At 34.6% G+C, this 144,179-nt stretch overlaps 2 protein-coding genes across 4 annotated transcripts in view; one reads left to right on the top strand and one right to left on the bottom strand.

Annotated features, from left to right (window-relative positions):
• MS3_00002274 (uncharacterized protein) overlaps positions 1-2,151 on the top strand; it is an 11,517-nt gene extending 9,366 nt beyond the window's left edge. The window contains exon 7 of the mRNA XM_051209845.1: positions 1,207-2,151. Within this exon, the coding sequence (XP_051075317.1) occupies positions 1,207-1,437 (231 nt within the window). The 3' untranslated portion in view covers positions 1,438-2,151. The remainder of the gene's footprint in view (positions 1-1,206) is intronic.
• Positions 2,152-25,537: 23,386 nt separating this feature from the next.
• Positions 25,538-131,173, bottom strand: APLP2 (Amyloid-like protein 2; the record flags this gene model as incomplete). 3 transcript variants are annotated; one of them, XM_035731682.2, is made up of 42 exons in its annotated part: positions 25,538-26,763; positions 27,832-28,049; positions 29,644-29,953; positions 31,173-31,364; positions 32,558-32,716; positions 34,581-35,143; positions 36,178-36,429; positions 36,470-36,665; positions 44,914-45,048; positions 48,230-48,371; positions 50,664-50,821; positions 60,460-60,681; positions 63,105-63,570; positions 69,438-69,686; positions 71,518-71,641; positions 72,608-72,902; positions 73,586-73,705; positions 75,575-75,745; positions 78,840-78,916; positions 80,016-80,258; positions 85,635-85,779; positions 88,008-88,414; positions 94,041-94,245; positions 94,842-95,102; positions 98,405-98,588; positions 100,356-100,483; positions 100,948-101,186; positions 101,304-101,615; positions 103,606-103,725; positions 105,316-105,409; positions 106,181-106,348; positions 112,704-112,940; positions 113,510-113,698; positions 114,593-114,730; positions 118,075-118,607; positions 120,626-120,871; positions 122,199-122,346; positions 125,367-125,458; positions 127,457-127,591; positions 128,286-128,498; positions 129,376-129,444; positions 131,095-131,173. In XM_035731682.2, the coding sequence occupies 42 exons, from the start codon at positions 131,171-131,173 to the stop codon at positions 26,290-26,292; spliced, it is 9,108 nt and encodes a 3,035-aa protein (XP_035589974.1). In that variant the 3' UTR covers positions 25,538-26,289. The 3 variants fall into 3 exon arrangements, with proteins under 3 accessions (XP_035589974.1, XP_051075316.1, XP_051075315.1); XM_051209844.1 differs by lacking the exons at positions 44,914-45,048; positions 48,230-48,371; positions 50,664-50,821; ... (29 more) ...; positions 129,376-129,444; positions 131,095-131,173 and having other exon boundaries at positions 34,581-34,930; positions 36,470-37,182; XM_051209843.1 differs by lacking the exons at positions 25,538-26,763; positions 27,832-28,049; positions 29,644-29,953; ... (34 more) ...; positions 129,376-129,444; positions 131,095-131,173 and adding an exon at positions 63,886-64,058 and having other exon boundaries at positions 47,330-48,371.
• Between the last annotated feature and the right edge of the window lie 13,006 nt (positions 131,174-144,179).

The following is a 144,179-nucleotide window of genomic DNA, read 5'->3' as shown; positions in this document are numbered from 1 at the left end:
CCCAAGATATACAAGAAATGTTTCGAAGACACCTAAGATCAAATACTAGTAACCTACGAATATCCTCTACTCTTACCGGCCATTCAACCTTTATGTAGGATGTATTTATTAATAATCTTACATATAAATGGTACTTATAGCACCATACAATATCGAAGATTATCTATTATGAAACATGAGAAAAGAATAAAATGAATTTTATAAGGTTTCACTGATATTCAATGGTGTTTATGGTTGACTAGTTGAGGATAATATTATGAACCGTACAAAACACCTCTTTAATAGAAACTTTAAGAAAGCAGTTATCAATTCATAATAAACTTGGAATACTTATTATTTACTAAGCTGGTATTAATAAGGTCATAAAATGTCTTAGACAGTTAATTGCTGTGTTATTTAAGCTATAAAACAGTGAAAATTGAAATTATTTGGTAAGTTAGCACAGTAATAATGATTTTTTGAAAACGTTCGCATGTGTTTCAATATTAATCCACTACATTAAATCACCTATACAATGCTTTACACATGTTCCCAGTTGCTATTTATTCTTTTCATTCACGCTTCCAATTCTCAACGCAGTGTGTTATTTAGTCCTCCTCTTTTCCATTTCCCTTCACTATTCCAAGTTTGTGCTTGCTTCGTGATGCAGTTTGTTGATTTCCGTAATGTATGTCTTCAAACGTCTTTTCCTAAGTTCCTCTTCAGTTGGAACCTGGTTTGTTCTCTCCCACAGTAGGCTGTTGGCGATGGTATCCGACCACCAAACATTAAGTATCTTACGTAAACAATTGTTTGGAAATACTTGTACCTTTGTGATAATGATCATTATAGTTCTCGAAGTCTTCGCTCCATACGGTTAAACTGTGTTGACATTCGTATTGAAGATTGTGACATTGATATTGGTTGACAGTTATTTTGAGTTCCATATATTGTTCCACCGTATAAATGTTGTTCTTGCTTCGTCAATCCTCACCTTCATATCTGTATCGGATCCTCCTTGTTCATCGATGATACTATCCAAATACGTGAAAGTATCCATCTCTTCCAGAGTAATTGGTTTAGTGTACAAAACTTACAAACTCAAGTTATATTTGACTACTGGAAAAAATATTGCTCTAAATGCAAAACATTCATGTAATTTAGATGATTTTAATTGCGTAATTTTTAACGATGTAGCTAATATTTTGTATTCAATTTTTATTACAGTTTTGTAAAGATCAACTTATCACTGTAACATATGTCAATGAAAATAAATATAAAAAGCCAATTGGAAGTGTTTTTGTTGGATCATCACCAGAATTCGATATTGCTGTTTATACGGTTGCTTTTGCACTACATCCTACATCTGTATTTGACGTGAATGTCGCTGGATGTAAAGTACGTATAACATGTCATGAATTATCTCCCTCTGAAATGGGTACATGTTATATGGGGTAAACAATATATGTATCTGAATAAACATTTGTTTCCACTGACCTTAAAAGCAATAGCGAACTTAAGTTTAATATGCCGTTTGATAGATTAATATTCCGAAAATATATAATTTTGTTGAAATTCCCTTACTTTTTATTGTATTACAAAATAAGTAAAAATCGAAAAACTTTCAGTAAGAGTAACACTTTTAAGATGGTTCAGAATATATCGAAGTAAGGAAGAGAATTTTAGATGAATCGTATTATTTTTATGCTCACGTAACTAAACTATCTAACTGAGTGTACAAAACTCTAACGAAAGATTAACATTTGTTTCGATTTTTCGTGGTTTCGCATGCGTTATCTTATCAGAACTGAATAGTATAAAAGTGAATAAAACCTTCAGACACATTTATATCAAGATTAATAAAAACATACTGAAGTGACAAAATATCATTGACTGGTTACCTAATGATCAAACATCGAGTGATCTGAAGCAGTGAAATGAGAATATTGTAAATAACACGTGTCGTATTTAACATGAAATAGTGTTTACAAGTCTAGCTGGTCCATTTCCTAGAGTTTGATATATACAAAGAAGATTGCAATACTACTGTTCTTTTGTTTTATTTAATGATATGAGTAATCCAAATATAACTCCCAAGCTCGGATAAAGGAGGAGGGTTGGGCAAAGGGTTAGCAACCCCATCTCGTAGAAAACTAACTCGCTGAAAAAACACTAACCAGAATAAATTATTAAAACCTTATAAACTCTACCCTGGAAGTCAGAAGGTCTTCATTTAGAAGTCACGAGGCCGATGCCCCTTCTGACAACCAGAGCAACCATTTATTTAGGTACGTGGAATACTCGTACAATGTTGGAGACCGGGAGAGTCTTCTGAATTGCTGCAGAAATGAGGAGATACAACCTGGAGGTGCTTGGGACGCAAGTTGGACACTACGGCGTGCCTCAGAAGATAGTCAATATCATACGGAATTCCTATGATGGATTACACTGCAAAATCGTGCATGGAGGACAGTTGACAAAGTAGTTTGAAGTGAAGACCGGTGTCAAGCAAGGTTGCTTACTCTCACCCCTTCTCGTTCTCCTGGTGATCGACTGGATCATGAAGACGTCAACATCTGAAGGGAAGCACGGAATACAGTGGACATCTAGGATGCAGATGGACGACCTAGACTTCGCAGATGATCTGGCCCTTCTATCGCAGACACAACGACAGATTCAGAAGACAACCAGGGTGGATGTGGAAGGTAAAAAAAACATCTACATATTTAGGCAGCATCATTGATGAACAGCGTGGATCTGATGCAAATATGAAGGCGCTGTTTGGCAAAGCAAGAGAAGCATATCTACGACTGAAGAACATCTGGAACACAAAACAACTATCAACCAACACCAATGTCGGAATTTTAAATACAAATGTCAAGGCAGTTCTACTACGAAAGCCATCTTCAAGAAGATACGAGTGTTTATTAACAGTTGTCTACACAAAATACTTTGGATCCGTTGACCAGACACTATCAGCAACAACCTGCTGTGAAAGAGAACAAACTAGATCACAGTGGAGGAAGAAATCAGGAAGAAGCGCTGGAAGTGGATAAGACACACATTGAGGAAAGCAACCAACTGCGTCACATGGCAAGCCCTCACATGGAATCTTGAAGGCCAAAGCAGGAGAAGAGGAATACCAAAGAACACACTACGCCGGGAAATGGAGATAGATATGAGAAGAATGAACAAGGATTTGATGTAACTGGAAAGGAAGGCCCATGACAGAGTGTGTTGGAGAATGCTGGTTGGCGGCCTATGCTCCATTGTGAGTAACAAGCGTAAGTAAGTAAGTAATAATCCAAATATGATTCTCAAAAGCTTTGATTCTATTATCAAATTCACGATTGAACCACAATGAAAGAGAAGTTCCATTTTCTAGATTTCTATGAGTTTCGAAGTAATGACGTAACTTGTCAGAAGTACATACTTCAGAAACAGACCTGTCATACGTTTACCTAATGAGTTATGAATTTGGGTTGTTCGGATCATTCTACTAACAAGTCAGGAATTTATACACACTAGAAAAGTTAGGGGAATAGTGTACGATGAAAGACATTTGTCTTTAAGATAATGGGAACCCTTGGACACTCATGAAGAAATGTGCAGCTGAACCCGGCAGTATGATAGTTCCCAAACCTAAAAGAAAACTTATTTTTCCAATTGACATTCAAAGGCAGTCAAATCATGAATAAAATCAATTGAAGGTTTTAAATAGTGCGTTTCTGATATGACGGGATAAAATGAAAAATTTCATTTCGTAAAATTGTTTTCACTGTATACTGTAGTTGCTAGTACTATGTCGGGCTCACCACTTTTGCGGTGCCGTGATCTGACTCCAATAAGATCATACGAATATGCTACGGACATAAATCTTCCATTTAACTCCATATATTACCTAAACTAACCCAGTTTATGTGACGGCGATATTAAGAAGCCGAATACGAGATGCGACGGTGGGATTAATTTCAAGTATTCTTTTGTCTAAACAGACTTCTAGAATAGGAAACGGAACGGAGAAGGAGAGTAAGCCGACTTGTTTTAATAAAGAGTGACTTGATGTTTATAGTCAGATAAAAATAAGCTGCAGACATGATGGGTAGGATAAAGTAAGTAAGTAAGTAAGTAAGTAAGTAAGTAAGTAAGTAAGTAAGTAAGTAAGTAAGTAAGTAAAGTAAGTAAGTAAGTAAGTAAGTGAGTAAGTAAGTAAGTAAGTAAGTGAAGTAGAGTAAGTGAAGTAAGTGAAGTAAGTAAGTAAGTAAGTAGTAAGTAAGTGAGTAAGTAAGTGAGTAAGTGAAGTGAAGTAAGTAAGTGAGTAAGTAAGTAAGTGAGTGAAGTGAAGTAAGTAAGTGAGTGAAGTGAAAGTGAGTGAAGTAAGTGAGTGAGTGAGTGAGTGAGTAAGTGAGTGAAGTGAGTGAGTGAGTAGTGAGTGAGTGAGTGAGTGAAGTGAAGTGAAGTGTAGTGAGTGAAGTGAGTGAAGTAGTAAGTGAGTGAGTGAGTGAAGTAAGTAAGTGAAGTGAAGTAAGTGGTAAGTAAGTAGTAAGTAAGTAAGTAAGTAAGTAAGTAAGTAAGTAAGTAAGTAAGTAAGTAAGTAAGTAAGTAAGTAAGTAAGTAAGTAAGTAAGTAAGTAAGTAAGTAAGTATGTATATGTGTATGTATGTATGGATGTATATAATTAGATTTTCGGTAACATCATTAAATGTAATCTGAATAATTTGTCACTAAATCCAATAATTAACACAAATGATGTATGTTATAATTATTCAACGCTAATCTAACTTTAGAGACTAAAAATTGTATATCTATTCGCAATACATTAAAATTAAATATAAAATGAAATCATTATACATAATGGTGTATACTAATACGGAAATGAATCATTTATACTATGAAAATTGAATTGAATTCCCTAGAAAACTTTCCTAGATTTTGTTTTCAATAATATTTCATATGTGTCATTGTATTTTAATTACATTTTACAATAGGAATAAAGAATTAGAATAGAAAATTTACTATATTACTAAATTGTTTTAATGTACTAATTTCAAAAATCAACCAAATCAAATTGTAATGGGTAACATTTACAATTTTAATGAAACAATCTAACTTAAAATGCATATTTTACAAACTATCTGTATACTACAATCAATTTTTTCATTGCATATTGTGAATAAAATAAAAGAAGCGTATCAACTTATCTTATCATGAATCTAAGTTTCATTTCCAGTTGTTTTATGCATAGTAATTTCGGTAATAAAATGTCATAAATAGGTATAAGCATTGGTGAGAAAAAAAGATTTTTCAGGGTGTGAATAGTTGAATTTGAATTGTTGACAGAATCTCTCTGTAAATAAGCAGAGATCGAAAATGGCTGACAGTTGAATCCAGAACTCACGTTTCATCCTATTTGAGATTCGTCAGCTGGATGTACCTGAGTCCTAGAGTTGATGATGACTGCCGGACTCGAACCCAGTGCCGTTCTCCTCAGTTTGTGCGATGGGGTGAAGTTATAATTCATTTTTGTATAGTTTGTTTAAATCTTCCCATTGACTGCGACTGGTTAGTCTCTTGTTAGCATTTGGACACACTGTACAAACTGCCTTGATATTGGCCCCCCATTGCCCTCGTACGTCTGAGGGTGGGGAGAGTTAGCTCTCCCTCTCTAAATGCTTCCACATGGCCACGCTTATACAGCCACTTCCAGGGAAGTCCTACTCATTGCCCTCTGGCATCACGGGTGTTGTTTACGAAATTGAGACGACGTAAGGCGAATGCATGGCGCTCTAACCAGGTTGGTGGATATAGCGGATGTACCCAGAGAAAACCACCTGCTCCGGTTTGGGTGCTCGGACAGTATCATAACCCACATACAAATCAAGTGACTTGTGTGGCGCATATGTATTCAGTACCCTTTATTATGTGTTCAAATGGATAAAATAAATTACAAGCATTATAAGCATAGTTTATTTGAATTCAGTCTATCCAGCTAAACTGGTCCCTATATATAGAAATAGGATCAGGTCATAAAAAAGTAATCATGCCATGTCAGACGATATTAAATCAATAATCCGTAGTTTGTTTAGTAACTACTTATCTAAAAGTTAGGTTACTATTAGTTTAAATGGTGACACATTAGTTTATGGGCTGTTATAACGTTAGTCTGTTGGATATCTCATTATAAGATAATGGAATGCTTCGATTATAGTTTTTGCCTGATTCAATTTCATTTTTAAAGGAATGTATTTTCATGATGCATAGAAATCAATATCCTACCATTTTAAACGTGAGAAAATGTGACGACAGAGATTGGCCTTTTAATACTGACCAAATGCTTAAAGTAATTGCTTATCACTTGAATAGCAACTATGATAACATGTAATTTCCCCCAGTCGAACTAATTCTTGTCACATAACTTTGCCTCTTACATTTTAAGTAATAATGAAGCACTATAAGTTATTTTCTATGAATATTCATCAATATTTGATCTAATAGTCTGATAGGGAACAGGGCTCTCAGCAATATAAAACACTATGAAGACATTATTAGCCTAAAGAAGTCCGGGCAAGATCGCTGAACGAAACATGGGAGTCATATGAACTTTAACCGCTGAGATTATTTCGAATATAATTTTTGTAGTATGACACTTTAGACTATTTTAAGATCGATTTATTCTCAGAAAAACGATATCCCTGGAAGTAACACACATACTCTACTTTTTATATAGTATGCATACAACTCAGGCCTATGTACTCCATACATTGGAATTAGACAAACGAAAGTTGCACTGCGGCTAATGATTTTACATTATTTATCAAACGGAAGTCAATAAATAAAACAGATCCTTATCATTAACCAAGACGAGTAACTGATGTTTACCTAGTACGACCATTGCTGTTTCCTAACATTACCCATTATGTGTACAAAAACAAATTACTTTAACCTTGAATCTATCCTACTAATCAGTAATTTATTCCAATATATACGGTGACGAGTTAACTTTGCAGATCATCAATGTAGCCGATATAAATAGATGAACGAGGAGCTACGGGAATGGCGTCATCTCAGCCTACTCCAAAGTCGTAGCTCTCGGTTAACACCTGACGTGGATTACCCTTTCGTCAAATTCAGATACTATAGTTACTTTGATGACCATACAGAAAAAACAACGTTATTACAGAAGTGTATGTAGTAAGAAAAGATATAAGGAACAGTCTGCTGTCACTGCCATATGCGCCTAGCCATGGCGTGTATTTGATTGGTGAGCGTTGGTTGTCCTTGATCTTAATGAGGATTGGTAGTGTTCGATATTCAGTGACCTGGCAGCAAGATGACTTGGTTAGGGCCCAGTAACATTTCACTGACCCTATAACTTCCTATCCTTCTCATATTATCCTACATTTTTTCTCGCTCTTGTATTTTCAGTTACCAAGTTTTACTTATTTGACCTTTTATTTAATTGCTATTCGTTAGTTATCATATGTAAGTATCTTGAAAAACGTTTACTACTCGAAATGTTTAAGGCGAATACATTATATTTTTCTGGTCAAATTAGTCATTTAACTGCGCAGTACAAATTGTAAACTTTGACTCATTCACTGAGCACCTAAAGTCTTGATGCCCGGATCATAAAGGATGATTTATGATCAGGACAAGAAAGGATTTTGATATTACTGATAAAGTTAGAGCGAAAATAATAACAACGGATTTTAAGGTTATATACAAATTATGAAAATAAATGTGATTGATTATCAGCGTAGGATTGTGAAGATTGAAATCATTAACCGATCAATGTTAAACCGCCAGTGAAAACACGGAGGCACTGGACAGTCATCTTATCCTGGTATGGGACTCCTCAGCAGTGCTTTTCCACAATTCTGTGTTGGAGACTCGAACCCAGAACCTGTAGACTATTGAACCAGGGTTCAAAATGTAATTAATTCTCTGAAAAAGTTAGGATTTTTATAATACAAAATGAATCATGTATGGTTATTTTTTATTGATGTTGATAACCTTTTCCTCCCGAATAAATAAATAATTTCATCATTCAATATAAATAATTTAATATTATAATACTCAATGAAACCAGTTTTGATTAACAAACAGTTTTGATAAGATAATTGAGGGTTTTGAAGAAATCTGACTATTGGATATCAGCTTTCTGTTAATACTTAAAACCATTTCGTGAGTGATATTTATAGACAACTGGAATTAATAAATTCAGGATTATAGATTGTTTTGTTCATTAGAATACTTACAGTTTGTGCATATTACTGAGAAGTATTGTAGTGCACAAGAACGTGAGTTGGGGCAATTGAATGTATTTAGCCCAATAATTACAGACTATCTCAATAAAATCTGAATACCATAAAGTCAATCGTCAATTTGCAAAATATCAACGCATCATATCAAACTGAACTGTTTCCGTTGCAAACACTAATGCATTGTCTCCCATTCCATTGTACATGCGTTTTCTTACAAATTCCATTGTGCTCTCGCTCTTCCTTTCTTGATCTTCAACTCATCTTCTGCTGCCAGATATTACGTTTTAACTCGCGACATATACTACTTATACCAATATAAGTAGCACACATCACAGTATCATTTGAAATCACATAATTTGCTTAACATAAACTAAATCGTTTTTTCTGTAATTACTTTTCACTGAATAATCCATATCCAAAACCTATCAAGGAATTGAACTAGGAATCTTTAGATCTCCCGACGTATCACTATTTATTATTTGCACCACGGTTTCGAATTCCGATGTTTTATATTTTCAACTCCCCTCTTTTTGATATTGCTCGACCATCATTTGTTATCATCAGTTAGCTCAAACTTGGGTAAAATAGCTATCTATCCAATACTCTGAATGGCAATCTATGATCTACTCCAACTATAACTCAATAACTTTAAATTAGTAAGATATTTTGAATACAGGTTACTTCTAAAAATGATCATACTGAAAGTTTTTGAATGAGAATTCTCCATTTATTATTGCTATCTATCTAAAAAAAAGTGACGGATTCTCGAATACATTGGTGATTATTTGTAGGATTTCTCCTTTTTGTTAGTATAAAATTAGATAATTGCACAAACTAACCATGTAATTGTTTCAAATTCCAAACAGTAGTTCAAATGATATCGGACAGTGATGGAAATCTTTAAAAATTAATATTTAATATTTCATCCAAATTTATATGATATAATTCAAACGAACTTAATGAATACATTATTATGCTATGGTAAACTATAGTGAGATTGAACGTAAATGTGGAATGATAATGTTTATGAAATCCCTTCAAGTATGACAGTATTTAAATCCACACTTAACTACATTCAGAAGCAATGTACAAGTACATTTAATGAAGTAAACCTCACTTGTTCTGTGATAGATTCTATGACTATCTGACCAAATATATACTCAACAATTAAGTATTTGTACAATAAACTTTTTTTAATATAATCAAATGATTACAATTACTCCGCGTGGAGCCCCTCTGGAGCTACTGCTGGTCCCAAACCCGGATAAAGTAGAAGGGTTGTACATGGGGTTAGCGACCCCATCCCGTAGGAAACGAATTCCCTAACAAGAACGCTAACCAGATTATGATACTTATTTGTTAAGAACAACTGAAGTTAAATGGTAAGTTATTAATGTTTACATTCCTCGTTATATATATACATATAAACTGAAATAAAAGACAAACGCAAATGTGAATTGTGGGTTAAAACAGAAAGGATAATATATTTGTCAAAAGAAAACAATGTCTAGACATAAGGAGTAGTTGTTTACAGGAAATTATTTTGCGATTCTTTCAAAAGTTTCCGATTCTCATTAGTAATGTTGTATTCTTAGTTGGTGTAAAACATTCAGTTCATCCAAATAAATTAATTTCATCGCAGTTACTTACTGAAGTGTCTTATTAGTAAACTTTTAATCAAAAAGATGTGACCATTCAAGAATCATAAGCGAGAACTATATATACATATATATATATCCTCATTATCAATTTTTATTTTTAGATTCCTGGTTATTAACGTTTAACATTTTTGACGATGTTTAGAGCCAGTACACCATACACACACATCCATTAAAAATTATTATCTCATTGCACTACTTAAATTATTTAAGTAATATATTTGGTCCATAGTTTAAATGGTCTATGAAAACTTCCAGTAAGATTAACTCTCATTTGGAAATGGTATAGACCTGAGTGTTCAGAGGATCTTCATTTGTTTTAAATAACTAGGTATGATCTCATTTATATAATTAGGTGTTATAAACTATATATATATATATATATATATATATATATATATATATATATATATATATATATATATATATATATATATATATATTCACAACTTGATTGATCGGTTAGCTTAAATGCCACATCATGCATACAACATTATTAAATACCATGATTTTTTGTCCTAACATTAACGAAACTAGATTGTAACAGATTGAAGGAACATAACTATTTTTCGTATCATTCTATTCCAGGTACAAACTTTCACATAATTCAAGTTATAATTAAGTTTGAATTCGACAGTAAATATCATGGTAGCTATTAATTAATTGCTGTTTATTACCTAACATGCAAACACGTTAAATCCATTTAATAACTGACTATATTTACAAAAAGTGCAACCGTTAGTTCTTCTTGTAATCAATTTGCAAAATACATCAGTTTTTTTATTTGGGAAGTCAAAAGATTAGTACCAATCAAATAATCTGTTTGTAATTTGTGTTTTTCTACTATGGTTTCAAGATTATTCAAACTAAGAGACTTTAGTACTCGTGTCATCTATACTACTTGTGTTTGCAGATATAAATAGTATGTAACACCGGTTGGAAGCGGAATGTACGATCAGAAGGTTGAGAGGATTGAATTGAAGAGAAGAGAGGAGGAAACTTAAAGCAATCACGATAACAACAAATTGGTCTTCCCCCATCTGAATGTTCGTTCACTACACTAGTACTCTATTTTGTGTTGAATGTATATACACTGGGATTAAATATTACCCTACGATATTTCATAAAATTCAAAGAAACACAGACTGTCTTCGAATGCCTAATTTATGGACGACTAGAAATAAATAACAAGAACTGGAATTCACGTCTATCATTCATAAGCAACACTCAAGAATAATACCTAATAGAATACTTATTATCAAATATATAATACAGGTAAAGTGTACTTATTGATTTCAATAAAAGTGGGTAACGATTAACAGAAACCTAAAGTTTTACGCGATAAAACGAATGAATTATGCATCTAAAACCAAATAGCTTCCTAAAAACAGTATGTGCAAACATCAAACACGTTGGAATCTTAATGTCTATTTCCATAAAGTGATAGTTTCCAGTAGGTAGTATTTAATTATAACTTAATTGAACAAAGCATAGACTGATCATATATAATAAAAGTATTCACTAAGATTACATCTATTATAAATACATAGTAGAGTGATGGTAAAGAACTTATATGCTGTAAATACAATAAACAGCCTAGATAAAATATATGGTTTAGCACAAAGTGTAAAGATTATACATAAGAGATTTTGTTCATCACAAAACGAAAAGGAATGAAATCATTTATAATATAAAAACAATTCATTAACACATAAATCTAATTACGCTCAAATTTGGTTCCAATTACGTTTTAAATGTACAAAATATTTATAAAAATATACATTAAACTTTAATAATTTCAAAGTAATTTCTTAGTATACTTCGGATCCGTTGGTCAGACACTATAAGCAACAACCTACTGTGGGAGAGAACAAACTAGATCCCAGTGAAGGAAGAAATCAGGAAGAATCCATGAAAGTGGATAAGACACACATTGAGGAAAGCAACCAACTGTGTGACAAGGCAAGCCCTCACATGGAATCTTGAAGGCCAAAGCAGGAGAAGAGGAATACCAAAGAACACACTACGCCGGGAAATGGAGATAGATATGAGAAGAATGAACAAGGATTTGATGTAACTGGAAAGGAAGGCCCATGACAGAGTGTGTTGGAGAATGCTGGTCGGCGGCCGATGTTCCATTAGTAGTAACAGGCGTAAGTAAATAATTTCTAAGCAAACATTCATCAATTCAGTAGATTTGTTCTTATTAGATTGTTACTATTGAAGACACTATCCTTAGTTCTTCATTAAAGAATGGCTGTGATGTAAATAATATCAATACTAAAAATGTAATCTTTCAAATACTTATTTTGTCACTGAAACCATTTGTGGAACTGGTTTTAAATGATAATTATTTTATTATGAATTGTACTAGTCAGTGGATTTCTAAGTTTTGCTTCCTGAAGTAAAACGTTTCGACGTTTCGGTCATTTCATCTTAATATTGGGCTATAGAGCAGTGCGCATCCACAATCTCGCACGTGGTAGTCGAAACCAGGAGTACAATTCTGGGACGAGACTGCCGTCAAGTGCTTCCCGGTTTTTAATTGTGGTCTAACTTAAATCAGTTCATGATTTTAATTAAATTCAATAGTCCCTACAACCGTATATAGAAAAATTGTCATTCACTCACTAGCGACTAGCTTCAAAAGGGATTTCTCGGAGTTTCAGTTGGAAGCCGTAACCAGTGGAGGTAATCCTTTCCGGGTACGTAGTAGTTAGCCCCCAGATTCCTGCGTGCGAGATCACTTATCGGCTCTATCAAACAATCTCATACTGGAACGAAACGACCGTTCAGTTCCTCCAGGTTTTCAATTGTTGTCTAATATTGTTTGGTTCGTGTTTGTTAATGACTTACTCCATTTGTCACATGTCTGTAGCTTACTTATCCTGACTGTAAATATTGAGTCACACTTGATAAAATTGAGTTGACATGTTTATCATTTCCGATCCGGCTTTTTTACTCTTGTTGTCTGTATGTGTGAAATAAATATATCTAAAAATAGTTCTCATATTTGATGTGTTTTATTTCGTTATACGAATTAAATCAACGGATCTGTACGAGGTTATGGTGGATGAACATTTTGTAAAGAGCATCATCTGATAATAATCGAGTCAGACAACGAGCTTATACTGGAAACTTATTGGAAATCAAGGGACATTTGATAACTGTCTCATTTTAGTTTCTCGGATGAAAGCACCAACTATTTCAAAGGAAATTAGTAATAGCAAACATAGACAGAGAAACTATCTGGAGATCCCTGATTTCCAAAGTCTCTTCACCTGATGTCAGTAAGTTATGAAAACTTATTTTACACTGAAGTGTTTAGCATCTAGATTTGTACAGCACAGGTTAACACATTTCAGCAATTTTACTTGTCTTTTAAACGATTGACATAATATCCAACGTGTAAGACCAGTGAAATGTTACTGAACCCTAACCAAATCATCCAGCGATAGGGTTACTAAATGTAAAACAGTTCACCGATCCCCATCAAGTTCAAAGAAAAAGAACGCGCATCAATTAATCGCACGCCATGGACTGGCCCATGCGTTGGTGGTCTCACTCTGTTCCTTGTACCTAGTCTTACCAATAAATTCTCGTAATAAAATCCTTTTTATTATACGGTCTTCAAAGCAGCCGTAGTACCTTGATATAATGAAAGGATAATCTACGTTAAGTACTGACCGTGAGGTGTGACTTCAAAGTTAGTTGGTTTGTCATAGCGATTTTGTCTAACTCGGGTAGGCCCCCTGTCATTCGACACAGATAAACTACGTTAGTGATCTGCAAACTTTTAAATCGCGAAACAACCTTGGCTAGACTACGATTAGAGACTTGAAAACACTGAACGGATATAGTTAATATCATAGTTAAATGTAATCGAATACTTCGGTTAATTTTTGAATCTGTTAAGTAAGAAATGTTGCTTCTTAATTTTAAAAAAATTGAACATTTTGTTTTGTCAGTAGATGAGATCATGAGTCAATTGAAGCTAGACCACCATGAAAAACCTGAAAGCACTGGACGCCGTTTCGTCCTATTGTTGGACTACTCAGCAGTGCGAATCTACGATTCCGCCTCGTGGGATTCGAACTCAGGACCTATCAGCACTTAAACACTAGACCACCCAGTCGGCATCCAACGGTGTTAATTTCTAGCTACAACTAATCCACGAAATCGAGCGACACATCCACCATTGTCATCAGTGTGTTACTATCTAACAACTGACCTGGTTGAACTCCACTGTCCCTGCTTCTCACCAGAACTCCAGGATATACATCTTGAAGCCAGTCCCTAGTGAGCATATGTTGATTAGTATCAGAAGGGGTTTTGTGGCGATTGTAGTGATTTCAATAGTTGAGATCATGAGTCAACTGAAGCTAGACCACCATGGTAAACCTGGAAGCACTGGACGGTCGTTTCATCCTATTGAGTTTTGTAACAGAACTACATACATTTTCTATTTTGATAATGCAGATAAAGGAATTCCATTTGGACATATGAAATAAAAGAGAATTGATTAGAAAGAATATTTGGTAAAAGTATCTGTATAATCGAAATCAAGAAAGAGACATCTTGATTTCAGTGAAAATTAAGATTTCACGTCCAACAAACAGTAGAAATATTATTTTAAAATGCTTAAAACATCTAAAATAATGAGGGGAAGTTATTGTCTACCATTACGGAGTAAGTGATAGAGTTAAACGCAATAGATGATCATTTCACTCCCTAGATTGTATGTAACAGGCAAATCAATACTACCTCTAAATCGTTATCGTAAAATCTTAACCTTGAAACAAACCTTAACACAATATGACTATATTTTATAGGCGAACTAATCAGATAATGCCTAAATAAATTTATGTGAAATTTATTCATTTATATATTACAATGCATTTTTGCATTGTAACTGTTTCCAGTCCGTGGTGAAAACCATAGTCTTAGTCCTAAATACCTAAACGTGACGATTACCCAGCAATGAGACTCGAAAAATGCTTGCATAGCATCATAAGTCGGTTACGATTATACATGCAAACCATTGGATACCAGTTCCTTGGTCTAAAGGTTAAACACTTAACTCTAGACCTGATTGTCCCACGTTTGAGTGTTTGTGAGGTAATCGATGTATACTGCTAAGGAGTCCCGTAGTAGGATGGAAAATCGAACCAGTCCTTCAAAGTTATCAGTGATTATCTGACTAAAATCAGTTCATTATGTGGACGATGGAATTCGAGAAATCCCACAAGCGCCTATGGCAATAAGGAATCCATTGTATTTAGATTGTACAATCAAAATCTCGTTTTATATAAATAATCAGATCTAAGTAATTTATTTCAAAGAACTTATCGAGCTTAATTATTAATTTAACAATATCAGAATAACCATGAATCATTAGATTCCCTAAGGCGGAATAATAGATGCAGACTGTAATTTAAATATTACCTAATATGCACCATTTAGATGATAATTCCTGTAACTATAGCCTAATTGTTTATCATCATGTTTTACACTTCACTGATATATGAGAGCTAAATTGTGTTGTATTTTAAAAAGTAATTATCTTTCCTTTTGAAATAATATAGTTTCTCATTAATTTGTGAGGAATGATTCATTCAGAAAGTCATATTGAAGTCATGATGTACATGATTAAATAAAATGTTCTCACCTCACGTCAACAACTTTTGCTCCAAACAAAATCTTTATTGAAATCATGATTCAGTTGAAGCTAGAACACAATGGAAAACCTGGAAGCACTGGACGGCTGTTTCCTCCTAGTATGGGACTCCTCAGCACAAGCCGTAACCAGTGGAGCTAATCCGTGTCGGGTAGAAACAGGTGTCTACCTCAGTACAGTGGAAGATGGTCGCGCAATTTCGTGGGTTGGTTGAGGTTAGACATTAACACGATTGGATGCCGGCTCAGTGGTCTAGTGGTTAAGTGCCTGGCGCCAGACCGATAGGCCGTGGGTTCGAATCTCGCGGGGTGCGGGATCGTGGATGTGCACTGCTGATGAGTCCCATACTAGGACTAAACGGCCGTCCAGTGCATCCAGGTTTTCCATGGTGTTCTAGCTTCGATTGACTCATGATTTCAATCAAAAACTCAAAAATCTCCACAACCCCTAAACTGATAAAATCTTTATTACAATATATCAAACATATTTCAATAGTCTTAACACTTTCAATGCATGAAGATACTATTTGTACTGTTTAAATTGTCAGATTAATGAATGAGAACTATTAAACTGAATTTCAACCAGATCATACTGTTTACGGATCATAATACGATCTTATTACTAAATATTTCATATATAACACTGCGAATTAGGATTCTTTTAAACTCATGTTGTAGGTTTCATTGTGTCATATCAAAATGTAAGGGAAATATGAAAATTAGCCATTATTGATATGTTATAATTGTGTAATACTTAATATTTGATAGGGAATTTTTACTTAGCAGAACCAGGTGCATCGATATTAAGAAAAAGCTTTACTGTTTAGTTAAAGGAAAAAAGGTAAAAACATATTAATCCAAGATGTAGAACATTAGAGAGTGTGTGTGTGAGAGAGAGAGATAAAACAGCATTCAATGAAGAGTTTTTATTGCCCAATCAAATTTGTATATACACCATCAACCTGGCAACATCTGTACCTAACGGATGGATAAATAAATAGACTGTAGTTGTATACAATCACACATGTAGCTTTGTAAATTTCTGTATTCGTGTGTGTATTATTTGTGTGTACATCAATGTATAAATGGCATGCATGATTATGTCTTATCTACTTTGGATTTGTAATCAACTATTAATAATCAATAATATCAATCGAGATATGCAACGAAGGTTATATTATAAACAACTTAGATACAAAAGACATTGGAAATTATTGAAAGAAAGATGGTACATATATTGTAAACATTTATACAGACTATTGAAAGTACTGTTATTGGAAATGATTTTCCCTGATAATTTATTACTACCAAACAAATATATCTGACGTAATCATTAGGAACAAATAATAATTAAGTGTTTTTTTTGTTTTCTTTAGTGGACACATTATGATGGAGTTTTGTTCTCTGAGCTGGATGGTTCGGTTGTGGAGCTTTTATCGTTCTTCTGAATGACATCATCAACACAAACTTCAAATAGATAGACACATTGTAGTTAAAGAAGAACTGGTTATAAATGAGAATAACTGTTTACTGTTAATTTTACTGAAATGATACCAGTAAGTGTTTCAACTAAAGACCAACTTTTAAATACTCGACTTATAAGCTTGAGGTTACTCTATAACTACAAAGACTATTTTTTAAAACCATAAATCAAGAAATATATTAAACAGGAGAAAATTAACAAGGATATGTGATTTTAAGCAAGCAAATGTTCTACTGATAAAGAACCGCGTTCAATAAAATTCCGTATTTATAAAAATCTATCGAATTATTTATGTACAATCACATTTAATTTGCTAGCGTTAAATATATTGAGTCATGGATCTTTATCCAATCAAACCACTAAAGAGGCATTAATTAATTACTGAATAACCTAAGCAACGTTGTTTTAGTTATTCTTAACTGAAAGAAATCACTAGTTCATTTTCCTACTCACTATAATAATGTATGATTGAACTTAATTCCTAAAAATATTGTGACTACAATCTCAATTTTCTGTGTTCTCTTCACTCATTTTCTGTTTACAAATTACATTTAATTGTAATTCAATGAAATTCTATCATTTTATAAATATTCTGAGTAAACTCTATATCAAGCGTTCATATTTTCTGTCGAAGAACTATTGTGATGGACACTACTCACAAGATTGTAAGTAGTATGAGTCGAAGTTGATACGATTCTCAGACAGTGTGAAGACTTTCCGTGTATTGAAAGCATGGCGTTGGTAGGACACTTGGAGACCAGACGAGGAAGTGTCAGAACACATCGAAAAGTGTAAATGGATGATCAAATGCTATGTATTTGTATTATGTAAATACTTTGTAACTTACAAGTACTACACATCCCTCCTGCCTATTGTCGTGTTTTACACTATTTTCGTCTGTCATTTGTTAGATTAAGTATGTTACTTCTATCTATTTCAAATATTTCGATCTCGTTTGTTACATACAGTAGAATCTGTAGGAATTCGAGCTAACAATCAGTCTTTGTATTCATAAGAAATTTATAACACCTTTATCTCTTCCTTGTCCAAATTGGCCTTAATAAAAGATTATATTTATTGTTATCTTCCATACTCATTGTTCAATTGTCTGAACATTCCTTATTACGTAATCTTATCGTTTTTATGAATGTTATTTTAGGATTTATATTTTTCAAGTCATTCATCCATTTCCCATTATGAAACATGGATTCAACCCTTTTTTATTCTCAGAATGGGGGTTTGTGGAGATTGTAGTAATTTTAATAGTTGAATTCACAAGTAGATCTAAGATAGACCACCATCGAAAACCTTAAATCACTGGGCGGCCGTTCTGTTCGAGTACAGGACTCCTCAGCAATGCGCATCCACAATCCCGCACGCGGGACTCCGACCCAGGACCTTCAGTCTTGTGTGAGGACACGTAACCTCTAGACCTCCGAGCCAGCATCTCATGGTATTAATGTCTTACTTCAGTCGATCGATGATTTTGCACAACCATTCATTCATTGTCTGAGGCAAATAATTACTCTACCCGACACAAATTAAACTCTAATAATCACGGCTTCTCATTAGAACATCAATAAATTCATTTTGAAGGCAGCCACCTAGCACACCTGTCATCACACTATCAATTTACACTCTTTACTTATGTTTATTTATATAATCTATCCCACTCTTATTACTAACTCATAAATTGCCTTGATCAGTTTAACAATTTTGTATATACATATAAATGTTACTTAATATTAGAGAAAAGCCTGATCTAAGTGAAAACTATATTGTTCGCTTATACGTGCTGTTCTTACCCACATATATTCTCTCATATTTAATATTGTCAGTAGCTCCGGTGAATTTGTTTCATGGGATATATCACTGTAGTTTGTAATTTATAAAACAAATAAGTACTTATTTCAAGTAAGTACATTTATTAGAATTGAGCAGTTAAACACCTATTAATCTATACTTTGAATTGTATTTTCTTGTAATTGTTTCAAAATACTGTTTACCGACAATATAGTACAATATATGGCTTACAACTAATAGATCGTGCCCAGTGGGGTTTTAGATGAGCACTACTGAGGATTCGCTTATCATTGCGAAATAGCTGTTCAATGCTTTACAGTTTCCAACGGCTATTTAATTTGCGTTAGCTGGTGATATCGACATTCAACAATTTCCACAAACTTCTTTTATGGTAGTAGTTCACAAGTTGGAAGCCTGCTCCATATATGTATCGGTTTTGTCAGTCAAGTAATATTTGTAGTCTTTATGAAGACTTTTGCGGCTCAATGTCGATTGTATGGATGTATATTTAGTAAATGAATCATAAAAAGTTATTTATTCACACTGGATTGTAAAGTGAACGAATAAAAAGAATGGAGTACATTATCTACATGTATACTTAACGATTAAAGTCTTCAACACTTATCCATTGGACTGTCATTTCAAATTACACTTAATTTGTTGCTAATATAACCAGTCAGTTAGTCTCATTATCTATCGAATCAGAGTATGGTCTAATTTATCCATATTATTATTTAAAATAATTCATAAAAATTATACAATAGTGAGGACAAGATCATAAATAAAAACTGGTCAAAATTTATTTCAGAAGGGTTTGTGTGGATATTATAGTAATTTCAATGGTTGACATCATGAGTCAAATGAAGCTAGACTAAAACTAAAATACCACCTAATAATTTGCTATGTGTTAGTAGTCACTGTAGTGAACAGAACACGGATGGGAACAAAATTACAGGACTTGGTAATAAAATCTAACAATCATAAAATAAATGCTTAATTTGCAAAATGTCCATCGATTGTCTTAAAATGACTCAGATTTCATTGTTCTTGCATACAAATTGCATCGTGTTTTTCCATTCTTTACTGTTCGATCCTCTTGTCTTTCTGCTAGCAGACCTTCTGTTCACGACTAACATCATCTACTACTTGTGTCAATATAAGTAGCACACACCACAGTCACTAGCTTGTTCAATGATTATGAAGTTATTTTTCAAAGATTTGCAATTTTCCATTGTTGACACTTAGGACTCAATTGATAATAAGTCTTATTTAGTTAATTATAAAACTTATGACATCTCATTTAATTCTGTTTAATCAACTCATTTGTATTTAAACTATTCGCAAGATCAAATAGACTAATCATATATAATGTAATTAATATTATTTTGTAGGTAATTTGAAAATAATTAAAATAGTTAATTTTGTTTCATACTTCACCTACAAGCAGTACTGGATAATAATAATAAACAAGCAACCTTATCAAAGATACACAATCTAACTCTCTATTGTATCACTTAAGTCACATGGTACTGTATTGAACAAGAACACGAGTAGGACAATTGAATGTATCTGAACAATAAATTACAGAACGTCTTACTAAAATCTGAGAACAATACAGTAAATAACTAATTTGCAAAATATCAATCCATTGTCTTAAACTTGACTGTTCCTGTTGCAAACATCAATCCATCGTCTCAGATTTCATTGTTTCTGCAATTTTTATGCCATGGACTTTGCATTCCCGTTCTTTCCTTCTCGACTTTCTACTGAAATACATTCTACTCCTGACTATCGTTATATACTACTTATGGGGATATAAGTAGCTCATACCATAATAGGTCGGAAAAAAAATTACGGAAAAATGTGAAAGAGTAATTTGTTGTGTTGGTTTTATGCTCGAGTGAATGACAATTTTATGAAATTGAATTAAGTTTCAAAAGAATTTTGGTAATATCTTTAGATATTTATGATTCATTTAAGCTATTCAGTATGAAAGAAAATGAAGCTTAGTGATCAAGCGTCGGGTAGAAACAGGTGTCTACCTCAGTACAATGGGAGATGGTCGCGCAATTTCATGGATTGGTTGAGTTTAGACACTAACACCATTGGATGCCGGCTCAGCGGTCCAGTAGGCTAAGCGTTTGCGGCCCTGGGTTCGAATCCCGCGAGCGAGATCGTGGATGTGCACTGCTGAGGAGTCCCACGATAGGACGAAACGGTCGTCCAGTTCTTAAAGGTTTCCAATGTTGGTCTATCATCAATCGGTTCATGATCTCAATCAAAAACCTAACAATCTCCACAACCCCTAAACTGATACTTATAATAACAATTAAAGAGGTTTTAAAACTTTTAATTTACAACAAAATTAGTCCACAGTACTGACTGTTAGGACGAGATGTTATTAGACAATATGTTAATTGAAGAAAAAATACTCTACGGTGTTAGATAGATAGGTTAGAAGAAATTGGTTAATTAAAGTAGTTTAGTGACAAATGAAGTGAAGAAGATGGATAAAACAAAAATTGGTAAGAGTACAAAGGCGTAAATATATAAATAACAGAGCACTTTAACATCTATCCAATATATATTCATGGAAAGTATTTTAAGAAGTGTTGTATTTCGATTGATCAAATGTAATAATACACATTCTCTTTAAAAAAGAAAATGGTAGTAATATTTCACATTTCAATCAATAAGAACATAAACTAAAAGAAAAACACTTGGTATTGTTTGGCTTGTATCTTCCCATTGAGGTTTAAGACTGCAATTGATCAGTCTGTTATTGGCAGTCCTAAACCTCAATGGGAAGATACAAGCCAAACAATACCAAGTGAATTTAAATTCACCCCGTTACACAAGCAAGTGGTTATCAGGACTCAGTAGCTGAGTGGATAACGTGATGGCGTTTGAAGCGAATGGTACTGGGTTCGAGCCCTAGAGTGCACATCAACATCCAGCTGACGAGTCCCTAATAGGACGAAACGCGCGTCCTGGATTCCACTGCTAGCCACTATCCATCATTGCTTACTAAAAGAAAAACAGTTTCTCGCAAATCTATATGAATTAAAATTAAATTTCTATCTAACAAAAGTTATTCAGCAGAGAATCATGTACTCAACCTGTAATGATAGATCCATGTACTAAGTTCAGTGAGAAAATGAGAAACCAAAACATCTAGATCATGCATTGAATCTTTTGATTTATTGATTTGAAAACTAGTTTTTAAATATAAGAAGTTATGACATACATAAAATCTACAATTCTGCAATTGATTGGTATCCAAAATGTCCGTGTAATAGAAGTTAATCATTTTACTAATTGTATCAAACCAAAAAAACTATGTTCATTCTGAGAACTTCAAATCACAACATACTGGATAATTTGTTTCAGAAAAACGTCTGTATATGTCTATCTGAAGGATTTTTTTGGTATTATAGTAATTTTAATAGTTGAGATCATGAATCAATTGAAGCTAGACCACCATGGAGAACCTGGAACCGTCCAGTGATTCCATGGTGGTCTAGCTTCAATTGATTCATGATCTCAACTATGTTATGACTTTATGTCCAGCTTTTTATTACGTGATCTATCCACCAATCAAAATACGACTTATACAGTCTTAACACTGTGCCAAACCAATGACGTTCGACCGGTATGAGCATCCTAGCGTCCTTATTGGTCCTATGTCCTCCTAGCCCGTCCACTTGAGTCCAGAACACCAAATACCAGCTTCCAATATGCGAGTCATATTTCAAACATACTGTGTTTATATATCAACCAGACAGACCGCAAAGCACCATAAAATAGGAAATAATATTTGTACACAATAAAGCCAAAAAGTGGCTGTGGACGTGGGAGGCAGTAACGAGCATAATTTAGAGACAGTAAATCGTATAATAATAAATTATAGGTCAAAATGAAGCTTATAATAAGAGGGATATAAATATACATAATCTAATTATTGAATAATTATATAATAAGAATATTTATAGAATATTAGTCCATTAATAGTCCTCGGAAGTTATCCGTAATTTAATCTTTACTGGGATATAACAAACCATTAAAAAAATTGTCTGTTAAAATGACATCTCTCATTATCAATTTTACCTGACAGGAAACTAATAAAACTACAGGTAGAAATCAATGAAATTGGTAGAAAAAAGACAAATGTCTATAGACCAACTGTAATGATTACAATTTTAAAAGATGTAACTTCATTTCCTTATGATTTAATAATAACATCTGATTGCCTATGTTTCCATAGTTTTGTGCACAGAAATAGTTAAATCTGTCTATGAATTTTTTATCGTAGAAGGTAATGTGACTATATATCTTCAGTTTTTAATATTAGAAAATACTATAGAAATCTATGTACCCAATAAACTTGTGCAATTATAACAAACCAAGACTGAAAATCATTGCCTGAGCGATATATATATACATGTATAGACTGAATACTACTCCATTGTTTTTAAGGGCGGGAAACATGTCCAATGAACGGAATAAGAAAACACAAGCACTTGTTAACATTGTAGTCCTTTGACTAGCAGTTAATTAATGATGTACTATTCAGTGATAAACTACCGTTACAGTTCCTATAAACACTGAAGATTCATAACATTTAGTCATTCTATAAGTCAACATTTTATTTTACATAACACTAATTTATCTAGTGAAACAAAATAACTTTGTTAGATATGAACATTTCTGTTACTGTCTGATAACGTTCTGCCTAATTCAAGTAGCTAATCACTCAACACTATTGCTTTATATCGTAATTTTTGTAATCTGAAGAAACTATAGGAATTCAAATTATATATTAGGTTAAAACAATCCTACATTGTTCACCTAACGAGTAGTGAACAAGAACACGAGTGGGACAATCGAATGTATTCGATACGAAATTACAAAACATCTCAATGAAATCTGAGAACCATATAGTAAATCCTTAATTTGCAAAATATCAATCGATTGTCTCAAATTTGACTGTTATTTTTGTAAACATCAATCCATCATCTCAGATTTGATTGTTCATACACTTTCATACCAATTGCGTTCCGTCCCAGTTCTTTACTCATCGACCTACTGAAATACATTCTATGCCTGACCACCGTTATATACTACTTGTGTGGATATAAGTAACCCACACAACAGTACTTTTGATAGTAGTTGAAAACTTCTACACTGACATATATGATAACAATGAACATCATTTTGGTTTAAAAGTGAACCACAACCTAAAAGCTGATCAGAGCTAAAATCAAAACTTGCGGCTTAATTTAATTTTCATTTCTAAGATCTTAGAAAATCTCAAATGGTAGAAAAACTTTTATTTTATTAGCTTGTACAATATGCTTTAAAATTACATGATATTTTACACTTTGAATCTTATTGATTAGTTAAATACATTTTGATAGTTTTTAATCTTGTTTTCAATTCACCGCAATTTCTTTTATTCATTTCATAATTATTTTAATATACGCCTACATATGGTTATCGGAAAATACATTATTGAGTATATGGACTCATTTAAAAAATAGTTAAAATTTCATTTCATAAAAAACTATAAAATATATGAGAAATTCCCAATAATCCACTTCACCCAATCAAGGAAATAAATCATTAATTCTTTTTAATAAGTCATTTAATCAGTCATATTTTGTGGAAAATATTTTTTTCGCTTCTTATCTCTGTATAAAGTTTATTTGTATTCTCAGAAAAGAGTATTTTGAATGGTTGACTATTCTGTAAATGTTGTGGATCAATAAATATGGGTATTAACAAATAAACGTTACCTACTAAAGATAGGTGTTGAACCATTTGAACAATTTTATAAAGTTTAGTTACTCAACGATTTTCATAACATTTATGGGATGTGATAATGTTTCATTAATAATAGCTAGTGTATGTACCAGAATGCTTCGAGACTAGTCGACTAGATACCTTCAATTTTACTTATTGTTGCGTTTTGTAACTGTTCGGGAAGGTCATAAGGTGAAATTTCCTTTTTCAAATCAAACTTGATGAGCAGTCAATGATGTCCAGATTTGATCAACTTGGTAGGATTCACTCAAAAATAACAAGTCACCGGTGTTGTGATGGCAACTGACATTTTCAAGTCAATAAGCATTTAAGTAAACTAACTAGACGTTTTCAGATAATAACTACGAACGAAATCCTCACACTATGAAGACACCCGACTAAATAATATGTTACTTGTTTGTGCGAAAATTTGGATGAAACCCACGGGAAGTAAATAGAGGAAATGTCGACTATCCAATGGCAAAATAATTAAACTTGTCTCTATGTTGATTAAATTATTTTAAAAAATTTGTATTTTTCACTTAATCCAATTGAAGCAGAAAAGCGAAAGTAACACTGATAGCAGAATATAAGCGTAAGTTGTTTCAATAACAATTGGATAAATACAATTGCAAAGAGCGACGAACGTACCTCTATATGGAACAACAAAAGATTTGCTGAAGTACCAGTTATCAAGGACCCTGGCTCAAATAAGCCTATCATATATATATATATATATATATATATATATATATATATATATACTATTGTTTAGCTTTAAAGCGAAAACAACTGATTATCACTAACTCACTTCAATAACTAAATACCAGTTTCTATGTATTAAGATTCAAGTCATACGTTGAATATAATACGTCGATCATGATGTATGACATGCCAAAGTTCTAGTAGATACATTCGATTTGAACCTACAACAACTCAACGATTTGGAGGCTTAAAGACATTAAACCATAGTTAAAAATTCCATTTTTTTTTAAAATATGCAAAGATGAAGCATAAGCACAGAAGTGAATATAAACACATATGCAACTTTTTTTCTTTAAAAAAAAACGGAACTATATTACAAATGAAATAAATGCATAAATATAAATTAATGATTAAAAGCTCTAAAAGAAAAAAAAAGAAAGAAAATAACCGTCTTGTTCATGTACACGAAAGAAATAAGCAAATTTAAACAAAAGAAAAGCATTGACAAACAAGATCATAATGATAAAGCCATTAAATATTGCACACAACAACAATAAAAAATACATTATTCGCATGTATGAGTAGGTATGCCTATATTTATTAAAAAAAGATGGCTTGAATAGATGCCTTACGTGTACAATAAGCACGAATGAATATGAGAGATATGATATTAATGGATACCATAAGGACAACCAAAAAATCTATTATTCACTAATATGAGAAGGCCATTATGATTTAGTATGTATATGGATAAACAGTACTAATGATACATATACAATAATTTTTTTTAAATATTAGATAGTTTAAAAACAGATTAGATGTAATAAGTAAGTAGGTTAATAACAAACAAAAGAAAATGTCCAATTCTTTCTGTTCTCAATAAATTGACTGAAAACAAATAGAATTGAAATTTTTCTTATTAAATTTCGAAATCATCAAAACTATTATCTTGATGAAATAATCCAAGATGATGATAACGATTTGTATTAGTAAATCTATCCGTTTTATTTGAATTGAATTTGTATGCAGGATTTTCATAACCATTCAATTGCCAATTATGTATTAAATCGTTATGATGATGATGATGATGATGATGATTTGTTATTGATTTTGAAGTATTTCTAAGACGACTATGTTTAACTGGTAAAAATTGTGGTGAATTGACTTTTGGTGCTATTACTTCATCAACTTCTACAACAGTTAATGTATAACCTTTACGATTATATCGAATTGAAGCAAAATAACGACGTAAAACAATAAATAAACAAATAAAGCATAAAACTATTCCTAGAAGAATTAATAAAATATAAGTTGTTTTATGAACATGTATTTGAGTTGATAAATTAATAACAGTAGATGAATTGGATGTATTAAGTGCTGGATCAGAATGTAACTAGAAGTAAAATGGAATAAAAATAAGTAATAAAATGTTTAGAAATAATAAATCATGATAAAATTTACATTTATATTGAACGAAATCTTAAAACAACCACAGTATATAAATAACTATATGCTAACTAGTAATTGTCCCTGCTGAATGACGTGTACGATCGAAGATAAGAGTTTACTCTACTTCTTCTTCTTCTCCTCAAAATGCTTACATATGACCAAGGCAAAGAAGGATAAACTATTTTGAAAGTGTTTGATTGTCTTCTAGATTAAACCTTTTGGTAATAGGCCTGGAGGGTGGTTGAGTAGAAAAATCATTTCTTTTGGTTTGGATGTCAGTATCCCAGTTTACACATTAGTATAATAGTGCATATTAATAATTTTGGGTTGAATTTTCAATGACCTTTTATTGTTATAGTGGTTACTGTTAGGTATAAATAGTTAGTTTATCGGTTATAACACTTATTACAAGTGAATGAATCATTTATTTCTGTAATTTAAAAGTAAGATTAACTCAATTTCAGTAGTAAATGAATTGAAAATTCAGCAGTTGCAGAATAAGCTGACAATTTTCCACTTCGAATTTCACATAGTGCTAGTTTTCTCGAAAACATAACTAGAATGTTTCATGATAGTGTCACACAAATGTATTACAATAAGGTCGATGGTAATAATTTTTAGGATTTATTCTAAGACATCCTGTGTAAACTCAGTTATTAGATGTTGACAGAATAGGCCAATCTTTCATTACATGCTTTAAAGGAAACTTATTAAGAAAAGTTAAATATACAAAGCTTCTACATAATTTTGTTTTAACCGAAATATATAATTGACAGACGTAGTTGAAACGCTAGAGACTATTTATACCAGAGGTAGATGGCTTCGGTAGTGCTGTGTTCTCTATGCTAGACGGTTTGATAAGGAAGCTTATGTTGTAGCTCTGGACATTATCAGCTGTTAACGCTCAACAATTAAACCATCTAGCTGAAAGAATGCAACAATCTAGAAAAAAACACGTATATCCACATTATTACTAATCATACAAAGTAAGTCCAAGGCATACAACACATACCATAGCAACACTTATATTCTGATATGAACCAAATTGAACAGTTGTTTTATTTTCTGTTATTTCACTACTATTCATATGAGGTGTACGTTGATTTTGATTTATTGATAGAGATGAAGAATAATCCACAGTGCTTAGCAATGACTTTGCATCAATATCGACCAAGTTGTAAAGTGTTGGAATAATTGTAGTTGTTTTCATTTGATGAGAATGAGAAAAGTCTTAAATAAATAAATCATGAGAAAATAAGGATAAAAAAGTACGTCAGTAGAGTTTTTTAAAATTTTGACTTCATATTAATAATAAACACTGAAAACGTTTATAATTCATCTCAAAATGGATATCTGGATCTTAATTGTCTGAAGTAATTATTCAGTAAATAGGTAAACTATCTACCAATCCATTCAATGAGGTATAATGAGGGATGTAACAAATAAAATGAACAGACGTGTACAAGACCTGACCAGTTACAATTTGCACAGTTGCACGGGTACTAAGATTTACTTAATCATATACAAACAAAAGTAACGCCACTACATTACTTACACAATGTCACTAAATGTGAACATGCTTTTAGGAAGAATGATGATTGGTGAAGAAAATGTGAACCTGTTGGCTCCAACGACAGTCAATCCAAGAAACTTTACAATTGAATCACGACTAACATGGTCGGTAAGAGTAGAGGATATCCGTAGGTTACTAGCATTTGATCATAGGTGTCTTCAAAATATTGCTCGTATATCCTGGGACCATCGAGTAAGTAACGCCGTTATTAGGAAACGGGTACTAGGTAAGGATGGCAAATCAATTGATGACGTAGTGAAACTTCATCAGTTGAGATGACTGGGACACGTGTTACATATGGCCAACGACCGACTGCCTCGACGTGCGATGTTCAGTGGTATAGGAGTAGGTTGGAAGAAAGCTAGGGGCGGCCAGACCAAAACATGGCACAAGTTAATGAAGTCACTGACAAGTGGACTGAGTCATGTTGGTAGGTGTAGACTAGCTGGTTGGGGACCGCGAGATGATAGCAAACGATGGTTAGAGACCCTGAATGACATGGCTCAAAATCGTTTGCAATGGCGCAGGTGCATACACTCTTAGTGTTCTCCCAAATTTTGATCTCCTTATTCCGCCTTGTCTCTTTTTTTTCTCTTCCCAAGTTTACTTCACTGTATTATACTATTTAAATAACATCTCCAAACACTAATTTTCCCGATTACTGCTTATATTTTTATTACCTCTACCACTACGGGATTTGAATCGACCACTGCATCTCTGTGCTAATGTGGTGTGGCAACTCGAACTGATGTGCATACGTACGAAGTTCTACGTTGTTATTGACTGACTGACTGAAGACGAAAGATAACTGAATCAAGCTCTGAATTTGTTAGTTAAGTATTATAACAAACTACATGGATAGAATATTTTGTAATATAGATAAATGGTCATCCAGTTCTTTTACAGTCACACATTGTTATATAATCAAATCATATTAAACAGGCTTAGAATAACATCTAGATAGGAGACTGTTCAGAATGTCAATCACAATTGTTCAGTCAACACAAGTACTGTGTACCTCATCTTCCAAAAGAGATGAAATCATCTAATACCAAAGATCACATATCAGTGATTTGTTTCACAGAAATCGAAATACTTAATAAAATAACAAATAAATAGGAAACGAAATATCTAAAAATTAATACAAAATTATAGACGAATAGATATTTCGCATATTATTAATATTTTAGAAGAAACGATAAATTTTAAAATGATAGTATAAATATATTCTTGATAATTTCAATAGTTTACTTTTATTTTGATTGCCTCCAAAAAGATGATCTGTCAACATTTTTTGTCTCTTAGGTGGCTTAATCCAACTTTTGTTCGATTTGTTGGTCGCCAGCTTGTCTAAATATAACGGTTCTAGATGATGACGATGTTTGGCTATAATCTTTTCAGCTTTTAATGATGCCTGTTCTTGAAATGTAGGCAGTTTAATCATATCTGGTAAGGTAATATCGGCGAATAAAACAGCTTTTGACTGAGCTTCCAATTTGCGATATTTGTTATTTCGAAGATAATTTGCATAAGTTAACAAAGATGAGTTTAGTTCTGGATGCTACAATGTCGGTAGACAAAAAAAGAGGTTAGAACTATCGATACAAGAAATAAATATAGAGAACAGTGTACATATATATATATATAGTAAATGGAATGTAGCTAGCAGTAGAATCCTAGCTCCAATTTACGATATATTTAATATGGTGATCCTTTATACTCCTACTCCCCACGGTTATTCTGGAACACAAATATAGATCCGAAGACTAATTGGAATTTGCAAGGGCTCTTACTGGGAAATTTACTTATTTTCATAAGATTAAGATCACTACTCAATTAATTCATGCCATTGAGTCTACTTGGCCATCATTAGTTTTTTCATCTACTCTTATGAATGCTAGGACAGAAAATCGAAGTGAAAGCTGGTTGGGAGATTTGTTACACCTCCCCAACCAACTCGGGCTGACCAATAAACCCAGCATTTCTACCTATAATTCTACAATTACGCCATCACTACCCAATTGTTGACTCCATAACGAATGAGCAACCTTATAAATACATTAATGACCACGTGCCTTCTGGTTCCATAGATAACGTCACACACTCAGTCATTCACGACGTAGGACATGGCACTAATGTGTAAAAGCTATGGTTGCCACACTACTTCAGCACAGTAAGATAAGTTTAACAAGGTGAAACCCAAGGTATTATCCATGATAGTAGAAAAAAGATCTAGAATAAATAAGACAGGTTCGGAGAGATGAAAGAATATAAATTGAAATTTCGCACAGTATGACGGCTTTCCGATAATTAGATGGATATATTGTCTGTGACTCAGGTAGCGTAAATCAGTAAGAACCTAACGAGCTGTTAGTATACATCGCAAAATTTCATCAACTGATAGGAAATGCTACTATATCAATGAACCAATCAATACCGATGATCATTTCATTCCCTATCATTACAAACTAGGCACTGATAATAATATGTAGTTAGTACAACTGCATCTTATCTCTTTCATTTGATTTTTATGGCCGCACTTGTATTGTTTTAGATTGACAGGGATTAAGTTTGCGAATATATTACACGAAAGTAATCGACGTCAAGATTAATTACAATGCCAATGGAATTTAAATACCTCGAACTATCAAATAACTGCAACTAATAAAAAGACTTAAGATGAATAAATTTATATCACTTATAACATTAAAGTCTAGAAGAGGAGTCAAACATTCGTTTGACGACTAGAACAATAAAGTTGTATTAGTGAAAATACTTACCAGATTTATTTTTTCCAAACTTTTATTAAGCAAAATATCAAGTTCAACCAATCTGTCCTTAATAGATGCTAATTGTTGAGCAGCTTCAGGTAGTTCCATATTGCGTAAATGTTCGAATCGTTTAACATAGTGACTGCGGTCATGTTCAACAACTCGGAATAAACGCTTTAGCGTTTCAAACAGTGTGAAATTCTGCGAGTCAGTGGTATTGAAAATAGGCAAAATAAGACATACTTTACACTCACTAAATTGATTCTTTGTTTTTAGATAACAACTACGAAAGTAGTAAGCATAAAAACACTATTAGACAAAATCATTTTGATTTGGAAATATATGTATATAACAATTCCTGATCACATTTTTCATAACTACTCGGTCAACAAATCAAATAAGACATGTGAAAATTAAAATATGCCTGGTAAAAACAAGACCACTGATTTATTTGCTTAACAAATTGTAACGCTATCTGTGATTAAACTGTATTTTAGAGGATATGCTGAGGGAAAAGTAGGAAAAATTAATTCATGAATTTTTCATTATTTTTTGGGAACTTGATTAGTATACGATTTAGTGAGCACAGCTTTGAAAACGTTAGATTTACCTAAGAGGGAGCAAATAAACTATTTCTTTTACCAAAACGTTCTTGACAGCAAGACCAATATCTATGTGATTGCAGTGATCAAGTCAACGGCGATTCACTGATTAAAGCATTAAGCTTGTATCTACGCAGTCACAGGTTCGAGCCCCGTTCCACCCGCTCCCGATAGTATCATCAGCCCTAATATATAGTGTTTAGAAACCAAACACACAGATCTGCACTTGATGACTTAATTCATCACAATAAAACATTTTATTGTCATTTTGTATTTATCAGACGGTAATCAGGCCCTATTATCCTCTAACAGTTTTTCATGATTATTATTCAACTGTTTTTATGATATTTCTGTTGCTCGCTTTTCTTCATATCTGTCAAGTCGACAATTATCTCATATTTTTAGCCCGTAAATAATTCCCATAACCCTTTGTTTACGAAACCGAATTTCGATATTCGAAATATCAAATCACTTTATGATCTCTCCTATCTATTTATAGACTGATATTTTATCAAACAACCATAAATACCAATGTACAGCTTAAGTGAGTGATTTCGTCGAAAATAAAATTTTCTTCGCTGAATCATCTTTATTCAATTATACAACGGGTTACTTTAATAATAGTAATAATAATAACGCTTTGATAGTAATGATAACACATTGATAATATAGCTCAGATTTCAACCAAATTCATCCATGACTAATAAAAATTAGTTATATGACACGAGTAAACATTCTATGTAGTACAATGTAAAACAATAAAAACAAAATTACTTCTGTGTGAAAACTCACATTTGGATTTTTAATATTCACAGCCTTTTCCCATGCATTCTGCATTGCATTTCTGCGTTCAAGCATTTGGGCTTCAATTCGCTGATGATGAATTGTTTCCAAAGTCTCCCGATCTCGTTCCGACTGATTTTCCAATTTAATAAATTTACTCCAAAACTCCTTACGAAAATTAACAAAAGGTATCAAAATAACCATTCAAAATGCTTAGCACAGTTTAATGACTCATAAAGAGTTAATGAATGAAGGTATTTATATCATATTCTCAAAAGACTTTCTAAAAAAAAGTACAATTTTCAGTCAATAAATTTTAACATATAAAAGTTGCTTAATCCAGTTTAATCTTTCGGTAGTGAATTTGTAAAGTAACTTTTTTCATATCCTTTGATAGCTTTATAATTAAGTAATTGTAAAGAAAAAAACAGATGTAATAAAACTTTTCCTTCGTTAATTTTGCTAATACTGTTTCATCATGAGACTAATCGAAGTGACGTGAATATTTGTTGTATTTATGTGTGGAAGAAAAATTAGACTCAATAAAATAAATAAGTGAATATGAAGAATTTTTCGAAAAGCCCTTGAAATAAAAGTACCAGAAATAGTTCAGATATAGCTGTTTTAAAAGAACTCAACAATATAGCTGTTATCCTCGAAGTGCTTTGAAAGTAGTATTACATTACCTATTTCCTGGTTCCCTCAAACTAATCAAAGAATATTCATCCGACCCACAATGGAGCAAGAAATTAACACTAGGAACCAGAAAACAGGTACTTTTACCATACATGTAAAACATCTCAACGATGTTGAGAAATTCAAAAACAAGTGCAGCCACAAGCTCATAATCCAACCCATACCATATAATCCACATCAAGGACAGAACAAATATGATTTATAAAACAGGCTGCAGCAACTGGAAGAAACGTTACACCAGACAACATAGTCACCATCTTTGTGTGTGAACATATATCACCTGAGCAAGTCATAAGCTGTGAAAAACCCGGCTTAAGTTGCCACACCACAACAGCACAGAGAGACGGAGTTGCTCAGATAAGTGCATAAATAACTGTTAACACGAGGTCGACTGAGGCGTTGAAATATTGGGCAGGTGCAAAAACTGGACCATGGAATTTCAGGAGGTTTGGAACTTAAGTCACTAAGGAATCAGTAAGCAAATTAGGATATAACCCACGGTACGACTTAAGAGTGATCTCAGTGGAGTGGCTGGACTTATTTGCTATCACCTTCTGAATAACAAGTTTGGTGTAATCTCAAATTTCTCATTCTTCAGTTTTCTTAGTTTCGACTGAACTATGTTTATCTTCATAATTTTCTATTAACATTGATACTATTTCCCTTCCAGTTCTTCTGAACTTGTTAATTTTCTCTTGCACTATCCCAATGTAAAGTGTAGCAACTCCAACTGATAAGCATTCAAGCCAGGTTCTGTGTTACGACAGAGACTCAATCAATTGGTCACTAGTAAAAATGATAAATAGCTACAAGACTAGGCTCGGAAAGAAAATAAACAAGATATAAGGATAGATAATGATGTCGTAATAATTGGGAAACACCCGTTGAAAGCATCATAGATACACCACGCCAACATAATTATTATTTATTATTATACAGTCCACAGGAAAAATTGCTAAACATAAAAATCTCGTGTTTACATTTGACAAAGAACCACTGCTTACAGATAGTGTACTGAATCACAAAAGCCGTGTGAAGGCTGTTAATTAGACTCCTTTATCCAACTTAAATGAAACCAGTTTAAACTGATGACCCATTTAATGAGGGTTACCTATAGTAATCAATAAGTCACAGTTTTCCGAGACTAGTCATATGAATAAACGCAATACATTTTAGAACGAAAAAACAAGAGTAAAAATAACAGAAAATTACTGTAGCAAATTATGGTACAAATCGACACGAAACAAAGAAGTATGAGGTTAAAACGAACAACAACTTAACGACACAAGACAGTGAAAAATTAGGGTTGAACTAAAGAAATAACTTTGTTGCTCACTTGAACTAAACTGTCCTCCTCGAGCTGACTTTTAACTGGTTCGTTCAGCCAGTCTTCAGGTGAAATCAGTGATTCTTCACTTGAAAATTCTTGCTCTAGCACTTTTTCCCGTTTGTGTAAGTCATTACTCAATGCTAATTTAGCTTGACTATAACGTTCACGCTCAGGTATTAATAAGCCAGAAGAAGAATTTTGTTTCGTGGATGACAAATAATTAGTGACAGTTTTGTCACTACCCCAGGCATCATTCTCGGTGGAAGTTAATTTATTACCCAAGCGATTGAGTTTGTGGGACGTTGAACCGGTCTTGTTTCCAAGGTTGGTAAGTGGTTTCATAACGACAGCAGAATCTAAAATCAACATCCAATAGATAAAACTAATCATATATAAGTGCGACAACGTAGATTCTTCACGAGCTAGCTTTGGTATCCAACATTTTGAACAAAATTTAATCTCAACAGCAAAATTAAGTGAGATATGTATTATCATCAAAACACTGGTTGTAGGCGGAAACGATTTTACTTGTACATCGATATTATGTCTACACTTTGGTAAAAGAGCCACTAATTAAGTGAGGATTTCGAAAAGTAAAAAATCTATTAAATAAGAACCGACGCTGTGCTAGTAAGAAGATTTACAGCGAACAGACCCCTAAAATAGGGAGCTAATTTCTGGATACTCGAGATAGGACTAACAGCAGTTGGATAAATGACAAGTTCGAGCCTTGCTCCATGCAATTTAGGTTAGGGAACTAGGTAGTGTCACCACTCCTTACACTTAGAGTACGATTTGAAGCTAAGAATATGAATCTGTGCTAAATTTTAAAAAAATCATATGCTTGACGTTGAGACACGCTCTGTGAAGGTTAATGATACTACCACGCTGGCCAAACCGAAGTGCGGTGGACTCGGGTTTGCAACCTTGCGAATAAAAGTCAAAAGTCATAAACACTAAGCTACTAAAAATTAGGCGGCCAGAGCATGGAGCAATTCTATGAAGAAGAGGATGGACTGCTAATTCGTTAAGATAGTAAAATGAATTCCAATTTGCCTGCGAGACAAAATGATAACATGGCAATTAATTGGTTTGGTTTGCAAAGAAACATCAAGCATTTACGCTAACTTGACATCTAAGTGAGAGCGTACAGCCAACGAATCAATAGCAATGAAATAATCGTAGTTCTGTTACTATTAAGCTAAATGAACTGCATGAAACAATAATATAAACGATATTCCAGAGGAGAAATGATTGAACTGAAGGAAAACAAAGCCTTTAGTCTAAAAATCCTACAAGTAGCATAAACTTCCCCCGATTAATGAAATGCTGTGGTTCAGAAGCGTCTGTATAGTGTTTAAAAACGGGATTATTTTTACATTTTAAGAAAACTATTTTGATGGTACTTTATGTTGATAATATGTTATTGCGTGAAAATAGGATCAACAAGGCTTGAAGCTGAGATAAGCACGAAACAGTTCCTTTATGTAAAGCAGAATAATGTATATCGAACGACTCATGTATTATCAGTCTAGTGATCAAGTGAAGATAATTTAATTCAATCTGTACACATTCCAACAGACCACATGCAAAACACACTTACTTGTAAATTCAGAGTCAAGATTTTCACAACACACTACTTTAGCAGCCGCAAAATACATAGAACCAAAGTCCTTTTCTCTGACACAAGGTTTGAATGGTAGATAGCTCTGAAATCGCATGTTGCGTCTCAGACAAGCTTCTCGGGTGGAATTCTCCCAGAACTTGTAGTTTTCACAGACGTAACTCCGATCATTATCAAGGCTGCTTAACTGACAACCAACAGGAGTAAACAATTTGGACATCGGGATATTATCTACAGAACCAATTTTTTAATAGTAACATTTGAAACATACCAAGGCATATAAATGGCCTAATCTCATGTCGTTCACCATCAACTTTTTGACACTTTGCAAGTTTTCTATGTTCGAACTCACACCAATCTGACAGTACCACGTCAATAGGAGGAGAGGCGACGACTGCGGTTATGTTTCTTTCTCTGTATACTTTCTTACAATAATTCAAGATCGACAATTCATCCTCAAGGCAATCCTGAGTAAAATCCGTCACCCAAAACTCATTGTTTAAATAAATGGCCGGTTTACCACACTCAAATGCTACTGAATACAAAGAGTGACCCAGAACGATGCAATTAGAGAAAATCAAAAAGCCGAGGAAGTTGAAGAACATAATGGGCTAGAAAACGATATTCGGACAGTTAAAATGTCTGGAATACAAATTTGTCAGACGAATCCAAAGAGGAAACAGATTTGTTAGTAAGAACATAACAAATTAGGTCAGCCAAGTAAGTTATAGCCTGAAGACAAACAAAACGACTTAAATGAGCCTCAGAATAAGCACACTCCATGCACATGAAAGCGTTATGTGGTCAAAAAAAATCAGATCAAGTACCTAACCATATATTGTGACTAGACAATCTACTGAAATCAGGGAAACCCGCCAAACTTAGCAGTTTTAAAGCAACCGCTTATAGAGTTCAAGCGAGCTACCGACCGGAAAAAACAACTGTACCCTAAAACAACTGAATTTTCTGCCACTAAAACTTCAAGGACAACAACCGCAGCTCTTAGATCTTTAAAGTGTTGAGATGCTTAGTGACAAGATTTATTGAGGGTTCTTATTAAAGAAATCTCTTATTCATACAATAATATAAAACTCTACCCCCATGTTTTGAAGAATACTCGGTATTGGTTCTTTGGACTTGCGAACATATTCTTTCTGTTCACGGCAACTTTATGAATCTTTCTAAGTTCTATTTCCAATGTACATAATACGTTTTCCTGAAAGCAAACATGTGGATAAGTAAGACTACCCAAAACTATGGCGGAATTAAGTAAAGAGGCCTACTAACAAAGAATGATCCGGTAAAACATTTTAACCTATCTATTCCGTTTGGCTTGGAACTTGAAGTAGTGAGATCTTCATGGGCCTGATGTCTGACTCCGTTTGACGATCAAGTGAACAGACAACGAATACACCATGAAAATGAAGTCTCTGTTTAACTTCATGTGTACTGATAACAAAAACACATTTGGGCGACGGCGGAAAGGAAAGCCAGGCATTGATTCACTCATATGGACATTAAGATGAAAAGGGAAGCAGCGAAGGCAAAGGTTCCTATTCGAAATGCAGCTCACTACAAGCGTTATTATGGCATAAAAAAGAATGGCACGTAATGTGACGAGGAAACAGGTACAAGACATAACAATTAGTGTACAGACGCACAAGGACACACAACGTCTACAGTCTTAAAATTACAGGAAGATGAATACTTTTCCCCATGTATGTTAAAAGTCAGTTTCCTGTGGAAAGAAAGAATAAATTTATTATGAAGATAAAATTGACTCAACAGTACATACTCTCTGAGGTTTTGAAGTCTGTTTGAAAGCTAGGATAAATGATGCATGTGTGTGCGTATTTAACGATAAATTACACGAGAAAGATGTACTAGGCATGTTTGACTTTCTATTATTGTTCACAAACATCTTATGGGTACATAGGTGTTGTGAAGTAACCATTTCGGGTTTCTTCAAAAGTGCAATAATACACAAGTTTCAATAACGTTAGCATTATATGTGCTATGATTCAAAAAGCGGGTAATAATAATAGGATAATAATAATAATAATAAATCAGGTTCTGTGTAATTGTGAAGGATATTAAATTGAGTTTAAAGGAAATGGAGAAAGTAAGGGAACGGTGAAAAGGGACGTGAAATGCGCAAATAGTTTAATAGGAGTGTTTATGAACACAGAACAAGGATAAACGACTATGTATATATCGTCAAATTAGTAACAGGAATAAAATAGAAAATAACAGAAAACATAACTCATTATTGCATTAAGATGTGATGCTAGAATAAGTGTTTGTGCCGTCATAGTTTGGAGTGATGCTATGAAAGTCACAATGAGGTGAGAAGGGTAACCAAATATCAATATGTGTGAGTCATATGAACATAGTGAAGATAAAACGAGTCTGAGAAGTTATCTTAAAAACACTATTTTATCTGCGGCATAATGGTAGCGGAGAGACGAACTTACGGAGCCGTAACATCGTCCTTTAAAGAGAACAACGAAATGTACGGTTTATATACATGTGTTGAACATCCATGTGACCATAGGCGAGCCAACATGCGCATAAAAAAGAAAACGCACTCATAGTGAATGTGAGAGTATAATACAGTAAAATGCTAGCACCAATAACTCAAGAGTGTGAGAACAAAGTATGGTAAATCGTCTATTGTTTATGAGTATGACAGAATAATAAATATCAGAAAATGATTGAGGCAGTACTTTGTCATTAAGAGAACATGTCTGTAGTGTCAGTGTAATGCAAAGATCGAACATAGTTGTGTGCGAGCATGCTTGTATAGACCACAGTGGAGTAAATGGGCTGATGACCAATTCATGATTTTGCACATACATAGGATAGATTTTTTATGTTGAAGATATATATATGTAACGAACGTGTGGGAACAACCATAAACTCTGGGTTATAATTTACTATGCATTAGGGGAGCATTGTCACTGAAATGATTAGGGGATTCCAGAGAGCAGTGAATGAAGTACACTGCAGTTACATATGTGTTAACAAATAGGTGAGATGAGCTGCTTGTTATCAATGGGATACGGATGTAACACCTGAAATCCGATGAATGTTAACTAAGATGTACGAAATGAGCATCTAACAAGGACATCAAAGTTATCCATATGAGATCACCATAGCTACGAGAATAAATGACGTGTAATCAAAGCGCTAAAAAGATCAGATATTGTAACAGACGGCCAAACACAGTTAAGATGGTCAGTCTTAACGAAAGGTTCAATTTAATCAGCAAAACCCACAAATAATTAATAAAATACGATAAAGGAAAGAGAAAACATCTTTATGATATGAGAACACAGTAGTAACTTCAGATACATGTATTAGAATGTAATAATAGATTAATTAAACAAAAAACGTTTGAACGAACTCACAGGAGGAAAACTCCACGTTACTGAAAAACAGTTCAATGTGTTGTTTATAACATTATAGTTTGATAAACAAGAAAATTAAATATATGAATTCCACAATATAATCTCAATACGAATATTTATGTTAATTGTAGAACCCTAAATGGAAACTAGACGCTGACACAAATGAAAATAATGATATCTGTAACAAAACAGTCCACGAGCTACATATACCAAAACTATTAGTTCGTATTTGATATGCAGTGGAAATAATTTGATTCCTGAACGTGGTTTTTTGTACATTGCTTAAGGAACATACAATATGTTTATAGAATAATTGATTGAATCGGTATTGAGCGCATTTGTTCTTGTCATAAGATAGATAACCTATCACTACACACCGTGGACGCCAGCTCGAATCTGGAGTTTTCCGCTGTCTGACTAAACTTTTGGGAATCCCACGATCCTGAATGACCGTCTACCACCCACAAGCAAACGGGTTAGTAGAACTCCTTCACCGACAACCCAACCAACTTAAGCTGTTACAAGCTCCACTATCAGCTGTAAACGTTTCACAGTGGACCGACGCTCTTCCACTCGTCTTACTGGTTATTCGCAATGCAGTGAAAGCTGACATTTGATACACTGCAGCTCGACTCGTCCATGTAATTACACTTAGACTTTCAGGAGAATTCCTGGATCCTTCATCTTCTTCACTGAATATGGATCTAACCTTCTACATGAACAGGCTTACAAACGCAATGCGTTCAGTTAAACCTGCTTCCACTTGACTGCAGTCAATTGATGTAGAAATCGTTTATACGCTATCGCATGTGCATGGGTTTATTTTCCTTTTTTCACCCGCTTTGTGTCTTCACGCATGTACGAGTATAATTCGACATGCACTTACATATCCTTTTCTTCTTTTCCAGGACGACTGGAAAGACGATAAAGAACGACGAAATTTTACGACGAACCGAAATTTTCACTGTACCTTGTTTCTTTATTACTATATTGTACTACATGGTCCCTTATAGTAAGGGAAGACGACCAGACGCTGATAAACATAGCAAGCTATCAGAAGTGTTTACCAGTGACAAACTCGTTGGGTCTAAGCTTCTTGCTGGCCACGTCTTAGAGTCATCACTACTCCACTAGGGGGAGAGTGATCTGTAGAGGTAAGTCTTTGACATTGGATGCTGACTACACTATTTTTAATGGACTCACATAGCTGAAGGCACTTGGTCAAGCATTTGCACCAGATCACCGTGCTCAACATTCCCTGCAATGGCTAGCCAGTCTAGATCAGTCAATCCTCGGTATACTGATGTCCTATCAAATATATCTTCGAACGTCCTTGCTTCTGAGTTTTGATTTCACTTGTTGAGTATGATTCATAGTAGAAGGTGTTACTGGTTAAAGAGTTATGAAACTCCAAATACCTGTGGTATCTTCAAACTTAATCGCGAAACTGTAGATTTTCTATGATGTGACTACTTAATGAATAAGATCTTGAATGGAAGTCACATCGTTGTCTATGTTGACATATTTACAATGAAAGGGAAGAAGTTATATACAGTGACCGTCTCAGTGTGGCCGAGCCACACCCCACAAAATGCCTTCCCGTGTTAACTACTTTCGACCTTTCCTAAGTGGTAAATTTTGCGCGTTAATCTTCTCAGTTATAGTATTGTGGTATTTATACGAACTAATTATATCTTTGTAGTTGATTCCTCGCTGATTACGACTCCTAAATATAATACGCTCATTTGTGCTCATCTAGTTCTACCTGCTGTAGATTGCAATGTGCTGGAAGTTCCTATTTTGTACACCAATTGGATTATTTCTAATTATCAAGGGAGCCCGTGATTGGACATTTAGATATACGTTCGAATTCCAAGGCTTTCGAAGATTATATGGATAGGTTTTAAATCTGGTATATAACTAGGAAAGATGTTGTGGATAATAAAATTGTGGCTAATTTTTTACATTCATCAGTAAGGATTCTACAGCTTACAAAAACTTTTGGCATTCCCAGATAAACCTATTCCACTTCCTTATGAAACTCTCAAAGAACTACTATTAAGTCTTGCAAAGTCTATTAGTTCTGAATGCCGTGAAAGAGCAAAATTTCATAAAATGGTTCGTCAGAATCATCAAAAGATGTGAGAGTTTATCTTTGAATTTCAGAATCAAGCTAACAAGTGTAATTTCAATGACCAACTTCATGTGAAAGTGCGTGATCGATTATTCGCAGGGATTACCATACCAAATCTAGAGAGCTCATGCAGATGTCGAAGTGTTCTTTTCAAGATGCTAGAACTGCGTTTAAAGGATTGAACAAAACTGACTCCCAGAAAATCATGAATTCTACTACCTTAATTAGTTATATCAATCCGATTCGTACCCAAGCTCGTGAAGAAAATAACTTACCTAGGAATTGAGGAGCAGATCATAAGGGTGAGCACAAGTTTTGTAAACGTTTGTCGTGTGGTAAGTTTCACTAACATAATTCGTGTTTATTTCGTAATGATGAATGTGGTAAAATTAGACACACACAGTCAGTTTGTAAAGCTAATGTTCATTTTTCTCGAAGTCAACTAAAATTGATAATTCTGATCCTATTAATTTGAATGATTCTAATAGTCAACTGCTATTCTTATTTACAACTTTCAGTTAATCATTTCATATTCACAATTGATTATATCTGTCCAGTAATGCCTTCTACGATTTTACTGTTGACACTGGCAGTATCAAGTTTATCATTTCAGTTGAGAAGTTGGAGTCATCAAATCCTAATGCTGTCATTATACCTTCCAAAGTTTCAACGTCTAGTTTTACTGGTAATAAGCTTTCTATTCCTGGGTGTTGTAGTTTATTAATTAGAAATGGTAAATCTTTAATTGTGAATTTCTCATCACTGAGTGTGGATCATCTACGCTAGGTCTGGAAAATTTTAGAATGTTTTAGGGTCAGCTTCCCTCACTGATCACTGGAATTGTTTCTAATGAAGTGTTTGATAACTTGCTAACTACGGGATGGAAGTGAGAAAAATTTCACACGACTCTAAAATTCCCTCATTCTTACGTGTGAGCAAGAAATTCCAAAACCTTGAAAACAAAAGTCACTTTTACTACTGCTGCAAACTTGAAAGGCCTAGAGAGAAAAGCAGTGTAGAAGTGCTTGACCGTACACAAAAGAAACAGTGATGAATTAGCTCGAACAAAAAATCTTCGTAAAAGAACTCCGTTTCTACAATCAATGAAAGGTCAACTAAAATAGGTCAATAAGTCTATGGTTCATATGCAAGCCACTCACAATGAACGAATACGGTACAAGAAACTAGGTGAGTCTGTTACAATTTCGATTCTTAATTGTAATACCAATGAGTATATTCTAGATCTTACGGAGTCTAAATTCACCACACAGTCGAACAGACACATGACAAGCAAAAGTTCGGATTCCCATTTAAGCTATGGCGGATGTGGTATTTGTGCGAACTAATAATTCCGATGAGACTACAACTTATGGGTGACCTTTGACAGACGCTAAACTGTTCTTGGGAGTGCCTACCTAACATCTAGGGCTAAATAAGGGTTATAAACCTGTGTAGGGAGTTATAATTATGTTTTGCAGTCGGCGATTAAAGTTAGGGATTAGATTTAGGGTTTTCATCACGAACTGACATCAGCTATAATGCCAAAACTCTATTTAGCCAAATGGATGATTGAATTTTCCGCCAAAATTTGAGAGCCGTTATCTTGTACATGATTATTTTGTCCATAGATTAAAGTCTCTCCATGATTCCTTTGTACTTGATTGCCAGTTGATTATGAATTCCAAATACAAAACGTTCATTTGTGCTCATCTAGTTCTGTCTCTATCTTCTACACAAATACAGAAATAAAGCCATATGGGTCCCACCGGATAATATCACACAACCACATCGATCATATTTGCATCACTCACCAATTCGGAAAGTCAATGGAAGGTGTGAGAACAAAGAGAGGGGCTGACATAGCTGCAGATCACCACCTGGTTGTTGCCAAGATGAAACGAAAGCTAAAGAAACACTGGACAAACAGCACTACAAAGTTTCAAAACATTCTTCCTTCGAGATACTGACAGGCTCAACGAATTTAAGGTACATCTGAACAACAGGTTCCAAGCCTCACAAGATCTACTGAAAGAAAAAGAAACTTCTATAGAGGTCATTTGACAAAGAATCAAGGATGCACTAGTTTCAACGTGTCAGGAGGTTCTGGGTTTCAAGAAGCATCATCATAAGGAATGGATCCATATCAAAACCCTGGACAAGATTCAATAAAAAAAGAAGACAGCAATTGACAACAGCCTATCAGGGCCGGTCAAGGACAATAAGGGCAAGTCAGTCACTGAAAATCAGGAACATAGAAGTTGAGTATATCAGTCCCACTGAAACCGCCAGACATCGATGCAGTACACGCGGAAATACCTATAGATGTCACTCCACCGGCGATTGAAGAAATTACCAGGGTCATCAGACAAATCATGAATGTGAAAGTAGCAGCAAATTACAATATACTATCTGGAGCACCAAAGCCAAGCATACGAGCAACTGCAAAGATGCTCCACATTCTATTCAGGAAGATTTGGGAGCATGGACAAGTGCCATCAACAGATTGGAAAGAAGGATACCTAATCAAAATACCAAAGAAAGGATATCTGAGCAAACGTGAAGACTACAGAGGCATCACACTATTCTCAGTGCCAGGAGACATCTTCAGCAGTGTTACTAAACCGGATGAAAGATTAAGTAGATGTCCAGCTTACAGATCAAAAGACCGGATTTCCTAAGGACCGGTTGTGCACAGCCCAAATAGCGACACTACGGATCATTGTTGAATAATCACGTAGTGGAATTCGTCATTGTACATCAACTTCCCTGACTAGAAGGAAGAGCTTGAAAGAGTGAATAGGAGAATATTATGGGACCTCCAACTTTAGTGTGAGTAGTAGAGAAAATAGTTAACATCCTTTGGAATTCATACTGCAAAGACGTTCATGGAGGACAGCTGACAAATTCATCCTAAGTAAAGACTGGTATTGTGGTGTGTGCTATTTATATTGATATAAGTAGTATGTGACGCGAGTTAAAAACGTACTGTCTGGCAGCAGAAGATGGGGAAAGATCAATAAAGGAAGGGCGGGAACACAATGAAATTTGCAAATTAACGATTTGCTATATGGTTTTTCTATTTTACCAAGTAACTCTGTAATTTTGTGCTAAATACAATTCAGTTGTCTCACCCGTGTTCTGTTCACTACAGTATCAGATAAGGCTGCTTACTCTCTCCCTTTCTTTTTCTTCTGGTGATTTATTGGTTAATGGAAACTTCCACATTTCAGTGAAAGCATGAAATACAATGGATAGCTTGGATGGAACTAGACGATTTGGACTTCGCAAATCACTTAGCCTTCTATCCTATACACACAAACAAATACAGGTCATGACAACCAGTTTGGTAAAAGCCCCTGCATCACTAAGCCGGACATAAAAAAGGGGAAAATCAAGATCTGGAAAGAAAACACAGAGAACATTGATCAAATCATACTTGACGGAGAAACTCTGGAAGAGGTGGAGTCTTTCACATACCTAGTGAGCATCATCGATGAACAAGATGGATTCACTGCGGATGTCAAGGTAATGATTGTCAAAGTAATGGCAGCATTCTTACAGTTGAAGAACATGTGGAACTCAAAATGACTGTCAGCCAACATCAAAGACACAATCTTCAACACGAACGTCAAGAGAGTCCTACTTGGAGAACTACCACAACCATCATAAAAAAGTATAAGTATTTATAAGCAACTGTCTATACAAGATAATCAATTTCCATTGACTGGATACCATCAGCAATAGCTTACTATGAGAGAGAACAAACCAGCTTCCAGCTGAGGAGGGAATTAGAAAAAGGTGATGGAGATGGGTAGGATATACATTTCGGAAGTCATCAAACTACATCACGAGGCAAGCATTCACTTGGAATCCTGAAGGCAAAGAGAAATAAGGGAGACGAAAGAACACACTGCACCGGGAATCCGAAGCTGACATCAAAAGGATGAATAACAACTAGAAACAACTGGAAAGGAGAGTGGAGTACAGATTTGGATGGAGAATGCTGGTGGGCGACCTATGCTCGTCAACGAGGGCTAACAGGAGCAATGAAGTAAGTTATGTTTGGCTTAAATTGCACTGTTTCAGGAACTTCTGGTTAGTACATTGATTCGAATACTTCTAAACTTCACATGTATATTCGGTTCCAAAGGTTTTGCAATTGAGAACCAATACCAACGCAAGTTTACTGTTTCTGGAGACTTAGTGGAGCCTGTTAGGCGATGACATTAGTTGAGAGTTTTTCAGGTCGCGTTTACTCAGAATTCGAGTCTGCCACTTTGGTACTCTTCATCTGAGAATTCATAAAATGCAATCATTTCCTGGCCAGAAGCATTATATTATCAGTCTCTGGACTATGACACTAAGCCAATCACAAAGAGAAAAAATTGATGGAAATTTCGTCGTCTTCTGATCATTTAAAGGTAATTTTAATCCCATCTACATGAACTGCTATCATTAACGCCCACTCTAAAGTGAACACAGTGTAAAATTACTATTTATGGTTCTAAGTCTCAGCTAATCATCAATAGCCTCCTGTCGACGTAGGAGTAAATGTAAAAGTTTGCACACTGGTTGCACACAATCTGACTGTCCACATGAAACACAATCATGAAACATAGTAATCTTTTTGATAGCCTTTGAAAGTGTTATATTTATTAGATGAGGCAACCCACCCTCCTAGTTTCCTACTAAACCAAAGTTTTTGAACTAAGGAATACAAATGTCAAAAATTTGCAACTAATTCCTACACCAATAAAATATCAGTGACAAAGCAGTTTATTCGATTTCCGTTTAAGTTATTTCTTATTGGTTCACATAACAATGTTTTTGTTCCAGCATACAAATTTATTTTAGACTTTTAACTTGTGTGAAGTAAACAGTTTCTAAACTTGAGTTTATTCAGTTCAATTACATGAAGAAGTGTTTTTAAGTAATCAGTGTGAGGATTTGTGGAAATTGTAGTATTTTAACCGTTGGGACTCCTCAGAAGTGCACACCCACGACTCCATACACAGGGCTCAAACCAAGGACCTTAACGTTAAGACCCCTGAGCCGGCATCCAACGGTATTAATGTCTAACTTCAATCAATCCATGATCTCGCGTAACCTTTCATCCATTGTCTGAGGTGGATAACGTCTCACACCCGACACGAATTTGATCCCACTGGTTACGGCTTCTCACTAAAACTCCGGGAAATCCATCTTGTTATCAGTATAGGGATTTGTGGAGATTGACTGAAGTTAGACATCAGCACCGTTCGATGCCGACTCAGTGGTTTAGAGGTTAAGCGTTCGCATGTGACACCTAAGGTCCTGGGTTTGAACCCCGTATGCGGAGTCGTGGGTAAGGACTTTTGAGGAGTCCTGTACTCGGACAGAACGGCCATCTAGTGCTTCCAAGTTATCACTGGTGGTCTCTCTTAGATGGACTCGTGAATTCAACTTTTTGAATAATATTAATTGGCAGAGTTTTATTAATATACTTTTCTATCTGATCCAGATTCCTAATTTACTCCACGAATAATTATATTTCCTTTTTTTGTGAATATTAATTATGAGTGTGCTATGAAAATGTACCATCTAATGCGAATAAAATGATACGAACATAATTACATGAAATAATTATCTATAAAATTAGTTTAGGAAGGGTGAAAGGATTATCAGTAGTCAGATAACACAATATCAATGAAAAGTAACGCCAATAATTCACTTGTTTTTCGTTTAAGATATGATAAATTGAAAACACTTAATGATTATTCTTATGCGTAGAATCTTGCAAATTGTATATACTATTCTGCCCAATACATACGAGAACTCCGGTCATAAAATAACTCTTTATATAACTCTTTTATATAACTATTATCTTATTTAAAATACTAATTTGTAGCAATACATTTATGTCTTTTTTCTGATCAAAGTACTTGGAATTTTCCCGAAGTCATGATTTCTAACTATTCAGTCAACAATAAAATTCTGGTGAAACTTGAAAAGAAATGCTCAGGAATTTCATGAAATGTTGAGTGCTGTTTTTGATAACAGTGCGCTGAAGGTAATAGGCCTTTCAAGTAAATTAAAAACTTCATCAAAGATGATGAGAACTGAATGGAAAATATGCAGTCACAGGAACTGTAAAAGTAGTAATAAAAGAGCCTGGTTTTCAGGTATTCTGAAGGTATTTTGAAATTTGGGAATGGGAGCAAGGTTACTGTCACAAATATGGCATATTATTAGATGATGTACCGTAATTATCATAAAACAATGTTCTTATAATAGTGAATATTTTGAACCTTGTAGTATTAGTAGTTTTTGTGATCGTAGATTATTGTATTAGGATAAACGCAAGCAGCAAATTTTCCGGTATTAAATAAAGAATCAACCCAACACCTTACTGTTTATTTAGATAATTTAACAGGTGTATCTATAGCTTCGGTACACTTGCCATAGTTGCTACGCCACACATGTTATTATAATTACGACGTATTCTTACATAACCATCTTCTCCCCATGATGTCCCCCAACTATTTTTAATAATCCAGTATTGTACACCGTTTTCTTCTCCATATCCCACTATCAGAACTGCATGATTAACTTCTGTAGACGAACAAGACTGGGATTGATATATGCCGTTCCTAAAATGAGATAAAAATTACCTCCTTAATAGACGTTAATTAAAAATAATTTCTCAAAGTCCTGCTGAGCTTTAAATTTTAAAAATCGACTATGTTTTTTTTCAATTACCTAAGATTCCCAAAGTAATATATTAATTGTAATTTTCAGTTTATTTCTCAAGGAAGTAGAGCAGTAACGCATTATGGGTCGACATGACGATGATAATATCACTTTTAAACAAACAATCATATCTTTCTCACTCGAACTGATCATGCGCTCTCAGTGAATTTAATGAAGATAGTTATGCTTATATTGTCCGAATTAGGGAAATAACAGAGTCTCTTGGTAAAATATGATATCCACACACTGAATGTTTCATCTGCAAACTTCCATCACATGTACTTCATATTCCATATGCTTCTTCAAGTTCATAATTCGTTCCTATTTCCCTTTATGTTCTCTTAAACTCGATCATCTTAGCCTTCTGCTTCCAGGTTTTCCACTTCAGATTAGTGTTACATGCTACTTATATCGATAGATATAAGTAGTATGCATCACAAAAGCTTAAAATAATCCAACGTAGGCACATCTGCAGCAGTTTACTTTGTATTTTATCAAATCAAGCATGAACTCTATGTTCATGTGCAAAATGTTTATATCCTTATTCTACTATGGTCCTAATGCATAATTTTTCTTATATTGGAATATGTCATTATCAAATGTTTTTTCTTGTTTTAGGTTTTTTCTAAATTAACTACATGTAAAATAACTCTCATATTTCTCATGCATTAACTATTTTGAACTTATGATTTCCTATTATCTTCAAGCCACTATAGAATCATTTTTTTCTTAGAAAACAATAGTCGGTTCGATGAGAATATTTAATAACTTCTTAACTGTAACATACTTTATAGTAAGTTGAATTTATGTTGAGAATTTCCTCTTTTCCTTATGTGTAGGTTTTCGGAAAGATTCTTCTCATCAAATTAAGTCAATAAACTGTTTTAATACTTACGTTGGAAACTGTAAGGTTATTGTACATTGATTATACATTACGGTAAATTGCTGTTGAATTTGTTACTATAGCTTACTGACACTCTCATTTGATGCTGAGGTCACTTACTCAGTCAATCATTTACAACGTAGGATCGGGCACATATATGAATTGGTCCAAGTTGTCATACCTCATTAGCACAACAAGATGAACATCAAATTAATAGAAGCAATTACTTCAATGGTAGTAATGTATAAGAGAAAGGTTGTGTATAAGGATATAGTACGGGAAGAAATAATTAGTTCGTATAAAGAAATGTATAAAGTAATTTTAATCTCACGGTTTAAGGGAAGACAAAGAGTGTATACACCGACACGTTTGTGACATATTCTGACTCATGTCACCCAGAGTCTCCAACCACTGATTACGATAGTCACGCGGACCCCAACCAAGTAGTCTGCATCTACCAACATGGCGAAAACCAGAAGTTAGTGACTTCAAGCACTGATGTCACGTTTTGGTTTGGCCGCCCCTAACTTTCTTCTAACTATCTCCATCACTAGTCAGCCTGGCGCGTCGTGGTAATCGGTTTTCAGGCATACGTAACACGTAGCTCAACCATCTCAGTCGATGAAGATTCACAACCTCACCAACTGATTTACCATGATTCTCTAATATTCTGCGTCTAACCTCATTATTACTTACCCGGTGATCCCATTAAATGCGAGCAACATTTCTGAGACATCTGTGGTCGAATACTAGTAGTCTACGAGTATCTCTTACTTTTAATGATCGCGTTTCGCGGTCGTAAAGTAGAACAGAACGAACTGCCGTACAGCATACTCGTCCCTTAATTGACAGACGGATATCTCTCCTTCGCCATAGGTGAAATAAATTAGCAAAAGCCAAACAAGCTTTTTGAATCCATGCAGAAATTTCATCAGAGACTAACGCATTTGGGCTGATCAGACTTCCAAGATAGGTAATTTCAAGTCACTAAACCTTAATTGCTTCGAATATACCGTCATGTAGATTATAATGGTTAGTCACTATTATCTCAGTCTTCAGATGATAATACCTAGTGTTCTGAAGTATCGTCACATTTCATTAGTCAATTTGTCTGTAAAACGCCTTGCCTTCTTATCATTCAAAAACATTTTACGAATTTATTTTTTCATTAAAGATAAAACAACATGGATAATTTTAATTTAATGATTATCCATTGACTGTTTGTATGAATTGCTTAGATTCATCCAATATTTACTGACATCTTTTCTCATTCTATTTAGCTATATAAAAATAGCCTGCAAAGACTTACTTGTATCTCATAAATTGTTGCTCTACGTTTATGCCAGCTGAAACTGGTCCATGTTCATATAGAACATATTTCAACTGTTCTTCATCATTGAGTTTAATTTCTATAATTGATTTAGAGTAGGTTAATGATGATGATTTAATATGTTGACATTTACCTTCCTAAAATGTGAATAACAAAACAACATTATATATTTATTTTAAATTCATTTCGTGTAAGATGTTTATGATATGCATTTACGGGTTCTTCAAATACAAACCAACCAAATGAGCAGTGAAATGATTTTTCATAATCCAAAATTACCATAATAACTGTGTATTAGTCAAAATTATGTATTTTTTGTCAAACTATTCATTCAAATATTGATCAATATTCGTAATAACCATTTATTAGTTTTAGGAATCTGTATAGCAGTATGCCAAACTGTCACTTACAAATGTCGTCCCAGAGAATTCTACGTCGTGCATTATTTGCCGACGCTGGAACTGGTTGGAAAAAGCGGAGAGGTGGTCACTGTATGACATGGTGTCGTGGTATGAAAGAAATCTACAAAGGGCTGGCTTGTGTTGGTCCTTCACGACTCCCTGGTTGGGGTCCGAGAGATGGTGCAACACAGTGGCTAGAGACGTTATCAGATATGGCTCAGAAGAGAAGCCAGTGGCGATCCTGCTGTAACCTTCTTTTACTTTCTTCATAAAAGGTGGTTGCTTCTTCCTTAACTGAAAGATTTCTTTTGATTGTACCTTTTCGTTTCCCCCATTATTATTATTACGCTACCTTACCTTATTCTGTTCGTCATTGTTCTTTTTTTTACGCTCCTCCCTTTTTTCCTTCTCCTCTTCAAATTCCCATTGTTTTGTGTGGCGCATATATATTTGGTGCCTCTTGTACCAATATTTATGTGTTCAAATAATAATAATAATACACTTACATAAAGAAAGGCAGTTGCTTGATAAATCATATGTTTATACTTCGGTACAGTATAAGACTTGGCTAGATGAGAAGTGAAGACGAATATACTGATGCAAGGGAATGTAATTGTACTTAAGTGGTGGAGACTTGTTTATCTAGTTAGATTAAATGATCATCTTGTTATGTTGTGCTTCGCTAACCAACAGTTGTCCATTTAATGAACTACTTACTTGGTTGGGAAAATGAGTTTCTGTATAAAAGATCAAAGTTGAATTTCGAACAAGTATCTGATGATTTCCCACGGTAAATTGAAACAAAGCATTTAGACTTACACGAAACTTAAGCGCTTTAATGATATGTGTAGGCTCTGCGTAACAGGAATAATTTTAATACTCATCAGCTAAAGACATAAAATCTGGTCAGTTTTGCACAACCTTGTAACCGATTTATATTTAAGAGGTGAAATAAACAAAGACTGAAGTACCACACGAAATATATATATATATATATATATATATATATATATATATCTGGTTGGTTGAAGTGTAATGGATTCACTTTCGAAATTACTTCAAAATATAGTGTCTGACGTCCACCAGAAATTCACTCAAGTCAAATGCCTTGAATGACTAAATTCAATGAGGCAAAAACACTGTTCTACATTTCGTAGTCGATGGTAGTATAGTTTAAGACGCTATTAGAACCTGAATACGACTTCTTCTTGTGGAATTGAAATTTATCACTGAAGCTTTAAAGTTTAAATTAAACGTTAAAAATTTATCAGTAAAAGAAAGTTTATTTGCTAAGAATATTAAACCCAGTTCCATTTCGTATTAATAATAGCTGATAGAAAATAATTTCATATTTCTGATATGGTTCATTACAATTCACGACGTTTCCCAACATTTATTTTATAATGGAATCTAATTTAACTGATTATTTTTCTATAAACCTACTTGAAAAAGATAAATTCATTACTTAAATGTATCGCTCAGTAGAATAATATTGTTATGCTTATATTGTGTGAGTAAAAAGCCAATTTAGATAAAGTGACATGGTAGGAAATAGTTCCAAACATAGAATTACGGTGATTTTATAGTAGTTAATGCAGAGTCAAAGGCTTATAATGGAGAGCGTTGCCAAACTGATACAATCGTTGTTGTTGTATGAAATTGAAAATAAGATATGTAACAGATAGCAAACTAACTATTCATCTTAATCTCGGCATATTGTTAAAGCATGCAATGTTTATGGGAATTCTTCAGTATTACTTGTAATTTCACTTTTTGGATCAATGTCGAGAATAGCCTTTGAAGGGCTATATATATATATATATATATATATATATATATATGATGAGTGTGTCAAGGCACTTCAAAGTATTTTGGTCGGTGAGACTTATAAGGTAGATAATGGTCTTCAAGTTGTTATTTACTTGATGTTATACTGATATGCTGAAGTTATCTGGACGAATATTAATTACAACTCGGGCAAGTGAGTTGAATGTGTCTCAGTATACTGTCGAATAACCAAACTTTATATCGGAGAGATGGCCATTGCTTTTAAGCAGGGATGGATGGTATCTAGCAATGGGGTCCAAGACACATCCCTTATCCTGTTTGGGACTCTTCAGCCGGATGTATCTCTATCCTAAGGCCGATGTTCAGTCTGACACTAAAACCCAGTATCGTTCGCTTCACCCCACCGCAAATGCTACTGGCTTTATAGACTCAGTAGTTAAGTGGATAACGCGATGGCATTTGAAGCGAATGATACTGGGTTCGAGTGTCGAAGTGAACATCTGCCCGTACAGAAGTACTTCCAGCTGACGAATCCCAAATAAGACGAAACGTGCGTCCTAGATTCCACTGTTAGCCAACATCCATCTTTGCTTATAATGCTTGTGACTTAAAGCAATATCAAGGTAATCCGCACAAGGTGCACATATGCCAATAATAGTCTGATCAATTTCAGTTCTTAACATCAAGCAAACAATGCAAAAAATGAATTAAAACTGTACACTTATTTCAACAACAAAAAATAAAGTTAAAACATTGCCCTCATTAAGAGATTTTAAAAGCTTACATTGACTATTAAACAAAGTACTTTGAAATAAGCTATTTTTAGAATTATTAACATGAAAATAGATTTGTTAAGATTATATCCTATTCAGTACATGTTTTGTTTTAATATAGGCGTGACCTATTTATTACCTATTTACTACCAAGAAAAAAAAACATTACAAAATGAAATCATAAATATGGTTATACTAGATGGTAGTTGTTTAATCTGGATATATGAGTTTTAATAAATACTAGTAGAACTCTGATTTTAGAATTTAATGTTATAAGTAGTATGTTTAACAATAATAATAATAATAATTAAAGTAATGACAGAAAATATATAGTATATCGAGATGGTGGAGAAGATTTATAACTCAGGTGGATGATTTTGATGGAGTTCACCTCAGAGAGCAAAAATCCATCAAAATATATATTGTATTTCATTTTATCATTGATTTACTTAGAATAAAATGTAAACATTAGTTACATACTGAGTTACGCAAAACTAAAAAAATTCCTAATTTGTATTATTATACTGAATTGTAAAATTTAGAAATAAATTTAAATTGACTACTCTTGCTGGAGCACATCTATATAGAATAGTACAAAGGAAATAGGATGTGTAAAATAAATTTTCGAACTTAGTTTTATGTAGTACGGCCCCACCAATCAGGTAAGAGTTCCGTAATGAGTAGAATGAAGAAAAAAGATTAATTCATAAATTATTAACTAGATGAGTAACTATGACTCTCTTAAGGTAGCTAAATACCTCGTCATCTAAGGTTTTTCGGGGCGGATCCTTATGAACGACGAATTCTAGAGTGTATATATACCTTGAACCCTAGATCCTCAAGAGTGATATGTGCACTTATTACAACTCTGGACAACTGATTTACAGTACGTAGTTCTTTAGAGGATGACAGTGGCTGTGGTGGCTACCTCATCGTGGTTCTTGCCAGGCACGTGGGCCCCTTGTAATGTCGTCGGTGCCCTGTAACAAGAAGGGTCTTAAGCTGTTATGTATCCGGGTGGTGCTTGCCGTAGAAATGTATATGAGCGCTTTCGGCTATATTTGACTTCTACTCACCTGCATTGGCTTATTGGTCTGTTGTGGTTTATGGAGTATGGTGGCCACCCCGTCAGGCTGGGTACGTGAAGTTGGCCTCATGGTAAAATGTGCGTTCTAGAGTCCTCTCTTGTGGCTAGATCGATCCTCTAGCTTAATTTGGATTCTCGAACGATTCAGCTGGTTTCACAAAGATGGCGGGGACTATAGGCTGTCGGCTGCTATGACAAACGGCTAGTGCATGGCTCGGCTACCTATGCCGGATCCTAGTAATGGCTAAACTCTCCTTCTTTGCTGCCGTTGACGATTGGAATGTGGGCAGTGGTCTGGTTCGGAGGGATCTGGTTGGTTCTCAAGGCACCCGGATAGAGATGCTTCTTTGCGTGATCTCCGATATAATGTACGGTGGTCATAGGGACAAAACCACTCAACATGTATTTTCCTTACGGTGAGGAGGAGCTCGAGCAAGTGGAACACTGTGTAACTCCTTGTGTTGTGAAAATGAAAGCGATAGTAGTCATTACGTAACACGAATAACAAGGTTATCATATTATTAACGACAATGATTCAGTTAAGATATACTAATGACATTTGATCTGATAAACACCATTTACAATAGTATCAAGTTCATTAAAGTGATGGAAGCTGTTAACTGCTAACTGGTGTTTCTTGATTGTTGATATACAAACTAGTGTCTATCAAAAATTGATAGGATTAGAGAAATAAATAGATTTCAAGTAAATGCATGATCTATCTAAGTAGATCATAGTTGCTTAAAATCTGATAAACATATATCACCAGCTTTTCACGGAGATAAACGACAAACAAGTTAAATTAAACTTGGTCATATCTGTATTCAGAGTAAACAATAAACTTAAAGTGTTTGTAAAAAAAAGTAACTATAAGTGAAAGCAAAATGAAATGGAGATGTATACCCGAGAATTCAATTTCTCATTGTAGTCATATCTTAACGTTAACAAACAACGGAGAAAATTAGAATGATTCAAAATAGATGTGATATAGAGGTTGATTTTCATACCAATAACAACATTAGATTGACAGTGGTAAATATCGGAAATGTGATTCCAAAAAAGAAATTCCCTTATTTAATACCAAAGCATATAATCAAATGAATATCAGGGTGAAGGGACACAATTACTGTTTGGGATATGTTCCTAGATCCTCGGAATACCTTGGATTACTTGACGACAGATTAACGGTAACATTACAGTCAACAGAAACAGGGCATCAAATAGTTTGTTATAGAAATAAAATTCTTCTGAAAAGTTTGTCTCATATGAAGAAAAGTTAACAACTAAAACTCTACATTCACTTGGTATTGTTTGGTTTGTATCTTCCCATTGAGGTTTAAGACTGCAGTTGATCAGTCTGTTATTGGCATGTATACATACTGTGCGTATTCCTCGATATTGCCTTAACTCACAAGCTTTTTGTAAGCAATGATGGATAGTGGCTAGCAGTGGAATCCAGGACGCGCGTTTCGTCCTAGTTGGGACTCGTCAGCTGGATGTACCTGCATCTCAGATTTGATGTTCACTCTGGGACTCGAACCCAGTACCATTCAGTTCAAACGCCATCGCATTATCCACTCAGCTACTGAGTCCTGATAGCCATTTGCTTATGCAATGGGGTGAATTTAGAATTCACTTTGTATTATTTGGCTTGTATGTTCTCATTGAGGTTTAAGACTGCAATTGATCAGTCTGTTATTGGCATATGTGCATACTGTGCGTATGCCTCGATATTGCCTTAATTAAAGCTCTACATATAATCATAAACCTAAAAATATCAACAAATGAGATGGAGTTTAGTTAAATAAATCCTTCTAACAATTGATTTCTGAATTTTTTTTTAAAAAAAACATTACCTTGAACATTCATTCCTGTTTGTACTACCATAATATTGATGTTAGCAACAATGTAATTGTAATCTATTTCATTGATTGCTATGTCTGAATTTATTTCTAGTTGCTTTAGTTTAACATTAAAACAAAAATAAATCTTACCCATTTATCTAATAAGACATACATTGACTAGCTTACTTTGAAGTAGATATGTTTTCAGTTTTATCATAAACGGAATTATTTATCTAATGCTAGATGTAGACAAATGTTTCATCTTTTTCGTTGGGTTTTGATAACATTTAAACACATTTATTATGAACATATTTAACATTAAATGATTCATTCTCACGATATACTTATTATTATTGATGGCTTTATACAATATTATATTTTTGGTACAATATGAAATTCTCAGCGCAAAGTATTTCATTAAGTTTCCTTTTCTTATTTCTTGATCGACCCTTGCAATAAATACTGAGTGATCGCCAGTTAGATACTAGTAGTCCAGGAATCGAAATCTGAATAATGTGTATTCTTTTTGTTGCATATTGCCAGAAACTGCGATGTATCTAATTGGGCCGTTTTGTAACTTGTACAGCGAAATGTTGTAAACTTTTCATAAACACACGTAAATAGGTTATGAGACTAACAGACATAATGGTGGGTTGAAACAAATAAGAAAATAGATAACTTGTTGAGATATCCAGATGATAGGAACAGGTAACCCAGATATTCAAGCAGGCACTATTTAAATATGATTAGATAAACGTTTATTATATAATTATTTCTGATCATATTTATCTTTGGTAAGTTTGATTTCGATTATTTTCCAAAAGAAATTTGCACTAGATTAACAGAGTAGATATAAGAACTATTTAAATTTTAGTTACTTAGATTACTGCTTAATTTTACATCTAACGATGATGATATTAGTTCTTGGTGATCACTTGAATAAATTAATTGATAATGATCAGAAGTTTTACTGAAATAAATATGAGATTAGTAAGGCTCACTAAAGTAACTACTGAAAATTAGAAATGAAAACTTGAGTTAATTGAACTATCAAGTTATTTTTGTAACTAAATAAAAGATGCCAAAGAGGATGAAGAATGTTTAGATTATCCCATTGTTGATACTCTGATCATTCTCGTTTTTGGTTTATGTGGATCCAATTTACATTAATGGGATGTGGCTAGTAATGGAATTCAGGACACACATTCTGTCCTGTTTAAGACTAATCAGCTAGATTTACTTGCATTCAAGCAGATGTTCACTCCGATACTTGAATTCAGTATCATTTGCTTCAAATACCATCTCATTATCCATTTATCATGAATATTGTTGCAGAATTAAAACAAGTATCAACGGTAAATTGGTCAACAAGGTATTGACAGATGAACCAAGATCAATTTTTATGTGTATAAATTTTGAGTGAGAAAACAAAAGACTGGGACTTTTGTAACATGTGAAATTTTCCAGTTACTTTAACGTCAGATGCTGTTTATTCAGTATCTATGATATGTTTGATATGCTGGACGATATATATGAAAAATTGTGATAAGACTATCTGTATGAGCATTAATTTGCAATAATTGGGAAATCCAATCTTAGAATACACATATAACTAGTAGTATATAAACCGAAATTCCAGGTATTATTGCTTACTGACCTTAGACAGTTATTCTTTTCTTTTGTCTCTCAGTTTTGCCTTGTTAGTTACTAGACAGAAACATACTATTACAATTTAAAAATAGTATAATTATTTTTATATACATTTTATATTGTTAATCGAATAACCATAAGACTATATTTCTGACGATTTTACTTGTCAAGCAAACATCAACACTAAAGTTCGAGAATTATGGATTAATTTGTTATTTGGTGATGAATTTTAACTGTATGAACTAAATGGCAGAGTATATGTATTGAGAAAGCATTTCTATCAGCTTTCAAAAGCTAGTGGTAAACTGTATAGCAAATTTTTATGAAGGAACAATTGCCAATAGGAAAGTCTTGATATAAAATGAAAAACTTTAACACTTAGGCATATAGTTGGATGAGATCAAATAATATTTATCATTTATTTCATGTACTTAGAAGCAAATTGTATCAGAACATATTGAATAGTATAATGAGATCGAAGAAATGTTTATTAATCATTGTCTAAAATCTTGTGAAGTATATTTTTGATATTCAATTCATTTATTTACCTATTTACTTATTCCACTGTTTACTTAAACTAAAATTAGATACCAGAGAACATCGATGATCATCTTGAGGGAAACAATGTATATTCGTTGTTGTATTAGCCTTCAATAAGTACAGGCGATACTCTAATTTATGGACGAGCCAATCAGAAGCGCTTGAGAGGTTTCAAAGTCACGGTGCCAATCTCAGTACCTGACGCTCACTTACAGCGGATTTTAGAGAAGTTGTGATTATTGAACGGCTACAACAGATGGAACTACTAAGAAGTCCCTTTATTTGTGACTGGAGTTATCAAATGACTGCTGTACCGTGTTCAGACTACCGTGATGAGAATGTCTTTCGATGTTATTTATGTTGGAGGAAGAAGAAGAACAGGAACTTTCTTCGCTCGATCCCGATTGAGACTAAGACAAATCATGATAACTGATGCAAATTGGATAACAAAAGCACCAGTAACACTGGCTGCAACATTTTCAGACGTTACTGAAACTTCATCTGTTCAGTGGTATGAGTATTGCAGGTATATATATATGCAATGAAAATGACAAGTTTACACGAGCCGTTTGGAGGAGTTGGGAAGATCGTTGAAATAGACGAAACAGTAGTCCAGAAGCGAGAATATAACAGAGGACGTAGTATTAAGAAAGACTGGGTAAGTAGCAATTCCATAAATATACCTCACAGGTACTTGGAATTTACGACAGATCAACCCAAAAGGGACACTTCTAAAGGTTCAGAAACGACAATAATACCAATTATACGGGAACACGTGTAGCCGGGAACCACAATATATACGGATGATTAAAGAGCCTACCTATACCTGAATAGACTTGAATATGTGCATCATGTCGTTATCCACAAGCGCCAATTTGTGGACCCTACAACAGGAGCGCACACAAACAATATTGAAGCTATGAGGTGGAGGCTAAAGGAGTTCTTACGACCCTATCATGGCTCGAGAGGTCGATTATTATGGAGCCATATGGATGAGTTGCTCTACTGAATGAACTACGATTTCAGAATCTCTGAGCCTCTTTCAAAGAAGTGTATCCACTTTCATTTTTTGGGTTTTATACTATATTCTTACTTTAAACTGTCTTCTGATTGGCCAATATTTTTCAGGGTCACTTAAGATTCGTTCAAAGGTCGTCCATAAATTAGAGTCTCGCCGCAAATTGAGTTCAGCTATTTATGTTGTCTTTTACAGAATATTATCATATGATATAAAGTCTTTGTAGTGATGATACAAAATTTTAGCCGAAGATAAGCTGTACTTAATTATTTCTAAATGCTCAAATGAACTATTTTTCCCATGATTTTAAACTGTATTCTTTAATAAAATTGACAAAATTCAACTAATGAAGCAACTTCAGTTACTTGTAATTATTAACGACTTTTGATACATCATAATTCACTAACTAACATAGCTTTGTTCTGAAGTAACTTTTTTACATTTGGTTATAACTACTAAAAGTCATTTACAGTAGTATAATTAAGGATTAAATTCTCTTTTCAGAACTATAGTTAGTGATATTGACTAACCTTGTCTACTCACTAGTCAAACGATAAATAAACCATTTGTTGGCGATAAATATAGTTTTTTTCTTTTCAAACAGTTATGTGAACTTACTTTTCTGATATATATTAAAACAACAATAAACTGAGCGAAAAAAACAAAATACTCACTTTTGTCAAATAAGGATAACTTTCTTCTGATTGTATTCCATCTTTTTCAACATATCGAAATGCATTATTCATATCACCGCCTAAACAGCCGTGGTTACCAAATGAATGACTACAGTCAATCAATTGTTGTGGTGATAATTCAACAAAAGTACCAGTTCTATTTTTTAACTGTCCCTCTAATGCTCCAGCAGCTGAAAACGCCCAACAAGCACCACATTTACCCTGAACATAATAACAGAAAATCTCATTCATCAAAAACATAAATATGAAGAGAAAATAAGTATTAATAATATACTACCTTTATGTATATAAATCTGAAAGCTAGTTAATAGTTCTAGGTATTTCCAGTATCTTTTATTTCTTTATCTATTAATCTCTCCAAACACGATTTCCACGCAAGTTTAAAAGTATACAATTAGTAATAAGAAACTGTGGCTTAAATGAGAAAATGTTATATTGTACGTTAACTAATAAGACAACTGTAGGTATCGATACCAAGGTTGGACTTGATAGTTTCAAATAAATTGAGTATTGGATAGAGAGTTAATAATAAACATTTTTTTGTTATATTCCAATGTGTAGGAGAATTGTGCTTCTGACGTTTCGTGACTTAATGTAAACCACTTCTTCAGAGTAAGCAAATAACTGAATTAAATTAACATAAGTTTAAATAGTACAAATGAAACAATACAGAATATTCTTGTTACAATCAAAATCATAATAGGTCTGAATATGTTAATGTCAACTTATTCTTAGAACTAGAAAGGAAAGCCCAGGACAGAGTGGGTTGGAGAATGCTGGTCGGTGGCCTATGCTCTATTGGGGGTAACGTGCGTAAGTAAGTGAGTATGCATGTATTTTAATGTCAACTTATTCTTAGTCAAGGTGAATTTGTATGACCTGTCACTGTATTAATTTGTGTATCAAAATGTGGGTATGAAAAGCGTATGCATTTGTAATATGAAGTAATGGGGTTAATTTAATTTCGGTGGTTTATTTACTCTGAAGAACTGGCTTACGTGAAGTTCCGAAACGTTAGAAATACAATTTTCCTACTCATTGAGATATAACAAAATATATAAAATACTTGTTTTAATACAATCAACTGAAATAAAAAAAAGGTTGTTTAACAGTTTTCCAAATCATATCACTTTTAAGAAAAATGTATTTCCACATTTTCAGGATTATTTTCATTACATAATCACATTTCGATTCTAAAGTTATTTTCCATTTTATGCTATCGATTGAAATAATTCATAGTTGAATTCGTGAGTCCATTGCAGCTAAACCACCATGATAAACCTGGAAGCACTGGACGGTTGTTTCGTCATAGTATGGGACTCCTCAACAGTGCATATCCACGGTCCGACCCAATGCTAGGACAAAACGGCCGTGCAGTGCTTTCAGGTTTTCCATAGTGATTTAGCTTCAATTGACTCATGAATTCGACTATAAAATTATTAAAACCCCTTCTGAAATAATTTAGTCACAATCTATGAGGTATAAATTACAAAAATAAATAAATATTTTGTTGGAAATTGTTTTTTTCATTAGTAAATTCTAATTGTAAATGTCAGTTTTAACTAGTTATCACCTTGATATATTATTTGAATATTCCTTCTTAAATGAATATTCTTCAAGGTGAAACACTTCTAGGATCATTACAGTTGCCTTCCATTAACTCTTTTTTTCAATGTAAAATTTGATTTTAATTTTATAATTATGCCCAGTTTCTTAAAAAATTCTTTGTTAATTAAATTCTCCAACTGCATTTACCAACTCACATGTACGTGCCAAAGCACATACATTTGAAGAACTGAAAGAAAAGTGCATGTTCGCATTTCTGAGCATGTTCCAAAGAACTTGAGGCTGCGAAGGACTAGGACTCTGAACAGTGCAATAGCCTGGCATTTACTTGACACCGGGCGTACCATCGACATCCCTCACGCTTTTAAAATTATCAACAGACAAAGAAGTACGACTGCTCTCCGTTTCACTGAAGCGATCGCGATAAAAAAACTTAAACCGGATTTATGTATTATTTGGTTGTAAGCAGCTGACGAGAAACCTCGAAATATCATGAATTCATACTATTCTGCATCAATATTTGTTCTTGCTTCATTTAATTAAATTCTGTTCGATAAACATTCTTGTTACGTAACAAGACGAAACATCAGTGTAATTATTTATTATCAGTATAGGGATTTGTAGAGATTACAGTATTGTAACAGTTAAATTCATGAGTCGATCTAAGCTAGATTACCACTGAAAATCTGGAAACACTAGACGATCGTTTCGTCTTAGTATGAGACTCCTCAGCAGTGAGCATTCATGATTCCGCACCCAGGACCTTTGGTCTTACACTCAAAATCTTAACCTCTAGACCATTGAGACAGCATCCAACGGTGTGAATATCTAGTTTCCATCAATCCATGATTTTGCACAACTCTTTATCCATTTTCTAAAGTGGATAACTGTCTCACACCCGACATAGATTGAACTCCGTTGGTCATGGTTTTCATAGTATTATTAGTAATTTAAGAATTATAAGTTTAACAGTCGATAAAAATTGAACATACATTCAATATTAAATTCAGTAACAATCCATATAAAAGAAACCTCACCTGTATTTTAACTTTACTTACAGCACCTACTTTTCTCCAATCCCATGAATCTGGTATTTCCTTTAATATTGTTTCATTTAAAGATTGTTTCAATAACATTTGACTTTTTTGTTTATGTTTATTTAAATATTGACTTAAATTTGTTAAATATATTGTACTTATATGACTCCAATTTAAATCAGAGAATTGATTTAACCCTATTGTATATAATACTAAACCTTTATCATACATTAGATTATGTTGTTTCATAGAATGTAAATTATACAACCAGTTTTCACGATGTTCATTATACTCTTTATGAGTAGAATAATTTTTATGATGTAAACTTTTCCATTGTAACCATAATAAATCATCATCATCATGATCATTATCATTGTCATTAGTAGTGTGATTTATATTCTGGTCGATTACACCATAGCTGCTATTATTATGAATGTAAGTATGGTTTGGATAGACATTTACTATTAAATGTAAGTAAAATAACAATCTAATCATGTTTTGCAAATTAAATACGTTTACTTGACTATGTGACAACAATTAGGCCAGTAGTTAATGAGACAATTTTTTTGTTTTAATTTATAACATCACTAGTAGTATGTAAGAATCTTAAATGAAAATGCAAACTATGCCTAATGAATAATATGACTGTGAAAAGTTAAATATTATTATATTTCATGTATTATATATATATATATATATTTATCAAATATAATACAGTATACTTTCATATAAACGTATTTAATTGAAATTCGAATGAACAATTCAATTTATACTTTCCCTCTATTATTTACAGAAAATTTACCGATGTTACTCGAAGGTCAATCGACGGAAACCATGGTTGCATACTATTGTTATTATATGAATATCTCTGTATATGATGGGAGTAGAAATTCTTTTATTGAAATTTTAAAAAAAAGCGAATAAAATATTCGATTAATAATTGGACATAAAATATTTGTTTATATTTACGTAAATAATAAGTTGTTCGTGATACTTATGAGTGACTTGCTAATTGGACAATGTTGTTTATTGAATGACCTAAATAGATGAAAATCATAGTAGCTTGTGTTATTTACCCATTAGTGGATAATCTGTTGAAAGGTATATTGAATCAAAGATAAATTCTTAAATTAACTAACTCAAACAAACTGTTAATATATTCACTCATTTCTATCTAACATAACTCAGTATTAAGAAATACAGCACGAAATGAAAAAGTAAGTCAAATTATCTTCGTCAACATAAACTTTTCTCTGAGAAAATATCATCTATAGTGAGTAACTGCCATGGTTGAACTCCAGTGGTTATGGTTTCTTACTAGAACTTTGAGAAATACCTCTCGAATGTAATTTCCAGAGTTCTAGTGAGAAGCCATGACTAGTGAAGTTCAACTGTATCAAATATCATCTATTTCACTTCTCTATGCAAACAATCTAGTCAATAGGTACAACAAAGCTACGCAACTTAAATTATAAATAGTATTTAGAGGTTACATAACATGTCATCAGTACATTTAAACACATAAAATTCACATCACAGTTTAACTTCGTTGCATGATTTAAACACATGTTATTTGATTTGATATAAATACTACCTAAAAATAGTAAATAAAAAAACCTTGATTCATTCTAGGACATAGATATAACAAAAACTGTAATAAATATGTTTAGATGTTTCAAAGAATTTGAGACTATAAGGTGGAGTTGCTTTAAATACTGTAATAGTTGACAGCGAGTATATTATTAACGTTCATCTATTCTTCAAAATGATCAACAAACCAACCCAGCTTCCCTTCATTTCGTTAAAGCAGAAACTCATACAAAACTTGTGTCCAGAAAGAAAAATTTTGTTAATTTATCATTGCCTAGGTAAATCCATATTTTTCATCAAAGCTACATTTAACTATTTTTATTGTTATTCAATTTTTCCTCAAACTAATGTTATTTGATCGATATTGAACCTAACTTTCCATTTATTAGTGTTTTCAGTCGCCTAGTCCTTAAAGCTTATATAAATTCTTCAACTTCATTATAATTATTACACAATTCGTCTTGTCAAATTCCACTTAATTATGGCCTCACTCCCTCTGTGTTAAAACGGAACGTATATCCATGATTCCACTGTTAGCCACCATCCGTCTTTGCTTACAATGCTTGTGACTTAAGGCAAAGTTGAGGTAATCTGCACAGGATCTATATATATGCTAATAAGAGACTGATCAATTTCAGTCACAAACATCAATGGGAAAATTCAAGCAAACAATCCAAAATGAATTTACATTGTTGTTCTTCCTGTCATTAATATCTATTACTTCGTATCATATTATACTCAATATTACACTTTAGTACAAATATGGTTGTAAGCGTCTAAAGAGAACTGACGAAATATATTTATTTATAATATTCTGCCCTTACTTTATTCAAACAAGAAATTATTTTAAACAGTATCAGAGGATACGAGTTAGAGTCCTGATTTCTAGAACAATTGTCAAAGTGTAACATTTCTAAAAGACATTGATGCTGTTTGGTTATTGTCAATTAAACTCATCAATAAACAATTTTTTTATGAGTACAAAGGGTTTGGGGTGAATAGTAAGTTTGATAGTTTACATCACGGACTCCCTGTTAATTAGATAACTATTGAAATCTAGGATGCACTAAACAGCTGTTTCATCCTAAGTGGGATCCTTTAGCAGTCTGAATTCATGACTCTACCCGAGATAGAACTTGGAACTTTCCGTTTCGAAACGAGTCAGCATCTAATGGTTTATATATTTTCCTTTCTATATTTAGTGGTCAATGAAACTAAGCAGTTATGTTTGAGCTTGTAATAAAAACGTTTTGACTGTAAGATTATTTCCGACTAAGTAGAATAAGTAAGTTAAACCAGATTATCTGCAGTTACCGTTGGCTGAGAATAAATCAGTGCATATTTATTAGGGAAATCATTTGAATACAAGTTGCATATACCATAATATCAAAATATAAATATTTCTGATTCACTAAAGACATTCAGTCACAACGTAAGACAAGGCACATATATATGCATCGGTCCAAGTTGCTATAACTTATTAGCACAACATGATGAATACCAAATTCATAGAAGCAGTTACTTCAATGGTAGTAATATATGAATCATTTAGGGTATATTTATGAACCAGTCGTTGTCAATGTGTTTTTTGGCGCGTAATTCGATAGTACGTCCGTTTGAAAATGAAAGGATGGTAATTATTAGAAAAATCCATCGTTGTCTGATTTGAATAGAATTCTTTTAGGAAATAATAAATTCTAAACAATGAATCTTAAATAATAAATTGTTTTGAACACAGATTGAATAGAGTGATCGTGGTCATCAATGTTTTTAAATTAAGTGATTGAAAACAGTGGATTCTACATACTACTATGCATGTAAAAGTATTTTGTTAACGAATGCTTGATGTATATTAAGTTCAATTTATAAACAGAACGAAACTAGTAAAACGTTTCATGATCATCAGTAGTGAATGAAAATGATGACCAAATATTTTATACCCAACTTGACTAATGATCAAGTTATCATGCGTTACGTTCACAATCTGTAGCGTCCAGAACAAGCAATATATTTCATTTTCAATTATTAGACAACAGGTTTTAAGTCTAGTGAATTTTCAATTTACTTTAGACCATATGCATGCATGTAAAGAGCACTGACAATCAATCGATTACATAGAGTTACGATATTCGAGTTGTAATAAACAAGAACATGGAATAGGATGACAAAACACAATATTTATCTAACTGTTAAATCCAAGTGGTTAATCTGCAACATGATAGTGAACTAGTTGATACTATAGTGTTAATAGAACTATCTATTGGTGATTAAAATAGGTAAAAATCTTGAAGTCCTCAAACGACAGTCACTTTGTGCTACATGCGAGCTTTTGCACCGAATAACATAATTTCGTTCTAATAAGTGAACGTCATGAAAAATCTCAATGAATTCCACTTTCCAAAACACAGTAATAAATTGGTCTCATTAGGAAGATGTTTCAGGTGACAATCTAGATACCTTTAGTGATAAAGGATAATGTCAAATTCGGAGCAGAAAATCATTTTAGTGTTGTTAAATATTGGGTAAAAACAGTATTATACAATTGATGGGGAGCAAACTAAAGGTTTACTGTTGATTGCTTTTTTGAATCGATTATTATATTTGAGGAACTCACTGAATGCCTCAGACTTTAAAAATGACAAAATTCGCATTTTCCAAACATATTTACACCAAATTCTAATGGTAATACTGATTTAAAATTAGTGTCACTTCTTTTTGATTCTAAGCCTAGTACGATAAACGCAGATAAACTTATCATTTTCTCACTGAAGTAGTTTATTTTGAATGCCAAACAGTTTACTTAAAGATGAACAATTTGAGAGTACGAATGGAAAGTGAACTTTCACTTCAGGCTCATCAATAACACAAAAGCCACATACGTATTTACACCTAACATGGCCGTTTAACAAAGACTCCATTATGCAATGTAAAGCAGCATAGTGAGAGCTACAATCAATCAGATACATAAATAATTTAATGACGTGGTCAAATAGAAAACTACGACTATGCAATGATAATAATTCATTCGATAATGGGCATACACTCTTACGAAATCAAATCATTTCTAAAGTATAACGAGAATAAATACCACAAACAATAAAATCATTGTTATTTCCTTAAAGACCAACAGTAATGATGAATTTGTAAAACAATATCTTGTACATGTAAATGTAGAAAAGTTAAAAGAAACTAGATGAAAACCATTCATATATTGATTTTATATATATTTGTCTATCTTTAAGTGAAAATGAATCAGTTATTCGGTCAATTTAGTAACCAATTCGGCTACTACACTGTGTATATTGCGTAAATGACTTTCATCTAATCCATATGTTTTACATAGATTATACAAAAAAATATCTTAACTAAATCATTTTTAAGTATACCATGTGGTGAAAAAGGAAGAAGAATAACGAAAAGTTTGGAAAAACACAATGACAATAGAAACAAACGAAAGGACTTAAAAAAAAGAAGAATGAAAGAAATTAAGTATTGCAAATATTATTTATTATTCGATTATGATGAAATAGTTTGGATTGTTTGAATTGGTAATGAAAGATGATGGGGTAAAACGCAGCAGTATAGAAAATAAGAAACAGGATGGATTCAAAAGAGGAGAGAACCACTTCCCTATTCACACAAAGTGATGTCAAGGAAAAATCTAGAATGGGAAAGAAAATGAAAAAGTATTAACTAACCTATATATATATATATATATATGACTACTGGGCATACAATCAGATCAGGGGTGATTGGATGTCCATAATTAGACGTATGCACAATATGAAGTCACACAGTAGAATATGATGCTTTTAAATAGTCAAGCTGAAAATGTATTCAATTAAAAGATAATACGAGAGATAAAAGGGGGAAGGAAAACCAGAAGCACCGGTTACAGAAATAAATAAAATCAATTGAAGAAACAATAATAATAATATGTATTAAATTGACAGAACAGTAATCAAGAAACAGGAAAAAGCGGGGAGCAGGTCAACACTCGAATTTTTTTAATATTATACACAGGGAAAATGCTTCAGTTAAATGGTAAATTTCTTAAATAGTATACATTCCAAAAAAGGAAGGCTACACGAAATTAACAATGAAAACAAAATGATCGAATAAAGAATAGTGAAATATCCTTGTTTTACAAATATGCAAATCGGTTTATATATGACTTAAATAGGTGTAGACGATGATGGTTAATAGACTGATTTATTATTTAAAGCAGCAGTAACCAATTAGAAAACTGAAATAAGTAACAAAACCGAAGTAAATTAACAAATAATACTAAAATTGTATCAACGGTACAGTCAGAGGAAAATAGAAAGCGTTCTGTTGTGTTTCTTTTTTCTTTAAAAAAAGAAAGCGAATCCTATAATTAACAAATGTTGTTCTGAAACAGGATCACTTCATTTAAAAATAGACAACTAATGGTCTTTATTTATTAATAATAATAAATAATATTAATTACTGTTATTATATCCTAATTAATTTTCAAAGAAATGGCAAACAAAAAAGAGTAATGAATGGCATGGTATGTTGTTACTGATATATAGAAATTATCAAAAGAATTATTACATGGAACAGTAACATTGGAACTGAAGTATTTTTTTTTCAAAAAAAAAAGAAGATAAACAACAAAAAGTTGACCCTAACCTTAAAAAAAACAGATCAGAAGCGACGAATATTGCCATATAGAAAGCAAATAAACACACCTACACATAAGTTATTTATGAATAAACAATGTTCGATTTTACAATTTACATATTGTACGAAACATAGATTGGATCCAATTTGTCATTAACAAAACTATCTCTTAATAGAATTCGTTGTTTTTCACCAGATGGATTAATTGGTACTGTTCTAGGATCTACTATTACAACAACACCAACAATCATTTGATGTTCAGTTAATACATGTGCTGTGATTGGATGAACAAGATCCATTGCTTCGTTCTCTTCACCAGCTAGTTCAGCGACTACAACCAATAAATTCGACCAACTAAATACAGCACTAAAAAATGAGATATAAAAAGGAATTGAAAAACTTTGTTGTTGTTTTTTTAAAAAAACGATCAAACGAAAATAAGTAAGAATTTAATGAAAAATTCATAAGAAAATGATACTAATTGATGAATATAAAGAATATGTTAACTATTTAATTTTGTATGGAGGACACAATAATGAAGTAATTAATACAAGATTATCTCGCGTAGAAAGATAATAAGTTTAAACACAGTATCACTGTATCTATGCACAAATCCAAAGATAATTAAATCAGGTAGCGCGTCGGAAGCGGAGTGAGCATCTAAACAAGGAACTATAAGTAAAGCTAATTATTAATTGTTATCAGTATGGGGATTTGTGGAGATTGTAGTATTTTAACAGTTGAACTTACGAGTCAATCTAAGCTAGATCACCATTGCAAACCTGGAAGCGCTAGACGGCCGTTTCGTCATAGTGTGTGACTCCTCAGCGGTGAGCATCCACGATCCCAAACGCAGGACTCTAACCCAGGACCTTCGGTCTCGCATGCAAACCGATGTCCAGTACTTCCAGGTTTTCAATGGTAGATCGATTCGTGAATTCAACTACAAAATGTTAGTCTGAAAAATATATTTAATGTGAAGAGTTGCCTTTCGTGACATACCAGAATTAGTTTGTAGTTGCATATGCTAATATTCAGTCCAGGTAACCCAAATGATAAATATTTTATCATACTAAATAACTGTTCTTCCAATCTAACTTAAGTTAGAAATTTTTTAATTTCAAATCATTTTATTGTTTTCAAAGTATAGATATTTAGCCGATTACTTGACGGCAATTTCGGAAAAAAGGCTAAATCATTTGCCAATAACATGTAGTTTTCAAACATGATCAGAACATTGGTTTGTCAAGCAAAGCAACTTGATCAGTCAGTTACAACGTAGAACCCGTACGTATGTATATCGATTCAAGTTCCCGTGCCCCAAAAGCAAAGGGAGATAAAGTTGTCAGGCCCAATAATCCCAGAATATTAGAGATAGTAACAGTATTAGTGGTAATAGGGAAGATTAGGCATCGAAGATATAATATGAGAAAAGAAAATATAAATTAGTGAAACAAAGACAAAAAAAGTCACGAGAAATTCAGAACTTGAGAGAAGACAAAGAATAGATGCACTTCAATCATTGCAAACGATTTTGAGCCGTCAATCAAAGTCTAATAGCAGGTTACGATAACCCCGCGGACCACTACCAGGTAATATACACCTATTACCATGGCTTAGTCACTTGTCAGTGAATTCATGAACTAACGACGAGGTAGTTGTAGGTTAGGCATACGTAGTACATGTCCTAACCACCTCAGTCGATAGATATTTACTACATCATCAATCGATTTACCACCCACACTTAGTATCCTATTTCTAACCCAGGCATTGCTTACTCAGTGGTTTCAAAATCCGTGCTGAGATTTCGTCAGACACTAGACCATCAACACTGATGAGAATTCCGAGACAAATGAAGCAATCGATACGTTCGACTACTTCACTCCGTCATTAATCCAGGCGCTGACGCAAGCCAATCCTGAGGCAACATTTTACGTTTGAAAAGAGAGAATCCCATAACAGACATGCTTGGGATATAGTGAAATTGAACGGATGAGTAATATTTAAGCATCAGAGAAAGTAATATAAGTTAAGATAAAACATATGGGTTAGTCATTGTCAACTCAATTTACATAGTTTGATAAAGCAAAATTAGTATCGTCAGTAGTAATTAATTATAAGAAGTATAAATCTTTCCAATGAAAAATGCTGGTATTATAGAATACTTATTAATGTAGAAAAAAGGAAAGCAACTTACCATTCACATATTTTCTTGTGTGAACGCATCACAGTATTCTCAATATCGATTGGATGAAAGCGCATTCCACGTAGTAAAATGGTTTCCTCTAAACTGCCTACGACAAATATGGCATCATGTAGTTCTGGTATGAAATAAAATGTAAGTAAATAGGTATGTAGTTTATGCAGAATGACCATACAGTTGGAAAACAAATGGTCAGATATATATATATAAGGTTAATCTAGTCCCACTAATGCATTCGAATTAAAATGTAGAACTTTACCATAAACATTTTAACTATATTCATGTTTTATGTACAGCTATGATGACAATGAAACAAACTTTCTCTCTAAAAAATAGTAAATGTCAGACGTTCATGTTCATACTTGTATTGACTACCATTTACGACAATCAGCTTTTACTATAAATTAAGATACACTATTATACAAATTAAAAAAAGTATTTATTAGTAGACAGTTATAGAATGCAGAATGTACTGGGCATTGGAATTATTATTAACGGTGAATTTCATTAGTTTAACAAAAATTTATTCATTTTATCATCTAGTTATGATGGTTGTTAGAAGATTGACTGAGACTAATTGTTGAATGTTAGCTCAGCAAACCAACACTTCATAGATCATGGTTAAAACAAATGATTTGGCATTTATTAAGTTATGTCAGAAATATCATTCATACTTTCTTCCAATAACCTTGAAATTGGACTATGAATGTAAAACAGTTGTTTATATTCCAAAACATGAAACTATAACCTATGTTTGTTTTAAATTTCTATCTAGATACCCCAAGGTTTATTCACCCACTTTTAAGCAATCGGTTGTTTTAGGGATATTGTCAAATTAAACTACACTCAACTCAAAATATCAGAAACATAAAGTTGAACAAACGATACGAGACAAGACAGAATGAAATACCTAAAATAAGTATTTGTTGGTAGGCGTTCAAACTTATCATTAGGTCAAAAAAAACAGTCAAAAGTGTTGATAAATAGTTTAGTTGAAAAGCAGGTTTCCGGGAAAATTTATTATCAGAAAATAAAAGGTACTAACAAGTAAAAATATTTAACAGAAATTAAACTGACACATTACCTCCATCAGATTGAGTTAATTCGGTCCGTCGAACAAAACCTAAAAATCCAGTACGTGCATAAACTCTTTCAGTATCACCAGTAACTAAACGAGCATGTAAGGAATCACCAGCATTTATTCCTGGTACAGGTTGTGAAGCAACACCAGTAGGACGATTTAAACTAGCACTATCGAATGGACCTAATAGTTCAGTAGAATTGTGGGGAGATGATACCCATATTTCGCCTAATTGTGAATCAGCACACTGACCTAGTGTATCAGGATTAGCTATTACTACATGTACACCAGGTAATAACTGAAATCAGATCATTGAAAAAAGAAATAGAAACAGTTTATATCGGATCTTGTTATTATTTGATGTTAGAAAAACGCTAAACACAAAATATCTGGTCAAAAATGTAGGCATGATTCAGGTATTTGAACTTTTGGCATACAGTATACGATGAAAAATCATTTAATCGACTAATTTAATACATCTATCGGATATGAAAATGTATACTTAACTTTCAGTCAAAATAAATGTCTGAAGGCTACTAGCTGGAGCAGGATTCGGACCTCAAACTTAGTAGATGAAAAGTAAATCCCTTAACTACTGAGTCATAGCTCTACAAAACCCTTCCACACAAACTTTCAGATCTTTGTAATTAAGATAAGGAGTCAGGAGATTTGAATAGATGCTCGTAGAGATTCATTTACCTTGACGATACTTTTTTTCAGCATCAGGCAGAAAATAAGGATAAGGGGAAGAAGTGTTTACATATTTTACGTCATAGTTACATAAATTTCAGCAGTGCTACTCAAGACTAAACAATTAACCCAAAATCTTTAGGTTCAACTATGAGTATTACTTGAGCATATCTAATCATCTATATTCACCAGCTCTAAACTACAAACAATGTAGTACAAGGACCATAAAATAACACTGATAGACATTTCCTCATTTCCAAGTTGATAAAGTTAAAAATATTATACACTTACTTTTCCAGATTCCATAAGACACATACTATGTGGTGATCCTTTTTCTAGTAATTTAACACGATCATTTCGTAAGCTGACACGATCTACATAAACAGTTGTGCTTTCCGGTGAACTAGCACCCTAGTTTGAATAGTAAGTGAGAAAAAATAAACATTGATAATCGAGAGCAAATTTAATCCATAGTTTGAGATTTCAGGTGATATATATGTACCCAACCCACTCTGTTTGAAAACACTATTTCTTTGTTTATTTTATTTATTTGAACAAATAGGTAATGGCACAAGGGGGCACCAGATACATATGCGCCACACAAATCTCAATAAATTTGTGTGAAGGCTGTGATACTGCTTAGGTGCCCAAACCGAGGTAGGTGTATTCCCGTGTGAAAACATGGTCCCATAATAAGTTGTGTTAGATTATACATTATTTTCTATATACATCTATGAAATGACTATCGTGTGTTTGACAGAATTATGAAAGTAGTTACTATGACTATTTGTAAACTTCTTGAATTTATGATAAATACAATAAAATATATATATATATATATATATATATATATATATATATATATATATATATATATATATATATCTGAAATCTAATAAGAGAGCAGTCACTACTACTCATTACATAATCACAAATATAATTCATCTACTTTTTTTCTATCCACTGAGATGATAAGATTAGAAGTAAATGAAATTCTATGAAGTAAAAATGAAAGTAGAAAATCTTTACAATATACTATCACCTTATACTATTCAATGTTGAACAAGTAAAATAAACCATATATATATATCATACGATATTATACAATTAAAATGTAAACTAAAAAGAATTTATTACAATATTATTCATTATAACTATTATTACGAGAATGTATTTTACGTGATTATTTTGTTTATAAATAATTAAATAGATTAGACATTTAAACCAGATAATTCAGACGAAATTATTGGAAAAAAAAGTCTTCTTTCTCTTAATTGTCATATTAAACGGGTGTTTCATTATCTCTTAATTTATAGTCTAATATAATGGATATAAATCAATGTTGTAGATTAATGTTTAGTAAGTTCAGTACACTTGAAAGTATAACTAATTAGTTATCTGAGGTATAATGAAAAAGCAATTCACAAACTGAGGTCAGTCAGTCAGTAACAGCTTAGAACTTTGTACGTACGTACATCAGTTGGAGTTGCCATATCACATTAGCACAGAGATACGATTGTCGACTCAAATTCCGTAGTGGTAGAGGTAGTAAGAGTATAAGCAGCAATTGGAAAGATTAGAGTTTGAAGATGTTATTCAAGGAGTATCATACAGTGAAATAAATTTGGAAAAAGGTAAGTAAAACAGTTACTAATGTAAAACACAATAATTGGCAGGAGGAATGTATTTATTGTTAGAAGTTATTAAGTATTTATATAGTACATCGTACATAGCCTTTAATCTTTCATTTTCAACTTTTGGTATGTTCTGGTCATCTGAATTTCACTCTTGTCTGGTCCTCAAAGTGTTATGCTAACGTCGTGCTTTCGATACATTGAGACTCTTCACTCTGTCTGATAATTGTAGCAACTTTGACTTCACGTTCTGCTACACGCTACTTACAAACAATTCTGTCAGCAGCACCCACTACATTATTACAACGGCATTCACATTCATATCATAAAAGGAAACAATTAATACTAAAGCAGAACCTGGTAAAGCTGTACATCAGATCGAATCGCCATATCACATTATCATAGCGAGACACATAAATAGTGAATGAGTAGAAACAATAGTAGTACCGAAAATAATATAGACAGTTAAACATTGGGTGTATGGTTCGAGAACTCAACATAAATCAGTCGTTGAATATAGTTGCTAGTAATAACCGAAGTCAACCAATCAAGAAATAACATAAAAGGAATCACGACTACAGGGTACTAATATCCTCATTTAAGAAAAATTATAATCTACATTTAAAAGATGCTTATATAAACATACCTGTAAAGAAATCGCTAAATTAACTCGACAACCGAATGAAGTGCTTACAGCACGTCCTGTTAAACCCAGACTAGAAAACAACTTAGTGAACATGGAAGTCAAATGAACCCGGGGACGTTCTTCAGCTACAACAACTAAACTTCGGATGCTTGATAAACTTATTTCACGTTGCTATAAAAAAAAACAAGGTAAAAAAGATTAAAACAAAGACGAATTAAATTTGAGATATTTTTCAAAACATTCTTAAAATACACGAATTGTTGACTAGGAGTGAAAGTGAGGAGGCTCGTTTTGTACTAATTAGGATACGTCTGCTGGATTTATCTGCCTCAGAGTGTTAATGTTTACATATGGATTCAAGCCTAGCACCTTTCACTCCATACAGTAACGCGTTATCTACTGAATTGTTAAGTCAAGATAGGCACTAACATTGTTGACAGGTAGCATGTTTGAGTTAGGGTTCGGAATTAGCTACAATTCATTTATCCTTAAAAATGTAAGAAAAAGTACCTATACTGAAGCGATTCGCACAGGACGCACACACGCTAACAAAGAAAAAGCTCAAATAACGAAAGAGACTCATTGTTTCGTTGAAGCACAATGAGGGTAATCCAACGAACGATTTCCGCTCATGATCTGATTCAACACTATTCTATTTTACTATTCCCATTATTTTAGCAAATAAAAGTAACTATAAATACGATTGTACAGATTAAGTAGGTGAAATCATTGAGAAACTTTTCTTCTCTGGATTCACTTAATTCATCTTTAGAAAAAATCCAGCTCTGAATATTAACAACAAGATAATTTAGATCCTTACAGTTAATGACCTTGCAAGTACCAACAATTAGTATGACACCGTAGCTAACATAACTAAAACCAACGAACTCAGGAAACACGCGCACACAGTCATCGATTACAACTTCAGCTACGCAGTTGTAAATGTAAAAGCTATCCATGTGCCTGGAACCAAAGTAGGGATTGTGTGTACTTGACCTACAATTGACTGACTGAAAGTCAACTGTCGTAACTACTTCACTTCTAAAATTTTGATTAACGATTCAAAAGTGTATGTGGATCGATGGTAAAATGATGCTAAACTATAATCAGTGGTTAATACATGATATCCGGCAAAATCGATGATAACTGTCAATAGGAATACAACATAACTAGAAACTAGAAATCTCTAAAAATCAAATAAATGGGAAAGAGAAATAATTAAACTATTTAATATATGACAAGTGTTCACTTCAATATAGTTGTAATAACTAGTGTGTTCATGTGAATGGAATCATGTCTATAATTTTAGATATCTAGACATGATTGATTGAATCAATAACCTGTTGATTTTTATAGCTTCTTGAACTATGCAGGTTACCAAAAGTCAAGACCAATTTGATGATTATCTTGTTGGAATCAATTTATGGTGAAAAAAACCTATAATAATTGGAAGATAATCCAAAGGACGAAAATTACTAACTACCGGAAAATAGAAAAATGTCAAGAAACGTATACACCACTAACCCAATCGGTCATACCCGACGTAGAATCTGGCATGTGTATATACATCAGTTTAACTTGCTACAACGCATTAGCAGAGTGGGATAAATTGTCAAAACAAATCTCACGCTAATACAAGTAGAAATGGTAATAATAGTGATAGAAAAGCCTGGACATCCAAGATACAATTTGATATGAAAATATCGATTAGTGGAATAAAAATATTTTTGTAAAGTAATTTGGAAACGGTTGATTGAATGGAAGACAAAGAATGGATATACCTGCACCACTGCGAACGACTCAGAGTCATGTAATCCAAAGCCACTAACTATTGGTTACGATAATGATGCAGATCCCAACCACCTAGTCTACAACTACTTAAATGGTACGGTTAGTGTCTTCATGAAATGGCATGGTTTGGTCGTCTATAGCTTTCTTCCAACCTATCCTAACACCAACCATCATTGAGTGTATAGGTAACTGATGGAGGGTTCTAACCACATTAGTCGATAAAGATCTGTTGCCTCGTCAATCGATTTGCCATACTTATACCTAATACTCTGCGTCTAACTTCAGAATTGCTAACTCCTTGGTCCCAAATTATATAAACCGTTATTTCACCTCATAAATAAAACACGTTAGAAGAAAGCAATACAACAAAAATGTATACTGCTGTGCATTAACAAAACCATTTTAAAAAATCAGTGAATCAACGAAAAAACGACATAGGAACAAGATAGCCTGCTTGAATATCTGGGTTACTTATTCCTGCCATCTGGATATTTCAACAAGTTAGCTGTTTTCTTGTTTGTTTCAACCCAACATTATGTCTGTTAGTCTCATAACCCATTCACGTGTGTTTATGAAAAGTTTACAACATTTCGCTGTACAAGTTACAAAACGGCCCAATTAGAGATATCGCAGTTTCTGGCAATATGCAACAAAAAGAATACACATTATTCAGATTTCGATTCCTGGACTACTAGTATCTAACTGGCGATCACTCAGTATTTATTGCAAGGGTCGATCAAGAAATAAGAAAAGGAAACTTAATGAAGTACTTTGTGCTGAGAATTTTATACTGTACCAAAAATATAATATTGAATAAAGCCAATAATAATAGTAATAGATGTAGCCCATTGTAATTAAGGAAGTGTGATTGTTTCAAAATAGAAGAATTTAACAATTCGATGAATAAAACCTCTATTGTCAACAATCAACGAGTAGAATGCTTATTGATAGATCAAATGCACTGATATGATGTGATCGGGTGATGGTTACTCCTAAAAACGAATTAATGACATAAACCCATGACCGATTTCAAATCAAAAGCAAAATCGCTAGCCGTAATGAAATAAAACGCTTATGTACAAAATATTAGCACGAAACAAGCATGAAAAAATTTTATATTTCAAAAGAGGTCATTAATTTGTTGGTCCAATCAATTAAGATCTGAGCGTTAGGCTTAATAATTTCGTCAGTCATACCAGTCATCAAAACATATTGTAAAACGGTACAAATCATGTGAATGCATACATATACAAATCAGTCAACAAATTTATTCGTCAAATAAAAAAGAAATGAGTAAGTCCCGTCGAGAAAGATAATGTCAAGTCATTATTCATTAAATTAGACAAAATATGCACATAAACTTCAATAATCTAACCAATTTATGTAATAAACCAACTAATTAGCTTAAAAGTCTATTTTTTGTCAATGTTGAACACAAGTGGTAAATAAATAAAACCAGGTTTATTTAACTAACCTTTAAAATAGACATTTGTTTAGTCAAGTAACGTGTAGCTAATTCCATAGTGTAATGTGAACAAAATGCATCACGAACTAGAGAAATAGATAGACGGAGAGATAGTTAACTAAATGAGATCAAATACAAGATAGAATAAACAGCTTAACAAATTCAATAAAAAAACATAATGTTCTTTACAAACTGAATGACTGAGGACTAAGCTTTGAACCGGTAACATTATTCGATTGTGGAAATCGAAGTCAATGTAGTTGTGGAGCTCAAATGTGTAGTTAATTGGTTGGAAATTGAATATATTCAAGACTGAGATAGTGATTTTCTTCAAAATACTAACAGTTACCACTAGAATTAACTAAATATTGAAAAAGACGTAAAACTATGTAATAACCTTTTCTTACGACTACTGCCGAATGAACCTTTTATGATAAATTCCATAATACAAAGTGATTTGGTTTTATCAACAAGCTTATTTGTCCTTGCTTAACGTCTAAAAAATCGCTTTGAACATCAACACATAGGTAATAACAAGGTTAATACAAATTTGTCTTGCTGACAACCGAAAATAGACATAGGACATAGATTTAGTAAATCTTCTAGATTGGAAATTAAGTACACGGCACTAAGTGATGAGGGCTGGATTACTCGCAGTTACATGAATCGAGCTTGACATTGACGAAGTAGTCTACGTGGGATTTATATTTGAAGCATTGTTTTTTATTCTAACAAGTAAATTCAGTTAAAATGATTAATAATTCAAGGAAAAAAACACATGTCCAAGTAATATCAAATAAGAAAGATATATAAAAGACAAATGAGTGTATTATTAATCAATACTGAATTCCGATAATAAACAAACATTCCAAAATAGAAGTCACTAACTAACATGAATACGGTGGGTCATCTACCACAGTTGTAAATAAGAAAGGTGTAATCTAGCCGATAATTATAATTAGACATTTAATAGATTCATCCAACAAATTAGTGAGCTGTCATTAATACAGAAAACATTTCTGAACAAAAAAATAAAAACTTAGGAATATAAGCAACGGAAAACTTGGGACATATGTGCATCAGTTCACACTGATACGTAACAATTAGTACAGTGAGATAAAAGTATCTGTTATCATAATATTTGAAAAGTAAAGGAAATACAGAAAATGAGATAGAAAAAATCACCTTTTCTTTGACTACATATAGTAAGCCATAGATCAGGTACTATTTCTGTAACACTTGGAGGTATCAATACTGAATGATGTCCACAGTAAACAGATGTTAATGTCCATAAAGTGAATCCAAGACCAGAATATGGATCAAGACTCAATACAACTTCACGAGTTGGATAAAATTCACATTGAATTTTTTGAGCTCGACATAACGCATAAACGACTTGATGCGTTACACGAATTCCGGTCAGTGTACCTAAGAACAGGAAAAAAATATAGTAAGATGAGATATATTTTGTAAAAATGTAAAATCATTAAACAATACCTTGGAAAATAATCATTTTGTCTAATGTATATATTAAGGTATATATTTGATGCCTCCTTGTACCAACAGTTATGAATAATGAAAAGAGGCACTCAAACACAGTTAGTTAACACGTTGAATAAAAAATTAATTTTTTATAAATATACCGTTTCATTCACACAAAAAAAGATGTAAATGAGTTGATAGATATTGATAAAGATAGAATTACAGATAATGATTTATAGTTCTAAATGGTTCATAAACTAAAAACACATGAAAATGTAGACGAAAATAGAAGATATTGTGAAATGATGAATAAATAGTTATAAATAAATCAAAATTATTGGAACTAACTTCGGTTCATGAAATCCAACCAAAGATTATTCCGTATATGAGTGATATATTTTAACCCATCATATATCCAAACGCTCTTTAAGGATGTCACAGACAATGGTTAAAAATAGTGTTGATTCAAAGATAATGCCTCGTGATTATTCACATAATCCTATCTTGTTGATCTAAACCAGTCAGTCTTTTTGTTTATTATAGAACAAATGCCTTTACCTTATTCAGAATGCCAAATTCACAAATGAAACTATACCATACTTCAAATTACCGTAACAAGAAAGTTTATACCAATGGAAAATACTTTGGAAATGTATCCAATCTTATTGGACAACCCGTTCAGCACAGTAAACAATGAATCAGTGGAAAATTTCAGAACAATAGGAATATTATGTTAATTATTCGTGGGTACCGGAAACCAAGAAATAATCAAACTAACATCAACACACACACAGACTTTCCTATAGCTGTTCGTTCAGCAACGATAGAAGAAAATAGGATGGCCATCAGACAAATCAAGAGTGGGGGAGAAGCAGAACCTGACAACATATCAGCTGAATCACTGAAGTCAGATACAGAAGTAATTTCATGAGTGCGCCATGTTTTGTTCAGGAAGATTTGAGGGGAAGAACAAGTGCTGACAGACTGGAAAGAAGGATGCCTCACCAAAATACCAAAGGAAGATCTCAGCAAGTATGAGAACTACAGCGGAATCACACTACCATCGGTATCAGGGAACGATTTCAACAAGTGTTCCTAAACAGGATGAAGGATTAAGTAGATATCCAGCTTCGAGATCAACAGGCCGGATTCTATAAGGATCAGTCATATACGGACCAAATCGCGACACTACGTATTATTGTTTGGCCGTAGACTGAGACGATTGGGTCACTCGCTACGTATGTCTAAACACCGATTATCATGACACGTAATGCTGATTAGCGTCGGACATGGATGGAAGAAAGTTAGAGGCGGCCAAACTATAAAGTCACTTGAGCCATGTTAATAGATGCAGACTACTTGGTTGCGGTCCGCGCGACTATCGTAACCAATGGTTGGAGACTGGGTGACATGGCTCAGAATCGATCAAAATGCCGTAGGTGTATACACACTTTGTCATCCCTTAAACCGTGATTAAAATTACTTCTCACTGCATCATTTTCTCACATGCAATTGTTTTTTTTTTACAAATTACTACCATTGAAGTAACTGCTTCTATGAGTTTAGTGTTCATCTTGTTGTGCTACTGAGGTATGATAACTTGGACCGATGCATATATGTACCTGGTCCTACGTTGAAGATGACTAACTGATTACTGGGCAATCAATTGAATGGAACGCATCACTACATCAACTCTCCTACGGTAGGCTGCTGTTGATTGTGTCCGACCAACGGACATTGAATATCTTGCGTAGACAATCGCTTATAAATACTTGTATTTTTTTTATTATGGTTTTCGCAGTTCTCTAAGTTTCAGTTCCATTCAGTAGAACTGTTTGTATTGAAGATTCTGATTTTGATATTGGTTGACAGTTGTTTTGAGAAACCAGTGTAGCAGAAGCCTCTGCATCAGTAGGCCTCAACATACACAGGAGAAAAACCAAGATCTTCAAATAGAACACAGGGAGCACCGACCCTATCACACTTGATGGAGGAACTCTGGAAGCGGTAGAAACCTTCACGTACCTGGCCAGCACCATCGATGAACAAGGAGGATCCAATGAAGACGTAAAGTCAAGGATTGGTATAGCAGGGGAAGCATTTCTACAGTTAAAGAACTCAAAACAACTGTCAACCAATATCAAAATCAGAATCTTCAATACAAACAGTTCTACTGAATGGAACTGAAACTTAGAGAACTGCGAAAACCATAATAAAAAAAATACAAGTATTTATAAGCGATTGTCTACGCAAGATATTCAATGTCCGTTGGTCGGACACAATCAGCAACAACCTACCGTAGGAGAGCACAAACCAACTTCCAGCTGAAGAGGAAATTAAGAAAAGAATTTAGAAGTGGACAGGATATGCATTGCAGAAATCACTAAACTGCATCACGAGACAAGCCCTAACTTGGAATCCTAAAGGGAAGCGAAAAAGAGGGAGGCCAAAGAACACATTACGTCGGGAAATAGAAACAGATAGGAGACGAATGAATAACAACTGGAAAGGATTGTCCAGGACAGAATCGGATAGAGAGTGCTGGTAGGTGGCCTATACTCCTCCACGAAGAGTAACAGGCGTATGGAAGCAATAATTAGCTAGTTTAACATTCCATAGTGTGATCAAAGTCTTTCGTCTGTTATTACATTATTGGTTGAAGTTTTTTTCAATACAATGGAGTGATGATACATCACACTAAGGAACTGTTCTAATATCCATACAAATTTAGCTTCCAAAGTTATTTATAGGATTTCAATGAAATTGTCGCATAGACTATATCTTTTGCACACAGCAGAAACAATAGGTATACATATCAAACAAGCTAACCTTTGTATACAAAACAAAGTTTGTTCATCCTCCTAACTTACCATGATCTTCTTCCATACGGTCACGACATTTCTCAAAAATTTTCAATGCTATTTTAGCTTTAATTAATGACTTCATTTCATACTATCCAACTATGTTAATAATCTGATCACTGAACCAATTCTTTAATTACTATTCAGTTAATTTATTCCAAAATTTCTTAATTCTGATTCATTACATAATGAGTTTCTTTCTTTTTCTTCTTTCTTTCTTTATTTATTTTAAAAAAAATAATAATTAACTAAATACATTACCCTACCTTTCAATTTATCTCATCTATTCACATATGTTTATCTTTTAACTAATTACAATTTGAGTGAAAAAAACATTGTGAAGCTAATCAACCATCATTTATTTAATATTGATTTAGTGTAGAGCATTCATTGATAAGGAAATGAACTGATTGTAATATATATATATATATATATATATATATATATATCATCATTCATATATTGTTTTTCATTTTAATAATTAACATTAATTTAAATAATGTATCCAATATAAAGATAGTAAACTGTGTGCTATATACGATTAGAAATGTAATTATTTCGTAGTAACTAGTTGGGTTTTTTTTTTCATTTTTAAGGTCATAAAGTCACTTGTGAAAATAACCCAACTAACACCAATGTCAATAGTTGAAATCATGAGTCAATTGAAGCTAGACCACTATGGAAAACCTGGAAGCACTGGACGGCCGTTTCGTCGTAGTACGGGACTCCTTGGCAGTGCGTATCCACGATCCCTCCCCCGCGAGATTCGAAGCCAGGAACTATTAGTCTCGCGCGCGAACGCCATGACCAGTGGAGTTTACCAAGGTCTGTTGTGAGATATCAGCTCACTAAAGACAATGGTTTACGGTGGCGCAATTTCGTGGATTAGTTGAAGTTAGACATTAATACCGTTGGATGCCGGCTCAGTGGTCTAGTGGTCAAGCGCTAGCGAAAATGATAGGTCCTGGGTTCGAATCTCACTAGGCGGGGTCGTGGATTTGCACTGCTGAAGAGTCCCATACTAGGGCGAAACGCCCGTCCAGTGCTTCCAGGTCCTCCATGTTGATCTAGATTTAATTGACTGATGATTTCAACTATTAAAATTACTAAAATCTCCACAAAACCCTTCTGGTAACACTAAAGTATCAAACTTTGAAAGAATGTCAAAAATACAATAAAAAAGGTATGTGAAATTGATTCAACGTTCCACCATTGATTGAAATTTTATACATGTAATTACTTTTTTTCTAAAGAATAATGCAAATATCATGTAAATGGCTATAAAAAAAACTCGTTGAGGCTGAATTACTTTCAATATTAGTGAATCGTTAGACAAAAGAGAAAACACAACCTAGGAGAAGACTTCCTAACTGCACAACTTTCATCATATTTAAGTATTCAAATTATAGAACATACATATTATTATGGATTAAATGACTCACTATTTCATTCAAGCAAATAATATAATTATATGGATGAAAACAATAACTTTATTGGAGACTAAAAATTTTTGCTATTTTAGATTATGTCGGAAAAAAATAAAATAAAAGTAGAATATGCTCTACACCAGCACATGTCATGGGAATTTCGGATTTCGTACCGTATATTAATTTAACTAGTAAGTGTAAGATGGTCTAGTTTAGTGTTTACAAAGATTAACCACTGAGCAGTAACCAATAATATATATGTCGAATCATTTATACTGATAAACATCTTATCAAATTGTAAAATAGCCACAATAGTCTAGGTGATTCAGCACTATGTGTAGATGTTCAATGTTTAGATGTATTAAGAAGTAAACCCTGAACCGCGGTTTCATACTGGTCAAAGTGTACCTGAAATGATTGACATATACCGATGCCACCTAGTGATATTAAATTCACATCACAATCAGCAGTTATAATGAAAGTAGATAAGTTAAATGATGAATAAACATGAGCTAAAGATATAACCATCAAAGAATATATTTGACCGAGATCCCCAGTACAGATGGAGAGCTAGTACAATGAAATAGGCGGTCAATAATATGAGAACTGACCATATGGAAAATGAAATACTCACAGTGTGGTGCATGCTACTTATGTCTGTCGAAATAAGTAGCATGTAACACAAATCACAAGAGTAATGCATGGCAGCAGAAGGCTATGAAGGTTGACTTGAAGAAAACAGAAACGGAAAAAGCAATTGTGACTTGGTAGAATCATACACAATGTGAAGGACAAATGATGGAATTTTGTAAACGAATTGTTCAATGTATGGTTCTCATATTTTACCAAGAGATTCTGTAATTTTGCATTCAAACACATTGGTTGTCCCACCTGTATTCTCGTTCACTACAATAAGCGCATGAATTTCTTTTTAAATAATTTACATCTGATGTATAAAACATACAATTTATAGTTCACTAGACAAATTTGCTCGTAACTTTTACACAAACTAATTAACAATTAATAAGACATACCTGTTGTTGATGCAGCAAAATCCAAATAAGCAATTGGTTGATCTAAACAAGGTGCTTGTATAGTGAAATTCGATTTCCGTCTATTGTATTCTTCAGAGTCAAGTATTATTGGCCAATGATTAAATGGAATACGATTAGTAGCCTCCTAAAAATTCATGAAAAGCAATTGGCGAAAACCGAATCGATTGTTAAAATTATCTGAAATTTCTATTTAAAAAGTCTTATGAGTGTGGTTTAAATGAACAGAAACTTTTTCAGATCGACTTGGAAACCACTTTCCATATGAGAAACACTATCTGGATTTATAGTAAATTCATATCCCGATGCAAATAGATGAATCTATGATGTGTGATGATGAAAGTAAATGTGAATGGTCACTGAGTATGGACAAACACGCATACAGCTAATCGACAATTCAACATGATTTCCTCCCCTGTTATTGATTTTTACTTAGGATTCACTTACAGTAAACTGCTTGTTATTAGGTGACAAAAGTATTGTCTAGCATTTGGTTCGGTTTTCAATTCTTCATCATGAATCATGTATTTGAACTAACATGATCCAGTCTCCGTATTATGTACCGTTTAGGGTGCCAAGCAAATGGTGTTAAAGACGCGCCAAAGTAAACTAGTCTTGCGGTAAGTCTGAAATTTACGTTACAAACATACGGTATCTAATACAAAGTATTTAGATATTAATGAATCCTATTATACAACGCATATATAGCATTAGGATTACCACTTATATCAAAATGGATCGACTATCGAAAACACGAGCCCGGAAAAGTCCTAATCCTTCGGATATTAACAACTCTGTTATTACCCATACCCCACACCCAGTAACTCCTTTCGAACCAGATAATGTTAGGAGTGAACCTACACCATACATGCTGGTAGATGACTCAGTCATAATAACCAGTTCTACATCATGACCAATAATCATAGATAATAGTAAGAGTAAATTAGACAATATGTGCATAAGCAATTAAGCGATATGCGTTCTAAAGTGAAGCCACTTGCGGGCTCTATCAAAGCATGATTATCTTAAGCAAGAACTAAAGGCATTATCACTCCTTAAACTTCTAGCGTCGATGTATGTGGTTCCTGCGAAACTTGAAGACATTACAAAAGTAGAGTCTGTTATCGATTTTATCGCTAGCAAAGTTACTACGCCAATGATCTCTCGAAATAACGTGCTTATCTGTTACATACCTGACAAAATCGAACTTATATCTGTGAAGAATTAAATATTTAAATCAGCAGCAGATAGTCCATGTCAATGTATTTGCCTTAATTAGAAGTACAAGGAGTTCACGTGCCCTATCTCGTTTAGATTCTATTCACATTTATTGGCTGAACAGCTGAAGGAATCTGAACGGTTAATCTGCGCGCTTACGAAGTTTAGGAACTCTCGTAGTCTCACATAGTATCAACAATCAAAGGCTTACTCAAAAGTGCACCATAAACGAAAATAACAATGTTGAGACTACAACAAATCCCGTTGCCTCAGCAGCAGGACCCACCTATCACATATCTGCAGCAAGTGTGGTGTAGACCCACTCCTAACATTATTTGATTCGAAAGGAGTTACTGGGTGTGGGGTATAGGTAATAACAGAGTTGTTAATATCCGAAGGATTAGGACTTTTCCGGGCTCGTGTTTTCGATAGCCGATCCATTTTGCTATATATGCGTTGTATAATAGGATTCATTAATATCTAAATACCTTGTATTAGATACCGTATGTTTGTAACGTAAAGCTCTTTATTATTATTATTATACTTTTATATTAACATAGTATATTGCAGAGAGAGAAAAATATTGTAAATCATGCGTTAAATTCATCTAGAAGTGGAAAACTAAAACCATAGATCATAACTACATAGAAAAAAACCAGTTTTAATCGCATTTAATACGACAACAAAGGTAAACTTTATCCTTAGTTTGTCTTCATTTTCAGTTTGGTCTGAAAATTTAAAGTAGATTTATTATCCAAGTAGAACCGTAAACCAAAAGGCCAGTGATTGAAAATCTGGCAACTAGTAAATTAGCTGTCCCACATCCATATAAATACTGTTAATGGATACATTTTGAATACATTTGTAATACATAATGCTGTGGCATTTAGCTTTTATTTAACTGACGTACGAAATTAATAAACAAAACTGTAAAACGATGAATTCTGTTCTTTTTATACAGAAAAATAAATTACGTAACTGAGTCGCGTATGTGAACTGTTAGTCAGAATAAAATTAAAAACGACGAAACTTCCAAAGAATCATCTTTAATCATTCATAATGAACAATAATAAAAGCATAACATTTCAAAATGATACCATTAACAAATGAATATTAGACAATGCTATATGCACTGACCTTAGATTTCAATAGTTTAATCAAATTATTTTGCGTGAAAATAACTGTTGCTCCTGAGTGCTTAACAACATTCCAAATTAAATCCAATGAAGCGTCTAAACTAGGAGTGTTCGGCCGAAAGTATACATTGGGAAAGCTTCCAGTACCAGAAGACAATTGGCCAGCACTACCACTAACCGGTGAATTCCCATTATGACCACCACTACCTCCTAAACCTAATAAACTTATACCGGATGATGATCCTGAACCAGGTGGTCCAGATAGCAGCCCAATGGGACCAGAACTAATTGTAGCACTAACGGAGCTACCACCACCAGGAGCGGAAGAATCTATTCGAGGCGGGCGTACCGGTACAGGAATGGCACCAATTAGAAGACAAGCGTAAAATGCACAAACAAGCTCAGTACCTGTGGAAGTATAGAAGAAGAAAAAAGAAAAGATGCATAGGAACATGATACACTGCTAATATATTATTCAACATAAATGATAATAAACACTAATTCATTACTGAATTGCATTGTTCGCAAATACAAGGAATGATTATCTGCAACGCGTTTTTTATACATAAAATTAACTTTAAGGAAAACAAACAAATGGGAACATTCGAGATGTGGTAATAACTATGAAAGAAAAATTATCAGGATGAAATGGATTTGTAGCAAACGATTTATTATAGTACTGCTCCCGAAATAAATGAGCTCCTAATCACAAGTAACAACATGTATGTTGATTTAGAAACATTTTAAACTACGAAGAAAATATAAGTCAACGTGATGAAATGTTGATCAATGTTATTGTCTGCTTATTAATGATTGGTCAAAATCACAGTTTTAAAATATATACTTCTATAGTACAATTAGAAGACGGAGTTTATCAGTATCCTTGTCTGTAAAAATGAGCCTAATACATTTCCGGAAGTCTGATCACATAGTAATTATTACGATAGTTATGAAGGATGAAAATGAGAAAGAAAGAAAAACATTTAATATGTTCACATGTATAACAAAGGAAAAATTAATAGAATTAAACTATACTGATAGCCTTGGAAGACATAGAATCGGGCAATCACAGTGAATTTAGGCTTGATTTTCAAGAAGGGATTGCGAATACACAATTGCTGGATAAATTTCATGACAAAATTTCGCATTTTGACTCATTTCCATGATGGCATTATTATAGATTATCAACAGAATCATGAATTACTGAGAAAAAGCATGCTATAAAATTGTAGTCTGGAAATGGAATACAGAAAAGGCGCAGAGTCCATGAATGAGGCTATTTTAGGATTTCTACAGTTAGGAGTGTGAGGTGTACAGTGTTAGAGGTTGGGACTGTTACGCATTGGATAAAAGATTGAAGACAGTAGCATTTTAAAACTACGTTCTATGCAATTCTGCCGGTTTTCCGTGAAATCCATGTCATTCACAAAAACTGCATTCCGATTAGGTGAAGATTGGTGAGTGACCTCAAGATTGCTCTTAGAATTGCCTAAGTTCGTCAGTATATTCTGACTCTAGTAAAAATCAATATTATCAAAAAAGGCTACGTCCAAGTAGAAATATTTTAGCAAACATTTGAATGTCTGCTCAGTTTTAGATTTACCGATTTTAAGTCTTTATTCGTGATCATATATTATACGCTACGCTATAAAAATTGCGTTTTTTTTATTTGGTAGGTCAATTGAATCGTTGGTCGATGAAAAATATAGTTTACAATGAATGAAAAATGATATATGTCATATGAGTTTGTTTGTGCCGATATTCGATATTTAGCATGATACTGATAATGTTACTCGTTCTATTGATTTATTTTGACCCTTTTTTTAAATTCATATTATGATACTAATAAATTAAACAACGTGATCAGACTATGAGAAAAATAGTGAATTGATGGTTTGTTGATAAAATTCATCTCTACATCATCTTATATTAACATTTATTCAAAAAGGAAGAATACTTTTCCAAGAAAAAAATGTTATTTCTTAACTACATTTAATCATATAGGAATATTCGTCAATATTTGAGTGAATCGTTTGACAGAAATTAAGATCATATTATCCTAATTCAAAATCTGAATATAATTGGATTGTAAAACATTATATATGTTCTTTGATAATTTTCAATTTGATTATTATCCTGAAGAAGTTCAGACAAGTATGATGAACAGAATGTTGGAATTATTTAAATTCCAATAGTCGAGATTATTCCCAAATACAATATTTACAAATAATACATCTAATCTTATCATCATAAAATTTGAATGTATCATATAAATGATACTTTAATTCTTGAAATTCTGACCTTGTTTATAAGCATAAAACATTATAACAGTTTTTTTCTATCTGACTACAATTACTTCAAATTCTAATTAATTATATTTTCCTAGACTGATCATATTATGTAATGAGATATAAGGTGGGTGCCTAGCCTGTCGTATGCCCTGATGGTGTTCTCGTAACTGTCGGGTTGCCTGATCTGCCAAGGGCGATGGGACAGTGTATGATGCTATTGTTGTGTGATAGGTTCAAAGAGAATTGTATGCTATAGGCATACAAATCCTACCCGTTATTGTCCCTATTTCTGCCCCCAAATGCCCTGGTATAGTCGAGAGTGGGCTGGACCCGCTACCCTCCCGAAATACTCTCACATAGCCACGCGTATATAGCGTCTGCAAGGGAAGTCCTACTCATTGCCTTCTCATGACTGGGGTGTTGTTTACGAAATTGAGAGAACGAAAAGCGAATGTCCGGCACTTTAACCGGACTCCAAACCATTGGTGCACATGGGCTCCAGTATCCTGAAGGAACAAATGACGTATGAACCAATTGTCGCTCACCGGCTTCCATGGGACTGTATCTCCTTACGATGCTCCACTGCCTTGTGGGTTAGACCTTTAGGTCAAAGGCTCAGGGTGTGGCCCCCTAAGAAAACCATCTGCTTCGGTCTGGGCACCCGAGCAGTATCACAGCCCACGCACAATTATGATGAACTATCTATATTTATGGAAAATATTATTCTTGCTGCGATTAACAATCAAATGATTCTTCTTATTATTATTATTATTATTATTTACTACGTCATTTATCCACCCTCTTTTATTCCCACTCTGTGCATACTTGTTTTTCGACTTACACAGCAGCTCGTCTATGGTGGAAATTCGGCTCTATCTAAACGTTAACGAGTCACTGCCTGGTTGGAAATTGCATGCTACCACCAAGTACGAGCGCTGAAGTAGTTTTTCAGAAACCACGTGCACCATTCAAACTGGCTGCCTTCAACGTTCGCACATTTATGCAGGTCGGACAACAGATAGAGCTGGCTATGTCTTTGGAAAGTCTTAATATCGATGTCTGCTGTCTATCCGAGACCCGTATTCAAGACTCTGGTGTAGTACTACAAATTCGCTCTCCATCTGTCACTTCAAAAGCTTGTTTAACGTGCGCTTATCCGGGGACCCTGTAGCATCTTCGTCTGGTCTCGTTGGCGTTGGTGTCGCACTAAGCGCTAGAGCTGAGACAGCACTAGTCGATTGGATCCCCATTAACAGTCGGTTATGTGCTGTTAGATTAGAAAGTTCCATCAAAGTGAGAAGAAATCGGCGTGAGAAACGATGTCTTTTCGTCATCTCCGCCTATACCCCGACAGATTACAGCCCGGACGCAATCAAGGATGAATTCGACCACCAGTTATCTGTTCTTCTCCAGAAAGTGCGTTCGACATATATTGTAGTACTAGCCGGAGACTTGAATGCTCAGGTCGTGCGTCTAGGCACCGTAGAGAGTCGTTTAGGTGGCCGATGGGGACTCGTTGGTCGCAGGTCAGATAACGGGGACCGTCTACTGCAACTGTGCACAGACCACAACCTGTTTCTGGCTAGCACTAACTTTCGGCACAGTCATCGCCGTCGTGCCACCTGTCGTCCTCCCTCTGCATCTCAAGCCTGGACTCAGATTGATCACATCGCGATCAGCTACCGCTGGCGTGGTTGTGTACAAGACTGCCGCTCCTTTTGGAGTACCTATCTGGACTCTGACCATGCCTTGGTCTGAGCCAATCTTACCTTACTTTTCAGTGGACAACGAAGTGACCGCCATCAACGGATTGATATTAGCAAGCTGGTTGCAACTTCTGTTGCAAGTAAGTACCGAACCGAGCTAGCCTCTAGGCTAGCTACCATTCCACCGAAAAGTATAGATGAGCATTGGTTGCAATTGCATGACGCCATGAAAATGGTGGGTACAGTCACTTTTGGGTTCGCGAAACGTCCCGCTTACAAGCACTGAGTTTCTTCAGGCTCCTTATAACTCATAAGGAAATCGGGCAAACTTGCGTAAGGACCGAGAAGCCTGGTGGTCGAAGCGTGCTAATGAGCTGAAAGCAACAGCTGCATCTGGTAACTTCCGGAAGCTCTTCCAACTCATCCGAGCCACTGGCAGCAAGAAGTCTGGTGTGAGCGAAACAATCTGCGAAGATGATGGGATGCCAATCACTAACATCCATCGACGTCTTGGACGATATGCAGAATTTTTCGAAGGGCAGTTCAACTGGCCTGCTGCTCCGGCAACATCGGTCAGATTGTCCTGCACTCCATGGACGGTGACGACTGATCCACCAAATGAGGCGGAAGTCCGCAAGGAACTCCAACTCCTGAGGTGTTACAAATCACCTGGCCCAGATGACTTACCTCCGGCTCTTTTTAAAGATGGTGGTGACTTTCTGACTAAGGAATTGACGACGTTGTTTACAAAGGTTTGGAAACTAGAGAGTGTACCAACGTCATGGAATGAGTCGATAGTTGTCCCTATCTTTAAAAAGGGTTCACGTCGTTCCTGTAACAACTATCGTTGGATACGTCTACTTCCGATTGCGTCCAAACTATTGGCTTCCGTCATACTTCGTAGGTTGTTCAAAACCCGAGAAAAATAGACTCGCGAGGAGCAGGATGTTAGACGACTCTCTGTGTTCGATCATCGTTGTCTCTGAAGGATTGCTGACATCCAGAGGCAACACTATGTTAGTAATGCAGAGGTTCGGCATCGTGTGTTCGGGTGCAGAGATGATGATTCAATTGGTGTCACCATCTTGAAACACCGACTTCGGTGGCTTGGACATGTTCTACGAATGTCGTCCCAGAGAACTCCACGTCGTGCATTAATTGCCGACGCTGGGACTGGTTGGAAAAATCGGAGGTGGTCAGTGTATGACAAGGTGTCGTGGTATGAAAGAAATAATATGATGTGGTATGATGTAGTGATCAATTTTTGTGCTTTGTGGAGTAATTTGGCGATCAAGAGAGTGGCGAGTGGATTGATTTAATAATCGATTGTAGTATAAATCTTTCAGTGGGTTTATATGGTCCCAAGCAGTTAATACAAGATAGATGCACACAAACAGCCACATATATAATACATGGATAAAAAAACGCATAATTACTCATTTGAATAAGCAACAAAAAAATAATGAATACGATTAAACTGACACATTTGAATACCACATGGGTGTTCGATCGCATAGAAGGTTTTTACAGATATGTCAGACAAATTCATTACGGTAAAATTACAAACTTAAATGATCTTGATGAACAGTATATGGTTGCTAAAGAGTAAGAAGTCAAATCGATTATGCACTACCTAATTTCATTTAACAATAATAATAATAATAATAATAATTTTACTTTACATAAAATGCTAACTACAATATGGAACTCTGAGAATATATTATTTCAAGTTTTTAGATACTTTTCGTGGAAACTCATAACATCCAATTCACCAATTGGACTACAAAGAAGAGAACTCAACGAATAAAATTTCCTCAACGGAATCGTTTACTTAAGCTGTACATTCGTTGTCATAGTTATATGGTAAATATCTAAGTTCATAGAAGGATAGAAGAGATCACATCATAAAGGGATTCGAGATTTCAAATATCAAATGGAGGTTGTGAAGAGTATGAGAAAAACAGGAGGATGAAAAAAATTTACGGGTAAGAAACAGTTCGACTTGACAGAAACGAAGAAAAATGAAATTAAACCCACCTGGAGAATATAGTAACGCAACAATTGTTCCCACTTGAGCTTTACCTTTTTCTTTTAACTGAACTGCTAATCTTTCTGAACGACGTAAAAGTTGACTACATGTAAGCGCCGAAACTTCTTGTCCTTTAGTATTATAAACAGTAAATAATCTGTCGTCTGGAGTGTGATTCGCTCTGTGAATAAGTATCTCAGTTAACAGTTGAAACTACAAAAAAAGTGAAAATAAATGTATACATAATAAGCATTCCAGTTTCAATGGATCCAAATTTCTTTACATACAACTAACTAGCTCTTTCAAACTTTATTTTAAACAACTTAGTTTGAGTGGGTTTTTGACTAATTTCCGTGTTGACATTCGAAAATAAATTTTGATTGATCTTACTTGGTGGATCTTGTGAAAATTGCATCAACATAGACATTTTTCCCACATGTTTCATAGAAAACAAAGGTGATCTCAGTTTACTAGTGTTAACAAGCAAATATTATTGTTCTGCAGACGTAAATCTCAGGGAATTATAGATATGAATTATTTATAGGATTAGCAATTTGTGTGCAGGAATCCTTTCAAACAGTGTACCCTTTTTTTAGATGAAGTTGTACTTACATTTTCGTCACGTGTACAACTACGAAGCAACCGTTCAATTTAGCTGAATTTCAATGTAGCGAATAAACGTATTTTAACACTAAAAATTTCGTCCAAAATCTCAACAGCTGTAATATAATAAAATAACGGAAGATAAATCTGAAGGTGTGGAAATATAAAAACGAGAACAGTTGACACTAACAATTAGAATAGCTTACTTCATTATCAGGTGAACCAGAAGTTATATTAGAAGATGGAGATGATCCTAAAGGTCTTCCACGTGCCTCTGCAAGCCTAACTCCTTGAACAACTTGACCGACCATCATAGCAGATGGTCCAACCAAACTAGGTCTGAGTTGTCGAGGTTGGGGTAGATTTTGTATAGCAGAATGCGGACAAAGCAACAATGCTGTAGGATGCAAATGACCTTCAGAAAAAAGTTTTTTCACAGAATGACAATTTATCCCACCAAAAGGTGTCTGTAAATAATAAATAAACATAATATCAATGTTGCTGAAAACAATGAAAAAAAATTTTCTTTATTCAGTATAAGTAAAACCAGAAAATTATCCATACAAAAAATCCATATCTTAAAAATAAGCTGAAAATTTAAATGTTATATTTCAGGGAAACAACTAGGAATTGAGAAAACCGGATTACAGAAATACTGTTAAAGGGTCGTGTAACAGAATGAAACAACTAAAGTCTATCCCGAACCAAAACCCTTCGATGAAATTATACACCCAATGTAATCAGAAGTGAATAGGAAAAATGTGTTGTAACTGTACAACACATTCTGAACACTTACTTTTCATGGAATTTCACAAAAGGTCAAACGAGTAGATAACTAGAGATTGAAAAGTTATTTTAAGGTTTTTTCTGGATTGTTTTAGTAATATGTTTACTTATATAGCTACCTAACTTTACATAATTCTGAAATAGACTAAGATTCTAAATAAATCAGTAGTTCGATTATTCAATCCTACTTATGAGCATCGACACTACAGGGAGTCGTACACAATCCGATGTGATGATATCTACAATGTTATACTGAGACATTAGCAGAATAAAAAACTTTGTTCACTCAGTAAATTTAAGCGAATATGCCTATAAATCATAGAATTGGAATCTCCTTTCTAAGACAGGGACGTATAAATAATTTCTTTACAGAAAGAACAGGTTTAGATATATGGTGATATATAGTGCCCCCAAATGCCCTGGTACGGCCGAGAGTAAGGAGAGTTCGCTCTCCCTCTCCAAATACTCTCACATGGCCACGCGTATATAGCGTCTGCAAGGGAAGTCCTACTCACTGCCTCCTCGTGGCGGGGGTGTTGTTTACGAAATTGAGAGAACGAAAAGCGAATGTCCGGCACTTTAACCGGACTCCAAACCATTGGTGCACATGGGCTCCAGTATCCTGAAGGAACAAATGGCGTATGAACCAACTGTCGGACACCGGCTCCCATGGGACTGCATCTCCTTACGATGCTCCACTGCCTTGTGGATCAGACCTTCAGATCGAAGGCTCGGGGTGTGGCCCCTTAAGAAAACCACCTGCTTCGGTTTGGTCACCCGGGCAGTATCACAGCCCTCACACATATCGAATGAGATTTGTGTGGCGCATATGTGTTTGGTGCCTCTTAGTACCAATATCTATGTGTTGAAATAAATAATAAATAATAAATAAATATAGTGATGTAACTTTACACAAATTTCTAAAATTTAACGAATATTCCTTTAGATAGATATAAATCTATAAAATTGAACGAACTCCTAACAGTTAAATGAAATTTAATAGCTGACGAATAACTTTATGTACAGTTCTGAGAAATAATGAGTGGTTAGAGTGCTAAAATGAAAAGTTAAAATGAAACTTCTACTAGACTAGTGAATCGATCGGAGTAATGATTAAAAGAATTAGTGTGATCAAATTTACAAACATTGTCGAAATATTTAATAGTCAATTCTACGACACACAATAATGATTTTATTAGTTATGTTGTTCACTAGTCAAACTATTCTTACCTAATTTTTACAGATAAAAAACAAACAATTCATAAATATACTGGTCGTTCGGATCCTCTTATTGATGTTTAGAACTGCGATCGATCAGTCGATTTTGGTATTATGAATTCTCCAACTACTGACTACAGACTCATTGTCATAATAGGTATGTACAGTTACAATATAGAGAAAACAACATCTAGGCAATAACAGTGTACATGTCATCAGTTATGTGCATAGTTGAATTCTGAGTTGTGAATGAAAACCATGAAGAAACAACTAAAAGTCTCAACAAAGTAATTAAACTTTACAAGGAAAAAGATGTCGTCAATTAGATAGATCACGAGTAAACTATTATTGATCTGTTTTGTTGTTGTAAAAAAACAAAATTCTGTTCAGTTATCAATTAACATGGGATATGAAGGGAGTGTGAAAGACGACACGAAAATCTATTCATGGCACCATTTGTATCAATAATTTTTTTTTCTAACAGAAACAAATTGGCCTAGATAAACTTGGATGATGGATGGATAGATGAATGCACTCGTGCACTTATAAACACATATATACATGCTTTTTATCTAAGTGGAAGTATAAACACTGGTCATTCAAAAAGAAAGTGGAATTAATCAATAAAATTCAATATATAGAGGGGTGGATTGATACAGAGAGAGAGAGAGGAGACCGAGACAGTAACGGCATAATTTCTGATAGTTCATGTGAAATACAGGTAAGGGTCAATAACGAAACAACTGACATCACGTATGAATAAGATTTTTTAAAAGGGATCAATAAATGCAGTACGACAATTCAATGAAGTGACTTAGATCTCAAACATTTGCACTAATGCGTAATTTAGTAGAAACGTACGTTATTTGATACAAAGTTCTCGATTGTATTTCAGTTGACGAAAATGTGATTTGCTTCAAAAAATTGATTTTTAACATGTCACAGGATAACCACCTAGAGGAAGCTATAGTTCCTTGCAAAATATATCGATGGTGGTTATGACAAAGTGAAACAATGTATTGTGATTTTGCGTTGCTGTATTACGACAATAAAATAATAAAATATCAACTAAGAAGGAGAAGGATTGCCACATACGATAAGTATTAAGATGCTTGAGATTCTGAGCAATATCCTATCCTATTTCAGACACTCCAGCTGGATGTACTTGTGTCTCAGTGTTGATGTTCACCTTGGGACTCGCATCCAGTGTCTTTAGTGTCATACCTCTCAAAGCATATACTAATGGAACTGAGTTTAATCAAGACTCTAATATAGAGTACCAACCAAGACCAAAATTCATTAAACATCAATTATAGGATAATCCAAATGCTTTCTGATAATCAAACATTCAGTTTTTTTTTAAATAGCAAAAACAATAAACATGTAGCTTAAACTCTCCAAAATACAATTATTAAATTCTACGTATGCTAGATTAAGGCTTTTCGTTTGAAATATCAGTGAAGTAGTATGATCATTACACAGCCACATATGTAATTTGAAAAGTGAGTATCCTTATGCTTCCCACAACAAAACAATGTTCATGATTACTGGATTTAATTATTGAACGTGAATATTTTGATTGAAGTCAATAAATTATTAACTGAAAGTGAATTGATTGCTTGTTTCACAAGAACCTGTAAAGAAATTACAATATTTTGATTTCGTTTTTCTTTGAAAGGACCACTTAGAAAGCATTAATTAAACAGTAGCAATATAACTATAACAACTAACAATATAAGACTAGCAAAATACATATGAAACTCACTTTCGGCAATGTATTTTGATGGACCAAAGCTAAACAATAAACACTAACTTGATGAATACTATCAACAGCTTGCAGTACAAGAGACATCCATGTGAAAGCAGCTTCATCTGAATAACCTTGTCTTAGTTCAGCTACAATAACAAGACGTTCATCTTTCAATAAATCCACTGAGAAAACAGCAATCCTGTTCACAGACAGGTATGTGTTAAAAAAAAATTAAAGAGAATGGTACAATGGTTAAAATTATCCAACTAACGGTTAGTTCTCAATAAATTGAAGACATACAAAATAAGAGAAACTGGTTTTCAATATGAATCGATATATGAAAGTTGATATATAAAGTTAAAACTGAAGAATCAAATGTAGCTCGACCTAACGAAGCTATTCCATCAGGCTTGTCTTAATTGGTGAAATCAATAAAATAATGCATTAATTTCTGTTATTGTTACACATCTATGGTTTAGATATACATAAAGTCGTAATTGATGACATGAATCAGAACGCACCACGTTGATGCAGGATATTTATTTTCTTATTTATTTGAACACATGAATACTCGTACAAAGGTGCACCAGATATGTGCAACACAAAACTTATTTGATTTGTGTGAGGGCTGTGATACTGCCCGGTGCCCAAACCGATGCAGGTGGTTTTATTAGGGGGCCACAGCTTGAGCTTTCGACCTGAAGGTCTGGTCCACAAGGCAGTGGAGCATCGTAAGGAGATGAAGTCCCATGGTAGCCAGTGACCAACGATTGGTTCATACGCCATTTGTTCCTTCAGGATACTGGAGCCCATGTGCACCATTGGTTTGGAATCAGGGTTTTCCAACTCCTCTAGGTGAAATCTCCATGCCAACCAATCCGGTTAAAGTGCCGGACATTCGCTTTTCGTTCTCTCAATTTCGTAAACAACACCCCCGCCACGAGGAGGCAGTGAGTAGGACTTCCCTTGCAGACGCTATATACGCGTGGCCATGTGAGAGTATTTGGAGAGGGAGAGCGGACTCTCCCCACTCTCGACCGTACCGGGATATTTGGAGGCGATACAGGATACATTTATTTTATAACTATTCCTATACTTCAAGAATAAATGTTCATGTATACTAACTTTTCCAAACCATATTCTCAATGTTTAGTCAATAATATCGCTGTTAGTTTGAAACTTTGGCTACTTATCGTGTTAGTTTTATTTTGCTGCAAATTTAATGTGAAGTGTAACAGTCATGAATACTATTGCTTCGAATGAAGTGACGGTTGAGAAGCCTGTTTAATTGTGCACTAATTTACGACGGTAAATAATCTGACCAGAAGACAATCTAAAACTAGAAATGCGAAATCCATAAAAATATAACAAATGCCAGGGCACAGAATAACATGAATTCATCTATTTTTTAGATTCTCCTCAGCTGCTGACATCTTAAAACTATAGTATTCGTCATTAAAATGAAACAAGTTTATATATTTTATACCAGAAACACCATGAGTCAGTTGAGTTAACATGTGAAGATAGAATAATAACAAGAAGAAATAGTGGGGAAGGATTGTTCAAGCGTTCGCTAATTGATAGGTACTTTAAAAAATATAAACCAGATGAGTAAAGCTCGGAAAGTAAGTATCACCTAATCTATCTTCCACTTCGGGAAACAATTCTATTTCCACGTTTTTTCTAGAATGTTCATATATATGTGTAACATGTAAGTAAGCGAACATTAGAACAATAGTAGTCCTTCCGTATTATTATTCTATCTTCACATATTAACTCACTTTGTTCTAGATGTTTCTGATTTAAAGCATGTACATTTGTTTTAGGTTGTAAACAGCTGATGAGAATGCACAAAATAAATGAATCCAAGTTATTCTGCCCCGATATTTTTTTCTGCCTTTATTAAGGTTTATAAATAGGAAAAATCGTATGAAATGAAAATAATCCAGAGGATTATGTCACATACCTCCCTCTATAGATAATTTTTGTCGGTTGAACAGCGAGAACCGTTGCTATAATATCATCAGCATTGTGACGTCTACTTGCAATAGTCATTAAACCATCAATGCAACCAGATATAAAGATTAAACCACCCTAAAATGAAATTTACCAAGTCAAATATTGTTACGGCTTTTCTTTTAGGGCATTATATTTAAAAAAGAAACATAGGAGTGAATAAAAAACCTAAAATAAATGTAAGATGTTTGAAAACGATAGACAGGAAGCTATGAGTTCAGCTATGTGATAGTTCCCACTTGTTAACAGGATATAATACAATTTAAACCCACATCATCTTATGCCCCACTCAGATGTGTGGTAACTGAGAAAGATCAACTTGGCAATCGAATGATATAAAGTGTATTTTCGAAGCACAATAAACATTGTACAATTAAAAATCAAAGATAATAGAAGCGCTGAGATTGGAATAATGTTAATCAACTAACTTTAATCAGTTGTTGACGATATATTTTATAGACTTCTTTATTCATTTCAATCACTTAACCACTACCATATAAATAAAAGCAATAAACAGGAAAACATAACAGCGATTCACTCACAGATGATGCTGGACCAGGAAACCCCATTAATCCAGATCGTGTATACTTCTTAACACCAACAGAAGAACATACAGGAGAACCATCTTCATGTATCGGTTCCACATGAAAATGTGCATCAGTTTGGCCACGAAGACCCCAATATCCAGAACCAGTACAATCAGAAGATAAGCATATTTCACCAACTTCATCAGTTTGACAAAGTATCGGTTTGGGACCCAAACGTATGACAACTGCTGAAGCTACAGTAATACGAAGAGATTAGTTAGTTAGGGAAAATTCGTTAGCATCAATATACAGTACAACATCCAGTAAAAACAACTAACGAAAACCGTATTCAGATAGCTATTAATTCTTACCTCCTGGCAGAACCTGTCCACAATCCTGTAAAGTAAGTGAAGTAAGGGAATCTTCAGTATCAACACGCACAACACCATAAGTAAGACTATGGATCGAAATAACTCCTCTTACTGAACTAGGAGGAGAGGCTACAATTGAATCAGAACGAGGATTTGTGAATATTTTTCCATTTACTGAATTCATTTGATGAGGTGGACGACGTAAACAAAGTGTTAGTGTTTCTGAACTTCCAGCGCATGGACAGATAGCTTCAGGACAAAATCCTCGAGATCGAAATTTTTGTGTAAAAGAATCACAAGAGTTTAAAGACCCTTCAAAAAAATTCAAGAAAAGAAACAAGCTAATTATCAAGTCATTGACACATCAGATTCACTCAATAATTGTTACGCAAACCAGTTGAATAATTCAAGAAAGAAAAACACAACTATAAATCGTAATTTTGCATTCTTCACCCTATCCAATAAAAAAATTGAAAGAAACAAATAAACAATGGCAGGTTGATATACGTGACTACCTCCATGTTGTTAAATATTACCGTATATTGAAATATATGTCTATATGATGACCGCCACTACATTTCTTCAGGGGAATTTTGTTTTAATAGATTTTCAGTTATCTTAATTAATTAATAAAAATTATTTCTTAAAAGTATTATCCATAGAAAACAAAAAGATGAAAACAATGAAATGGATTATTCTATAAACATTTTATTATTGGGTATTGTACAAACTACTGACAATAAATTTCAGGTTTTACATCACGAACTTGATGTAATGTAAAGTTTCAATAAATAGTTTGTTGTGTTTTTTTCTTTTCAAAAATAAAAAAAGGTTTCTGTTAAACGAACTTTATGTGTCAACTAAATCAATCTTAACTTTATTTAAATACATGAATACATAAATACCATTTATCAAACTGGTTTGTAAATAAACAATATCATATGATGAATAGCTCCTATTAACACAGTATCTATTCCATAGTTGAGTCAAATTATTATTTTCATGCATAAAAATTGAACATTTTGATACAGTGAATCATGAGATTTGACAATAAAAAGAAACAAATTAAATGAATAAATAAGAGCTTTAAGATCACATTATTAATAGAGCATTATAACAGACTGTCATATAAGTGAGATGTAAACAACTCCACTACCTGGAAGGTGAAGTGCTTTTTTGTGTGTTTTAAAATGAACCCTCAACTAATTGGTAATCGATAAGATCCGGGGAGCTACACTGATGAAGCACAGTTAGCTTTGTACTTATAATTTGAATAAGTGAAGTTAAGCTAGGCTGTTCAATTACTAGAGAACAAGATTGGTTACTCAAGCTCTCTGTTTTAAATCCTATCATCAATCGTAAATGCAAAACTATATTTACTAATCAACCCTGTTAAACAGTTGAATCAATGAGAAAGTAGAAAACTTATCTCACGTTAAAGTTACAATTTATTGGAAATTTTACAAAAAATTATAACGAACAGAAGTTGAAACTACATTTAAATGAATTGGAATGATAAGAGAATTAATCAAAATGTGATACTGACTGAATCGCTTATGTTAGTGATAATATAACGTGAAATTCATGTAATCTGATAGACTTCTTTCAATATACAAAAAATACAGTTATCGCTGAGAAGCACCACTGAGTAAAACCCATTGACTACGTTTAATTCCAATCTTATTAATTGATCAGTTCAATTAAACTGATATAAAATCACATAGTTTCTTTTAATTACAAGACCAATTTATTTGTATTTCAATCATGTTTATTTATTTATTTAAACATAAATATTGGTACAAAGAGGTACCAAATATGTATGCGCCACACTTCGTCATTCGATTTATGTGAGGGCTGTGATACTGCCCGGGTGACCAAACCGAAGCAGGTGGTTTTCTCAAAGAACTTTGATAAGGAGGTCTAATCCACAGGTAGTGGAGCAACGTTGGGAGTTGCGGTCCCAAGGTAGACGGTGATCAACAATAGGTTCAAACGCCATTTGTTCCTTGAGGATTCTAAAGCCCATCTGCACCACCAATTCGGAATCAGGGTTTTCCAACTCCCCTAGGTGGATCCTTCATATCTACCAACTAGTTAAACCTCCGGCATTCACTTTGGTTGTGTACGTGTGGCCATTTGAGAGCATTTTGAGAGACAGCGGACTTTCCCCACCCTGGGCCGTACCAGGGCATTATCTCATTCTTGTATACTATAAAAAAGTAATAGCAATAAATTATTTGTTCGTCATGGAAAAACCAAGTAGGATTTTCCAAGAGCAATATTATTTTCAACTCAAACTCACAAGGATTTGATCCATCCGCAACTAGAAGCATACGTAATGAAGATAAATTTACATTGGGATGATCCCGTTCAGCTAATAATGCCCAATGCATATCACGACTTTTTACAATAGCAACGGTCGCTGAAAGAAATTAGTAAATGGAAGAAATAAAAAGAGAGTATAGGTAGAATTAAATAAAGACGAAAAAAATAACTGACAATATAATACAGTAGTAAAAATTTATTAGAAGATATGGAATGAATGATATGTGAATATGTAGACAAAAAACAGACCATGGAAAGTACGTTAGGCAAGCAGACACAAAGAAATGCCTTCAAATTGTATCTCACATTGAATAATTCATGGGATGGATTATAAACGTAGAAAACGATCGAATGCATATTTCTATGTGACAAAGATAAATGTTGTTGACAGTCTATGCATTGGACACGACAACATATGTAGATATGTAAACAGAAACAATCAAACTGACAAACGACTCTTTAGACACGAACAAAATTGGATGAGATAAGCATATGATATGGCTTTTTTATAAAATTTCAAAAATTATAGTAAATTAAACTCATAAATTTGATCTGAATGAATATTATGCATTTTTCGCATAACCAATGCAGACAAAACGTAACAATCACTACTCAAAATTACTTATCGAGGTTAATTATTAATCAAGGAAAATCGGAATACGTATTTTCATGTGTTTTTGACTTTTCTATAAACAAATTTGTATTGTAGTGAGCTTTTATGTTTTCATTATATTTCGAACCAAGCATATACTACTTTACAAGCGATACCGAAATACTAGTAATCCGTCATCACTTTATGTCCCGACACTTCGCCGGAACCGTGAAAAAATGAATTACAATGATTAGAGTGAATAATACCAATGTTTCATAAGAAACGAAATTGAAGAGAAAATAAATAATATAGAACAATAATAAAATTCAGTAATTCAATATAGAAATAGAATGAATCAATAAATCTGAGATACCGCGAGCAACTTCCAATAATATCAACTAAAGTCTTTAAAGATAGATTACGATTAACGTTCGAATTCCTTCTAACCACACAAGCTAGACCCGTAGTCAATGCTATGGTTTTTAAACGACTCAAGCATTTCTACAACCTCTTACAAAACACTAAAATAATCCAGTTATGGTCAATCAATGCAATAATTTTATAAGCGCTTTAATCGTTCGCGTACGAAACCAATATCAATCAACCTATTAAAGCATTCGAGCTGCTTCTTTTTTATACACCAACGTCAAACCAGTTATAACGGTGCTTAACTATTCCACAACAATGATGTAATTTGTAGAAAAACTTCAATATACTTTGATAACTTTTGTTTTCATTATTCACTATTCAAAGTCAACTATCATGAAAATGTTATCCTAGAAATATGCTACAAAATACAGAAGTGATAGTTAAGTTCATGTCCAGTTCATGATGATAACAATCATTGAACCATATAAATCTTTTCATAAAATATTTTTGTGAAATTAAAACTATTGAAAACGTTGTAATAAAAGAAGTGAATATACAGAAATTCAGTGACAATAAAAACTCTATTATATTTCAATTGGAGTGTAAACATGGTCATATAATAGTAATTATTATAATAGTATTATTAGTAAAATATTCACAAATATATGTATAAAACGGTATATTAGCATAGAGTCAGTGCATATATTGTATAAAACCAACAATTACCTCGGTACTTGGTAACCATACGTAACCAAGAGCCAGGATCAATCTGCATTACTGAATAAGGCACAAAAATTACATGTAACCCATTGAAGACGTTCTAAAGACAAAGAGAATAATTAAAAGAATCAAAGTAAACATTACACAATGTTGTTGACAATCAAAAGGTTAAAACTTTTGTTAACGCAGAAAATATGGAACTAATCTAAAAAAACATGATAAAACAATCACATACAACAAGACAGACGTGACAGTGTAATGAACGAAGACTTAGGTGGATAAAACCAATTTATTATAGTGTCTTTAAAATTATGAAAACTATACATTAAGTACTTCATTTGCACATCTTCCATCAGTTGTCATTTACATTCTTCATGATCCTTCCAATCCTACTTTTATTACAATTTCTTTCTGTTTCCCTCTCGGTTCTTTTCAGCTCAATCTCCTCAATCTTCTTATGACAGGTATTCTACTTCTGATTCATGTTACATACTACTTATATCTGTCAACATAGGTAGCATATACCACAATAGTAATATATTATATACATTTCGCAGTTTAGGGAAACTCAACTCAAGAATTGATAGGAAGCTAATAAGCTGACTTATCTAACAACCTCTGAATGAAAAACATGAATATTATGGGGGTAATGTAGGTCAATTTTTATAAAACAGAAATAACATTTAGACATAGTAATCGTTCATTAATCCTTAGAGGTGGTTTGTTTAACAGAATGAACTTACTATCCATGGAACTGTTTACTTGAAAAGTAGACAAGTTAATAACATCTAAAAGTTTTCTAGCTAATGCATTATATGTATCAAAAAACAGTATGATATAACATACTAAATAAGATATAATAGATACGTACCGTCAAAACAGCATGCCATAATCCGATTTGTCGACGGCAATCTACAACACAGACAACAACATCCTCTTCAGAATAATTACAAGCTACAGTTAATGCTCGACAGTGAGAAAGGGCTGCACGTCGACTTATCATTACACCATGTACACTGCCATCTTTACTAAACGTATACTGAAGACGAGAAGAAAAACAGAAAAAATTAGTTCGCATACTTTGTTTATGATTGACAGGAAGGGAAAGTGTAGTGATAAACAAAAATCTGAAAATCTTTGTTTATTATTGATTAATATTACTACTTATTTTAATTTCCTGACCAAATTATCAGATGTTGACATTCATGACTATAAAGGATATAAACCATATCATTTAATGTAAGACAAGAAAAAAGAATAATCAACAAGGAACTACATATAAAACCCAAAGAACAAAGAAAAAAATAGGAGTCAAGTACAATAACTTCAGGTTATCTAGATAAATTCAGTTTATAGGTTTACACATGACAGCAGACAAAGAAATTGCAAAATATGTTATGCATCTAGCTGAAACTATCTAAATACTTCCGTGAAATATATTGTAAATTAAAGTTAGATGTCATATTTAAGCCAAAAGCTGTAACTATCATGAGGGATAAAAAGAAGTATTTTAAGTTTCATCACCATAATCAAAGAATTTACGCATCGCATTCAACCAGTTCAAAAAACTATTCTAATTTCTTTGTTTGGAAAGAGGTTGGAAGACAATGAATTTGCAATGAACCTGATAGTTTTAGTTCCTTTTATGAGTAAAAAAGGGTGTTATATAATATTTAAAATAACGTATTAGACTGAAATTGTCAAGATGTTATATAGAAAATTACTTAAGAAAATTTATAAGTGTTTGTATCTTTACGTTAATATTAAAGACTAAAGATTACACTCAACCCCGTTTCACAAGTCAGTGGTTACTTGGGCTCAATAGCTCAGTGGATAGCACACTGAACATCTGAAGTGAAAGGCGTTGGGTTTAAGTCCCGGAGTGGGCACCAACACTGGAACACATAAAGCTGACGAGTTCCAAGTGGGACGGAGTCCGTGCCCTGTATTCTATTGCTACCTATCACCCAACCTTACTAAAATATTAATTAGGACTCAGCTTCATGTAATCAATCAGGCACTTGTGATGAGCACTAAAGGATTAATTCTATAAATAACGATTATTCCGAAATTGATTTGTATCTCCACAAGATTTACAAATTCTTATAAATGAATAGTTATTGGTCGCCACCATTAAACTGAGATTAACTGATGATAAAATTCAGTTATAAGTTTCGATAATGATAATAACTTGAAAAGAAGTTTTGATCTATGTTTTTATGAATAATACAACATAGTGACAGATATAAATAATTTGATATATAAGTTAACATTGTTTTAAGAAAGCAAAAGATATATTAAAAAGGATTGGGGTTAATAACGATGGGCATTTATAAACAAGTTACACAACTATATATATAATCGAATGAATCATCCCTGAATTGTCATGACTATGATTAATTTTACATGTTATTTCCTGTTACTAAAACTTACAAACAAATAAGATAAATAATGTGGGCGGGAGTGGAAGGGTTAAATGAACATTTGTGTGCAAATGGCTGTGAGAGTAAGTAATTATCTATTCGGCTTTTCTATCCCATAAAGATATTAGGAAAATGAAAGGGATAAGAAAGGAAGAATTGGAATATGCATTTGTCTTTGTGGCCAAAAATAAAACTATTGCATAATCACATAAAAATGATGAATAAAGCCTAGACCAGAATCAAATACCAGTAACTCTTTTAGTTTAAATGGATAAATGTAAGCCAACGACTATCTATTTTCCTCATTGGAATCGCGAAATGATCTTAAATAGACCACCATTGAAGACCTGGAAGCACTGAGCAACCATTTCGTCCTAATATGAGACTAATCAGCAGTATGCATTCACGATCTCTCTAGCAGGACACGAGCCCAGAACCTTCTGTCTCGCATGAGAACGCTTAACCTCTAGATCAATCAGCCGGTACTCAACAGTGTTCGTACTTAACTTTAATTAATCCATGATCTTGCGCAACCCTTCATGCACTGCCTGCGGTAGATAACTGTCACAACAGAAACGGGTTGAACCCCACTGATCACGGCTTCTCACTATAACTTGATCTCCGCATCCAGGGTTGCGCATCCGTACTGCTGATGAGTCGGTTGATGAAGTTGTAAATCTTTGTCGACTGAGATGGTTGGGTCACGTGTTACTTATGCCTGAACACCGATTACCGTGACACGCAATGCTCATTAGTGTTGAAGATGGTTGGAAGAAAGTTAGGGCGACCAAACCAAAACGTGGTACGAGTCCATAAAGTCACTAAGTTCTGATCTTAACCATATTAGTAGATGCAGATTACTTGGTTAGGGTCCGCGTGACTATCGTAAACAACGGTTGGAGACTCGAGATGATATGGTTCAGAGTCGATCACAATGGCGTCGGTATATACACTCTGTCTTCCCTTAAACCATGAGATTAAAATTACTTTATACCTCTCTTTTTACTAACTAATTCTTTCCTCCTGTACTATATCCTTATATGCAATCTTTTTTACAAATTACTACCATTAAGGTAGCTGCTTCTATTAATTTGGTGTTCATCTTGTTGTGCCACCTACAGTTCAAGTGAGATGTTTGTCTGTCAAATAAACTATTACACTAAGACGCAGTTTGCTCTTTATTGTTGAACAGCTATGAAATATCGTCTATAGGATCAAAAGATATAAGTAGGTTTCAATTATTTGGTCACAGGTAACTCCAGAGAATCGCTCTTATTTGATGAAATCAGTGAGTAATGGCGGGGTTAGACGTCGAGTACTACGTAAAGATAACATTGAATCCTTTTGAACTGTATTGTAATGTTTAACTCTCCTTTGTTTCTCGTTGGTATACAATCATACCGGTTTCTATATCAACTGCCAGTGAGACTGCCAAATACGGCTACTCCGAAGTAGAACAATACTAACTAATAACATGGTTGTTATATATATACACAAGTGGGATGAAAAGACATGGCTGGACATTGTGTAGCTAATTGTATAATTTTAATTTATCAATCAACTAGGTGAAATGTCCTGTAACTCATGTGTACAATCTTGTCAATAATCTCGGTACTGACTATTTCAAATCTAACACAAATTAAGTATTATTCTTAAAGTCAACCAGGGTTTTTTAGTACCCAAATTAGTTCTTCCAAAAAAGGGTATAGAATATGACCTATTTATTTAATAAGACCATCAACTAAATAATTTAAAAGTATTTGGCATAAAGAATATATACAGTGGAAAAGTCACTAAAATCATTAAGAATAAGACCGCTAATTTCACATTTATCGTACATAACCATGTACATCTCCAATATGCAATACAAAATAACCAAATTTAAATAGAATGATTGTATGAACACGGATTCCAATGACGATCAATCAGCACAACACTAATTATCTGTCGTCATGACAATTTCCAGTGATGCATAACAAAACTAATTCAGTTTACTCTACTATCTACTTACACTTCAAAATTACAAAAAAGCGACAGTATCTCGGGCGATTGGCAAACAGCACTGTGTAGTTGATAATTTATGTAACGAAAATGTTATAAAGATTTTAAGACGCAGACTATATACGACAAGAAAATCATAAAAATTTAGACAATTGCAAAATATGTTTGTCGTACATGGATACCACTAACAAATGTGAAATACGAGACAAGTTTTAAAAATGAACACTAGAAATGATCTCAATAATTCGGTGTAATTGTTACAATAAACAAGATTTCCTCTGCAGAATCCAATCTCTCATTACTACTCTATCTACATATCAAATTATCAAATGTATGGTTGATAAAAATCGAAGAGGCAAAATACAGTTAAATTTCTGCTACCGAGTTTACTTATTCACAGACATGGTGGTGGTTGACTTGCATTTTATACGACTAGCAAAAACTAAACTAAACATTGGAGGTATTAATAATAAACAATACGATTGTGAATCGATGAAGGTAAGTACTTGCCAAGGTCAATACGATTATACACTATTGGGGCCACATAAACGTAGAGAGAGGGGGGAGAGTGAAAAAAACGACTACACCAACACACTACGGAAAAATAAAGAAATGTTTATTATTCACAATGAATAACCAGTAGGTCATAAAAACAATAATCTTATAGTTCCCACTATTTTTCTTCACAGTAGAGATGAATCACGAAAAGTGACAGTAACAAAAAATAAAAGTAAGACCATACAATAATAGTAGTAATAATAATAACTAGACTTCGAGTGTAAGTCATACTACTAATGAGAATAGTTGTGGATGAAAACGTCTACTGTGTTACACAATTTAAACTCAATAAATGGACTCAGCAAAGACAACCTATTCATGTTGTATTATTTGTCCGAATTTTCGTGCTGACGAGTCCCAAACCGGACGAAACGCGCGTCCTTGATCCCACCACTAGCCACCAATAATCTTTGCTTATAAGGACGACCTATACTGCGGTCAGATTCCAACCAACCATTTAAAAATGTAACACTCATTTAACCATACGCAACTTCATGATTACGAAGTGAACATACTGCCTATAAGATAACCAGAGTATCTGGTTCCTGAGGCACGGTCTATGGCTAATTAATTGAAAGTTGTATTATATAAATCAATGATTCATTAGTTGAAAATGACAAAATGTTATAATCAGATTATTTTAGTCATTAAATACTAGGACAATGTATTATGTGAAAGTAGTTAGAACTCTCGTTAAAAGCGATCACATAATAAAAGTAAATAAATGATTAAAAAATCTAGGTATCTAATACAATGTATTTATTAGACAGAGTATAAATCAAGCATAGTGGGGTTTGAATAAATTAACTAAAAACACACAAAATTGTTATTCTCTCATAACATTCAACCAATTTTATAATGTGGGGTCAAAAAATGATAATGAACGATAATACATCAAGTGAACTAAAACATTTTACAAGTATAGTTAATTAGCCCTCGCCATACTGAAACTACAAATACAATCAGGTTGGAAAAAGGCTGAATTTCAGAATTACAAAGCCAGATAAATGCTTTTTAATACTTCAAATTATTTCACTAAAATCTGCAAAAACAATAAATTTCTTTTCAAATCACTAGTCTGTATTTTCAGAAAAAAGGGCATGAGTTCCCGGGATGGTGTAACTAAATCATATATCACAGAGCAAAGGCCGCCGACCAGGGTTCTCCAACCATTTCTGTCCTGGGTTCTCCTTTCCAGTTGTTATTCATTCTTATGATGTCTGCCCTCTAGGAATCCAACTCAGGATATTCAACTTTTGAGAAGAATGATTTACTTTTAGACCACTGAGTTAGAAAGGTTCTTGAAATAATTTCTCAGTAATCAACGTAATTGTAACATAGTGGAATGGACAAATGTTGGGCAACATAAGACCATGGAAAACAATCAAATCTGATGTAATTTAATACATGATAAAGAATGACAGATAGTAAGCAGAAACAAAGCAGAGACGGAAACAAGAAAATGAAATCCAAAAATTAGAGGAAAAAATTACGTACGTTTTGAAAGAATCATCATGTAAACCGATGGTTATTTTGATTTTCTTTGATATTGGGACACCACTCGTTTTTTCCTTACATATTAACACTATGTTTCTTAAACTCATAGACAATTAAACACTAAAAATACCGATAATGAGAACCAGAATTTTTCTACTAATTTCGTAAATAATAACTGAATATTTACAAGAAATGATTCTGTTAATGAAAAGAATACTTATATTAGTTGAAATCGAATTCCCTACCTTGTACACAACTACAAGTAATGATTAAATGTAATAGGAATTGCATAGAAAAGCAAATTAGCCACACGAATAAGGATTTTAAAAAGGATCAGCATATTTAGACGATAATATGACACAAAATGAATTCCTACAGTCAGTAAGATGTAAAAAAAAAAGAATTTGTGTCCAAGACAAATCAAAATGGAAATAGCAATTTTAATTAATTTAACATGGACAAAACAAATGTTCCAAGAAAGAAAGAAAGATATTATTGAAGGTAAAGAAATGGAAGAAATGATAGAAACATATATTTACATAATTTTAGACAATCAAAAATGTCAAGATTGAAGATAATAAGAACTAATGATTTAAAATTAAATGTTAACAACAGCAAAAATTTATGAAACGGGCAAACGATACAAATTGGATGTGAAGGTAGAAAATGTTTTTTTTAAGAAAAAACTATTTCGCAACTATTATTTTGAATAATGGGAGGAAATATGAATATGAAGGAATATAATCCATGGTGTTATGTAATTTTTCTCTACAAGTGACAAGGCTTACAAAACCTTTTACACATTCCTGATCAGTATGATACAGTTTCCAAGAACAACTTATACACTACATACTTTTTATTTAGTTTTATATAAATTAAAATGTAGAGTAAAAAGTCAAGCAAAACAATACTTACTTCTAAGTACATGGTTGCATCATTTGTTAATCGATCAGGAGGAGTCCAATCTTTCGGTGGTTTGGTTCCACTAGCATGATGGTCTGTATTAATCCATGTAACACGTGGCCAACCAGAAAATGATAATATCTCACCGTTAGGACCACGTTGTAAAGCTTTATAACATTGCTCACTAGCCAAAACTATACGTGCATCCTGACTACCTAATAAAAATCCCATACTTTGACACGACGCATCCTTTAAAATATAAAATAAGGCAATTTAAGTATTTCACTCTTGACATCCTTCTATTCAGTATATCAGTGAGTAAATTTAGGGTGATTGGCCGACTAGAAATGAGGAAATTCCTTTACATAATACTTCATGATTCACTTTACTTGTTCAAATGACAAAAACCTTTGATTTTTAAGAACTTAACTTATTAAACCTTTATAAAACATAAAGGTAAACAAATAAATTCTATTGAGATCATGAACCGATTGAAAACCTGGAGGCACTGAACGGCCGTTTCGTCCTATTGTAGGACCCCTCAGCAGTGCGCAACCACGATGCCGCTCGCGGGTTCATGATCTCAATCAAAAACTTAACAATCTCCACAATCCCTAAACTGATAAATAAATCCTAACAAACGAGAAATTAAACAGTGAAAGGTTCTACATTGTATATAAAAGTACAATCGGAAAGCAGATCAGACTTAACCTTTTTTTCAAACATTAGTAAAAATGCACATACAACGTCTAAAATGAAATTTTTGAAAGCCTTAATTACAAATAAACATAGAGCACATATAATATGAGAGTATTTACTCGACGAGGAGATGGAACTTCGATTGCTATTGGAATCACACTGGCCAAAATACAACCATAAAATGCACACAGAAAACTGATTGGTTCATTATTAGCGTACACCAATGCGACACGGTCTCCGGGTTTTAAGCTCTGTTCTCCACGATGACCCAATTTATTCAAAAGTGTGTAGGCTATTCGGATGGCACGCTACATAAAATACAATCAAGGTCACTTCATCAATATATATAATCGTTACAAACAATAATACAAATAATTTAGGTCAATAATTAGTTAGCATTAAAATCTCTTAAATATCAGAAATATGCATACAGTCGCACATAAATACCTTTTACAACTCTGATGGCTTAATGTATGAAACGATACAATGTTTAGAACATGGAGCGACATGAAGAATAAGAACACTTGAGCATAGAACATTATTAATAATCTGTAATAACTAAGCTTTAACTATTAATTACAGACAACTCAGGGAGACCTTAATCAGGACATTTGCACCTCTCTACAGGGCTGTACATAACTCTAGTAAATTTCTTGACTGAAAACATTAAGTTAAGAATCCTACAGACTATCCTATAACATGAGGACATACTGATTAAATATGTTATGAGGTCAATTTATTTTACTAACCCTCAAATGTTTTTTTTAATTAAACGGTTGATAAATTGCTGCATATAATCTGTTCATTTAATATAGGTCATGTGAGTTGATGTGACATTCAAGGGTCCTCTTAAACAATGTTAACTCCAATTAAACCGGTAAATATACACAATAGAAGGGAACCATATGGTGGAAATTCAAAAATATCATAATAAAAGTTGATTCTTAAAAAAATATTCTTAATCAGTTGGATTAAAAACAGGATTTAAGCACACGTTCATGTTATAACCTTTGAGCAATGTACACAATGTGACGGCTAAAGATACTCATTTACTGAACAGAAATGATATATTCCTAAAACGCGTAAATTATCGACCGCTGAACAAAAGTTCAATCTAATACTAATAATAATATAATAATACTATTCGATAACATGAAATCTTAATACAAATACTTAATTTCCAAGAAAAACTTAGAACATACTTGCAGCAATTTTGCGTAAGTTAGCACCTGAGTTGGTCTGCCAGATACGTCTAAACAAGTTAAGGCAGGTGTTTTACAACTCAAGCTAGCGTAACGCTGAAGCGCAGATTCTAGATTTCTTGGTAAACCAGAAGGTATCTACAATAAAAACAAATTACGATCAAAACGTTAGACGGTTCATATATAAACATCGAAGGCATACAATATAAACTCCGCCTGTAGCTCTTATAGGGTTACTGCCGATCCCAAGCCCGGGTAAAGGAGGAGGGTTGGGCATGGGATTAGCGTCCCCATCCCGTAGAAAACTAACTCGCTAAAAAAACGCTTACCAAAATAAATAATTCAAACCATTTTAACTCTGCCCTGGGAGTTAGAAGGTCTTCATTTAGAAGAATTAGGACGCTTCATGGTCAAAGCCGAGTTCCTTCGGAAGCCACGAGGCTGATATCCCTTCTAACAACCAGAGCAACAATTTTTATAGGTACATGGAACGTTCGAACAATGTGGGAAACCGGGAAGACCAGTCAAATATCAATGGAAATGAGGAGATACAACTTAGCAGTACTGGGAATCAGCAAAACTCACTGGACCCAAGCTGAACAGAAAAGGCTAGCTACGGGAGAGATGCTGCTATACTCCGGTCACGAAGAGGACAATGCTCCACACACTCAGGGAGTCGCTCTTATGCTGTCCAAAGTAGCACGAAATGCACTTGTAGGATGGGAATCTCACGGATCCAGAATCATCAAAGCATCATTCAAAACAAAGAAGGAGGGGATCTTAATGAATATCATCCAATGTTATGCACCCACCAATGATAGCAAAGACGACATTAAAGATCAATTCTACGAGCGGCTACAGTCAATCATAGAGAAATGCCCAAGGAAGGACCTAACTATTCTGATGGGAGATCTAAATGCCAAAGTTGGAATAGACAACACCAGATATGAAGATATCATGGGACGACATGGACTGGGAGAGAGAAACAGAAATGGGGAAAGATTTGCGAATCTGTGTGCATTCAACGAATTGGTCATAGGAGGCACAATATTTCCACACAAACGCATACACAATGCTACATGGATCTCACCGGACCACACTACAGAGAACCAAATAGATCATATTTGCATCAACAAAAAATTCCGAAGGACAATGGAAGACGTGAGAACCAGAAGAGGAGCTGACATAGCTTCAGATCACCACCTAGTTGTAGCCAATTTAAAACTGAAGCTAAAAAGAACTGGACAAGTGGACAAACAGCACTACAAAGGTTCAATACAGCCTTCCTTCGAGATACTGACAAACTCAATGAATTCAAGATAGCACTCAACAACAGGTTCCAAGCCTCACAAGATCTACTGAAGGAAGAAGAAACTACTATGGATGACAACTGGAAAGGTATCAAGAAAGCATTAACTTCAACGTGTCAAGAGATTCCGGGCTTAAAGAAACACCATCATAAGGAATGGACCTCTATAGAAACACTGGACAAGATCAAAGAAAGGAAAAACAAGCAGACAGCAATTAACAACAGCCGAACACGAGCAGAGAAGGTCCAAGCACAAGCTGAATACATAGAAGCAAACAAGCAAGTGAAGAAGAGCATTAGAGCCGACAAGAAGAATTACATGGAAGAACTAGTAACGAAAGCGGAAAAAGCTGCTAGAGAAGGAAATATGAAACAGCTCTACGATACAACGAAGAAACTATCAGGGAAATACAGTAAACCAGAGAGACTGGTCAAAGACAAAGAAGGCAAGCCAATCACTGAAATTCAACAACAGCAGAACAGATGGGTAGAATACCTCGAGGAACTCCTGAATAGGCTAGCTCCAATGAATCCACCGGACATCGAAGCAGCACACATAGATCTTCCTATAGATGTCAGCCCACCAACGACGGAAGAAATTAGAATGGCCGTCAGACAAATCAAGAACGGGAAAGCAGCAGGACCCGACAACATACCAGATGAAGCACTGAAATCAGACATCGAAGCAACCACAAGCATGCTTTATCTTCTATTCAAAAAGATTTGGGAGGAGGAACAAGTGCCGATGGACTGGAAAGAACGACACCTCATCAAGTTTCCAAAGAAAGGAGATCTGAGCAAATGTGAAAACTACAGAGGAATCACACTACTGTCAATACCAGGGAAAGTCTTCAACAGAGTGTTGCTGAACCGGATGAAGGATGCAGTAGACGCCCAACTTCGAGATCAACAAGCTGGATTCCGTAAGGATCGGTCGTGCACAGACCAAATTGCAACACTACGGATCATCGTCAAACAATCAGTTGAGTGGAACTCATCACTATACATCAACTTCATTGATTATGAAAAGGCATTCGACAGTGTAGATAGGAGGACATTATGGAGACTTCTTCGACACTACGGAGTTCCTGAGAAGATTATTATTATTATCCGGAACTCATACGACGGACTACAGTGCAAAGTAGTGCATGGAGGACAGCTGACAGATGCATTCCAAGTAAGGACCGGAGTCAGGCAAGGCTGTCTACTCTCTCCCTTCCTCTTTCTTCTGGTGGTCGACTGGATTATGAAGACTTCGACATCTGAAGGAAAACACGGAATACAATGGACAGCTCAGAATCAATTAGACGATTTGGACTTCGCAGATGACCTAGCCCTCCTATCACGTACACACGAACAGATGCAGATGAAGACAGCCAGTGTAGCAGCAGTCTCTGCATCAGTAGGCCTCAACATACACAAGGGGAAAACCAAGGTCCTCAAATTCAAAGCGGAAAACAGCAATCCAATAACTCTTGATGGCGAAACTCTGGAAGATGTAGAGTCCTTCACATACCTAGGAAGTATCATCGATGAACAAGGAGGTTCAGATGCAGACGTAAAGGAGAGGATCGGCAAAGCAAGGGTCGCATTCCTACAATTGAAGAACATATGGAACTCAAAACAACTTTCAACCAATATCAAAGTGAGAATCTTCAATACGAACGTCAAGACAGTCAGCTCTACTGTATGGAGCTGAAACTTGGAGAACTATAACAACCACAATCAAGAAAGTACAAGTATTTATAAATAGCTGTCTACGCAAGATACTCAACATCCATTGGCCGGATACCATCAGCGATAGCCTTCTGTGGGAGAGAACAAACCAACTTCCAGCTGAAGAAGAAATTAGGAAAAGACGATGGAAATGGATAGGACATACATTACGCAAATCGTCAAACTGCATCACGAGGCAAGCCCTAACTTGGAATCCTGAATGGAAGCGAAAAAGAGCAAGGCCAAAGAACATATTGCGTCGGATAATAGAAGCAGATATGAAAACGATGAATTACAACTGGACGGAGCTAGAAAGGATTGCCCAGGACAGGGTTGGATGGAGAATGCTGGTGAGCGGCCTATGCTCCTTCACGAGGAGTAACAGGCGTAAGTAAGTAAGTAAGGCATACAATATAGCGATTATAAGACGATAAACCTGTTAAAATAGAAAACTTACAACTAGCTCTTCTCCTATAAGTGGCTCAGACGGAAGACCTCTGGGACGTGGTGCCGTAGGATCAACAACAGGTCTTACAAGTACTTGATCTTCATCATCAAGGAAATATTCGGGTAATGGATATCGTTTGGGACGTTTCAAAGTGTTGACTAATTTTTGAATTTTTTCTGATACACGATTATGACATACAAAGCCTGTCGTTTGACTGGTATCAGAGGAAGGATCTTGTCCAACTGACTCTCCTGTTACTGGTGATGAGAACTTCCTACTATTACTATTATCAAGATCAGCAGATGACGAAGATGCTAGTGAAACTGGCTGGTTTGACTGAGAATACTGGTCTTGTTGACCTTGTAAGTCATACGCTGATGATGAAGGAACGAATTCATGGTTTGTATGTCCTGAATTACCATTTGATATGACACCACTAGCAAAACTAGGGAGCACACTAACACTTCCAAATATATGAGATCGCTGACCATTCTGAGTCATGGATATTGGACATGAATTGACTCCAGACTGGGGTTGATAAACTGAATTCGAAAATAAACATATAAATTGACAATATTACGGCATAATTAAGTTAAAAATGTTTATAAACCAATAAACAAAAATTGGAAAATCGAGATGCAGACTAAATCACACGAGTAATTTTTTGATTCAGTTACTTACCACTGAAATATATACTAAATTGACCAATACTTAAGAAAGAAGCCTCAGTGAACAGATCAGCTACAAGATCGAATATATATAGACGGAAATATACATTTATAACTAAAACATTGAAATATCCACCTTGGAGTTGATCTATGATTTGTTTAGTTTAGTAAGTTTGGGTGTTTTTCGTAAGAATCGATCGTGTACTAACCAAATCGCAACACTACGGATAATTGTGGAACAACTAATTGAATGGAATTCATCACTCTACATCAACTTAATTGACTGCCCCCAAATGTCCTGGTACGGCCGAGAGTGGAGAGAGCCTGCTCTCCCTCTCCAAATGATCTCACATGGCCACGCGTATATAGCCTCTGCCAAGGAAGTTCTACTCACTGCCTTCTCGTGTTGCTTACGAAATTGAGAGGACAAAAAGAGAATGCCCGGCGATTTAACCGGGCTGGTGGATATGGAGATTTCACCTAGGGGAATTGGAAAACCCTGATTCCAAACCAATGGTGCACATAGGCTCCAGATTCCTGAAGGAACAAATGGCGTATGAACCAATCGTTGGTCACTGGCTACCATGGGACTGCATCTCCTTACGATGCTCCACTGCCTTGTGGACCAGACCTTCAGGTCGAAAGCTCAAGCTGTGGCCCCCTAATAAAACCACCTGCATCGGTTTGGGCACCCGGGCAGTGTCACGGCCCACACACAAACCAAGTGACTTGTGTAGCGCATATGTATTCGGTACCCCTTTGTACTAATATTTGTGTATTCAAATATATAATAAGATTAGGCATAGAAAATACGATTCAAGAAAACCAAATATAAACTAGTGAAATCAAAACAAAAAAGGTTTTGAGGAATTCAGAATAAGGGGGAGACAAAGAATGGATGCACCTGTGCCATTGCAAGCGATTTTTAGCCATGTCATTCAAAGTCTCTAACCATTGGTTAGCATCCTATAAAATTCATCTTTAGCTTCAACCAAGCTGTAATCGGTGGAAGCGTAGACAGAGACAACGGAAACGCAACGGCGTGTGTCCCTACCTTACTTTCCCACTTAGTCAGACAGCGCACAAGCGACTGTCTATTGGAATCCAGTCTAACCAACCCTTTCCTGCTTTTAAACTTAATTCTATACCTAAACCGGAGGGGCCATGGGAAGTAGCAGCGGGGTCTCTAGACACTCAAAGGGTAAATTGTGCCGATCCTTTGTATTGACAAAGTGCGATCAAATGAATGCCTGCAATTGGACCACGTATGCGTGCGCAGTACACATCGATAGAGCGAGTCTACAGTTCTAGCTAACGAAACCTGCTATCTGATACAAGGTTCTAACATTAAAAGCTCCGACATGTAGTTTGGAGCGCGGTTGCATTAATACATGGAATCTTAAACCACTAGTCTGAGACATAATGATGTATACAGACCTCCTAGTTTGGTGCTGCGTAGGAGTACCAACATATGATTAGACACGTGTAGTTTAGCAAAAGATGTTATTCGTAGCTTTTCATTTATTCCTCTATAATTGTATTATTTCGTGTCAAGATTTCCATAAGAGTTTATATTTCTTCCCATTCTTATGAAACTCAATTTAAAAATTACATCTGTTACTCTGATGGATTTGAGGTGTGACAACTTGAACTGATGCACACCCGTACAAGTACTTATTCTGATTATAACCGACTGACTACATAGCTTTAAATAACCGCGAAAATTCACGCAGGTAACCAGTATACTTTTGAATCAGTATCATCCTTATATTTATTTCTCCCGGTAATGAATAAATGTAAAAACTTTATTCTATGAAAACACATCCACATAGATGGTGAGATAACGATACAATACGTGCAAGCTATGAATCCACTAAAAGAATGAAATTTACCAGTAGAAATCACTTGAGATTGATGAAAAACAGTACTAACTGATGGATCAGAATAATCGTACATCCCTAAATTATTAGAATTTAACTGAGCTTCAGCAAGAGCAGCTAACTGTTCAAACGAATCAGCGGTATTCAATGCTCCATCTAAATTACCATTTTGTTGATTAGAAGGCTGGTTTGTGTAAGTCCATGGACTATTTACATCTGATTGATTTATTCTATTTGAAGATCGAATCGGTGGTTGACCTGAATAAAACATTTTGAAAAATTTACAACTGATTAATACATGAATCATGAAATAATATTACAAAAGTATATCGAAGACTGTCCCAAATAATGATAACACCAGCAGCAAGAATAATGATATTAGAATAAATCGACGAATAAACACGAGACTGATCACGAAGAAAAAAATTAATGTGGTAAATTCAGTTGACGATAAGTCAAAAAGCTGTCAATCATGGAGACTATACATTTTCCAATGCTTATCTCCATCAACTTCGTTGATGAACATTTTGAAAGTGTAATCTAAAAGCTAAGGAGGTTTTATAAAGACTGTCTTAAAATATACACCTACATACATTTACCCTGTCGGGTGCTTTCCCGTTTCCCATGGTGATCTAGCTAACATGATTACACGATTTAAATTATGAAAATCCTACAATCTTCAGAAATCCCTATATACTGAAAATAAATGTTAATTAATAATATATGTGTAAAAAAGCAGAAAAAACTATTGTACGTTGGCAAACAGCACTATGCAACTGCTTGGTAACCGTAAAGGGTTGAAATTTTAAGTAATAAAGTTTTAATCCACTGAATACAAGTTTATGTACTCGACCTTAAGCCGCACTGTTTGAAAAGTATGGTACTACCCTCCGCCCAAATTGGAGTAGGAGAAAATGAATCTAAATCTAAAACCTCTTGGTTGAAACGCGAGTTGTTTCAACCACTAACACAGAAACAACAGCTTAACTCGACCGATCAGATTTTTATCACCGCAATGAACACAAAGTAATAGAATTTTAACTACGAATCATAAAAAGTCAATAAGTGGTAAAGTAGAACCTAGTACATATGCACATCCATTCAAATTGTCATACCCCAGTAGCACAGAGTGATGATGTCAAGTCAAATCCCAGAATAGTAGAGATAGTAAAAGCATTAGTGGTAATAGGAAGGGTTAGGTATAGAAGGTACGATTCAAGAAAACGAAATATAAACTAGTGAAGTCAAAACAAAAAATTTGGGGGATCCAGAATCACAGAATTTGGGGGAACACAGAGAACAGATGCATTTGCGTCATTGCAAACAATTTTGGCCCGTGTCATTCAAAGTCTCCAATCTTTGATTATAATAACCATACGAACCCCAACCAGGTACCCTGTTCCTAACCCAGGCACTGTTTACTCAGTGGTCCCAAAACACACAGATAATCCTTCGGAGACACCTATGATCGGATGCTAGTAACCTAGGAGTATCCTCTATTATTGATGGCCATGTTTCACACCCTTAAATTATTACGGAACAAGACTCATAAAAAGAGGGATTATCAAGAACAAAAAATAATTACAGGATCGAATTTCATCCAAAGAAGGCACTTCATCATATCGATTAGCAGGAGATTGTTGTTTGCGTATCTGACCAGTAATAGCAGTAGTTGATGTTCTGAGTTGATTTCTGTCGGAAACACCATTGGTCGGTACACTTGAACTTGGAATCTGTTAATATAATACATGTTTAAAATCACGACAAAAACTCGTTAAAAAAACCACGATAATGGAAGATGAAGTGAATTTATTTTATAGACATTTGCTACAGCTACTGTTGATTAAAATGACTAGGAAAGATATAGCTATTTCTGAAATAATCAGTTGCTTCGACTTTCAGGATAGTAGTTATCATGGACTAACACGGGCTGAAAAGCCATGAAAAATTAAGACTTGAAATCTTTCCAAGGTTTAGTGTTGTAATTCAATTCCGAATTAAGTTGAGCAACATCATATCTAGCGGTGACCAACTTCCAATTTCAATGTGGCCAAGTAAACATTTGAGGCCAAACTTTTGTTCCACAACAAGTGACATTACTTGGATGACCAAATCTGGAGTGGAGTGAAGCTTGAATTTATGGTCTAATAGTTATTTATTGATTATTTATTTAAACACATAAACATTGGTACAAGGTGGAACCAAACTGATATACGCCGCATGAATCATTCGCTTTATTTGAGGGCTGGGGTACTGCCCGGGTGCCCAGACCGATGCAGGTGGTTTTATTAGGAGGACCACGCCTCAAGCCATTGGCCTAATGGTGTAATCCACAAGGCAGTAAAGCAACGTCAGAAGATGCAGTCCCATGGTAGCGAGTGACCAACAATTGGTTCATACGCCATTTGTTTCCTCAGGATTTCGGAGCCCATGCACACCATTGGTGTAGTGTAATTTTACAAGGCATAACATGTTTGAGTTCAAATCAATAGTTGCAAACTGAGTGTTCTAATCATTTGAGGAGACTAACGTATCGTTGAATATAAATACTGGAAAATCTCGGGTAATATTAATTAATTTTAATCACTGTCCGTCAAGAGCTTAATCCAATTTCTCTCGGAAAGCAAATAACTGATTCTGCTAAAAAAATTCCCACCGTTTAATAATCTAAAAATAGTGTATTCATCTTCCATGGACAAGATTTCTTCAGAGCTAATGGTGTTACTATTTTTGCAACTGGGATAACACAGCTCCCTTTCCAGCAAAAGTTGTAATTTATGAATTTAATAAATCATATCATTGAACGGATCTTGGACAAACATCGAGTGTCCTTTCACGACTCCACCAACGATCGGACCCAGGACCTTCAGATCTCACAGCAAGCGTGCAATCTTTACACTACTGAACCGGCATCCAGTGATTTACATGTTTAATTTCAATCAGTGAAACATTTAGTGCTCAAGGTAAGTCATTAACAAACTGAACTAATGTGTACTATTCTATGCATAACTAATACAAAATGTAGATAATAGACATATGCCTTTAAAAACAAATAAGCACAATGTCAGCCCAAGCACATGATAGTACGCATACAACTGATGTAAACTGTATTAATTAAACATGATGGAAACATGAAACGTCCTTGGAACTGTGGTAAAACTTTATCCAAAGAAATGCTAAATAGCGTTTTATATATTCTCTGGTCCATGGTTTAAAAAATTGGGTCAGATAAGGTCGTACATGACAAAAATAAATATATAGTAAAGTATAACACACACCAACAAACGGTGGTATGTACACACACACACACTCGTGTATTATGCCTATATGACAAATTACTAAAATCGTATATAATGTAAACAAACCTAAAAAAGACGACCACTGGAACAAACGAATATGAAACAATCAAAACGAAACGTTCTATACAAAAAAGACAAATCGTACAGCCACATACATACCTTAAACAACCAATTGGATCTTTTTACAATCCTGATGGGATTGGTGCTCCTAGTGGGATTTAAATCCAGGTCACACAGCTCCACAGTTTGGGACGTTATCAGTGAACTATTTGGGCTACAGTCAGTCAGTCAGTCAGCTACAACGTAGGACCAGGCACATATATGCATCGGTCCAAGTTGCCATACTTCATTAACACAACGAGATGGACACCGGATTCATAAAAGTATTTAATTCAGAGGTGGCAATATATAAAAGAAAGATTGCAATAAGGATATAGTAAATGAAGGAAGAATTAGTTCGTAGAAAGAAAGATATGAAGCGATTTTAATCTCTTAGTTTAAGGGAAGACAAAGATTGTATACACCGACGCCATTGTGATCGATTCTGAGCCATGTCACCAAGAGTCTCCAACCACTGGTTACGATTGTCACGCAGACCCCAACCAAGTAGTCTGCATCTACCAACATGGCTCAGACTAGAAGTTAGTGACTTCAAGCACTGATGCCACCTTTCCGTTTGGCCGCCCCTAACTTTCTTCCAACCATCTGCAGCACCAGTCAGCATTGCACGTCGTGGTAGTCGGTGTTCAGGCATACGCGACACATGGCCCAACCATCTCAGTCGATGAAGATTCACAACCTCATCAACTGATTTACCATCATTCCCTAATACCCTGCTTCTAGCCTCATTATTACTTACCCGGTGATCCCAGCAGACGCCAGCAATATTTCTAAGGCATTTGTGGTCAAATACTAGTAGCTTACGAGTGTCTTCTACTCTTTTGTAGGAATGAGACTTTTGCAGCTGAGTGAACACTGATTAATGACCACCTAACAACTCAACATGTAGTGCCGAGTCAGTTAAACTAGTCACCACATTGCAACTTATTCGATAGAATTCAAGCAGTATTCCAGTGTAAACACCAAGAGTGTGATGGAGGTTCATCCAGATGATAACTATTAAAAAGAGTGAAACATGGGTCCTGGATCCAACTGCTAGCCATGATTCATTTATTTTGTAAAAAAGATTTTTTTCGTTTTTAACTTGTTAGCAGTGGTGAAAACATCTTAATTTCATGGAGAATTGACCATAAGACTACCATAAATCTAAGTAAATATTAAAGGCACGAAGTTCAGCGGAAGGATCTCTTTTCAACGAATTTACTACTAAGCTATACAATCGTATATATATATATATGAATTATATATCAGGTAAATATGTTAACTATAAAATAACCACTAGGCAGGAATCCGGTGAGTTATTTGGAAAGACTCATAAACATCGTCAAACTTACTTCACTTAATCCCGATGACTGATTAAAATTGTTCCCTAAACGCGTAATGTGTGCAGATGTTGACGACAAATCTTCATCCGAATCATCAGAATCTAATAAAAATAGGAGAAACAGTCCTTTAAGCAGATATTAATAATGATATCATAACACCACCAGCCCATCATTATATGTATAGTATGAAAATGAAATTACAACAGTGAAACTAAGTAATTTAGTAAATTAAACTATCATCCGAACACCACTATGAGATCACTTAGACGGTAAATAGTTAACCGTTTAGCATTCGTCTAAATCGTGTGGCCAACTCGATATTCCCTTCATTATCGAAATAGGTTGGGAAGATAACGAAAGGAGGTTGTCAAATGATACAAAGTAATAAATAATATACAATTGAAAAAAATGAAGTCTGTTTAGCAGATGGGTCGTGTAGTTGAAATAACATTACTCCAGAACAGATAATTTGGGCTTGATTGAAAAATAAGATATGTTTATCAGATTTAAAGTCAGGCTGAACCAGGTTACAGTCAACATAATACAGAAAGTAGATTAATGCCATTTACTGAACTTCATCATATTAAAGCAACAGCGAATTAATCGTTATCATGCCTATATTTAAATCTAAGAAAAAATCAAGCATGTAAATCAATTAATGTTTCTGAAATAGAATTAAGTGGTCACCTAATAATTACTAGCTAATAAAGGTAAGGGATATCAGTCATGTTTAATATTTTTAGTTAAAAAAACATACAATTTTCTTTCTACTCTGTTATCATTTGTTTGACGATTTACTCAGTAGAAAGACTTTTCATATTACAATTCATTAACATCTTTACATGCTACCAACACTTTCGTCAATAGGAGTTGGTTTTTTATTCACATGTACGAGTTGAAAGTGAAATAATGATGTCTGGGAATAAAATACATTGCTTGTACTTTATAGAATTTTTTTAATCAAAAAATCCATAACAATATCATAAACTATAGACAACTGATAAGTGAATATGCACAAAACATAGACACGCATATAAAGCAAGACAGGGAAAGTGACTTGAATTCGGCAAAATACATGTAAGTTGAAGTGTATAAATGAAATATAATACGTTAAATTGTTTGTTATCTATGTACACAAACACGTACAATCACATAAATATGCACAACACCGTATGACTCACATCTAAATAAACTTTACCGTTGTGTTAATGTTACATAAAAGGAAATGACATTGAAAACTACTTAAAAAGAAACAGATCTAAAACGTTTTGGAGAAATTATCCTTCAGTGTTAGTATTAAGCAGTAACGATAAGTCTGGTTACATAAAAACAATCACAATTAAAACATTAAAAGCGAATTGCAAAAGGCGTATTATTTCCAATGAAATGGATTTGTCTGAGACATAAATTTTGATTTTGCTTATCACCATTCTACTCACGCTGCCATAATCGTCTTATATCCAAACCATTATAAGTAATAAGCCGGGGTTTATTCGATTTCATAATCTTTTGGTATACGTCATCTGAGAACAAGTTCGCGTGTCCGGCTTGAGTTACACTTAAGGTTTGAGGGTTAGTGATGCTACTCAGCTACTGAAACCGGAGTAAGTGGAACATGTTTCAAAATTGCGACTCAGTGGTTGGAAGCCAAAATATTTCAACTACTAAATGCATTCTACAAATACCACGAAACTAGCAGCCATAAATACGTTGGTATTGGAAAGTTAATTTTATTGAGTGATCTACGGCAGACGTAAATTAAGTAAACTACATATAGAAACTAACAAATTTGCGAAGTTTTAGCAGTACGTACGAGTGACTCCATTCATGATTGAACTAAAGTCTAAGTGTGATAATCTCGAAATTTTCAGACTACAACTCTGTTGATCGACAAAATCGTACGACTAAAGATTGTTATCAGTTCCAAGAACATACCGAAAATATACTACAGCTATGTGAGGCTCATTATAAGAAAATAAACCTAGTGATCAAAGATTTAAAAGGACATGTTTGCTAGGAATCCAACGAGTTTTCTTATTCTTTACATCTTATTATCTATGTAGTTAGAGTACAAACCAATAATTTAGGCGATGACATACATGTTGCATCACGTTCAGGAGTTTGATGTATACAGGACAAACGACTGGGGTCACGACGTTTACTAGGTGCCAAGGCATCATGACGTTCCTGCCGAGCTTGTACTAGAGCCTCCTTCACTGCCTCCTCTCGGATATCTAAGATTAAAAATTAAAATCGCATTCATAATAAAAGCAATTGGCGATGTAAAGTTCAAATATTTCGAATACATATGTGGAAATACACTGAAGGTACTACTATTACATAAGTCAATCTAGTATTCGTAACACATTTAACTAACTGCCCATTTAAATGAAACAATCAGGTTGCATCGTTAAAGTGTTGATTGCCATTTCATTTATGATTTCCAATGTGTCAGTTTGGTGACGCTTCTATTGAGCTTAGTTTGTAGTGTTTATTTACCAGTTAACGGACTCAGCATTCAATCAATAGGTCGTACGTAGATCGTCGTACTTTGCTTTACTCAGCCAAATAATGTCAATAAGCCTCCTTGAAAATCTTTCTATTTCTGATGATTTCCATTTTTGCATTACTGTAAAACGTACGATATCATATATGTCAGAGACATGCTCAATAAAGTTTGGTCTTCAAGACAACTTTGGGTCTTTTCTACAATATATTTTACATCACGTCAGACAAAGGTCTCTAAAATTCATAGAATTAAGTAACATGGTATTTTGAAATAGCTGAAACAATATTTTGTGTTTTGGATACCAGGAAGTAATTTCAAAACACTAATGTATAAGCTTCTAAGATACCATGGCATTGTTCACAAGATGGATTTCCTGTACAGCAAATAAAGAGCCAGTGTACTTAGAATGGAAAGCTTACCCGATCGATATCGATGATTTTCACGAATGTATCTGCGATTTTGAGCATTAATAGGAGAATTATTTTGGGGCTCATTTCTGAAAGACTCTGTAACATTATCACCACAACCAACAACCTGGCCACGTGGGCCTAAATGATGTGTTTCATTAAGTCCAGGAAGTAAAACTCCACCATAAGGAATATGTGAGTTATTAGATGAATTAGTTGAATTGACTGGGTAAACATAAAAAAGATAAATAAATCTTTTAAAATATTACAACTAATGATCAGTTTTGCGATCGCTTGACGCACCGAAATGAACAGAAAACATAATTTCTTTTCGTAAATGACACCATAGCGTGATAGTGTACAAATAAATCCATTGTGTAAAACGTTATTCAACAGTTATTACTCAAAAATTAACGCTATGTAGGCAAATTGAAATGCAAGTTTGAATATCGTACATCATCATCACTTAGCATTTAACACAAAAAGTTTACATAGCACATTATGATACCATTTCGTCACTCTTCCGGTAGATGATAAAGAGATTATTGTGGGAAATATGGCATCGACTTGAAGTTTGATTAAGTATATCAGTGTAAAACCGGAAATGATAATCTTATGAACGATGCTTGACTTATCAATAGTCTCCAATCCTCCGGATGAAATTTAAAATCAACAGTTCAGATGAACTTCACTGATTAAAGCTTCCTTCTGGAACGCTAAGAATCATTCCTGAAATTAACCAACAATTAGGTTATACTATGTTCTTATACATATTCATGATGCAGTAGCTGTTACAGTTTAAGCCTACAGAAACAGGTTTGTAATGTTACAATAACATAGCTAGTTCAAATGTGAATACATTAGATGAGTTCGAGTTTTTACAGATAATGTACGTTAGTACTGCTATGAAATATTAGAAAGGACTTTTTCTTTAAGACTACTTCATGAAAGTCCACATCACAACTATTTTTGCCGCATTAATGATATTATTCATACGCGATGACCACCTTATTACAAGTAGAAAAACAACCATGAGACATATATGCTGTGATCTACTTGAATAATAACTAAGAAAGAATGTAATTCAAAATATATAACTCACTCGGAGCGTTGATAAACGGAGCTAGAAGCTTCTGTTTCTTTTTCTGGTATCCTTTTTCTGTTATATCACCTGAAATTTATTACAATGAATTGGATAGCGTTAAGCTTACAAAGTCTGACAAATTTATAGCTTAGTAAAACATTACATCACCTTCGTCAAGTGAAACTAGCATAGAATCTAACACACAGGATGTAATCTACTAGGCTTAAATGAGAGTAAGTCGCCATGAACATCAAAAATAGAACAATTAGGCGTTAATTATTTACAACACAAGCAAATCCTGATGAAACGGGGGGGCGAAAAAATGTGCAACACTAAACCATCATACCATAATAGAAGAGGAAGGAGCCATAAAATCCGTAAGCAAATGAACACGAATAGTCTATGATAAATGATATATTTCAACGGAAGAGAAGCACAACCGATATTATTCCAGCTAAGCAGGTTTATCGTAATCGGGAAATCTCAACAAATTCGTTAATGGGTTTTATTCGAGGCCATGTATGATAACCGCTTAGTTGATTAATCTCTAGGTCCCTTACTAAGGATGGGAAAACAGACCCAAGTTCTGTACAGCTAATTTTACGCCTCAACGCCACAAAATAGATCGAAAAGCTACCTACTTTTTACACCCGGTCAACGAATAAACTACAGAAACTACTGGAATAACATTTTTAGACTATTCGCGTCATCAGAGGCGGTTTAAATAACAAAATGTTGAAAGAGTTATCGATACAACGACCAAAGGTACACTGACGGTCTTCAATATTACTTATAAAGTGTTGCTATCAGGCGTGAGTAATCCATCAAAGACAGCAATGATCAAACAGTTAATGAATTTGTTTCCACCGAGAAAAGTTTCTTCAGCACGCAGAACAAATACGAGCAACTTAATGCTACCAAGTATTAACTCGAGAATTTTTCACTGTTATGTACATAACCAGAATACACTTGCTGAACTGAATAATCTTTACGTTTCATGTTACTAACATTATAATTGAAGAACAAGTCAATTACTGAAGAGACCTTTTCAGTATTCTAGAGACTGATTTTAATATCTGTTTACCTCATGTACAGTATGTTTGGTTAACATACAAACATTTGCTGATACAACGGAGATCTTGGATTTTGGTGCAAAATTTACTCATTCATAAGGCTGAATAACATTTTAGCACTATAGCTGTCAGTTCGTGATGAGAAAATATTACCATCGAGTGAACTTAAAATAAACATGAGTCGCGATAACAAGTCACACAAACGATTAGCAGTGTAGATAGGACACAACGTTTGACATGCCTATTAAACCCAATCCGATGAACAGAAAGATAAGCTCAATACAATAGCGCTATCGATTACAGCTAAAATATCGGCTTAATTGTACACTACTCAAAGTGGCCCACTGGAAGTAAACCGTGAGTGGTGAGATACAGGTAGTTAGTTTTGAAAACAAATGATTTAAGGTATATTCTCCGAAATACAATTAACGAAAACTGGCAGCTCCATTTCAGAATCGACACTTAGATCAATATAGATCTGTCTCGAAACCTATTTACAAGAACTCAGTAGTCTGTTGCCTGCAAAACTAGGAGCATCTTGAGTTTTCGCAAATTTTTCATACAACTTCGTCTATAATGACTTCATTTTTTCTCGTACAGTTGAGGCATTGCAGCAAATATTCAACCGATAACGATACAACGAAAGACTTTGTGATGAACTTACCTTCAGAAAGTTCAACTTCGAGCTCTGCTAGTTTGGTTTTGATCTCTAATGGCAATCTGGAATCTTCTGAACTTTCCATTAGGAGAAAATGTTATGGAGAACGACCTTCATCTTCAAAGGTCAGAAAATCAAAGAACGCTGGCAATCCACCGATTCAACGTCAACTTCAAATGGTTCAAATGGTTGTGGACGGAATAAAAGAAGCTTTCGCTTAACGGGCTTCCGTGTCTAATACCTAGAACCTAGGTTTATTGATGATAATAGAGGGAAAAAGAAAGTGGTAAGTCATAGTAAGATATTATCTTTAGTCCTTAAGAATAGTTCGTCTCCTCTTAAACGAATCCTGGGAAGTCGCTTGGACTAGATCAGCCGGCAGTGAATTCCAGCATATGACAGCTCTTAATGAGTAGAAGTTATGTCTACAGTCCGTTCTGATGTGACGCGCGCTATTTAGAAAGGACAGTGGTATTTTTCCTCGCTGAGTAAACTTCATTGTTCTGATCGTTTATTACGTATCAAGACTACTGTTTTCACTTTAATTGAATTCATTTCAGTTAAAGTATTCGACTAGTGTACTGTTTTCACCGTTCTCTCGATTAGTTATGTCGTTGGTACTCTTGAGTACCTCATTTTCAATTGTATCTGTTAGTACTTTTGGTCCTAACAATCTACAGTTCTTTACTTTTTGGTCATTGATTATTTTTTTTTGTTTCTGAGTATCATCTCATCTCGTTCCTTTTTAAAAAGGACTCCTTTTAAATGACCGGACAGTGTAAAAAAGCAGTTGCCAACGTCTGGGTTGTCGTTATCCCGTTGAAAGCGGCATGCAGTGCGACGAGTGCAAAAGCTGGTACCACGAAGTTTGCGCGAACTTAACGCCTGCGGCTTTCAAACGATTCAGTAAGAAGGGTTGCGTATGGCTTTGTCAACAGTGTTGTTCGGATGCAAACAGCCTGTTAACCGAGGCCATCCCACTGCTTGATGCTGCAAAGAAGTGTTTTAGCAAGCGTAGTCGGAACATGTCAAACAGCACTCGACCTGTCGACACACAAATCAACATGAGGCGAACTAGGGTTAGTTCGGTAGTAGATGACTCACGCCGGTCGAAGAGGGAAAAGCAGTCTCCAAAGGGGCCTGCCTTAAACAGAAGCTCAAGGAAAGTAGGTTCTTCTGTTCCCCATCTCCCAGATGGGGTCCCCCAGGAAACGCCTAGAAGCCGCAATCGCAAGACTCGATCGGTTTCAAGCGGTAAACATAACCTGACCTCTTAGGTCGTCGACAACCCTCCAGAATCCAACACTAGGTTTGACGCAACTGTTGTTGCTTCTCCCTGCACCGTTGACGAGTGGGTACAGGTTGTAAGGAAGAAAAAAAGTAGCAATATAAATGGTAATCCTACCCCCGCGAAAGTAGTCGTAAAATTGAAAGCTGATCATAGTGATACATCAGCTATTTTTCATAGAATCAAGGAGAGCGAGAGCTATGAACCTAAAGCTCGTTTTGAGCATGACATTGTGGTGATTAAGCAGCTTCTTAATCAACTCATGTCTCAAAATATCAACGGGGTCACCTTGCTAAAGGTGTACAGACTAGGGAGTCTAGCGGACTTGAAACCAAATCATTCCAGACTGCTTAAAGTAGTATTCAAATCTTCGAACGAACGTGACCTAATTTTACAGAATGGACATAAATTGAAGGATTCAGGAGATTTTATCCGTAAGGAATTGCCGTTGGCAGACCGTGTAAAAAGACGGGAAGCCGAGAAGGAACTACAACTTAGGTTAGACGCTGGCAAAAAGGACATAAAAATTGTAAATTTTCGGGTTGTAAGGCTTCGACAGAGAATGATGCCGAAGCCACTATGGGTGAAGCACGAAGCCACTTAAATAGGCTTCGGATCTGCTACACTAGTGCCCGGAGCTTACTTAACAATCGATCGGAACTAGGTGTACAGATTGACTCTACAAAGCCAGACGTAATCGCAGTTACAGAAACCTGGCTGACACAGGCTATAGATAGTATGGAACTTGATTTCAAGGGTTTTACGTTAGTAAGGGCCGACAGAATACAAAAGCGTAAAGGAGGGGGAGTAGCTCTATACATTAGAAATGCTATCCCATTTGCCATTATCGATAGTGTATCCCATGAGAGTGGGACGTGTGAATTAGTTAGTCTCCGCTTGAAATGCAAGGGATAAGAGCTGCTGATTGGTTTGGTCTATCGCAGTCCAAGCTGTGAGGTAAATGAAGTCCTGCTAAACAGTCTCAATACTTGGTCACAAAGTGGTCGATGTCTAATCCTAGGGGACTTTAATGCACCTATGGTAGACTGGGAAAATCTACGAACTGAATCGTCAGAAAATTCCTTCGAGCAGGAACTAGTTGATGCTGTCATTACATGTGCTCTAGTACAACCTGTGAAAGAGGCGACTAGATACGACCCGGACACTGAATCATCCTTACTAGATCTGATACTCACTCACTATGTGGATGACGTTGCAAACATTTATTATATGCCACCCCTAGGTAAAAGTGGTCACAGTTTTAATTTTCGACTTCCATATAACTGTCAGTCACGGGCACGCGTCAGCCCAATCCAGACCTAACGTCTGGAAAGCAAATATACCAGATATCATGCACTCAGCATCGTTAATAGATTGGACAATAGACCCAGAGTCCTCAGTTGAATTGGCCTGGGACGCATTTCGAAATTCATACTTAAAAGTTACCACATCCCTTGGACTATACCAAGGGGGCCGAGAAACTCCCCACCATGGTTCAGTAGGGAGATCCGTATCCTTCTCCGTAAGAGAAGAAGAATGTGGGATAGATTTAGGTTACTCGGGACTGATGAAACTAAATCTCAGTATAGAAAATTCCGGAATACCTGTGCCTCGACTCTCCGTAAGTCGATGTCTTTGGTCTACCAAATAAGCGTGACATAGGTAAATACACGGGGCCCGACGAATAACATCCTAGGCTACTAAAGGAATTATCTAACTTCGTTGCGAACCCTCTAAGTATATGCTTTAACCTATCTGTAACGCAGGATCGTTTACCAAAAGACTGGAAAAACGCCATAGTAAGTCCTGTTTTCAAAACAGGTACGAAACATAAACCTGAGAATTACCGACCCGTTAGCCTAACTAGTGTGGTTGTTAAAATCTTAGAAAAGATTATTCGGAAGGAGCTGTTTAAGTATCTCGATAAAAACCAGGTCCTCTCGGAGAAGCAGCACGGCTTCAGAACAGGTTATTCTTGTCTCACCAACTTATTAGTGGCTCGTGAAAGCTGGTGCGCTCTTAAGGACCAAAAGCTACCTGTAGACGTCGCCTTCATTGATTTCAGTAAAGCTTTTGATAAAGTTCCGCACAACCGGCTGTTATATAAGTTAAGTCGGGATTGGAGGCAATTTATTGATGTGGACAAAAGACTTCTTAGTTGGGCGTCAACAAAGAGTAAGGGTGAACTCAAAGTTATCTAGCTGGGGAACTGTGCTTAGTGGAGTGCCCCAGGGTACAGTTTTGGGGTGTTACGCCTTAGGTTTGGGTTGGAGCTAAACTGAAGTAGGTGTTTGAGAATGTCGATTGTTCAGATATTAAATGAGCGAACTAATTAGAGGTGTTCTGATATCCAATCATTTGAGCCTATCGAGAAGACATATACGGTTGACCCTATCAAAAGTTTTTCAGAAATCAAGATAAGTGATGTCAACCTTCCTCTTGCGATCAAGGATGCTTGTCCATCTGTCCACCGCAGTCAGCAGGTTAATCATAAAAGAGTAACCGTTCCTGAAACCATGCTGTTGGGGTGAGGAGAAACTTAAGGACAGTAAATAGTCATAAATACCATTGCATATCAGGGACTCCATGATTCTTGAAGGCATAGAAAGAAGAGCCACCGGTCGGTAACTTAAAGGTTCACTGCACCGGCCTCCTCTGAAAATCGGTGTGATGTGAGCCAGCTCCCGAATTTCCGGTAGTTTGCCTCGGCTTAGCGAGTGTGAGAACATCACGCTAAGCTATGTTGCCAGGATTAAAGCTGCTTCCACAGTATAGCAGAATGAAGCATATACGGATCAGGAGAAGTGCCTTTTCTTAGGTACTGCAGTTTCCGGAAAACCGAGTCAGAGCTCAGGTTCACTTCGGAAAGTCATGTGCAGTTGCAGATGAAGCTTTCATCAGTATAGTTGGTGTGGGTCGGGTAAAATGTCCGAGAGTATTGTTCAGCCAAAACTTTAGCGGCATCGCCGCCGTTATTGATCGGGCCATTAGGTCCCAGCAGTTATGAAACTCCAGTTTTGTTTGTCGAAGAAAGGCTGCATAACGAAATAAGCTTTTCGGATTAGAGACAAATTCATTGATATGCTTCATCTGGTGCTGAAGCCGGTCTTCTCTTATAGCCTTCGTGCATATGTTTCTTATGTGTTTGTATTGCCTGTACGCGCCGTTGTTGTCACTTCGTTTGTATTCCGCCCAACAGTGCCTTTTGCGGCTTAGCAGGAGAGGAGTGCGGTTCTTGATGATTGTAGGTTGCTTGTAGCCATTTGGGACCGCTTGGGGAACTGACTGCTTTGTAGCACATAAGTGCGTGTGCAGTAAGAAATCCCGATGAGCATCCACATCAAGTTGAGGGTGAACATCCCAATGCACCCGTTTTAGATAGCCCTGTACAGCTGACATATTTAACCGTTCGAAATTCCAGCGCCTGTCGTTGGTGGGATATCCTAGCTCAATTTTGCTGATAAAACTGATGGTTATGACGGCGTGATCGCTTTTCCCCAGGGGAGCCAGGATTGAGATGTTGTCAACTAGGACTTCTTCGTTTGTAAATACCCAGTGTAAGCGCGACGGTATCTGACTGTTTCTCCAACGAGTTGCCGATTTCACATTTTCAGAAATCCCAGATCCTCAATGAGGTTTTAGAAACGAGCTTCAGTTGAGTGTGGAGAATTATGGTCTACTATTATATTAGTACTGCTCTAATAATAGATGTAATCCTATAATCGTAGATTTGTCATGATATAACTGCCTAATCTATAAGATCGTACATGGAAGATACATCATCTTCTACACCAACTCACTACATCGTAACAACTACCAATACATGATAGAGAACAAACATAGGCTAGAGGTGGAACATCATATTTAATATGAATACAAGATATAAGGTAACATTTAGAGGGACCACGCCTGCATGGCCAAGCCATGTCGTACAATCATCTTCAATTAATTCAACTCCTTGTTCTCGCCTTCTCCATCGTTAGGTATTTCTCCGCGTTAGATATTGAATATCTATTTTCCAAGTAGTCTCGTGTCCAGCTTTGAGGACTGTGTGGTTATGGTCAAATGCTATTACAAGTGTTCACCTCCAACATACCCATGTTCCGCGAAATTGACTCTAAGGAGACTGACGTCCCTAAAATCAGGATATGAGTGAATCGGAAATGAGTAGAGCGGGATAATCCTTCCGGCATACGATTGTTGTACTCGATGTCAACCGTGGGCTTCCTGTAGATGACCCCAACTAGACAGCTCGAGGTGGTAGACAGTCTTACTGAGCACCATACAGATCCATCAAGATTGATAAACTCTTGGTTTTGAACTTGGTGTACCTCCAGGCATGATCGTATGTATAAGGCTACTCTACCTCCAAGTTCTGTTTCTCCGTCGTTGCGAAACAAAGACATCTCAGGTATTGCTAGCTCCTGGTCCGTTAACTGAGATATCCAAGTTTCAGATATCCATATCAGCACTGCTAAGTTCACTTAGCTCATCCGTTTTATTTGGTAGAATCTTGGCGTTCATGTATAACCAGTTTATTCCTTCAATTTGAAACGCGTGAGCTTCTCCTTCATGTTTGTCTGTATGAGTCTTACGTGAATGGACAGGTAGCCTACCTATACAAGGTTTTCCGAATTGGTAGACCCTGGCCTTTACACGTTTATTTTGTGATCAAGGTGGTTCACAAGTGGAATGATCAGCTCCAACTTGCCTTTGTTCTTGATCCTAGTGTCATGTGGTCTATCCGGATGCATTTGGACTCCAATTGACAATCGACGTCTGTCGGCACAAAATGCTTCCTGAGTTGCAGCCGCTATATGGGGGATGGGAAAGTTATCTTCATTAGCCGGGCACTAGAATCTCCGTCTCTCTTGGTTAGTCTCGTCAAATGTTGAGTCAGTATGTTTTTGGGCCTCAAGGTATGCCTGATGAATTTCCATTCCCTAATATCAGACTTTTTCGACCAGGGTCCACGTTTTCCGGTACACCTTGCACAATGATATTTTTTCTGCGGAAAAACTTTTCACGAAATTCTTTAAGGATGTTCTGGATGGGATTGCGCTCATAATACGGTATGTCAGGGAGTATTCTTACGTTCCCATCGGATTTCACTAAGTGACTAGCTAGCAGTACATCCTCTACGTCGGTAGCAATCTTGAGTGTTACACGACGTAGACTCGGGTGATTTTGATGCTTCGAGACCTTTCCCTGAGTGAGCCGTTTAACCGTCAAAATCTCTATCCTAGGAAGTTCAAGCTTATTGTTTAACTCTCCCCAGAGAATCCTGTCATTTTTTACCTGCGAACTGAGGGGAAGGTCAGGGTTATCTTTAAGGCTCGTGACTATGAGAGAGTCATCATGAACCGTTATTGATTTCCCAGGTTTTCTGGTGTGTTCAGGTTCAACTTAACTTTTCTTGGGAAAAATACGAAACTGTTTGTTTGCTGTGATCTGCTATTAGCACGCCGAAGAATGTTTGTGTTTGTGTAAAGGTGGGATTCTTGTTGTTTTCCCTCCACGAACTAAGGGTCGAAACGATCTAGTTAATAACAGAAATGATCGAGGAATAACACCAGAAGTGATCACACTTAGTACTTACAGAGCTAACGTAATCATCAAACACTTTCGGAAGATTCAGCATAGAGTACTGTCACTAAAGATTCAGGTAGGAAGATCCGTGAACCGAAATATGTTACGGATATTCAGGATTTGACAAAGGTTTTGTAAGCAGCACTTTGATAGTTGCAGGATCTCAAAGCCAGCCAAATTAGAAATCATGAATGGAGGGGTTCGAATGTATATTTGAGAGGTATTCGGTATGTCGAAGAGTTCCTGGTCTAAGCTGTCTAGTTTTCGGAAAGTGTACGTAGCACGGTGTACACATTGGTGATTTGATGTGGAGGCCTGACCGAGAGCCCTCATCTAGAGCGTGTTCAATAAAATTGATGAGGTCAGTGTCAATGTTGAATGCTTTCAGAGCTATTTATTTTGAGGGCTTATTCGACGTCAAATCTCCTTCCCCTAACACAGTGAGATCGAGAGGATCCTATGAAGTGACAAACCAAGCGTTTAAACTCCACGAGCTTTATGTCAGTGAAGACTGCTGACAGAATACCGTGTCCAGAAGCATTTGGCCATCTTTTTCCTACTATGCAGAGCCGTATGGTGCAAAATACTAATCATTAGAAATGTGCGACAAAGGATCTCATTTGTCGAATCTGTTTTTGATTTTTCATCTTATGCAGTTGTTCTGGAAAGGAAAGACATGATAATGCAAGTGGGAGTCGAAACGCTTGTGTTTACGTAGGCAAGCTAAATGTGCGAACCCTGGAATGTGTTACAACTTTTTACGTGAGCTCTTTAGTGTTCCGTCTTACGTGTACCTCTTCCGAATAAGTGGTTTATTCGGGTGGTTAGAAAACTCAAAGACATGTCTGTTAGACCCTCATTGGGTACACCGAGCTATATATATATATATATATATATATATATATATATATATATATATAAGTAATCAGTTTAGGATTATTGTCTGTGGAGAAGCGATTAATAACATTAAAGCCGCTCAAAAACACGATCAAGAATAATTCATTTTTACAGGAAATAAGCTCTTACACATGCTTAAGAGAATGATCTTTTCATGAAGAAAGCCTTTTTGTGTTATTCGTAAAGTATGCCCACCAGACGAGAGCCACATGTATAAATTAAGCTCGACTTAAAGGCATCTAAGTGGCTTATTTGAGGAACTGAGACTTCATGAACCCTAACATATGTTCAAAAATGTAGCACAACCTCATCATCCACGGTAGCAGATTAGTTATTACAGAAAATCTGGAACCTGAAAAGAAGTAGATCATTGGCTTTGATATCACTAATAATTCAAGTTTTACAAAAAACCATTATAGCTGGTGGTTGCTTGTGTACTTACTCTGTGTTTCCGGGAATTTTCTATCATAACCCTCTAACAGTGTCGTATAAGCATTAGATTGAGGGCGATACTTTCCGAGTAAAATGGATACAAGTTAGGTCGTACCGAGGATGGTATCGTCAAGTAATAAACCAGGCTGACGTTTTTGGTTTTTTCGGATCATGGGGTTTGATTGATTAGTCTAAATTGGGACATTAGTGCTGAAGTCAAGAGAAAAGATCGAATGAGATTTTATTACTATTATTTATTATTATCATCAGCTTTATTCAATATTATATTTTTGGTACAATATAGAATTCTCAGCGTAAAGTATTTCAACAAGTTTCCGTTTCTTTCTTCTTGGTCGGTCCTGGCGATAAATATCGAGTGATCGCCAGTTAAATGTCAGCAGTTCAGTGAATGAACATCTGAATAATGTGCATTCTTTTCGCTGTATATTGCCAGCAACCACATTGTCTCTTATTGAGTTTTTTGCAACTTTGACAACGAAAGGTTGTACACTTTTCAGAAACGCAGCAGAATAGGTCATGCGATTAATAAACATAATGATATATTAAAACAAACAAAAATAGATAACTTGTTGAAATATTTAGATGGCAGGAATAGGCAACTCAGATGCTCAATTAGGCTGCCCTTTACGCCTAGCTACTCTCATTACACCCAGTACATTTTTACAGACCACAGTCATGGGATAGTCTTGATGAGCCAGTGCGAAATTAGGGCTGACGCATTAGCAGCATTCGATTCCACCTAACATAGAAAGCTGTTATTATTATTCGTATATAGACCACGTCGACACTCCATGGCAGTGTTGTCCTGGGTCGTTAGGACGAAGCTACAACGAAAAGGAAATATGATTTTAGGAAATACACAACACCTGTTGACGGCAGACAACGTATTTTTTCAACATCTATCGAGCGACAAGCGATCAAACCCCTTGAATCAAAGCATTTTCCGCAACTGTCAGACATAAACGCTTGTTAAGCGTCAAAAACGTACAACTCCAGGTAACTCAGGCAGCGAATGAATACAACGGCCTCCATGACCAAATATCAATCAAACAACATAGATGTAGTTCGTGAGAGTCAAAGAAATCCAGTATAAACTTGAGAAAACAAAAACTGAAATGAAAAATGAATAATAGCCTTCTCATTCAGAATGGGAAGAACAATGTAATATACTTTTGACAAAATGATGAAGAATAACTTTGTTTTCGAAATTAAAAAAAGTGAATGCATTACGAACGTGTGAACGTGAAGGAACCTCAATACACTGTTACACAAAACGTTCAAAAACGATATTACACACTCACTCATCTGGAGATGGTATCAGTATGACAGTGTCGACACGTATGCTATCGAACCTTGGGTCCTGTAAATGAAGTAGTCCTGAAGGTGATGTTGTTTGGTTCTGAGTCTCCAATGTCTGGCACTGCATACAGTCTCTTGTCAACTGTCATGAGTTTATAACAACTTAGGTTGAGTGGCTAATAATTTGCCAGAAACATCTAAATAAGTGTGAACACAATAAAGCTCAAGTATTCATTTACTTCCCTATTTTTTTACACGATTTACACTCCCCATTATTTATATCGAATGTTACGTCCGAGTTTTGCTCGTTCCAGTTACTGAAGTACAGACTATCGATTTACTTGCAAATTACGAACCCAAATTAACAACAGAACCAAGCTCCAATATAGATACCAAATTTATTCGTAATTCACAAATAATCGATCAAATGTCGTTCTTCAATTTTGTAGGTTCCCGGAGCAAAACTCCTAAGTACCAAACCAAAGATAAAGAGAGCACCAAAATACCAAACCAAAGACAAACCAAAATGTCCGAAATAATGATATAAACAAACAAGTTCAAAAGTTAAGTAAAACAATTACATCCAAAAACACAGTAAATTATTAATGTACAATGAAAGGTTTTAATCCGCCAAATGTCTTCAGTTCTCCCGTAACACTCCCGACCAAAAGAATCCAAGTATATGCATCACAAACAATCAACAACAAACACTCAATATACCAACAATCTCGTGATCCCTAGGACTTACACCAGTACGCCTAGGGATCCGAGTAGCTACCTAATATCTACAACTTCTAGACGCAGTTTTCAAATATCTCTTACCAAGATCCCTTTGCTTGTCCGCAACTCCACTGGTCTTAACTTATCACTATTAGGTATCACTTTCCTTACCAGACCTAATAACCATTTGTCTTTCTCTAAAAACCCAGTACATGTGGTCACCAAGTTACTCTCTCCTATGTTCATCTCTGGTTGAGTCCATTTGTGTCTAAGTTGCAACAATGGAACATATTCCTTAGACATACGTTTCCGAAACATTTGCGCCAACATAAACAACCGCAATATCAACCATCTAACAAAATGCTTCATCCTCCATAGAAGTTCATATACGCTAACGTAAACATGGATAAATAAACCCATATAGAGGACCAATCCATTAATTCCTTTATTAACCGCGAACTCTTTATTCTGATTCCGAATCATAACATTGTTAGGCTCTTCTACTTCTTTTAAAAGATGAATAACCCTAACACACGGCTTCAGGCACCATTGTATATTCACACACAAACAACTATTTGAGTCAGCAGAACAAGAAGCTCTTCTCCCAATAATCATTAGCCACAGATTAAATCGTACGAAACACTGCTTAGTAGTGTTGTTACGCAAGTCCAATACAAACATCAAATCTCCTGTAAGTACAAATGAATTGTGAGTCACTTTTCCGTGAGATTCATCACGAGACCCACCAACATTATATTGCTTAATGTTAACCGAATTCTCCGAACACATTTCATTATCAAAGGCTAATCCTATTTCACCCAATCTGGATAGTAAAGGTGCACCAGTCAAACTGTTTACAACATTTGATCCTTTCAAAAGCTGATCATTAAGAGAACAACCTCGATAGACAGCCGCACAATCAAAAACAATTCTCAATTTTCCAGACTTTTTAGGGTTGATAACATGATGATGAGGAATATACCAACAAACAGCATCATGTTCAAATTCCTCTTCACTAGCTTCAATGATGTAGCCCTTACTTAAATGTTTATTCACCACAACTTGATATTTCTCCAAAAGACTGTTATCTTTCATAACCTCGAGCTTTACAGATCTGTTCACTACTCGTCCGATTTCTTCTATGGGTAAAACACGAGGTATTCACAGGAACGTTAAGTCCTTATTTATGTCTATCATTTAAACTTGTTGTTAACCCGTATTTAACAGTGCCTTTCATGTCTTGACACGACATAACACTTCCCGAAATTCAGGTACTTCATACCGCTTGATAACACTAGCTAAGTTTACTTTATGGAATGTCGGACATAAGTGTCTGATCTACCTTTGAGTGAGTTCAACGATGTCACAGGTATTCGGAGTTAGACAATGTCTCTACAAGTAACACCTTTATAATCGAAGTACACCAACCCAGTCAGGTTAGAAGTTAGAAATGAGTGAGTGTGAAGATATATTTAGAAGGCTGTCTATGTGTCGAGAAGTGTTTGGTCTTAGCTGGCTGACAGTTGCGAGAGACTCGTAGAATGGCATATCCACTCATGATTTTGTACGGATGCGTAACTGAGCGCATTCAGCTGGATGTGTCCAGCAAAACTGACGAGGTCAGAATCAATGTCGAAGACTTACAGAACTATTTAGTTTAGCGATTTATTTACTGCTACGTGGTCTGTGTGATATTAAATATGTTCTGGACTCATTATACTCTATCGAATCACTATAGTCATTTAATCTCTATATAAATTGTCATAGCTTTTCATATAGCTAGTGTTTTCCATGGAAAATTCTTTGCAGCATAGTCCTTGTTACCTTTAATGCGTTGTATGAGATCGTGTTTTAAATTCTCATCAATATAAGTGGATATTTTCTAGTCGGGAGATTGACATTATATTCAGGGTGACTCAATTATTTCTGGTCTCGCTGACGAATTTATGGATACATAGTGGCTTCTCTCTTTAAATGCCTATGAGAGCTTGTTTTAGATCTTAAAAAGACGTTAATAATTCAAATAGCATGATACTTTTGGGTGATTTTTATAATCTTGATAGCCCTGTTTTGTTAATTATCATTTGTGACCATCTATACATGTAACTTTCTCATTCGCATCTTTATTAATTCTACTCTTGTTGTAACGTGTGGGACTGCAGGTTTTTATAGGCAGCGTATTTATCGATCGCTTCTGTGACAGTGACACGTAAACACGTTCGTGGACGACCTAGTGCCCTGATTGGCCCTGCTTCGCTGTCTGTCCTAGCCAGTTGAGTCAAGAACACAGGTCACAGCCTCTGAGTTATGAATCACTGTATTTCAGACATACTCTATTTATATACCAAACAAACAAATCATATCGTACCATAAAATATAGAACAACATTTACACAATATTTAACAAGTGAAATAAACATCGACCAATAGGGAGTGTACATTTAAGGTCCACGGCCACCATAGACTTAACACGATAATTATTGGTATATTTTTCCGACTATCCTAACAACTCTTATGCGACTTATGTGTGTATATGTCTGTACACTAACTTTTAGACTGTCTGCCTCCTTCCTCCTAGCACTCGAGTAACGTGTATTATTTTGACTGAGCAAGTTTTGCCGTCCCTAAACTGCTTTTCTAATCCACTATATGTGAAAATTATAATTCAAATAATCTCAGCGATTGAAATTTAAATAATTCCAACGTTTCGTCCAGTAAACTTGTGTGAACTTCTTCAGGGTAGTAGTCAAAAAAAAGTTCACACAAGTTTACTGGACGAAACGTTGGAATTATTTAAATTTCAATCGCTGAGATTATTTCAAATATAATTTTCACATATAATGACT

This window comes from Schistosoma haematobium, chromosome 1 (genome assembly GCF_000699445.3).
Source record: "Schistosoma haematobium chromosome 1, whole genome shotgun sequence".
NCBI lineage: Eukaryota > Metazoa > Platyhelminthes > Trematoda > Strigeidida > Schistosomatidae > Schistosoma > Schistosoma haematobium.
The sequence above is the reverse complement of the archived record's forward strand: the minus strand, read 5'-3'. Positions and strand labels throughout refer to the sequence as shown.